Genomic DNA, 144,179 nt, shown 5'->3' with positions numbered 1-144,179 from the left:
GAGTATATACTATATGATCCAATTCATACAACTGTTTCAGAAGGACAGAACTACAGTAATGGAGAACAGAGCTAAGGCATATCATGAGGGAGTTTTTTGGGCAATGGAATTGTTCTGCATTCTGATGGTGGTGGTGGTTATATATAGTTATACAAGTGCTACTATCCATAGACCTGCACGCACGTACACACACACACACACACACACACACAGACAGAGAGAGTCATTTTTACTCTATCATTAAAAAACACAATTAAAAAACTCTGGTCTCCCCACAAAGGTCCTCACCAACACCCTTCTACTTAGGGGTCCCAAGGCCTTCCCTTCCTCTCCTTGCTTCCTTGTTTTCAGTCTCATGGTGCCATTCTGTCCTCCTCTGAGTCCCCGCCGTCGCCAGTCTATGGCTCCTCACTGAGGCCTATCCCTGCCTGAAGACGTGGCTTTGCTCTGTACTCTTCTTAGTGAAGACCAACCATCAAAATCCATTAGGTTTGGAAATCTAGTTCTCTCAACAAACCAACAAACATCAATAAAAACAGAAGACAACCTTGATTTCTTTCTTTGTTTTCCCACCTCTGTATCCAATTCATCACTGAGTACTGATAGTTCTGCTTTCAAACTAGATCCAGAATCGAATCACTGCTGCCATCACAGTCCAGGCCACCACCATCTTAGGCCATAAGTACTGCAGGCACCTGTCATGCAGGGTCTCTGGTCCCGCTCCCCGCACAAGAATGCAGATATGGTGAGGCCAGAAAAGAACACCAACAGAGCCATAGATAGGGGAGTCATACCACTATATTCTCGCTGGCGGCTGGGTTGGAGACACAGGAAGCAGGAGCCACACGATCCGCAACCTGCCGTCCACTTCTCTGCCAACTAACTTGCTAATTGCACTTGCTAACTGCAATCCACCATGCTAACTTAGCCACGGCAGTTGTATCAGTGGCTAATGGCTGACCGGTAACAGCTGATGGCCATTTACTACCTGAGCCAGCACCTTTCCATGTGAGGCTGAGAGCCTGGAAACTGCTCTCTGGGACTCTGTCCCCACACACCTCTGTCCCTGTTTCCACGTCCTCCCTGCACAGCACAGAAATCAGAGTAATCCTACTAAAACAGGTATGTGTCATTTCCCAAAGTCTTTTCAGTGCATTAGAAGAGGAGCCCTTACTCTGAACTCCAAGGGCCTCTGGAACGAGCCTTTGCCTGCTTCCCAGCCTACTCTTCACTTCCTCTCATAGTGGGCTAGGAGCCAGCCACTTTGACCTCCTTGCTCGTTCGGGAATATGCCAAGTTTGTTCCCACTTCAGTGATATTTTTTTCTGCCTGGAACTGGCTTCTCCCAGACATCTGCATCGTTGCTGCTTCAGGTAGTTCAAGACTCAGCCCTCAAGTCACTTCCTTAGAGAGAACTTCTCTGACTGCTTGTTTTAAATAGCCTCTCCAGCCTTCCAGTTCCTATCCCCTTAACCTGATTTATGTTCTCTCAGAACTTAACCACCTTGTACAAAGCTTTACTACAGATGCTGACTTCCTATTGCAACATAGAATCCAAACTCCCTACGATGGCCTACAAGACGCTATGTGGCCAGGTTCCTGCCTCCCTCTGACACCATAACGCCGTACTCCCTAGGAGCAGTCTTCCTTTGCTGCCTGTGCACTCCTGCCCAGCTACACTGACTTACCTGTGCTCCTGGAACACGCCGAGCATGCATCTACCTCACGACCTTTGCACTTGCTATGCTGTCTCCTTGGAATGTTCTTCCCGCATAGTGCTTTCTAACATGCTCTCTGCTCAAATGTCACCTAATCAGAAACCTTCTCTGACCATTGTGTGTAAAACAGCAAGCCCATCATCATTTGATATCCTTTACCTGATTTATTTTTCATAGCATTTAGAACTCCCTGTGTTGTGGATATATACATATTTATTTGTTATGTGTCACCTGTCTCTCATCACTGGGCTGCCAGTCTGGTAAGAGCAGGGACTTTGTTTTGCTCACTATTGTCTCACCTGGTGAGTCTCAGCTTTGCTCACACCACTGGCAATTTGATGGTGGCTGCGTACAGGGGGCAGTGGGACCAATAGGAGTTCCGGGGGGGTGGGGCTGGGGAGTGGTGGTGACTGGCAGCTTGGCTGCTGTTCCTCACCTGTCTCTTCCCTAGGTATAAGCTCTATATACGCAGTGGCCAAGAGGCAATGCCCAGTACACAGTGGGTGCCGGAAGTGTTTGCAGAATGAATAAACGATAGAGGCCTTTGGATATTTAAAATGGATTTTGCAGTTTTTAAGACGCGCTTTCTAGGCTCTAAAACCCAAATGCAGAGTAATGGTATGAATTCAGGGTAGGAGGGTCCCTCATGTGGAGGCTCGCTCCTTCTGGTATCTTGACAGTTACTCTCCACGGGTAAACACAGTATGATGGTCTTCTATTGTTCTTGTGATAATGATAACACATTTTCACCTGGCCTCTACCCGTCCTCAGCCACAGCCCTTCCTCAGGTCCCTTCCCCTGGCTCTGGGCCTCAGCCACACAGCTCTTCTTTCACTTCCTCTTACACACGCTCCCTGGCTCCCAGGACCTTTGTCTGTGATTCTTCATCAGCTTTGACCACTCTCCTGGCCCCGCCCTTCCCATCCTTAACGATTCCTCATCTGCCCATCTTAGCTTGGCTGCACCGCCCTCAAGCTGACCCCAGGTCCAGCCCCAGGATGTGCTCTCCTGCACACCACCCACCACAGCAGGGATTTGCCGTGTGTCTGACTATTTAGTTCAGGCTTCCATCGAGAGGGAACAACGGCTACCTTTCCCCCACCATTAATCTCCTGGAATCTAGCACTGCCTGACACCAAACAGGCTTTTAATAAAGATTTGTTGAATGAAAACATTATTAATTAGTTAATTAATGAAACAAAAGCTACTAACTTTTCTGTAGAGTCCCAATTTCAGGATCAGGCAGTGAAGGCAATTGTTAAAACAAAAAGCAAAGTAACACATTAAGCCCTTAACCCCTTGGTACTGTTAGAATATGAAGGCTGCCGTGGTGTACCAGGGATGGGCCATGGGACACGGGATTTCTTGGGGGAGAGAAAGGAGATGAGCTTCAGAACTGCCCAGACCTACCTGCCACTCCAACATGAGCAGGCTTCCTCGTTGTCTGAAAGTATAACAGGACCAAACCTTCAATCCAATAATACAGCTGGAGCGCAGATTCTTCTTCTCATTTATTTATTTTACAATATTATGTGGAATTGTCTTTGTGCTTTTCTACTAAAGTTCCAAAGATAGGAATAAGAAGAGATCATAGAAATCAGCTCAACATGAGATCTTCAGGCAGTCAGCTGTGTCCCATTGTGAGCTGCCTGGCTTTGTGTGTGTATGGGGCGGGTGGGAGGGTGGAGAAGGGGGTCCCAGAGGCTGAGGCACCACTCCTCATCTGGGACAGTGTGGAGGTGAGTCACTCTTGAAGCAGAGCCAGGGGATGAGTGGCACCTTTAATGGGCCTTTCCACCTGGAAAATCCTGTGCTGCCTGTTAGTCAAAGCTTCAGTCTTTCCCCTTACCCAACCTTTGCTGGAAGGACTAAATCTGTGTTTGCCAGTCCTATTGCTCGTGGGAATTACATGAGGAGATTTGGAAATCTGAAGCCAAGGCCCCACCTGTAACCAATAATTAAATATTTGGGGTAGGGTCCAGGTATCAGTCTTTTTTAGAAGCTCCCTGGATAATTCTGAAGTGCAGCTGAGGACCGTTGTAAGACAGGGAGCATAGTAGCCTGATTTCCTTTTCTTTCTTTCCTGTTGCTCCTTCCTGTTCTCCAGTGGCCTAAATATAATGGTGTATGTGGTAGGCAGGTTTCAGAGATGGCTGCCAAATGTCCTGCCTCCAGGCCTTCCTGCCCTGTGGAGCCCCTGTCCCTTGAGTGTGGACTGGACGTGAACTGAGATCAATTTAACCATCCAGAGGAAAATGACCAACACAGCTGGAAGGGTAGGGAAGGTGAAATGAAAAGCCCTGCGTAATCCACAAACTTGGGTAATCAATCTGGTTGTCAATGACTTTTACGGCTTCAGGACTCCCTCCTTTCTCTCTCCCCAACGCTAACCCCAACGCAGTGCGGGTGGTTTAGGGGTTATCAGCCCCCTGGTGCTCTAAGCATTCTTCATCAAACCTTTCTTCAAGGCGTCTGGTTCTGCCTTCCTCCTTCTCTGCATAGTTCCCTTGCCTTGCTGCCTTGTCTGAACAGGGAGCTGGCATCATGGCCCTCTCTCTCTCAGCTACAGAAAATCCTCCTCTCAAAGTTGAGCCAGTCAGAGCAATGCTTTGGGCAGCATGACCATAAGAAGCTGCTTATCTACATCGTTATTACATTCATTACTATGGTGTGAGCTCAAGCACCAGGGGCCAAGGTCTTGCTGGATGCTCTGGCTCTGGCAATAGGCTGCTCTGGCAGAGCCAGTGTGTCCTCTCTGAAAAGGAGATCAAACCAAGGCTTCCAGACCACTGAGACTCTTGGCATTTATTTTGGGAAATCTGGATTGCCAGGCCAATTGCTTCCTGTTCCCTTAAAATTGCCCCATGTATTAGAGGAGCTGCTCTGGGGATTCTATTCCATGTCCCCAGTTCCTCCCCCACCCCTAGAGGTGCCAGCAGCCCTTTGGCTGGTTTGGCTTTCCACTTAGATCACCGAAGCGATTTCAGATCCAACTGGGCAACACTCAGCATTTCATTTATGTCTTGGCAAGGTTACCATATTATTACTTAACTGTGCTGCTGCCACTCAATAAGTGGCAACTGATTGAAATAACCACAGGAGTCGCTGGATTCCCCTAACTTGAGCACAGAGTTAAAGCTCACTCCCACAATTGGAAGCTAAAATAGGCTGCCAGCCCACAGAAATGCCCACCCACCACACCTAATTGTCACACCACCGATGCCTGTCATGGAACGAGCTGTGGAAGGCTGAAGAACATTCTTAGAAGCAAGGTTCTTATCCTTGGCAGATGCCTGAAGTCACTTCGGCCTGGCCCCGTTTCATTCAGACCTATTTCTTTCAGCCTGTGGAAATGTGCACGGCTGCTTTGGATACTCTTGTTTTTTCCCTTGATTTGTTTAACAGGCGGTCCAAGTAGAGAGTACTCATTAGGGCAACGGAAGAGAACAGAAACTTCTGTTTGGGGGTGCCTCTTTACATGACTCGTTCCCGGAGTCCAGATGTGTGCAGGGCAATGACCCTGAGCAATCAAAGTAATTTGGAAAGCAGAAAAATGATATCTAATCCAGGCTAACTTGCTTTCTCATAGTGTCATAGCGGTCAACCACAACCCGAATGCCCCAACTTGAAAAAAAGTTTGAAGTACATGGCTTCTTGTGTAACTCCCCCCAACCCTACCAATTTTGTTTTGTTTTGTTTGTTTCTTTGTATTGAAAACTATGTTTTACTTGAATTTTGAAGGAATTCTGTGAGAAGTTATTTTTAATAGTGTGCCTGCTACTTAATATTTCTCATCACTGTGTAATTTTGTGTTATCTTGCTCCTATTTTAAGTCATAATCTGTCTGTAACATCTTAGCACAGCATAATTGATCAAACTCTCAAGGGCAAAGCAAAGGAATAGAACGGGAGTGATTTGTAGAGACAGAGAGAAGGCTTTATCTACAAGGTGTTTCCTGAGAGGTCTCTGAGCAGCTCCTAGAGGTCAGGCCAGTCTTCTTTGCCCCACTGAGGATTCACTCCTACTCTCTCCATTGCCATGGTCACCATCTTCTCCTAGGCCTCAACGGCCTCTCCGCCGGACTGGGCAGGAGCCTCCTGAGACCCATTTTGGTCATTACTGTCACATTAATCATTTTTAAAGATATCTTTCCCCATGTCACTCTCCTGCCTAAAAATGTCTGATGGCTTTCTATTGCCTATAGGATCAAGTGTCCATCTCTTAGGCTTTAAATGCACTTACTAGTTCCTAATGACATGCTGCCCTAAGGTGCCATTGTCCCTTCGTGAAAACTCTTTCTGGTCACACTCACCATTTCCTTAACATACCTATTCAAACTAACCTTCTCACTTCTGTTAACTTATCCTTCACAAATGACACATCTTTCTTCAGTCTGCCCACCTCACTCAGTCCCATCCCTCCTTCCCACCTATCCAAGGCTCTGCTCCTTTCCTAGTCATTCTCAATATACTGTGATCTCTATACTTTTACCTTTTCATGAGTACTTTTGGTACAATTATCATGCTGGTACTTTTTTTCTGTTTTTCAACTAGATTCCTCGAGAGTCCTAACCCTTGCTAACTATTTGCTAATTGATTATTTTTTTTCAGAATCAGTATTTCGAGCATCCCAAATGGGTAGGAGAATATGGATCCAAGAAAAGACATGGGAGACACAAACAAAGGAATGGACAACTTCGTCTATAATATGAGCTTTCAGTGTTAGCGTGCTGCTTTATAAAAATCTATCAAAATTCCCACTTTGGAATTGCCATGTGACAAAGTCTGCTGCTGTGGTATGGGAACCATCTGCACATGGAGTCACAGTTCTTGCCTTTCAGGAACCTGTCATGGTAAGAAAGAGACTTGGGCTGGTTCATTTTTTCTAAAGCTGCAAGGAAATCAAGTCCATGACCATACGTATTCACACATTTACAGAATGAGGCCAAGCTCAGAACTAAACGATGAAAATGAAAATTAATCAGGGACTCCCATGGGTCTCACATATGGCAGTTTTGAATCTTTTTTTTTTCACTATCATAATTGTTTTTCTTACTCATTTTCTTTGGTTGAGTACACAACTGTAAAAAAAAATAAAATAAAAATGGGGCAGTTGTAGCGATGGAAATGAAAAAAAGCCCACAGAAACAGTGGAACATCTACAAAGATAAAATTAGGCAGGAAGGAAACAAAAGCAATTGCAGTATCTCTATGTGAGGTATGCATACCTCTCCTTGCCAAGACCCCTGGATCAGGTTGTCTGACTAGGTGGCAGGTGCTTCCTTGACTCATACTGAAAACAAGCCCTGGGCCTCTTGTGCTGTTGAGACGAGTTACATCCGGCACATGAAACCCACGCCCTGTTCCCTCTTTCTATTCTTCCCAGAAGAGAGAAAAATGATCAAGTCACTGAGAAAAATATCAGAGAGAAGGCTTTTGTGCCTTTTCTTAATTCATCGGCATTTAAAGTAAAAACCTTTCTTGACATTACAAAGTAGGGTTATGTCTCCTTTGTTGTATTTTTTTTTGTGGAAAAACCAAACTGCAATGGAAAACAAGCAATCACATAGAATATCATTCACCTTGGTAGAACATCACCATTTTAATGCATAGAAATGTTTTCTTCTCATACTAGTTAACAAAGAGCATATAGCATGATTCGCATCAGAATTTAAAAACTTGTCTGGTGTCTTTTATTAAGAATTAAAAACTATGTAAGACTCTTGCCCCAGGAAACTGTGTTCTGACAGTTTAATAGTATTGCCTTAACAAGAGTAGAGAACGTCCAGGAACTTAGATTCATAGAAGGTAAATCAAGAGTTCATCCAAAATGGAGTGCCTTCTTCTGAGTGATGGGGTGCTTTCTATGTGAGATGTCATGTGTAGCTTCTACACTTGACATAAAAGTTCCCATTAAAGAAAAAAAAACTAAACTACTTCTCAATTGTTTTAATCAAGCAGAGTTATCTAAAGTGCTTTTTAGAAGAGACTATCAGGAAAGGACTGGAAAGTAGTCATTATGACTAATCAGCTATAGGAGTTGGGATAACCAGTATTGTCAGTGAGGGACTTCAGGGCCCCAGGGACCTTTCAGAGGACTCAAATTCCTTCCATTGTTTGAAATGGTCCTCTGGAAGGGACACAATGAGTTAACATGCACCAGAACAGATCGAATGTACTGCCAGCTGGTAGTTTACTCTTATACAGGAAGGCTGCTTTTCTTACACACCATTCTTTGTTGTGCTAAAGAGAAATAAATATATAAAAGCCGAAAAGTAAGCCTTCAGTTCTTTATGTCTCACAAGTTGTCAGTACGATGTGCCTTGAGGACGTATCCACCATGCTTGCTTTGCAGGGTTGTTGTGAAAGAATAAGATCATATTATAAGAACCACCCCATACACTGTAAAGTTTGTCAAGAACTTATGTACACGTTTTCTCAGTTGAACCTCACAACATCAGTGGGAGGCAGATAAGGCAGATATTACTCTCTCGAGATGAGGTGACCCTGCTGCTGCAGCATATGTGTGGCTTTTGCTTTAGGAAGACTGAGTTTATTGGGTTGTATTTTCAAGTATTTTCTATTGCACAAGAATGTTTATTGCAGCAGTGTTTATAATAAGGAAAACTTGGAAGCAACCAGAACATTCATTAATAAGGCCTATTAAACTATAGTACCAGCCTAGGTGTAATACTATGCAAACACTGGGAATTTTGACTTCGAGGTCTTAGAAGTAAATTCATGAGTGTTGAAGTATATTATTGATGAAGAAAATTATTCATAATATATTTAAGCCAGTAAACAATGCAAGATGATCTCTTTGTGATAAGAAAGAATTGCATGGTACAAGAGCGCTTATCTTTGTGCTCTGAGAATATGTGTGGTATTTGTTTTCTTTCTCATGCTCATCTGTCACTTCCCATTTTAGTGTTAACCAACATTAGCAATGTGCTACTCTACATTGTTAACCAGATTAACTTTTAGAATAATAACGAACAGAACAGGGACAGTTCTACCTCTGGGTCCCATGGGTAAACTGATCTCCACGCGTGTGGGGGTATCAACCAGGGTGCTGGCAGGGACCTGAGTTCTACCAGATGGTGGAAATGCAAAGTGTGAATGAAGGCGCAGTTTACAGTGGTGTGAAACAGGTAAGGGGAACAAACTAGGGTGACAATGCACCCAGACACCAGGAACAGTGGGAAGCTATGAACATCCTTAGGGCAAAGGGACAAGAGGAGGAAGTAGGAAGTAGTTACAGGACCCCAGGGACGGGTGCCGTGGAGGAGGCTCCAGGCCAGGGGAAGCCGCAGTGGCGAAGGGTCACAGCCCTTGTCAGGCCCCGGTGAGGCTGGGAAGAAACACTCCGACCCCTTCCCTCCTGCCTTCTTATCTCCTGCTGGTGCCTCCTGTTGACCAAGCCCAACCGGAAGCCCACTGGCAAGGGAGTTGAGGTAAACAGTCTGTAGAGGTTAGCCCCCTGGTGCATAGCGTGGGGCAGAGAGGGGCAGGAAATAGTTCTGATGATGGGGAGATGTTTAGCAGTCACAGGGAGCAGAACTCTCAGTGTCAGTTGCCGGGAGAGGAAGGGGTGTCTTAGTTAGGACACTGAAATAGAAAGGAAGAGCCTGTTGGGGCAATATGATGTGAGTGATTTGATTGTAATGCCTGTGCTCAGAGCTTCAAAAGCATGAGGATGGGATTACAGATCACTTGGCCCAAGGTGAGTACAGAAATTCTTTGTGGAAAGTTAGAGGTAAACTTGTACATTTTTGGAAACTAATAAATATCATCGCTGCTGCCTCGGGGGAAAGGGAACTGCCGGAGGAAGGAAGACCCAAGTCATCCCACAGCTCTCTAGCTGTCTCCTGTTGTCCCATCTCTACTTCCATGCCCTCGTTCATTTCAGTGTCCTCATCACAAGGCCCAAATGAGAGCAGAACAAGAGTAATAGTGGCAGCCTACATTTACTGAGCACTTACCAGGTGGCCAGCACTGAGTGCTCTAAGCACTTGACATGATTAACTCATTTAAGTATCTCAACAGCCCTATGAAGGAGGTAATATTGCTTACCACTCTACTGAGCAGATAAGAGCATAGATAATGGAGCCAGACCACAGAGATTTCAATGTTGTCTTGGCCATTTCCCAGCTGTGTGACTCAGTTTTCTCATCTGTAAAATGGGGACAATAGTAGTGTCTACCTCATGGGATCGTTATGAGGAATAAATGAATATATATGAGTACATGGTTCTGACCTGGGCTTGGCACATAACAAGCAGTCAGTAAGTGTTTGTTTGCCCCCAGTTCCCACATAAGGAAACTGAGGCACAGAGATGTTAAGGTAGTGGCCTCAAATCACAGAGCTGATAAGAATAGAGTTGGGAACTCTAACCAGAAAGTGGGGTTCTAATGTTGAGCAAAAGTCCCCACTCTTTCCTACCTGCTACTTTGAAGGAGACAGGGTGGAAATCACCTCCTCAGGTTCGAAGTTGATCCACTCTGCCTGCCTGCCTGACACGTAAAACAAGTCCCTCACATTTTGGAACACTTTCACCACTATGCAGGTGATGATCTGCAGAAATCCTAGCCATCCTTCAAATCTCACTTTCTCCAGGTGTGGCGACACCAGCAGATAGGAGCAGGTGAGTAGCTTCTCAGTCTCATGTGCCTTGAGATCTGACAAAGTAGAGAGCAGAGTTGTGGGAATTTGGGGGCCCAGGTCAGCCATGTGGGTCCTCAGTTTCCAAAATGTGCACCGTGGAGAGCCATGGCAAATGTGTGCTCCATCCAGCTCCGCTGCCCACTATGGGCTGAAGAAGAGGGTGGGGCAAGGCTCCCTCCCTGTATGGAGGTTGACAAGACATTGCCATCATCTGTGTATCTACTAACTTGAGTACTAACCTGAGAAGGTCAGGGGTAGTCACCTGAGCAAGGTAATAAGGAAAAGCCAGCCCAAAATGTCAAGGTAACCGACAGAGCTCAGACTGGAATTCATGGATTCTTTAAGCCTGGGCCAGCAAGATCCCTCAGGCTCTTTATTTCATTTCTTGCAAACTAGCTTACCTGCCTCTCTGTCTTGACTTCCTCTTAGCCACTTTATAACTAGATTTACATCAGTCTCATCTTCCGTTTTACAGTGAAATATCAATTATCACCTACAACAAAACACACTCAAATTGTGCCACCAGTGAGTCAAAAGGCCCCAATGTAATGACCATGGTTTGTTGAAAACACAACAATGAAAATGGCCATTCAACAAATCTCTTTTTCTTTTTTGGCCTAGAGTTTAATGTATATTAAAATAACATGTATACAACAACATGTCCTCATTTTTACAGGTGCCTAGTAATCAAAGTTAAAACCAAAATATTTAACTTTGGTTCAAAATATTATTAAAAATATTATTTGGTTTTAATATTATACATAAAAAATATGTATACATAAGTGAAAAGTGTGTGATTTAAGTTTGCACAATGTCAGTTGGTGCCTTATTTTCTCACTTTACTCATCTGCATAAAGTTGCTTTCAGGAAACGGGTCGTTTAGTCAGTTATAGCAGGTCTTTACTTGAAACTGAGCTGGTCACAGAAGCTGCTGAGTAAGCAGCACTGGCTGGAGCCTGGCATCTGGCCTGGTGAGAGTAGGAAGTGATACAAAAGTGGTTCTGGACTCAGTTTCCTCATCTGTCAAATGGAGAGATTGGCCGAGCCTTAGATAATTGCTAAAATTCCTTCCAACTGCACAAATATCTTTTTCTCACTAGTTCTGGACCTGAGAACTTTAAAATATGTGCTGAGCTGTGTTATGAGTTTCTAATGCATCAAGAAAAGGCTCTTAGCTTTGAACCAAATGTGGGAGCATCAAGAACTAAATACCAGAAGTGGGAATGTGGGTGGAAGCTGAAATTTTGCTGGCCCGTAGGATGATTTTCTAGTGATTAGAAAATATGCCCTCCTTGGGTGGAAGTACTTTTTAGGCACATGGCTTTGTGAGCCAACAGTCCCTCTTGGGAATTAGGAACAGGCATCTCTTCCTCTGGGCAGGTGTGGCCTGTGCCAGGTTCTCTGCTTGGTGAATGAAGCCCCACCCACTCCTCAGCCAAGCCCCCTGCAGGTACCACCTGTACAGCCAACCAGATGACCCGTGTGATGCACGTCATGTCCACAAATAGAATTGACAATACCAAGTGGGAACCTGATATTTTGTGTTTTCCAAATTCCTTTTTTACCTAAAAACTAGCAAGCGAGCAAGCAAACAAAAAATACCTTGGTGCCAATGTGAGTGGAGATTGCTTGAATTACAACACAATGACTTCTCACTTTACAGAAAGAGCATGTTTTGTGACTAGGTCTTGGATGGTGTCTTAGCCTGGGTTCTTGCAGAAAGTAGAGCCTGAGAAAAGAAGGGAAGGCAGGTGGTTTATTTTAGAAAACACAAACACCAGGAATGGGAGACTAAGATGTCAAACAAAGGAGAAGAGAGAGCCCATCCCAAGTGCTTTATTGAGCTGATAGGCATGGAGGTCAAATAGGGCTCCATCCTGCTTGGACCTTTGAAGACTGTCCTCAAGGAATAGAGGAGAGGATCATTCTTGGCTGTTGGCACCAACTGGTCAAGGGTTGACCCTGGTGTGTTAACTCCTCAGACATGTAGGAATGGTTAAGTCAGGGGTGGTGCTGGCAGAGGCACTGGGTCAAGGAAGGTAAACCCATATTGCATTCTGGTAAGGCTGACTCACTGTCCCTCCTGGACAGAGGGTGTCTGTTGGGAAAACCTACCACCAAATGACCGGCTGGTCTTTTTCAGGGACACACCCCATATGGAGGGTTCTGTGCCAGTCTCTGGTGACAGGCAGACTATATAGTACAGAAGTTGCTAGACTGATCTTGGTGAGATGGCACGCAGGCTATGGAAGCCACGCAGACCCTCCATCCCTGCTCCATGTTCCCTCTGTTCTGCAAGTCCAGGAAGGGCTGGGGAGAGGGGCTGGCTGGCAGCCTCAGGACATCCTGCCCACCTCGAGGTTCAGTGCCGCATCTCAGGGAGGTACTCCCATGGGCTTGGGTGTGAGACACAAACCCGTGTGCTCTATGCCCAGTACCACAGGTCCATCTACATATTTTCTCCACACTTTCTTATCTCTTGGTCTCCAAATTTCATGTTTGCTCCTTTGAGGCTTCTGACCCAACCAGCAAGTCATTCGTCATTGCTTATGGGTCCACATGTACCCTTAACTCCAATTGCTTTTCTCTCCCTACAGACTTAACGGACGAGGGCATTGGCCACAGCTCTTCTCATTAGGAGGAGTGACCTTCACTACCCTTCAGGGTACCCCGAATCAGGTTGTAGTCTGGTGGTGGTTCAGTTTTTGCGAACACCAACTTTACAAGTTAACCCATCCGTCAACTAGGTCCAAGTCTTTCTCCAATGAGCTGGTTGTAAGGAACTCTAAGGCTGTAGGTGTGAACTGAGCAAGAGAGGTAGATAACACAGGAATCTGAGGCAGCTGGAACTTACTCTGGATCCCTTCTGGACCAATCCCAAATGAAACATTTTCATCGTAGGACACATTATAGCTGTGACTGTCCAACTTCGACCATCTGATCATACCTACCTCCTAATGGGCAATTCTGGCTGTGTGGTCACTTCATGTCCCATGGTCAGAGAAAATCAAGAAGTAGCGACAAGACATTCCTGGTGTGTCCATGGTCAGAAGATTCATCTCCGTCAGGGCTCTGGAGCTCTCTTTCAAATGGTTTATAGTTTTCTGCTACAGAAGGAAGGTCTAGCTCTAGAACTCTAGGATCTGCTCTGTAGCTCTCTTTATGAGGCTTTACAGAGACTTCCCACACACAGTATCTTTATTCACAATAAACAGCACCGTTATATCTACTGGTCATATGGCCTGAGTGACAGAGCCCCTTGTACCACAGCAGGATCTGCTGCAGATTTTGCTCTGCCTCTCAAAACTGGCAGCCTTCCAAGTCACCCAATAAATGGATTAGAACAGCGTTTCCAAGAGTAGTATATGCTGCCTCCAACTTCTAAAGAATTTTAGTGATTTTAAAACATCTCCAACTTCATTGACACTCCTACCATCAAGAGATGGGGTCTATGTCCCCTCTTCTTGATCTGGCTGGAATTTTTACTGTTTCGACTAATAGAGGATGGTGGAAGATACACAATGTGAATTCTGAGGCTGGGTCATAAAAGGCCCTGTAGCTTCTCTCTTGTTCATTGGGACACTTGCTCTTCTAACTATCCTAGAGCTGCCATACTGTGAAGAAGTCCAAGCCATATGGTGAGGCCATGTGTTGATGTTCAAATTGATATTTCTCATGGAATCTAGCCTTCCAGTCACCCAGCTCAAGCACTAGAAAACTAGGTGAAGAAGACTCCATAAGATTTTACTCTCGCCTGAGTTACCCTCAGCTATTTAAGTTCCCCACTTGAGGCTCCAGCTAACCTTTCTCAACTGAGGTTCCTCATCTGAGCCACTGAAGACAGAAAATGGTTTGAGTGACGATTTTTTCAATTTTCCCAAGTATGGTACATAACTAATACCATTCTAGATACACTGAGAGAAATTATTTCATTACATAGAAATGGATGCCTTAACGAATTAGGGATGCAGTCTATCATGGAACCCCAATTTAGAAAAGCTGCAAAATCAAAAAGTAGAGACAAGACATTCCTGGTGTGTCCTATCCAAATTCCTGATGCACAGAATCTGTGAGCATAACAACATGGTGGTTATTTTACATCACTGAGTTTTGAGGTGGTTTGTTATACAGAAATAGAAAACTGGAATAAGGTACAAGATCTAACATCTTGTCCTTCACCTCAAAGATGATGTCCCAGCACACCTCCGATCACTGGGCTCCTACAACTGTCACTGATGAGGCAGGCTGCGGAATCGTTGTGGGGTTTTATTTCTCGGACACACCGTATGCTATTTCTGTTTACCAGGTTAAATGTGCATGATGCGATCAATATAGCGTTCCAGCGTGCCTATGGAATGTCAAGGAAATGATGACGCCTGCACACTATTCTGTGACTCTGCCCAAGAGACTTCCAATAGCCTTAAGCAGGACTAGGAATGTGTACTGATATCTTTGACACTTAAATGAGACATGCGTTTGATCCTGTTTACTGACGAGGAGTTGAAAATAATACAGTCACCAGATCAACAGCAACCTACAGAGTGCCAGAGGCTGTGCTGATGTGGTAGTACAATTATCATAGTTAGCTCAGCAACTGAGATTGGGGTTTACCACTTGGTTAAGTTTATGGTAGTCCACTGTTGTCCACCATCATCTGTCAGTTTACTTTTTAAAGGTCCATACAGGTGAATTATATAGGAATATGATGGAGAATATCATCTTCATATACTTTGTCCTTGATGGCGGCACCAATTCCCCTGCAGAATGCAGTGTCGACTTGGGTTTACTCTCCTGACTGAGGGACTAGGGATGGATAGGCTTCCACTTGGAGCTTCCTATTCTAATGGCTCTTACTTTGTAGGTCAAGGAATCAGTGGTAGGATTCTGCCAGCTACTCTGTTTGTCCATCCAAATTATGCACTTGGGGAATGGGAAAATAACCACAAGCTGGGTCTGTGGACCTACTGGATCTATATTGATGTGCCTTTCCAGCTCTCAGGTTTTTCTCTCTCTATTTTTACAAGTCAATCATCACCGTACTTGGCTGTTCATCTGTCTCATCACTGGGAACACTGGCCTTTTAGCCACTGCAACAGATGCTTGAGGGCCTAAGCATCTTCCAGCCTAGTTGCCCTTATAGTAATCACATACACGTTTTACTGTAACTTAAGAATTGCTACCTGGCTTCTGACATTCCAGAATCCTATCATCCTGATTGATGCTAAGGAGCCCAGACTCACGGCATCATCAGTCTCAGTTTACAGGGGACAGACCAACATTGGAGTTTCTCAACAGATACCAGTACTTTCTTCATCAGTGCATTTCTTATTGCTTTAGTCAAAGCAATGTCCTCTGGGACTTCCTGGGGAATATCGAAAGATGAAGAGTTCTCTGATCTCCCTAGTAAATCCATTTTGACATTCCCATCCCCCCCTTGACCCTTCCTCTATAGTCTGCCAAGGTCATTCTGGCAACTTTACCTTATTTACAGTAATCCATTGCAGTAGCCAAGCTTCAGGCATGCCAGTAGTGTCTTATAACTGGGTCATGGTGTTTTTGCCAGAATGTTAATTCCTGAGTCAAGGAAGAATCGGTGAATTCTTCCCGTCCATCTTTATATTCAGGCCTCCCTTGTCCAATTTCTCTCAAGATGAACTTTCATGTGTATTTTGCTGGTTTCTACCAGTGCCTATTTGCCAGGTCTTACAAGTCTTTGGCATGCAAGGAGCAGGCATTGTATTTCCTAGATCAGGCTGTACTGAGACCTGACTCCAGTTACTGGTAATGAGAGGAGGGCAAGGTCAGATCTTGAGTAGGACAAGCATGGTCTTGTGAAGCACCTGCCTCTGATGAGGCCTTGGTTTGTTTCCACACAAGGGGAGGCTGTTTTTCTGTAGAAAGGGGGATCTAGTTTTTACCTTGAGACCAGAGTGGATGACAAGGTCCATTTTTCCCCTCATCTATTATTTGTTTCTTATTTTCTTTATTTCTGCCTTCTTTTAAATTGAGTATTTTTTAATAATTCCATTTGATCTTCTTTATTGTCTTCTTAGTGAAACTGTTTTGTCATACTATAATTCTCACGTAGCTTAAGAACCTTATAATAAGATCTATCTCTCTCCTCCCAGACTTTGTACTATTTTTGTCATATATTTCTCCTTTATGTATTAAAACCGTACTTTACATTTGTTTAAATAGTCAATTATCTTTTAGAGAGATTTAACTATTTTTTTAAAAAAAACCCACACATATATTTACTTATGTGGCAGTTCTCTTCATTCCTTTGTGTCGATCCAGATTTCCACCTGGTATCATTTTTTCTTTCTGCCTATATGACTTCCTTTAACTTTTTTTTTTTTTTTTTTTTTTTGTAGCATTGATCTACTGGTGAAAAAAATTCTTTTTTTCTTTTTATGTCTAAAAAACATTTATTTTGTCTTCAATTCTGAAAGGTATTTTCATTGGGTATAGAATTCCAGGTTGACAATTTTTCATCTTTAAAGATACTGTTTATTATCATCTCACTTGCATTGTTTCTGAGGAGAAACTGTTACTATTCTTTTTCGTTGTTGTTCCTTTGTACATAATGTATCCTTTTGCTATGACAGCTTTTTAGATTTTCTTTTTATCATTGTTTTGAACAATTTGTTTATGATATTCCCTGGTTTAGTTTTCTTGATGTTTCCCATGCTTGGGCTTCAATTGTTTTTCCACACCCCCATCTGCTCTCCTTGTAAATACCAATTATATGAATATTGGACTCCTTAGAGTTGTTCCAAAGAACAACTTCAGTGAGTCTTCATTTTTTTTCATTTTCATTATTTGTTTTCTATGTTTAAGTAGGCATGGTGTCTACTGCTGTTTCTTTAAATTCCTTGAAGTTTTTTTTCCTGCAATATCCAATCTGTCATTAAATCCATTTGATCTGATTTTTATATCAGAAATTGTATTTTTTATCATTGGAAGTTCATTTGGGGTCTTTTAAATATCTTCCATGTTTGTAATTCACTAGTTGACCACCTGCAATACAGGTTTAATAGTTGTTTAAGTGTCCTGGTTGGTTAATTCTATCATATGTATCAGTACTGGGTTGGTTTTGATTGGCTGTTATTTTGCCTCAGTATAGGTCATATTTTCCTGCTCCCTTGCACAACTGGTAGTTTTTTTACCAGATGCCATACTTTGTAAATTTTACGTTGTTGGGTACTGACTCTTTTTGTATTTCTATAAATATTCTTGGGCTTTGTTATGGGATGCAGTTAAATTGCTGGTAAAAGATCTGCTCCTTCTGGGTCTTGTTTTGAAGATTTGTTAGGTGGAACCAGAACTGTGTTTAGTCTAGGGTGAATTATTTTTCATTACTGACAAAAGAGCCTTCTGAATATTCTATTCAATGCCCCAGGAATTATGAGGCTTTTCAGTGTGACTGGTGGAAACATGAAACTATTCATGATCCTGTTCCCTCTCCTTTTTTAGGGTGGTACCTTCCTCATTGGGTAGCTTCCTCACATGCACTCTTTGATCAGTACTCTGCTGAATATTTAAGGGAAACCTCTATAAATATGTGCCCCTCTGACTTTGTGTATATCTCTTGTCTCCAGGTGTCTGTCCTGCAAACTTTAGTTGTCTTGGTCCCCAGGAATCAGCTCCATCTTCTCTCATGGAGTCCATTGGACTCCTATGCCTGGATTCTTCTTCCTCGCATGGGGGCCTGAAAACTCTCTTGAGACATTAAGCTTTTGTTTGGCTTTCTATATAGTAAGCCATACTTTTTTGTTTGTTTCTATCTCTTGGAAATCCAGTGTCTTAAAAACTGTTGTTAGGCACATTTTGTTCATTATTTTGGTTGTTCCAGGCAGTAGGGTCAGTTTGGTCTCTATTACTCTAACTTAGCCAGTTGTAAAGTATCTTTGTCTTTAAAATATCCAAAACTACATTCGACCTTTCATTTGTAGAACATTTGCAAAGATCTTGAGTCCAGAAATCAAGCTGAATTAATCTTCGTAAACTTAGATGACTGACACAGGACTTTGCATATAGTGGGTGCCTGGTAAATGGTTGGTGAATTGAATTACAATAGGACAATCAGGTGAAAATTCCTAAAGGGATATTTTTTTTGCCTCATGCAAGAAAGAAATATCTAACTAAGAGTTCAGTAATGAAAACCTTTAAAAGATGCAGTGATCTTTCTATTATGGGAAGTGTTTAAGCAGAATGAGGGCGCTCATTTGCTGAGAATTACCATTTCTGTATTGTTCAGAGAAAGCCTCAGTCTGATGCCAGCCTTCCATTAACACCTCTCAATCTTGTTCTTTGCCAAATGTGAAATATTATAAAAATATAATAATTAAGGAATCTCTCTCTAAATTAATTATTAATTGTGAATGACTCTCTTTCTAGATTAAATATAAAAAGGATATTCCCCTCTAAACTTTCCTACAGCTATCCTCTCTATTATCTACAGAACATCACATAAAAAAGAAGCATGGATACTACTATCCCCAAATGACTGAGAAGTGGAAATACATGAAGTTTAAGGCACTTGTTTTAAGTTACACAGTCACCTAGAGAACCAAGCCAAGAACACAGGTCCCTAAATGCAAGACAGAATCCTTTCCCTTTGCCTAGGCTACCTCAGAATACCAAAGGAGGTTTAAAAAGTCCAATTCTTATTTTTTTTTAATGTGGGTTTTAAAAAGTAGGCAGGAACAAAATAGTAAAACAACTGTGGGATTCAGATAATGCGGCATGTGTTTCCACCATAGAAAGTAAGACTGAAATTGGAGTTATTCTGCAACAGAGGTTAGACAATAAGAAAATGGAGTAGGGATCCCCAAGGCCCTGATGATCTGAAGAATCTAAGCAAGCATTGAATTAAACTGGACAAGCAGGGGTTCAGGTGAGCCAGACAGTTTTCAAGGTAAACAAAACAGGTCCAGTAACACAACCTCATTTCAGATAAGAGAGTTTCTGGATAAAGGAGTTTTAGATAATCAGGGCTCAGCAGCATAAACAGACACACGGGACACAGAGCAGGAGGAACTAATTGAGATGATTCAAGTAATAAGGAAGCTGGTATCTCTAACCACACTGTTTGGCTTTGGATGGTTAAATTTCCAGAAGTCACCAAGGTAGGGTGGCGAACAGGATAGAAATGTTGGGCAATTAAATAATGTATCGGACATAATTGAATGACAAAATAGTATTGCAATTTATGAATGCCTCAGGAAGGCAGGACAGAGTAAAGGATATAAGGATAAGATGCGAGCCGTGTGCTTGTCATGGAGTTGCAGGGAGACAGGGAAGTAGGTGAAGGGAGAAAGGGGCTGAAAGGCTTTCTCGGTGTCGGAATTAGCATTTAGGTTCAGTTGTATTCCCATGGCATGATGGAAATGGGAAAGGGAACTAAAAAATCTGAATTACTGAGCAGAGAACATCAGACTTGGTTAAGAACAGTGGGCTCTATCCACCACCACCACCTCTCTGCCTCCACCACTCTCTTTCTGTTTTCAAGATCCAAAGCCCCCTCATCATCCAGCTAGGAAGTCCCATGACTTGAGACTTAGAAGAGCAAAGGCAGGGCCCTGGAAGTAGGGAGCAAAGGGGATTAGATCAATGAGCCCTGGAGAAGAAGGAGAAGTAGAGACGGCCCATTCGAGAGGAAAAAGAAGCCAGTCCTTGGCGCAACAGGAAAGGAGAAGACAGTGCATGGGGCAGAGGCTCCATTTCTGATTTCTTTTATAACCACTGTCATGTGGTATTTCTCCCATGGGTTGAAGGCAGCAGGAACGTGAGATAGTGTTTGTGAGAAAAACATTCCCTTTTTTACTGCCTTTCTATATTCTGAGTAAGTCTAGAGAAAAACCACAGTTTGGAGCCAGTTTTCCTTTAGTACCTCTCCAACACTGCCTAATCTCTTCTACCCTCTTTCCTTAACAAAAAGTGAATAGGCCTCAGCTTAAGAGCCCCGGTAGGCAGCTGTAGTTAGCTGGAATTTAATCGAAATGCTTTGTTTTCATAGTATTTGTTTCTATTAATGGTAAGTGATCTGGTTTTAAATTTACAGTAGCTTAAGTTTTCCTTAAAGGGAAATTTTGGAAAAAGAATTGATTGTATTAAAATTCAACCTGGGTTATCTAAAACCAATTACCAAACAAAATCATCATCGACCTAAGTGTCAAGAAAATGATAGGATGGTATGGTAGAACTACACCCTGCTCTGGGATTCAGAACTTTGCTGTGGACTCCAAGTGTAATTTGGGGTCAGTGATTTCATTTTCATTTTTATCAGTTTAAGGCATATAACTGCTAATCAGAACTTAGCATGAGGTGTTCAAAGTTTTAACATATTACGTTACTAAAGTTCTAGTCAAAGGCAAAGAAATAAGATGTTTATTTAGTACATGCCAACTTAACACACATATAAGCTCAGAAATAGTGAAAAGTCATGTGAAGACTCTCACCCTTAAAGGAGATCTTGGATGACAACCATTGGAGTAGATTATTTCTAAGGGATCTTCTGGTTCTAAAATGCTGTACCAAGTATTCAATCCAGGGGCAAGCAAAAGCCATGACTTGATAAGGAAGAATAGTGATAGATTATTGCATTAAAATCTCATTTTCTTTATCTCTACCTCACCTATCAAGTAGATAGCCTGGAATGAATCTGCTTGAAACAGAAGTCAGGTGCCAAGCATTTCCTTTGTCACTTTAAATCCCTCTCTCCTAAAAATCACTTTTTCTCATGAAAAGTTCTACAACACTTTTTGAAGGTTGAAGGAACTAAGACCTTAACTAGATGGGCAAGGGCAACAAGCTGGTTGGCTTTTGTGGGCCAACTTTTGGCCCTGAAGGGAGAGACTTCCACCTCTGTGAAGCTTCTCCCAGTTGCCTTGCCCAAAGAATTTCTATGTGTGGGATCCCCTGAGAGCATCACTTCGCTGCATTCCAGGGCAAACAGGGGTTACGATAGGTGCTTTAGAGACTGACAGCCTGGGTTCAAATTTCAACTCCCCTAGGGAGCCTCCATTTTATTTAAATTTTCACATTTATCTAGCATAATAACTGAGTGAGATAGGTTCAATTTCAGGGCAGTTGCTTGCTGTTACTACAAAACCTTTGTGTGAATTAGAAAAGCACAAGCCCCTTTCTTTAAATCAAGTCTCTCTCTCTCTCTCTCTCTCTCTCTCTCTCTCTCTCTCTCTCTCTCTCTCTCTCTCTGGGCCCGTGAATGACAACAAGGTACCCTGTGGTCAGGGCCACTGCAGTTTCCAGTCTGCAGTCCAGGCCCGGCAGGCAGCACAGGGAGAAGATTTAATATCCACCTGCCCCTCCATGGTGCACTTTTAAGAAGGGCTCAACCTACCAAACCTTACCCAGTGGCCTGACAGTTATCACCATGTTACAGCCAGGAAAGGTTAAATATTTGTATTGTTAAAAGATCACCCTGGCTGTTTTGTAGAAAATGGATTGAAGGAGGATGAGGTTGGATTCAGGGAGTTGTTAGCAGCTCTTCAGGTGAGACATGATGGGCATTCAGGTTCAGGGGTGGTGAGAAGTAGACAAATTTGGGGATGTTTAGGGAACAGAGTTGACAGGTCTGGAGGCTGCTGTGAAGATTCAAGAAATGATTGATGATGATGATGATGATGATGATATCGATAATCCTATTTCCTGAGGGCTTACTGGTACCATGCACTAAGATATTTATATAAGTTCTGTGAACTAGGAAAATTGACTACGTTTTATTCCTAAATGGTTGCCATGAGAATCAAAGAAAATACAAAGGTCCCATCTCATAGCAGATCTTTCATAAATGGTAAATACTAGCTAGTGAGTGGCCAGTATTTGAAATTCCTGTTAGTTAAGAAGCCCTGGTTTGTGTGTGTGAGCAATGGACGATAAATAGGCAGTGAAGCATAATTAAGAGAGTGGTTTCATCACTCACTGAGCATCAGATTAGATTCCTCATGTAACTTTTAAAGGTGACATGCCCACCTCCATTCACTTGGTCTGGGGGAGGGGTCCTGGTATCAATGTTTTAAAGCTCCTCAGATAGCCAGGACTGAGAATCGTGGAGTTCAAAACAGCATCTTTGGAATAAGACACATCAAGGTGATATCCGGTTCTGCTCTTCGCAGTGTGGTTTCCCTAAGCCTCAGGTTTCCTATTCGTAGAAGTAGAATGGTCATCCAGCCCCTTCCAAGTTATATAAGGATTAAATGAAAGCTGGTATGTACTCTCTAGTACCTCTGGGGACATCTCTGTCCATGCCTGGCTTGGCATGGTGCCTGGCCCCTAATGTGGGTTCACTAGATGTGGTAGTGACTCCGTAACTGTGAGGTCAGGAAGCAAAGCGACCTCTGGGGGCCAGGGGCCAGCCCTGGGGCTGAGAGCTCTCTACATCCATCACTTTGTGTAACCTTAGTCCAAAGTGTCACTCGCTTTCACAGAGGCAGAAACCCAGGCTTGGGAAGTAAATCATCTTTCCAAGGGCGCCAAGCAGGAGAAGCCGGTTTGGAGTCCCATTCAGAGCCTCCCAGAGGATAGCTTAGTGGTGGGCAAGGAGGGAAGTGTAGGGAGAGGAGATGGGCAGATCAGCCCTGAAATGGGCTGATTTCAGGGCAGGTGGAGAAACACATATCTAGTGTACGGCCAAGGTAAGGAGATGACATATACTAGCCAGTACAATAGCTAGTAGACAGGAAGTATTCAGTAAATGTTATGTACCTTTTTTCCTCATTCAGAGCAGCCCCCTACCCCCAAAGTATGGGCATAAGTCCATTTTCTTTGGTGGGACACATTTGTTGGCTTGTCTGTTCATCCTTCCCCTTTCTGGGAATTGCTCCCCCAACCACATGTTTACGGGGGCCGCCATGGCCATACAATGTCCCGTTTGGTCTTTGGGGAATTCTGAAGGGGTATCTATTAGAGAAAAACAGCCCCTCTGGCCTGGGAGATTTTGATTTTCTGTTTTCCATGTGCGTTTGCTTTTATCAAGGCAGGTAATCTGTTACTGGCCAGATACAGCTGCATCTGGGTACTACATTGGGGCCCAAGGACGTCCCAAACCACTGCCTGGGAATGCCAATTTCTCATAACAAATTAGAAATCAACACTAGCAGCTTCCTTGCTAAGTAAAAATAAACATAATTTTTTTTAAAATTACATAATTCCTTCTGCACTACTGCATTAGGCAGATTTTTTTTTTCTTTTCCTGAATGTACAGCAAATCCCAAGTGATTTAAGCTATGGGGCTTCTCTTTAAACACAATATGAAATCACTATCAAATTTAAATAAAAAATAAATTCTGTGTTGTGCTAGGAGATTTTCTTCTGCCAAAAACTCTCACACAATTAACACACTAGCAGAATGTGTTGCTAATTTCATGCCACCAGAGTCTTTTCTACTTCAGAATATAGAAACAAAATCGGGTCAGAGCTCCAATAATAACAGGATTTTCTTAAAATATGCAGTCCTGCGCTGCAGATATGTTGTAGGCATGGGTGCAAAGTAGTCACAGTGACACATGAAATAGCTTACCCCTGCAGAGAGAACTGGAAGAATTTGTTTTCAGTTTCTCTGCAGCACGACAGAGAGACACAGAGAGAGTTCAAAACTGTGTGGTTCTGTGGGAAAAAATGCGTCATTATCAATGTTTGTCCATCTACATACTATACAAGGGAGGCAAATGCCAGGCAAAGAAACTCGGGACTGGCAAAGCCAGTAAATCCTAGAGCTCTGATCTCCCATTGCTCTCACACTCCTCTCCAGCTTCAGCTCCCTTCTCTCAGCCTCCATACGCAGGGCCTGGTCTTTTCCATAACAAAAACAGCGATAATGAAAATATTTTGGCAGCATTCAGGGCCTTTCACATGGTGACCCTGACCTCTAAATCAATTTTCTTTATTCTTAACCTGACCTTGGCATCCATTCTCCCTGGCATTCAATATTTGTTACAAAATCCTGAACTCCAGGAGACCTTCCCTCCTCCCCCCTAATAACCAAGGCAGGCCACCCTGGTGAAGCTACGGTGGGGGGGGGTGGAGAGAGAGAAAGAGGGAGAGAGAGAGAGAGAGTGTGAAAGAGAGAGAGAGAGAGAGAGAGAGAGAGAGAGAGAGAGAGAGAGAGAGAGAGCGCGAGCTTCTGGACAAAGAAAAATAAGGAGCTCCAGCAGCCTGACGTGTTCTATCGCAGTCTCATTTGCACCAAATGCCATTAGCCCCGTTATTTACTCAGACAACAGTGGAGGCAGCCTGCTCCCCTGCTTGGACGGGCGCTCTGGATGACACCATGCATCACGGCCGGCACAGCGCTTCGCTTAAATAGTGATATGTAAGGTAGAGCCTGTTACATTTAATCCATCACCCCTGGGTTCGCCGAGTGCAGAGACTGGAAAAATTGCGCACATTTCTCCATTGCCGCCTGCGTTAATACGAGGAAGGGAGTGAACTGAAAAGAGAAAGTGCCAATTTCAGCACACATGTTAAAAAGAGAAGCAAAGAATAAAAGGAAAAGAAAGCATCTCCCTGACTGGGTGGGTGGGGTGGGAGGTTTTTAAAGAAGACTGCTTTTCAGAACTTTTGCATTTACGATGAGAATAAGTGCCCACAGACACTGTGTTTTGGGTCATCATACATTTTGGAGGAGAAGTTCGCTGGCAGGGGCTATTTTTCTGCAAATTAGTTTTCTCTCAAGGGTAACGGTGGGGGAGGAGCAGAGGAAAATGAATTGGAGACACTGAATAATCGCGTATTGTTTGGCAGGTTGTGGGACCTCTGAACTGAAGCTCTGAGAAGCCTTTCCAGGCCCTCTTTTTACATTAGTCAAGATGGGAAGCCTCTTGCAGCTGTTGATGAGTGTCCCGTAGGGGCAGCCATGGGTCAGAAGTGTGGCCTCTCAAACGATGGCCCACGGAGCATCAGCTCCACTTGGCAGGAAGGCATGGTCTGCTGGTCATTGCCACTGAGCACAAGGCTGGATAGGTGGCCCAGCAGGCCAGTGAGAGGAGGCACGGTCCAAAGTTTGTGCTGGTCACAAAGAGGTGAGCCAAGGGAACGGCAGGAAAAACACAGCGATGCAGCAGGAAATGATAGACCAGTTTTCTTTGGGGCCTGGGTGGGGGGATGTTTATAAAATGAAAATGAATCAGTTCATTGAAAAGTGTTTGTGTCTCATTGTTTTCAGGTTCAGATTCTGACTGGAATGCTCAGCGTTGTGTTCTTTCTCCAGACCGTTTCCCATTCTCACTTTGGCGTTTAAAAACATTGCATCTTTTAAACCAGTGCCTCTCAGTTTTCCACAAAGTACCCCTAATGCAGAGAAGTTCAGGGACTCAAGAGGTAAAACCAGCAAGTGCCCTCCAAAAGGAGAAACTTCTTGGAAGTCTTGCATTTGTTTATCTTTTTAAAATTACCCAAAACTGATATATTGTGAAGTACTCTGAAATACTTAACATTAAAAATAATATTTCAAATTTCCTTACTGAGACACAGATCAGTCTCTATCAGGAAAAAAAAAAAGAACACAACCACCAATTTAATGCATGCTTTGAGTGTGAGAGGCATCCTTTCAGATTGCCAAAGCTTAACGTTTGAATTAGATTTTTAAAAAAATCTGTCATAAAATCAAGCAAATAGGGTCATTATAATCAAGGAAAATGGAAACTTGAGGAAGTAACAACCAGTTTAATCTGTGACTCTAGACATACTGGGCATACTCCAGTTTGCAAAGCATTACAGAGGAGACGGCTATTGGAAAGTGTTGAAAAATAAACTTCCCTGGTTATAACGACTCTGTAATAAAATGCTGTGTCGCATTCACTCTGGTGCTGTCAGCATGCACTGCAGCACGAGGAACGTAGCAGATGCTCAGTAAATATTTGCTGAATTGAAAGTTGTTGATAGCACTCCACATTCATGCTCCCCTTTAGGTAGCCTGTGGCAGAGTGATGAGTGTGGGAGGGAACAATTACTCAAGCAGTGTGACAGCCCTTCCTGGGAGGACAGAGCACGTGCTAGGTGTCCTGGGACCGCTGTGAGTCTAGGCACTGGGCTCACACCCCTTCTCTGCCAGTGACCTCATGATCTTAGGATTTACCTTCTGACAAAAGGGAACAGCAAATCTCACCCTCTCGAAGAGCCAGTTTAACAATTCTACAATTCTGTCTATTTGGACTTATTTTAAGAGAATTTTATTTCTCACCAGTCCACGTGGGATGATGCTATTCTAGGGCTGAAGCAAGGGGCAGGGTGGGGAAGAGAAGTCAGCTCTTCTGTCCACTGTACTTTCTTTCCTGCTGGAAGGGCACAGAGGGCCCAGCGGGGTCCCTGCCTAAGAGGTTGGCCGCTGTAGTGCCCTGGGCCTTGTTCTGGGAAGAAAAATCACAGAACTGAAGACAAACTGCAAAGTGTGGTGAAAACCACTGCAATTCCCTTATCACCAGTTCATGTAGATTAGGGAATTCACAGAGCAGCTTCCTGTAATTCAGTTTCCCTTCTTCCCCTCCTTTTCTTTGCCTAACCCCCCAGTCATTTTCCAGAGTATGGCTCACTTTGTACTAGTAATCAAACACTGGCCAAAGTGAGCAGACTCATCTTAAGTCAGTGTTGGGTGATATTGGCTCACATTTGTGCTGTTGTCACAATAGATTATTTATTAAAATGACCCAGATTTTAGGGTCAAATCAGTAGGAGTAGGAAAAGAAATACATGACGATGTCAAGTTTAAAACTTGACAGAAATGCACACTTGTATTATGTTCAGTGAAAGTAAAGTTGGCGATTCTTAAAAATGCAGTGTTTCCCACTTGGAGAAATCCCAAACTTATAAAAATAGATTGATTAGAGAGTAAGTTTTTAATTATAAAAGGATTTTGCTTTCTACAGTGATTCATTCTATGGTTCCAACTTCTTAGAAGAATTTAAAGTACTATTGAAGCTCCTTCCCCAACAAAAATTCATGTCACTTTTTAAAATCAAATATCTAAATATCTAAAATATATTTCAACATAAATAAAACATGGAACACTTATATACTTGACTTAAGATCTCTTTCCTAAAGTATGGAAGCTTTGACATTGTATCATATTTATTCACTCATGTATTCATTCAAGAAAATATTGGTCAAGTCCTAATATTTGGCAGGCACCGTGCTAATCCGAGGATATGTCCTGATCTCTTGATACTTTTTTCTTCTCCACGGCTTCCATTCTCTCTGTGTCCCGGGGCTATGGATGAAATTGTGGGTCTGACCCACTGGAGAAGGAGGTAACTATGTTAGGATGACAAGTAATGCCCTGCGAGAAGAACACTGAAGTTGAAGCTATAGTAAACAGTCAAAATAAACTTTAAGTCAGAGGTTGATGAACTTTTACTCATGGAGACTGGCCTAAAGCAGGCCGTCTCAAAGCCTGGTCCATTGACCAACAGCATTAGCGTCACCTGGGAACCTACTAAACATGCAAACTCCGGGGTCCTGGCCCTGACCTACTGAGTCAGAATCTTTGAAGAAGGGGTTCAAGAAATTGTGTTTTCACAATACTCCAAGTGCTTTTTATACACGTTCAAGTATGACAAACACTATCTTGAAGTTGGTCAGGCTTCATCTGGGCAAAGTCCCTTAAGCTTCTTTTTTCAAATCTTAATAGTATTGCCATTTGAGTTCCATCATGTGCCCATGATATCTTTAGTAATCTTAAAAATCACACAAGCATCTCCCAACCAAGTCATTTATGCAAAGTTCCAACTCAGGGAGAAAAACAGCAAATTCTCAGTGATAATCAAAAGGCAAAAATATTTGGACAGGTAATTTTAGGAAGCAGCTATGGACCACTATGTACAATGAAGTTGAGCAATTAGGTTTAGAAAGCCACAGCACAGAAAATAATTAACCCACAAAGTAATCATCTTGTAAGTCCCAAAGCTAATGATTAAAATAAACCTGAAACAAATGATTGTTTAACTTTTAAGCTGTGCTTGTTTTAGCCACAGCATACTTCAGGTGTGAGCTCTAGGGAATTCCTCCTGCCTGCCGAGATTGGCTTTAGGACAAGGGCATGTGTCCATTCTCCTGCCTCTTCTTCCCTGGGGAAGACTGCTTGAGTAGCACAAAATAGCACTCCAGTGTGGGTTGGGGAGGTTGGCTGGGCTGCTCAGCTGTGCTCAGCTCTGGGGTGCATCAAACCCCAGAATTTCGTCTGCAGCTGTGATGGACGTCAGCCATGTTGAATCCTATATAACCTTGGAGGCTGAGATGCATGCTTCGTTTTCATGCAGTTTGCTTTGCACTTTCGTTGGCGGTTTATATTTGCAAAGCATGGCGCTCCCCTCCCCCACTCGCCTCTCCACCGAAAGAAGTGAATTAATAACTAGAAAACGAGACAGAAATGAGATCTAGAAGGGCCTGAGCTTGTGAATGTCACTGTGAGCAAACAGCAGTGGAGAGAAAAGGTTCCTTTCCATCTTTATGTGCAGTGCTGTCTGTGCATTGACTTGTTTCCTGACACATGAGCCATGGCTTGAAAGGAATTCAGGCCCCAGCAAATTTTGCATTGCGCTTCAATGTGGCCTCTGGGATTGAATAAGGGCAAATCTATTATACTGTTGCTATGGAGACCCTGGCACAACTGCTGATAAAGAGTGTCTGATGTTTGGTAGGCCTTATAACATGGTACATACCATTTAAAGGACGGTGTGTGTGTGTGTGTGTGTGTGTGTGTGTGTGTGTGTGTGTGTGTGTGTTTAGCATACATGTGTGAATCTGTAAAAGCAAGTGTGCCTATGCATGTGGGAGGAATGGCTGGGGGAGGTGGAGTGCAGACAAGGATGCAGTGAGAAGGAAGGAAGAGACTGGTTTGCCATACCATGAAGGAATGTTCTGTATTTTCACAAAGAATTTGTAAATACTTTCTTGCCTCTAAAAAATTAATTCTGCCTTCTAAGAATCTACACATTAAACAGATGGGGGCAGCAGAAGATACACAGACTCTCTGCTTAGTCTAGCAAAATTAGTCTTTAATTCATCTGAAAGAGAATTAGGCTAATACAATAAAAGTGAAAATATGCTCTTTTGCGTCCTTTGATGAATGCTGCCCCCATTCAGCCGTCTGTCTGAGGATCAATAGTGGGCCTGTAAGGATTGCCAGCATTTGCTAAAGCGGGCTAGCAAGATGATGGATTTTAATCATTAAAATGATTTTATAACCACGAAACAAAGGCGGCTGATCGTCCTTTCACATGCATAATCTCAATTTTGCTGGTATTGATTTTGCCAGTCCTAAATTCACTTCCTGTCTGGAAGGCAAATCTCACCCTCCCCAAATTCCATCCCATACACCCATTTCTGGCTCTCAGTGATCAATATGGGCAACTTGCTTTTTCTTTTTTTTTTTTTTCTTTCTTGGTGCCCTTTCCCCCATTAGTTCCAGACGTGGAGAGGGATGGCACAGTAAGCCTGCGCCAAGAATCCTGGTTGGTGCGGTTGGAGGCGAGGCTTCTCAGGCAGAATCACCTACAGTAAGCAAGCTTCAGAACGCAGGCTCTAACAATGGGAGGCTGGGCGATTGGCGACAGTTGATAGGATTATTATTATTACAGAGTGCAAAAAGCTTCTGCTTTCTTTTCTGCTGCTTTGCAGACCTCATAAGGCCTCTCTGTGATTTCTGCATAGTTAATTTGTCAGTTTATAAATTACCACATTATGTTAACGCTGAATGCTTCAAAACACAAATATATGCACAGAGGGCTTGAATATTTGAAGTGTTTGAGTACTATGGGGAAATAATTTTGTTGTCAAGCTGTGGCAGATATAGAACTGCTAGGGGATACATGGCCATTTCATCAGGACTGTGTCGGTGATGGCCTGTGAACATCCAAGGGGGAAAATCATCTTTTATCACTATTGTGTACCGCGCCGGTCCAGATGGAGGATAAAACATGCATGAGTTGCCCGCAGCTCTGAAAATAATTATACTCATTTGCCAGAAATGTAGAAAGTGCATCCAACCAAGTTACCACCCATCATAGTGACACTCCGTTTGCATACTGATGAAGTTGAAAGCCAGAGACAATGGTGTTGGTATCAGTAGCGAAGGGGGGGCTGGGCACCACCAGTGCCGTAGGATTAATAGCACCATCATTTTAGATTATGCAGCATTTCACTTATGCTGCATATCAAAAGACTACTGCCTCTGAGGTTCACCTCACTGTTTATAAGATTACAGTTTGCTTTAAGACTCCAACATTAGCATGGATTCTTTTCAGGTTCCACAAAAGCATGCAAAAATATCTGCGTTTGATAAAGTGCCTAGAATGTCCTTATGGGTAAATATATTTGGATACCATTATAAGTGCCCACATGTGTGTATATGTGCTTGGGAGTGTGGGCGGGTGTATACATACCCACATGCACATGCATGATTTTGGAAGACTGCAAAAGAACACGAGAAGACAATATGCGCATGCTAAGTCCTGGTACTACTGCAGAGTAATTGATGAATGGGTTTTTAAAATGTAGAAAGAGAATGCATACAAGTAGAACCCAAGAGAATAATTCTTTATATTGCTATCAGCTTGACTTATATGTATTTGCTTTAATCGTAGAAATCAGCAATATAAAACATAGACTTGGTTATGTAATCCTTACTGAGTAAAAGAGAATGTCTTATAATGACCCTCTAAAATATTATAAAATATTAAATTATTTTGATATGCCTCTCATTTTTAGACACCTATAAAATAATCAATGGAGCCATTACCAAAAGATTAACATATTTCTTTAAATTTTTGAATCCAGCAAATGCACATGTATGAACCAACAAGATGCATTTTTCTTATGGAGCTCTAAATTCTCATAGGTGTTCCCCAGTTTGAAAATAACCCAATCATGATGTTGTCACAATGCTTATTTTTAAGTAATGATTTTAATTAAACCCTCCAAAAAGGAAACAATTCTGCACCTCTCTTATATGGTCTGTACTCTGATGATTACACAAGTGCAGTTTTCCATTTTACTCTAGTGTCATGGGGGCAAGGATAACAATTTCCATCTCATCACAGGAGAAAGACACTCTACCTCGCTCTGCACAGAGCCCACTGTAATCAGAGGAAGGATTTTACACTGTAAAATTACAGTAAAATAGCCAAGGAAAAAGTACAGTTTCAACAGAAGTGGTTCAAAGACAAGAACATAATGCAAGATACCACAGAATATTTTTATGGCAACAAATGTAGATCATTCCAACTAAGTGCGTCAGACTGGACCAATACATTTTTTAAAGGTTTTCCAGTTCTACTTCCCTTAGAATGATCTTTGAAACGCAGGGGGAACAGGGAATCCTCATAGCTCAATAATGAGTGGTTGAGAGAAAATGAGGCACGCCAGCTAGGCCAGGATAGCAGGATATACTCTTGGTATACCAAGCACAGAAAGAGGCAGATCTACAGAAATGCTGCTTCTATCTTCCCTTTCTTATGCTGTTGTATTAGCTGTGAGAATACCACTGGGATAACACAAAAAACCTTAGGGCTGTCTTGAAATCATCAAGACCCCAAATTTTCAGGGAAGTCCTAGAAAGTCTCAGTGGGTCAAAAACTTCTGAGAAAAACAAGTGATATATTTATTTAAAGTTCAGTGAGAAACTAGACCAATTTTCTGGTTTACAGAACTGTTGTTATTTATCAGTTGTTACATGCCTGAAGTTCTTCCCATGGTCTCAGGGCTCAAAGGAGAATGAACATTGAGGCAGATTGATACACACACATCCACAAACATGAGACCTTGTTAACAAGGGCGATGTGATAGGAATGGACATTTAGAGAATGCTTTACTACATGGAATATATATATATAATATGTTACATATATTGTGTCATATATATTATATATAATATTTAAAAAAATAAAGATAAATAAACTAGAGTGATTTGAATGCAAGTTTGACTTCTAAGCTCACAGATTACATCATACCAATGTGTGCCAGGCTTCAAGAGTATATACAAAATACATGAAGATCTATGTACCATGTGATGGGGCAGGTAAGTCTTCTGTGCTAATAAGGGAATCATGTGAAAAAAGAAATAGAAGGCAATATTCATCATTAAGTGATCTTAATAATAACAGCAAGTACATATTTGAATGCTGAGGGTTCTCCCAGTGAAGCAATCAGTGTCTTTTGGTGACAAAATACTTTGGGGAAGAAATAAATATGGACATAATTTTTCCTACATCTTACAAATGAAGCACTAAACTATCCTCTTGAATACAAACAGTCTGTTCTTTACCCCACTGACAGTCTTCATTGGGTCAGAGAAGGTGTTAAAAACAAAACAAGGAGCTCTTCCTTTTCCTCTCCCCCTTTTCTTCCTGAACAACATAGTCCTAAATTCTTTAGATGATGCAGAACAAGGTTGGAGACTACTCCAAAAGAAGTGGGGAAGCTGCAGTGGCCCAGAGTAGAAGTCAGAGACTGAGTAGACTGAGGGTGGTACAGAGAAGGGTGGCCTGACATAGGGTATCAGAGCCTGAGCAAGGTTACAAGTGTAGCCATGCAGGAAATTGGCCCAATGTGGGGAGTTAGAGCCCAAATGGAATGAGAAAGGCATCCACAGAGGGTATTTAAGCAGAATAAAGTGGGCACCCCTGTGTGACGTGGCCCGGCATGGGGGTGGGGCTCACAACACAATTAGGGTTGCAGGTTGTCCATGCAGAGAGGTGACTGGCCATGAGGTGACAGAGTACACACAGGGAATGGATTATAATAGACATAGTAGCTTGGTTATATACAGAACTATTGCCCAGATAATTAAATATATCGAGGACAATGAGAGCTAGATTATTCATAGTTGGAGAAAGGAGTTACAAATATGGAAAGTCAAAAAACTAGAACAAATTTTGTACTGTTGGTCTAAAATAGAAGATATGAGTGTGACTCATGGATTTTGATATATGAAAATGATATGGAAACAAATGTATACGTAATATACACTCCCTGGCTCTATCCACGGAGAGGACCTGGGCACAGCAACAATCCAATGGTGATGAATACACCTAGTGCCCAGATTATGGTTTCTAATACTATTCTCTACTGAAAGGACCCAGGATTCCTTGGAAAAATGGATGATTCCAGGGCTGAGGCAGAGAAAATACAAGATGAACCTGAAGTATCTCATTTTGCAGAAAGGGCAACTGAGTCACAAAGAAGTTAAATGACTTGCTCAAGTCACACATCTAATAAAACTGCTGTTGAATTATATGTGGGTGAGACAACTCTAACAGAGTGAGAGAAAAACAATTAACATCTAAAATGGTTCTGCATTCAAGTTGTTTATCTTTCAGTTCTTACTCTTATTTAAAAAAAACAGAAAGTGGAAATCGGAGATGATGGGTCATGACAGGCTTATGCAAGACAACAGCATGGAACTCTAATCAGGAGGTCACGTCGCAAACTGTCATGTTTATGGCATTTACATATCACTCTACTTGATTTTTCCTTTTTGACTGACTAACCAAATAGCTCCCAACCCTAATCACCTGAGATAAAGAGTGCTTCTTCTGCCACTTGGTAAAGTCCTACTGCCACTTACAACAAAGTCAGTGAGCACATACGTCAATTCTGGCATTCCCCTGACGAAATTTATGGGACCTGAGTGTTTTCTGAGTTCTGATACTCAATAGCTGGGAAAGCTTTTCGGAATCCCTAAGCACTTTGTGTTTGGGTTTCTGTCTGTAAAGTAAGGGACTTAGACCAGAGAATCTCTAAGATCCCAGTGAATCATCACGTTCTAGTCTGTTTTTCTCTCATTGACGGGGCTGGACAAGCCTACAGCAATTCATCCAATGGTTAGTTTTAGGCTAACATATTCTGCCATATTGACGGGCTGTGTCTCAGCCAAGATGGCTGATTAGCTAGTCAGGACCCCCCAGCTCCTGAGTGGCCCTCAGGCCTGGATGCCTGTCAAAGGGCCATATGTAAACGATGAAAGAAGTGACACATTGTAGATTATAACTCTGAACCACAAGCATAGGTTGTTAAAGATAATGCAGTATGAGTCACTATTCCCAGCATCTACCCTTCCTAGGTTAAAATCCTGTCTCTCTCTTTTTCTCTTTCTCTCCTCCCCTCCCCCAATTTAGAAAATGTATTAAGGCTTTTATCTCATTCAGATTACCAAGTACACTATGAACACTATTGAATCTCAAAGTCTGTTGATCTATAGCAGATTTTTTAGCACAAACTTTTTCAAATTTCGAAATTATCACCAACTTACAGAAAAGTTGCAAGTAGAGTACAAACAAATATTTCCTGATCAATTTGAAATATACACTATAGTGTTTAGGGATGATGAGGCATCTGGCTGGCAATTACCCTCCCCCCTAAATCATACGGTTTTTATAAGAATTAAATGAGATAATGTATGTGATAGACAAAAAAATTGCTCCCCTTTCACCCACCATGGAAAGGAAAACATACTAGAATGAACCTTGTGGTGTTGGTTTGGAATTATAGTTATCAGTGTGACTCCTGGTTTTTAAATATAGATAGATATATAAACATAAATGCACATGCCTTTCTCTGCTTGTCCACTGTGAGAACCAATAATGACCGTTAGACCTGGTGCACAGAGCTTAGTCTCTAACATCGTTACCCACTAAAAGGATCTAGGACTTGGAGAAATGGCTGATTCCAAGGTGGGGGAGGGAAAGTACCAGATGAGTCCAAAACATCTTGTGCCAAAAGCAAGGAAGTGCTCAAACAAGAATGGGGAGATATCAAGCCAGTTTGAGGGGGATGCTACTGGCAAAAATGGTGGTAATCTGAGTATCAAAAGAATTATATTAACAGATTATAACCCATGAATACAATGGGATATTATGAGTCCTTACATAAATAAAGAATGAGTGAATTGAAAGTTGGAAGAGGAACTGGATATTTACAGTGTATCAAAGTACCTCCCCACAAAATATTTATGAACTATGAATAGAAAGATAGGAGCTTTATAGTGGAACAGTCTTTCAGGTTCCACCTTAATCAAGAAATCCAAATTAGTCTCACCAGTAATGGGACAAATAAACAACGGCCATATCTGATAAAATGCACTGAGAGGAACACAGCATGACTTCATCACTTGATTGATTTTCCTGAATAAAAGAAAGGGGAAACATAGGATAAATTCATAATGAGGAACCTTCTATAAAATAACTGGAAGTCTGTATTTCTAACCACCATGCTAAATCATTCTGATGGACACCAGAATTTGAAGGCCACCGGTCTGAAAAGAGAGATGTTCACAAACCTAGATTGGTGGCAACCACTCACAGAGTGAAACATCAAGCGCTAAGCACTAAGCTGGATGCTAAATTTTCATTAGCATTCAGTTGCAGTACCTTGAAGATGTAGAACTTTAACTCAGTGGAATCAACCTTTGAATTTACAAGATTATCTGTGCTTATACCATGTGTGCCAGTTCTAGAAAAAACTCAACTAAGGTGGTCAACCTGTGACAGAAGAGAAAGGGCAAGATATCTATTACAATAAACCACTAAAAGGTAGATTCTGGTAGAAAGGCTGCTGCCAAACAGGGAAAAAACCAAAAACAAAACAAAAACCAACAACAATGAGGAATCAATTCCAAAGTCAGTGAGAAAGTTCACAAATGTAAACCAAAATTCCAGAGGCAGAGCTTTTCAAAGATGCATAACTGAAATCCCTTTTAACAGGACAAACGATATATCATAAATGAGATGCCTTAATTGCAAAATGTCTCATCAGATCACTGTGATAAAAACACAAAAATCTACTTCAAAAGAAAATTCTCAAGAAAGAATACAAGGAAAGCAGAAATGAAGAAGTTAATTTATTCTAAAACCGCAACGAGGAGAATATTCGGCATTTTCAAGTGTCAGAGTAGAACCACCAAAAGCTTAACTAAGACAGAACCTAATAATGAACTTGATGTTGAACCTGTTCTTGAGGCACTAGTGAGATTCAGCTTTTTAGGATGACAGGAGCAAGGAGACTTGAGGTTCAGACATCACCACCAAATCTAGTTTAGGACACTTTTTTTCCCCCATTGAATTTTTCTGCTCTTCAGATGTGGAAGAACTGAGCTCACCACAATCAAATAACCCCATCAAAGCTTTCCTAACAGGAAGTTATATAATGAGTCTTTTTAGCCTGAATAATGCTTTTTGCCTTAAAGTCTATTTTGTCTGCCATCTCCGCAGGCAGAAAGTCTGCATCTATAGCTCATTACCATTATTCTGATGATAATGTTACATCTCATCAATTACTTGGGAGCAAGGTCAAATTTAGCAGCCAAATCTCCTCTTTTGTGAAGCCATCAAGAGCATATCTATCACCTCCCTTCCCAAGATCTACTCCCCCTGCAAAAGCTTCCATGCTCAGGTTTTCTCTCTTGCTCTCTCCCCTCCTCCATCCCCTCCTCCCTCCCTCCCTTCTCTCTCCACCTCCTCATCCTGTCACAGTATTGCCAGTTACAAAATCCTGCCTGATTTAAGCCCTGATTAATTTATTCCTTTCACTTTCATTTGAAAAAGGACAAGCAAGAACGGGTGAGAAAATCATGGAGACATAAAGAAAGGGAAGAATCTGCATATCAGAGGAGAGATTGTCTGACTTTGTAAAACAGATATTGAAAACTAGAAGTAGGTGGTTCTCTTGGAATTTTAGTCTATGAGACTATGATTTTATAAGCCATGCCACTGAGATTTATTTTAATTAAAGAAAAGAAAAATTTCACAGCCAAGCAAACAAAACAAAAAAGACAAAGTAACTAATAAAACATTGCTCTCTATTTCCAGAATTTGGCTCTGTTACAGAGCTGTCAGCCAGTTCAAAGTTCTCAAAAGTTGTTTCAGTTTCATAAGAAACTTACCTGGAAAGTCTACCTTGATGCATGAATCTTGGACAACTGGCTCAGGTTTTAGATTTCTTTATGAAAGTTAAGCTCAATTCACTTACTCAATTTACTTCCTAAAATCAGTAAGCAAAAATTCAACTTCATAAACACAGCTGTACTTGGCAAATGAGATAAAAAGGATCTGTTTAATCACTTTCCAGTGTATTTATAAATTAACCTTGCTTCTGAATAGTTAGGATTAAATTGAACCAACAGCCACTCTCTTAAATTTGACTATTTTCTTGAGGTTTTAAGCCTTGTGAAAATGCAAAACTCCAAGGAGATGTAGCACTTTAGGTAGGGGCTGCCACCAACCCCTGAATCTCTTTGTATACTTCAAGTCTATGCTGTTAAGTGCATATAGGTTCTGAACCATACATCTTCCTGGTAACTTTTAAAAATAACGATCCTCTTTATCCATAAAAATTAGTTTGCCTTAAAGACTAATTTGTTTGATATATAGACACAATGGCTTTCTCTTGCTAAGAATTTGTCTTACAAATCTTTTCTCATCCCTTAATTTTCAGGCTTTCTGTGCCATTATGTTTCGGTATCTCTTATACAACTGATTTTTAAATCCAATTTGAGCATATCTGTGAGTTTAATCCATTTATATTATCATGATCATACACATTTGGTTTTATTTTCACCATATTATATTTTTTGCTTTCAACCAGCCATGCTTTGACTTTGCTTGTTTTCCATTCTAAACCTTTTGTTTTGAAGTGTTCATTTTATATTTATTCATATTTACATACAAGGACAGACAATTAAGTTCACGAACTCATCCTACAAAAAATGCTCCATACCTCATTGCTGAATATCACTATGGTCACCTTTGAAGCACTCCCCTTTGGGAAGCTATGCACCGATGCCAGTGCCTAGTCCACCCTTCAAAGCAATTTGGGAACTCTTTTTCTGGAATGGCCCATCAGAGCTGTCGTTGTACTGCCCTTGATGTCCTGAATGTCATCAAAATGTCTTCCTTTCAATTATTTCCGTTTTCTTTGGGTAAAGAAAGAAGTCATTGGGGGCCAGATCAGGTGAATAGGGAGGTGTTCCAATACAGTTATTTGTTTACTGGCTAAAAACTCCCTCACTGACAGTGCCGTGGGAGCTGGTGCATTGTCGTGATGCAAGAGCCATGAATTGTTGGCGACAAGTTCAGGTTGTCTAACTTTTGCACACAGCCTTTTCAGCACTTCCAAGTAGTAAACTTGGTTAACTGTTTGTCCAGTTGATACAAATTCATACTAAATAATCCCTCTGATATCAAAAAAAGCTTAGCAACATCGTTGCAACAAGTTCCCAAACTTAATTGTCAGACCTCGTATGCATTGGAAATTCACATTCCATCCTCCATGTTTCTTAACTATTCTTTTCTATTTTCTGTCTGTTTCTCTTACTATCACTCACAATGACCCACTTTGGGAATTTTTTTCCTGTCCTTGCAACTTTAGGCTCTGTGGTAGAAGTCCTGATTCCCAGAGGGTGACTGCTTCCACCAGGGGATACAGTGACAGTCCCACTTTACTTTAAACTATGGCTGCCGCTGGATCACTTAGTGTTCTTCGTGTCAAAATACCAGTAGGCAAGGGAAGGAAAGACCATTCTCACAGGGGTCATTTACACTGATCATTCGGAGGAGGTACAGCTGCTATTACATAATGAAGAAAGGGAAGAATGTATTTCACACTCAGTGAATAACTGGGGCATCTCTGGATACTCTGCTGCCCAATTTGAATGGTTAATGGATGAGTGCTATATCTTATCCTTATGAATACTGGTTGTGCTCTTAAAAGTAGTTGCAATGGCAGGGTCTGTTAACTTTCTCCACTAACTTTCCTTATATAAGATCCCTCCAGAGTCAAGACCAATCAGAAGCCTGACGACACCCTTCCTAGATGGGACAAAGTTACCACAAAATGCAAACGTAAATGGAATTGAGCAGTCCGAGGGTGGACAGGAGTAGATGCTCATCGGTGCTGCCCTCGGTCTTCAGCTCCCGTCTCCAATTTCGGGACCCAGACACTCGTTTCTTTGTTGCTGGGCGCATCGGCAGCTGATGGCTCACTCATGGAGCTCTCTGGGAATTGTCTTTGGCTAAAGGGGGTCATCTTTCCCAAGTTTATTAACTCTTCTCAGGGGCAACTTAACATCCAGTGACTAGTTGATGTTGCAATATAAAGGCCCAGTCTTATTGTCCCAATGTGGGATGTTCTTAAGGGCCCTCCCAACTCTAGAGAGCCTTATGGAATCAGCTGAGGCTTCTGTAACAACTGCATCACTGTATCTCCTTCTGTCTAATCCTTCTTTCAATCCCTCAAAGGTGTTCCTTAGAGTGTTCTCCAGATAACCTCGTGCATACAAATCTCCATCTCAGAATCTGTTTCCAGGAGATTGTACTCAAGGTATCAAGGTTTACAGATAATACTTCTATTATCGTAGTTTACCGGGTTTCTGTTTTTGTACCTACATCTTGGATTATAAACACATCTTCAATGGAAATTTTCCTGTGAAAATCCTGCGTGGCCTAGGTTGTGGAAGTGTCACTCCATAGAGATTTTCTGTTCAGTTCTGCCAGGTACTCCGGAGACATCACTGTCCCAGGACTAATTTTTATGTAAATTTCTAATCTTGACAGTTCTAATCTTGAAGTTACATTCTAACTTCAATGCAGCATGAGGCAGAGGTCTGAGATTTTTACTTTTCTGAGAATAATTTTTTCCTTTTCCATAGCCCAGAACAGCAAACTTTATCGTCTCCCTATTAAGGTGGGCAGACCTTTTGTCTACATCCATCATTACTGAAGCTACATCCCTTTGAGCATCCCATTTTTGTGAAAGGGTATTAGTTCCCATTCAGTGTCTCAAAGGACCCACGGCCTCATATCCTGGCCTGATTGTGTGTTAAAACCCAAACTATGTACGAGCTATTACCAAATTCGATAACCACCCGTGGGAAAGCTTCAGGATCAGATCCTAAGCTTATAGCTCTTAATTTCAGGCACTTTGAGATTTCCATTTATTTCTTGAAAATTGATATGCTGAATGTGATTTTTAACATATTGCCACAATCTGAGACTAGTGCTAAGTAGCTGAAAGTTTCCTAGAGCTAGGATTTAGTAAGAAATGGAAATCCTGAGGGCACTGACCTTGGAACTGAAATGGAGGCAATGACATAACTGAGAAGAAAATGAAAAAAATCAAACTATCTTTTTCATGCCCAAGATAGGTCCTGATTGGCTAGGCACTATGTGATATGAACTAATCTAGAGCGGTAGTGGACTTAAGTATCTCCCTCATGGACTGTGAGCTCCTTGAGGACAGGAACGCGTCTCGTTTGCTATTGTACCCCTAGCTTCCAGTTCATGCTCAGCACATATTAGATGTTCAGTAGATACCTGTTGACTAAATGAATGAATCAGTAATAAAGCAGTGCTGTGCCAAATGATCAGATATTAAAAAATAAGAAGCAAGAATATAGCACAACATTACGTCACCACTGGTCTAAGGAGAATAATAAAATATGATAGGAAGAAAAATGTGAACTGAGTTATCATATTCATTCTTTTCAATGTTCCACCGACAGGTACTCAGTGTCTACTATCCACCTGGCATTGTGATAGCGTGGAGAATGTGATGGTGAGCAAAAAGGACATGCCCAGGTAGAGATCTGGGGGCGCCAAACGTTTAATGAAAACACTAATAAGCAAATGGTAAGTATAAAGAACAGGTGACCAAATGTTCTGTGAGCCTAGGAAAATCTGTTTATACATATTGTCCCAGTATAATTTTTAATGGTACCACTATTCACTCTCGAAAGGGTCCCAGTTTGGATGGTCATTCTGGCTATGACTGAGAGGTACGTGGTGTTAAGCAAAGTACACAACAGGGAGAACCACCTACTCAGGGAATAGAGAAAAGGCTTCCTTGGCAGAGGCAAGCCTGACCTGAAAAATGGAGGATGGAACACACAGGGTATGTGATTGTGTTGGAGTGTCGGTGGGGAGAGCCTGCCGTGCAAATAGAACAGGTCGTGCAAAGCAAGGACCATCAAAGAATCAGCATAAGGCCTGTGTGGCTAGAGTATCGAGGGCAAGTAGCCTAAAAGGGCAGATGGCACCATGCAGGCCTTGTGGGCATTTCATGAATTTTGGATTTTTTTCTTTATCTTTTAATCAGAAATGGAGGTGGGGGACTTAATATTTTGAAAAGATTTCCTTGGGCTGCAGTGTGGAGAAGATTTGGGAAATTTCAGGAGGGTAGTTAGGAGGCTACTGCACTAGTCAAGACATGATAGTAGCTTAAAATAGAATGATGGTGGAGATGAAAAGAAGTGAATGGATTTGAGATGAACCTACAAGGCAAATGAACAGAACTTGGAGATGGATTGGCTATGGAGACAGGGGAATAGAAAAGTATCTAGAAGAGGCTTCTGGCTTATGCATTTGGATGGATAGCTACGCAACTCACTGAGCTAGAGAATGCAGTGAGTATGAAAACGTGGCATATCTGTCTATCCATCCATGTATTTACCTCTTTAGGGAACCAACTCATTCAACTCAATGCATTGACGCCTAGTATACAGCAGACATTGTAGGTAATAACAAAGATGTTTACTATGAAGCCTAATAATGTAAATATACAAATATTTATGTTACCAGTTATACTTTCAGCTGCAAGGAATAGAACATTAGACAACTTGAGTCAAAATTGCTTAAATAATGAGAACATTTCTAAGTCCTAAAATGAAGAGCTCCGGCTTGGCTGATTCAGAGGTCCTAATGATGTCAAATATGTTGTTCTTTCCATCTTTCTACTCCACTGTCCTGACTCAGTTGACTTTTCCTTGACTAATACCCTTTATGGTAGCAAGATTGTTATCCCAGTACCAAGCACACACAGCCATGACATCATTCAGCAGCAGAATGACTATTTTCCCCTATACATCTCTTTTTCAAAGCTAGGAAACATTTTCTAGAATCCCCCAATTGATTCCCCCAACACGTGCACAGAATTGTGTCACATGTTTATTCCTACACAAGGACTGGCAAGAAGAACGGAATTGCCATGACTTGTCCAGCGAGGCACACGGCCAGGTAGAAGAGGATGACTTGCCAAACAAATTTGGGGTTTCATTTACAAGAAAAAGGGGTGAAATGACTGCAGAGTACGCAACCAAGGCTGTCTATGATATCTGTAGAGCAGGGCAGTAGTACTGTGTTTCCCCCCAAAATAAGACCGAGACTTATATTAATTTTTGCTCCAAAGGATGCAAAAATTATGTTCAGGGGATGTCATCCTGAAAAATCATACTGGGGCTTATTTTCCGGTTAGGTCTTATTTTCAGGGAAACATGGTATTAGTGGTGCTTAGGAGTGGTTCAGAGTAGGTCAGGAGATTGAAGCGGAAGCAATCTCCTTGGAGATTGGGGGAGAAGAAATGTTTCCAAGGCTGGGATAGGTTATTAGGTTTGTATCACCTGAGGTCTGAGGTTACTCTTAAAAGAATACTAACCCCTAGATCTTCACCCATTGATTCCCCCTGAGTTCAGGCTTCCTCGCAGATTTCCTGAATTCCTCCAGTCATATAAATACTGTTTCTAAGCTTCATTGAACTGAAATAAGAACGGTTGCACAGTGTTTTGCATAAAATACTAGAAATATTTGTTACATAGCTCAGGCTTAATCCGAGCCTGACCTGTTTCTGTCATTACCGCTGGAATAGTTCTCCAGCTCTTGCCAGATTTTGAGTTGTCAGGATAATAATTTATCCATCTTGTTGTCAGATTCACAGCTAGTTTGCCTGACTCTAGGGGAATCTAAATGATTATTACTACACATGGTGTGCAACTTATATTTTACATGCATTTAATTCCAAATATCTTCCCCCTGCCACACCCCACATCCAAAAACTTACAAAACTACTGTTGCGGTACCACATTCCCCTGTTGTAGAAACTTCCACCACCCACCAAAGATCAGTTTCCCTCTGGTTTCCTTTAAACAGTCACTGAAATGACTGGCAATACTCACTGACCACAGTTACTAAATCAGTCTCCCGGGTCTCTGGGTCCTGAGTTCTCCTATGTTTCCACATTCCTTCCATTCCCACTACTCTCAAATTATGCCTGTTCTTCAAAAGAGTCCTGATTTCCCAGTACGGCATATAACTTGTTTTTTCTTTTTTTCACATATGGCCAATTTTTAAAGACAACTCTTCAGTATGTGCTTTACAAGGCCGACCAGAAATTATTTTGCATGTTTATTAATTCATCTCTTGCTTTCCTCCCTACAATGGGTCCTTTTCAAGGTTTTAACTATAAGCATTAAATTACCCTTTTGATGTATCCCTTTTTTCCTCCTCCCGGGGATATTTGGAAAGGAATCCAATTGTGGGTAGATGTTAGGTCTTTCTCAAAAGCATTCTGTGTCAAATAACAAGCATCCAGTTGTAGTTCAAATAGAATACTAATAGTGATTTACATGTTAAGCAAGAGTGGTAATTACTGGCTTTGAAAGCATATCATAATGACTTTTTACAGTTGTTCTTATGCTCTATTATGCTTCCTTTCTTATTCTCTAGTCAGTGTTCTTAATTGCATGTCCCAGAAAAAAATCACTGGGAGAAAATACAGCGAAACACATGATGAGATGGTGACACATCCGGGCCACATGCAGCCAGATAAGATTTGGTTAGTAATGTGGGGTCATAGGGCAGTAACATCATAATATTTGGGCCTCCTCCTAATTTCTTTTGCTCACCCTTAAAACTAAACACAGAACGGTGAGGGATCAGTTAATCAAAATATATTTATTAAATATCTATTACTGGTTGAAGAGGGATTATCCAAGAGATTCACAATTTATTAACAACTCTAGATCAGGGGTGTCCAAACTTTTTTCAACGTTTTTCACCAAGGGCCATACGCGGTAAAATATACAAACAGCCGGGCCACTCACTCGAGGTGAAGTACGTATTGCCTCACCTGGTTTATTTAAGTAAGCTAAATATATTTTTGGAATTTGCTGCGGGCCACAGTTGGCCCGTGGGCCGCAGTTTGGACAGCCCTGCTCTAGATGTTGTCATATTTGTTACAACCAGACCAGCAGAGAACTCGACCACAAAATTTTGTCCTTTCCTGCCCATCCCCATGGAATTGATTTTACTGGGTTTGACCATGGCATTTTATCACTTCCTTTGTCCTTCATTGAAGGACATTATAAAAAATGGAGTTATTAAACTTGTGGTTCTACTGGCTGCTAGGCTGTTGTTGAGGACGTTGTTCATTACATCATGCAGTATCTTTTTTATGAGGACTCACTGGGAAAAATTCTATTTTATTTATTACTGGAAGTAGTCGTGCTTCTCCTGACATTTTTATTTTTTTTTTAATCTCATGGTCTCAGTGAATCATGTCACTGATCATGTCTCCCTTTTTGCTTTAACTAAGAAAGCTCAGATCATAATGTTGTGGCTCAACTCTACGAAATGTCCATTCGGATCTTAAGTTGTGCACGTACGCTGGGCTCACTCCTTACTCCATCCTGTTTTCCCCTACACTCACTTTATACCGTCTTGTTAGTGTCACTTTAAAATTTTTTTTACACAACATAAATTTATTTCTTGCTCACATAATTGTTGAATGCAGGTATTTGGTAGGTGGCCTCCTGTGAGGGAATTTGGAGGCCCACCGTCTTTCTCACCTTACTGATTTTCCATCCTCTAGGGCCTCCTACCCTCTGTGTGGAGTCAGCACATGGTGAAGAGACAGAAGGAGGTAATTGGAAGAGGTTTCATGGTCTAGGCCTGGACGTGCTACACATCACTGCTGCTTAGGTTCCAGTACGCAGTCACACAGCCACACTGGATTGTTAGGGAAGCTGAGAAATGTGATCTAGCACTGTGTCCAGGAAGAAAGGAAAATAGGGATGGTAAATGACTAGCCAATATTTGTCAAAAAAACATGAAAAGTAAGGTATAAAGGAAATGGCTCAATCTGTGTTCTTTAAAAGACTTCTGCTAATAGTATTCTCAGAATTGTTACCATGAGCAGAAATAACCACGAGTGGCTCTGGCATAGAACCCCAGAGTAAACAAGGAATTTTGGGGGGTAACTTTACCTCTGTCTCTTCTTCTCGATTCTTTCTGCCATTGCCTTTGTACAGGTCCTTTCTACTTTATGCTTAGGTTGCTGGAACCTCTACCTTCCTAGCCTCTGGACAGGGCTATCTTCTGGACATGTCCTGTGTTTTTTTTCCTTCTGCGAGTTGGCTTACGTATTTTATTGGTACCTAATGCTGTGTAAAATGTCATCCCAAAACTCAGCGGTTTAAAATAGCAATAATTATTTATATCTCTCATGGTGTCTGTGGGCCAGAAATTTGGGGATCAGCTTAGCCGGGTGGCTTTGGCTTGCTGTTTCTCATGAGGTTGCACTAAAATATCTGCTGGGGTTAGCAATCATCTGTAGAGTTGATTGTGGTTTGAGGATGCACGCCCAAGATGGCTCACTCACATGGACAGTGAACTGGTGCTTGGCTATTGGCAAGATATCTAAGTTCCTCTCCACATGGGCTCTATTCAGGACCAACCTCATGATATGGCAGCTGGCTTCTCTTAGAACAAGCATTTAAAAGATAAGGTACAAGTCACAGTGCCCTTTTTGACCTGGCCTCAGAAATCCTTCTACTGTACTCTGTTGTTCACCCAGAACAGCCCTGATTCAATGTGAGAAGAGACTACAGAAGGTCATGGATATCAGGAGGCAAAAATTATCGAGGGCTCTTTGGGAGGCTGGCCACCGCACAAACTTTGTATTTGGAATATGTCCCTCCCTTAATCTCAAATTTTCAATACTCAGATCAAAGCCCATCCTTTCCGTGAAGTCTCACTCAGCACTCCAATGGCAACTCTTATGGTTCTTACTATACATATAGCCTTTATCATTTAGTATGTACTTTGTTTTGAAGATCTACACATGTCTTTTCTTTCAAATGGAATTTAAGCAGTTGGAGACACAGCCACTGCCATACAGTAGGCACTCAGCAAATACTTTTTAAAATAGAACACTGAAGGGGAAGGCCGGTTAGCTCAGTTGGTTAGAGCATGCTGCTCTTAACAACAAGATTGCCGGTTCAATCCCCACATGGACCACTGTGAGCTGTGCCCTCTGCAATAAGATTGAAACAACTACTTGACTTGGAGTTGACGGGTCCTGAAAAAGCACACTTAAAATAAATAAAAGTTTAAAATAGATGACTCAATGAATGAAGAGTACAAGCCAGAAGCCCTGGGTCTCTCTGCCTGTAGACTTTCCCCAGTTGCTTGACCTTAGCCAAATCCCTTAATCCTTCAGTCTGAGTTTTGTTCTACATAAAATAAAGATAATACCTACTCCAGCTTTCCTCACAGAGGTGTTTTGGGATTTGAAAGAGATAGCACTCACAAAAGTGTTTGCAGGTGTATAAAGAATGAGGGCAGTGTGAGGTTAGTTACGTGGCACACAAGCGATGGCTGAGATGTATAGTGTTGTCACAGGTGGGAGTCAGTCACTACCTCTGACTCCTCCTCAAGGAATAGTTAACCCCTACATCAAGCTGTCAGCATACAAATGCCCTTCAATCCAACAGCTGCTGTCAGCATATAATGGCTCATGGCTGGGGGAGACTCTCAGAAAAAAGAACCGCCTGGACCAGCAAGCTGGGCCCGTCACAGTCACACTCTGGAAATGTCAAAGCTCAAAGGCCTGGCTTGTTTCTTTAGGAGAATTCTCAGGTGTCTTCTTCCTTCATGTGCTCAGGTCTTTCCTTTTTTTTTGTTATAGACAATTGTCCAGGTATAATTTTTTCTATCCCATCCCTTATTTTTAAAAAATAACATACATCCATCTCTTTTTTGGTGTATAGTTCCATGAATTTTCACACATGGGTAGATTTATGTAACCACCACAATCAAGATCCAGAGCTGTTCCATCACCCCAACAAATGTCCTTGTGCTTTCTAGTCATACCCCCACCCACCCAAATCAGTGGCAACCATTGACCTATTCTCTATCACAACAGTTGTGTCTTTTTGAGACTATAAATGGAATCATACAGTATGTTACCCATGTCCTTGAGATTCATCTCAGTTTGCTCCTTTTTATTACTGAGTAATATATTCTTTTGTAAGGATGTATCTGGTTTATTATCCATTCACCTGTTGAAGTATATTTGAAATGGGATTGCTGGCTTATGTGATAAATGTATGTTTAGCTTTATAAGAAACTGCCAAACTGTGTTCAGAGTGGCTATACCATTTTAGATTCCCACCAGCAATGTATGAGAGATGCTTATGCATTTGATCCTTGTCCTCATCATATTCTATTTTTTAAAAGCCATTTTCATAGACATGATTTTAATTTACATTTCCCTCAAAGGTGAAGTGTCCGTTCAAGTCTTTGACCATTGTTTTATTGTGTTGTTTGTTTTCTTCTTATTGTTGAATGTTGAGAATTATTTATGTCTTCTAGATACAAGTCCTGTGTCAGATATGTGATTTGCAAATACTTTCATCGAGTTTGCCTACAGCTTGTATTTTCATTTTCTTAATAGTATCTTTTGCAGAGGAGAAGTTTTTAATTTTAATGAAGTTCAATGTATTAATTTTAGTTTAATGGTTTATGTTTTTGGTGAGATGTTGAAAAACACTTTGACTGATTATAGGTCACAGAAATTTTCTCCTATATTTTCTTCTAATTAAACAAATTTTTTTACATTTAGATCTATGACCCATTTTGAGTTAATTATTTCCCACCCTGCCCACCAATTTTTCACGCCTGTTTATGTACACACAAAATCTCAGGACTATTCCACATCCATTAACTAAAAGCAAATTGTGCCAGGCACTGTGCTGTTTGCAAAGATGAATTCCTGCCCTCAAGTTCACGGTCTTGAGAGAAAGACAGATATGGGGGTGGGGGGGAACCAACACGAGGTACTATAGTGGTATAAATCAACTGAAATATAAATTAGGTGTCAAGGGAAGATAAAGATGTGTAAAGTTGTTTCCGTAAAGAAGTTTACAATTTAGCTGGACAGAAAACTGCAGTCATTAAAAGTTAATGGAAGCAGTAGAAAGTGGAGAACATTTGCTTCCTAAAAAGTTGTGTAGAGAAGTGCTATAATTGTTTGCAGGAAGCAGTGAACGTTTCAGGCTCATAAAGGAAGTAGATATGAGCTTTTTCCCCTTAATTTTTAAAGATAGAGAGGATTTGGACTAGCTGAGAGAATACGAAGGCTCCAAAGAAGGACATGGTTTATGAAAAAATAGGCATGTTAGAAAAGTCCAAGGTGTGTTTTGGGTTCTGTCAGCAGGCCAGTTTGACTACAGAGTCTGTCCAGTAGAATTCTGGGTAATGATTTTTTTTCCTTGCCAAAGTGTTCATTTACCCATCATCTGGTAAGTGTACCTAGGTTTCCTTTTGGGTAACCATCTTCCCACTACTCCAAGCCCAGTAGGAAAGTGTGAGTTCAAGGCCTGAGCTAAACAGAGAATTATATCCCTTGGGCTAAAATATTAATTCAAGACGTCAGCAAAATGGAGCAATAGGAGGTCACAAAGTTTGTCTTTCCCTACCCCTCAAGAAAATAAACAAACAGAAAAACTATAAATAACTACAAGCCTAAGACAATAGCTCAGAAATAGGCACAATGCCCCTCTAAACCAACAACACATGAAGAGAAATTTGCTGGAACTTTCTGTTAAATCAGAACCTGAAACAATACAGGGGTCAAGTCTGCTACTGCCATGTTGCTATCACACAAAACCAGACACTTTAACTCAGCAAACACAGCAGAAGGCACAGCCCAGAGATGGCGAGAAACTGACTCCTGATGACATAATTTGAGTCCAGGATCTAGTCATACCTACAGCCTTATTTTTGAAAACTCAGAGACAAGACACTACCGTATATGAAACAAAAATTTGAACCAGGTATCTGAGAAGAGTAAGGGGAAAACTATGCATAATAAGAGAAAAGGACATCATTGGCTTAGAGGTAACACCAAACCAAAAATATTTTGCAGGCTTACGAGGCCTTTTGTGGTGTAATGTTAACCTACCTTTCCATCTTTGCCTTCCCTGCATCTCTCTCTCCTCACCCTAAACTTTACCTATTATGTAGGCCAGATTCCATTCTCTAAATATTCATTGATCTTTCATAACCCCATGTCTTTACCAATGCTGTTCCCCATCTGAAATTGACCTTTCCTGTCTTTTTATTCTGGAAAGCTCTTCAATCATGTGAAAGTCCATGCAGGTGAACCTTCCCCCTGTGCACTTAATGTAATTCTTTATATTTTCTTTTATAGCATTTACCTCATTGTTAGGGATCATTTTTGTTTGTCTCTCATTATTCTGTGAACTAGAGGGAACAGATTAAGTTCTGTATGCCTAAAATCCCTTCAAAGCATGTAGCACAGCATCTCACACACAGGAAGAGCTTAATAGATGCTTATGGAATAGGTAGTGAATGAATGAATTAGAAATGGCAGGTAATAAATGAAGCATTGCCTGGCTTTTGTCACAACTATTCCTGGAATCTCTGCCACTTGGGCCTACAGATTACTAGAAATTACTTATTTGCTCACCATAACTTATTTCTCCTGTGTTTTCCAACCTCCCTGTAGGTAAGTGTGGCCATGGAACTGATTTCAGTTCAGTGGGGTGAAGTAGAAGGGATGTGTACCATTTCCAGGCCTGGACTTCAAAATTTCCATGCTCCACCCTCCACGGTTCCCTTTCTGTTGGCTGGGGACTGCCCAGAGTGAACTTGGAAGCCAAAGCTCAAAGGCAGCTGAGGCTCTGTCAGCCAGAATCTTTAAGTGGCTGCATGAAGTATAGCCCTACTCCACCTTATCAACTGCCAACCCAGAACACCTGCACGAACTGTTCCATGAGTGAGAAAGCAACTACCCTTGAGTCAAACCCCTGCACTTTTGGGGTCTGTTTGTTTCCACAGCTAACATTACTCCAACTAACACAGGACCCAATAGAATTTTCTCAGTTCAAACTGGATTCAGAATGTGGAGAATGTTATATACAAGGCAGAACTAAATTCTGGAAAGCCTCCATTTTTTTTTTTTTTTTTTTTTTTAGAAAAGGTCACTTGTGGTATGAGGCAGCTGGGCACAGTTTTGGAGCATTGGGCAGAGGGTGAGAAGGTTCGGTTCTATTTCTGGGTCTGTCCCCCACTGGCTTTGGGTTTCCAGCCAAGGAAAATGACAGCATGGATGCTAAAACATCCCACCCAAGGGAAAAACACATAAAGGCAAAAACAATCACCCCAGCCGAAATGCAGGTGATGGTGATTTCAGCCGCAGGAGAAAATAATGCTCTTATGCCTCATCTCTTCCAGGCTTCACTAGACTGAACGCGTGATGCCTCCCGATCCTATCCATGCTGCTTACTGATTCCAAGCCTGGCCAGCTGAGAGGAGCATTTTGACCTTTCTTTAGTGCAGGTCCATTGCAGATGCACCAATCAAAATGCCTCTGTTCTTGTCAGTGTCAACTTTCTAAGCCATAGGATGAATATTGACTTTACTTAGTTAAAAGGCAAGAAAAAAAAATGCCAGTAGGAGCAGCACTGTTGCTGACACAGACCAATCAATGTTTCCCAGCTGCAAACTTCCCTGGCTTAGAGTCTACCCTATTTTTACAGAGCCTGTCCCCAACACATCCACATCCTGTGAACAGGCTCCTTGAGTGTCTGTTGCCCACCCAGAGGAGGGATAGCTATTTCTTATCTTCTTCTACCAGACTTCCCGAGTTTGCTTCTGTGGGGGAAAGAATCACAGCAGTTGTTTCTCAGGACCAAAGTTCTCAAAGAGCCAGAGATCTCTAATTCCCATGCCAGGGATTAGCACTTCCCCATCTTCCTCTCGGGCATTTGCCACCATATTAGACTCCTTTTGTGTTCCTAAGACTAAATGTTTGTTATCTGGCCCTTGGCACTAAAAGAATTGCCACCACTGACATTTGAGTGTCTAGCAGGCATCAGAATCACCTGGAGGACATCTCAACGAGTGTAGGCATGGGGTTCACCCCTGGGATTCTGATTCAGCACATATAAGGGACCGCCCAAGCTTCTGCAGTTTTAATTGGCACCCCAGGTGAATCTGATGCTGGTGGATCTGAGACCACACATTTAGGTACATTCCTTCCTCCTGGCTATGAGTGATCCTCGAAAAACACAAATAGACAATCCAAGATGGTGAAGTCGGTAAACACTATGCAGACTTCCTTCCATGAACACATTAGAATTATAACTAAATTATAGAACAATCAACCTGGAAAGTCATCTGAAGACTAGCTGAACAGAAGTTTTATAATCAAGGATATAAAGAAGAGGCAGACACATCGAGAGTGGTAGGAGGGATGGAGAAGCAAAAGGGATGGCCCCAAACCTTCATGTGGCAGTTGAGAATCAGGAGGGGTAGCTCGGCGGTGGAGGTTCCCCCTGGACGAGCAAGGGACTCAACCCCACACCAGGCTCCCCAGCCTGGAGTACTGGTTTTGGGAAGAGGAGCCCCACATCTGGCTGTGAAAAACAGTGGGGATTCCGACCATTTGGGTGGCACAGATGTCCTCTTAAACAGCCCACGCACAGACTCTCTCACTTGTAGGTACTCACCTTGGGCTCCAGTGGAGGGATGGTGACTCCAGGGGTGCCAGAGGCATCCGGGGGAGAGACTGAGGTATGTGGCTTGAGGCAAAAGCTGGAGGACAGTCACCATTTTCCCTGTGTGAAGTCTTTTTCCTGTGTGGCCAGCAGGTGGATGCTATTTTTCCTGTATTGAGCCCTGTGTTGGCCCACCATGGCCAAATCTGAATCTGATTGGCCTGATGAGCTTGGTTTTCTCCACCCTGCTGACTCTCTGGGATCCCACCCCACTCAACTCCCCTAAGGCCAGAGGCATTTTTTTCCATGAGCAGCCAGACTCACACACATTGCACTCTTTCTTGGGAAACTATTGGAGTCCATGGGCCCTAGGCAGGTGGCAACTGGCTTCATTGTGCTCTGGGACTTTTGCTGAGTAGCTTCAGGCAACAAACCAGAGTCTACACTAACCTGGTGACCACAACTCTTCTCACTCTGGTAACTACCTGAGACGCTGCCTAACCCAACTCACATACTGCAGGAGGCTTTATCAGTGGCTGATCTTAAGGGATACGGCAGGTGGCAGCAGGCCTCAGGGTGCTTGCCTTTTTGCAAAGCTACCCCAGGCCTGGTACTGGTGGCACCCATCCTCGGTTCGCAGCATGGCCACTCCCACATGCCTCCAACTTTAGCACAGGCAGGGAACAACCGTGGATCACTTCGTAGCTCCTAATAGGTAGTCCCCAGCCAGGCACAGGTAGTGAGTGACCTGGGCGTGCACTGGAGTCCCTTCTAACAGGCCCCAGAACCAACATACTTGGAGGTTGGCTTCAGACTACACAGAGAACCACCCAATTAGCCCCACAAGTGGCAGACACATAGAACAGTCTCAACAGGCACCAGAGCCCACTGGGGTGAACCCCACTCAGTGGGGTAAGCCCCCCACACAGCAGCCTATAAGCTGTGGACGTGGTCAAACCCCACAGCCAATCAGCCTGAGGGACAATCCCATCCCCAAATGAACCAATAGCAATCAAGGCTCAACTATAACAAGAGGGCACACACAATCCACACAAGGGACATTCGTGGAGCACTCAGAGCAGGGGACCAGGGAGACTGTACGAGGGACCTACTACAGAAGGCCACCTGACCAAGACTGGGAGACATAACAGATCTACGTACCTAATACACAGAAACAAACACAGAGAGGCAGCCAAAATGAAGAAACAAAGAAATATGTCCCAAATGAAAGAATAGGAGAAAACTCCAGAAAAAGAACTAAATGAAATGGAGGCAAGCAACCTACCAGAGACCGAGTTCAAAACACTGGTTATAAAGATGCTCAAGGAACTTAGTGAGAACTTCAACAGAGAGATAGCAAGCACACAAAAAAGAGATAGAAACCATAAAAAGAACCAGTCAGATTAATAACTGAAATGAAGAATGCACTAGAAGGAATCACCAGCAGATTAGATGTAACAGAGGATCAAATCAGCCATTTGGAAGACAAGGTAGAATAAAACACACAGTGGAAACAGCAAAAAGAAAAAAGAATCCACCCAAAATAGGGATCATGTAAGAAACCTCTGGAACAACGTCAAGCATAACAACATTTGCATCATAGGGGTACCAGAAGGAGATGAGAGACAGTAAGAGATTGAAAACCTATTTGAAGAAATAATGACTGAAACCTTTCCTAACCTGGCAAAGGAAATAGACATACAAGTTCAGGAAGGGCAGAGAGTCCCAAACAAGACGAACTCAACCAGGCCCACATCAAGACACATTATAATTAAAATGGTAAAGTTTAAAGACAAAGAGAGAATCCCAAAAGCAGCAAGAGAAAGGCAACTGGTAACTTATAAGGGATCCCACATAAGATTGTCTGCTGGTTTCTCAACAGAAACTTTGCAGGCCAGAAGGGATTGGTACAAAATATTCAATGTGATGAAATGCAAGGACCTACAACAAAGGGTGCTCTACCCAGCAAGATCATCATTTAAAATCACAGAACAGATAAGGAGCTTTCCAGACAAGAAAAGGCTAAAGGAGTTCATCACATCACCAAAACAGTATTAAAAGGAACGTTAGAAGGACTTCTTTAAGACGTTAAAAAAAAAAAAAAAAGATAAAAATTATGAATAAAATGGCAGTGGCTACTTATCTACCAACAATTACTTCCAATGTAAATGGATTAAATGCTCCAATCAAAAGACATAAGAGGGCTGAATGGATAAGAAAATAAAACCCTTACATATGCTGCCTACCAGAGACTCACTTCAGATTGAAAGACACACACAGGTGGGAAAGTAAAGGGATGGAAAAAATTATTTCATGAAAATGGAAAGAAAAAAATCTGAGGTAGCAATACTTATTCCAGACAAAATAGACTTTAAAACAAAGGCTATAACAAGAGACAAAGAAGAACCCAGTAACCACACTTCTGGGTATTTATCTGAAGAAAATCAAAATGCTACTTTGAGGGGACATGGGCTTCCATATGTTCATTGCAGCATTGTTTACAATGGCCAAGATGTGGAGGCAGCCTGGGTGTCTGTCAATAGATGAATGAATAAAGAGGGGACGGTACATGTATATAAGGGAATATTGCTCAGCCAGGGAAGGTAAGGGGTTCTTGCCATCTCCGGTGGCAAGGATAGACCAGGAAGGTACTGTGCTAAGTGTAGTGTCAGACAGAGAAAGACAGACGCAATGTGATTTTGCTCATATATGGAATCTAAAGAACAAAAGAAACAAAAATGTAGCAACAAACTCATTGATACAGAAAACATTTTGATGGTTGCCATATGGGAGGAGCTAAGGGTGTGGGGAAAAAACGGGAAGGTATTAAGAAGTACAAATTGGCTGTTAGAATGTAGGGTTGTTGAGATGTAGGGATGTAGGGTACAGCATAAGAAATACAGTCAATAATTTTGTAATAACTATGTATGGTGTCAGATGGGCACTAGATTTGTTGGGGTGATAGATGGCAGGGGAGTTTGGGGCAGGGTAAAAAAGGTGAAAGGATTAAGAAGCACAAATTGGTAGTTATAAAATAGTCATGAGGATGTAAAATGAAGCATAGGGAATAGAGTCAATGCATTGGTAATAACTATGTATGGTGCCAGGTGGGTACTAGTTAGGGGGATCACTTCTTAAATTATATAAATGTCTAACCGCTATGCTGTAACCTGAAATTAATATTCATAATATTGAATTTCAAAAGAAACTCACAAATAGGTTCATAATACCCTTAATAAATTCTTTGATGTTCTCCTGTAGCTGTCAGAATCGGGTCCAAACTCCTTCAAAGGCAAATCAGGGCCCATTAGGAACTCGCCCTTACTTATTTCTCTAGGCTAAGTTCTCACCACCTGCCCCCTTATCTTCTTCATTTCAGTCATTCTGAGTTAGGATCTGTTGTACTTTCACTGCGTTGTGAATGTTACCCTCTGCCTGGAATACTCTCCCTCCTCCCCCCAGGCATTACCTGGCTAAGCTGGCTAATCTCCCACCCCCTTGGGAAATCTTGCTGCCCTTTCCTAAGGAAGTGCCCCACCTCTGTGCTTCCAGCTCTCTGCCAGACCCCTGCTGAGAGCACGTGTCACTGTGTGCTGTGTCCCCCTTCACCTGTCTTTGTCCCCCACCAGAGCCAGGGCTTCTCTTGGCGAGATCATGTACTCATCTTCAGGTCCACAGAGAGTTTGGTTAGGGGTCAGGAGACAATGGCGGGCGGAGGTGAGCCTAAAGGGTAGCTGCCCCAGCCCTCAGTCTGTAAGGGTCACCAAATACTGAAATAACTTGGGAACTGTTTCTGCTCCCACCAAAATAGACAGAAGTGTCAAGGCGAAGTTGGAAAACATTCCTGCTGGTGTTTTGAGGAGTTTTGCAACATCACCTTGCTGTTGCAGTCAATAGGAGTTGGAAAACTGAACAAGAAGTGGCCCAGCGTTGTTTATAGGAGCCCTGGACTGTTTGAAGACTGTGTTATGACCCAGGAGCTCTAACCTCGGGGGTCTCATCCAAATATACCCCTTATGAAAATGCCCGCATCCTATATAGAACCTAAGTTATATCTCACTACGTGAACTGAGTAGAACTGTACTGAGGAAGACAAAACACCAAGCTCGTAGAACCTGGGTCTCAGAATAACTGGAGAAGAGCCACCTGCCATCTTGCCCTGCTCCCATCAAGCTTGTTATCGACAAAAGAACATGCTCAGTAAGTCACTATTTGGTTGGGTCTCTGTTACAGAAATTTAGGCTTCAGTGTAATGAATATGATGGTATCGTACCTCCTAGGCAACTTTGCCAGGATGAAGAACCTGATTTGGCAATGAGTTTCTCATATCTTGCCCAAAACATTTCCCGCAAGAAAAGCTCTGGAAAAAGTGAGCAGGTAGAGCTTAGCCTTACCATTCCATGCATGCACCCAGTAATCCACACAATTAACCCAAGAAGCCATGTTCCCTCTTTCTTATTCCCCTGAGGAAACAAATAAATGAAGCAATGAAAAAGAAAATAGGCAAGGTCAAGGGTAGGAAGCACATTTTCCCTTTGAAAATTCAGAATGTGGGTGCCCACCCTCAATTAATACCAGAGAAATAACAGGAAATTCTCTGGAGGAAAATGTGGAAAAGGGAGGCACTTGCTTTTGAGCTCTCTGAATAATGGTCTAGAGAAAGCGACTATCTTTCTCTTGCATGCTGTTGCTACCTTCTCACAAATACCACTCGTGCATTTGCTTCCAATTGCTGCTAGCCTCCCAGGAAACAACAGAGCCTTGCCATTTCCCCAATATCCCAAGAGCCTGCAAAGCAGACATCATGATCCCATTCTCTAAATGGGAAAACAGAGGCTCAGAGGTTGAGTGATTTATGTAAAGTGCAGTATAAGCAAGCGAAGAAGCCAGCAGGAGATAAGCGCTCATCTAACTCCCCAGTCAATTTTCAGTTCCCCAGATAACATAGAACCTAAATAAACCTGCATCAACACCATATGGTATCAGCTAAGCAGGGGGATGTTGGGCAATCGTATTAAAATGGGCTATAAAGGAAAGATAGTTTGTATGTGTGAATAGTCAGGAAGCAAACTACACTTCTGATAATTCTCATCATTTTTAGTTCAGTAACCCAGGGTGACATGGATTTTGATGGACTGAATAACTTGACTAATACCTATCCAGTCCTCATTTTTAACACAAGTTAGAACAAACCCCAGTTGTTATAAATGCTTGTGGTAACAACTTCATTAAGCATGTTTAGAATGCTGGCGTATTAAATATTCTTCTTGGCTAGAATTCTTGAAGTCCCTTTAAAGGGCTTGTCTTGAGTTTTGAAATGAAAATACCTTCTGTGTTCTTTTGAAATAAACTGTTTCAGAATGTTCTTCAGTGCCAGTAGGAAATGTAGATTTAGTAAAACTATGTGAAAACCTGTTAACCCATAACAGCCACCAACTAAACCAATGTGTGTTCCCCTGGACACAGCAATGCATCCCAGTAGGCTGCCATAAGGGCAAACGCGATTCGTCTATAGAATTAGACTTCGCAGTTAGAGTCCCTGCTTTGGGTGCGTGATATCCTGTGGACTACAGGCAGATTTAGTGTCCCCAAACAGATGGGCTCTCCCTTTATGGGCCACTCTTAACTTTTGTAAGCAAACCGCAGCTGTGCTAATGTCCCTTTGTGTAAAGGAGTGTTTAAGTTGAACCACTTCCCTTTACCTGATGTGTGTTTAGAGTTTTGAGCCAGGGACAACTGGGAAATGCCAACATCTGCAGAAAAGGAAGATTCCCTTCTTTGTGCTCTTTAGGACTGAGTGTGACAGGCAGGAAATAGCTTCTCTGGATATCAGTGAGGGGCTTTCAGACCCACGATAGCTAGTAGAAACAGGAAAGGGCATTTAGTAAAGAATTTGTGACGGCTCAAGGAATTTCTAGCAGGCCACAGAATCAAGCTAGGTGGTTTTGCAAATACAATACAAACAGTACTCAGGCTGCAATGCCAGACTGTTCCACAGGAGAAGATGCCATAGGTCCTCCTGCCAACATGGCCTGGGACGATATGGCCAGGACCTCTGGCCCTGCCACCTTCAAAAGCTGGGTGGAATCTCTGCCTCCCTCACCAGAGTGTACTCTGCGTGGCATCACCTTTTTCATGACGTTCTCTTTCAGAGTAAAATCTCACATGGCATATCTGATTAGTGGAAACTAGGTCACATTCATGGAAACTCATCTCTAGCTGCAAAGGAGGCAGGCAAAGCAAATACCTGACCTCTACCTTGGGAAGATGGACAATTTCCCCAAACACTGAAAGGATGTCCAAAAGGTAAATGGGGATCCACAACATAAAATAAGTCTACTACGTCTACCCTTTGATGGTTCAACAGCCCTATAAACTTTCTTTCATACTAAAATTCTAAACTACAATCAAAAGAGCAAAATGCTTCTGTAATTACAAGAACATCATGAAATTACATATTCCTTGTATAACTGAAAACCGTGCTCACCCGCTCCTCAAAAGGGGGACATGGTAACATCTTGTCAGTTTCCACATTGCGCTCCAAGCTCATGTCACCAGGGGATGTTCACCTTTTCCAAGTCAGTCACAATCCTGATAGTCTGTGCCCCAGAGACTAAAATATTTAATTATCCCCCTATGTGATCCACATACCCTGTAAAAAAATGGAAGGGAAACAGGAGGAAGAATAGTCAGTATATATACATGGCAAGGGAGAGAAATGAATGGCTGCTCTTGTCATTGTTTCTGCATGTGATTATGTAGATGTTGTGGTTTTCATAACATCCTTTCTCCACAACCAGGCCATGTTCTTTTTGCCTTCAGAACCAGCATGTCAGCAGATTAGGGCTCTTTAAGTGTTTGTGGCCTGAGACCACTCCTGCTATCAGTTTCTGTGTTGGTCAAGTGGTCCTGAGCTGCAAACAGAATCCACTTTAGGTAATATGTGCAGATGTGCAATGCAGTAAACCATACTCAACGGTTCACAGAGTGCCAGAAGATCAAGCACAGAGGTATGAAACCATAAACGGTAGCTAAACGACCACACGCCTGCTGCAATTAGATCCTCCTGCTCCTGCTACCAGGGCAAGCCTGTCGCCCACTTGGCTGATGCCGGCACAGGACGCCTCCACCAGCATTTCTGACACAGCTTCTTCTGAAAGATGACCATCTCTCCACCACTCTCCCCAACTCGGAGTCGACTCAATATCTCTCTATTAGTGCCACCCTCTTCTAAACTTGTATGTCACAAAGCAATGTTTGATCCTAAGTCGTGTAACAGTGCTGTAGAAGAAACTGGGAAACATAAGGGATGGCAGGATTCACAAGGTGGGAAATTTCCCTAATATGTGACAGATGGTCAAAGCATGAGTAATGTCCATTACCACATGTGGCTAGCTCCCATGTTTAATTAGAGATCAGGTGAAATTATGAAGAGAATCAAAGAAGGGACTTTCACAGATGATTTTATTGAGCCCCAAACCTCCCACATAAGGAAATTACAAAATTATTTATTCCCATTGCACATGGGAGGAAAGTGAGTCCGGAGGACGCCGCATGCTGTCTAAATTCCTACTGCTCACTTTTATAGTATGATTGATGTCTATAAATGAGAGATCATAGTTTTCCAATCTTGCAAATGTAGAAGAATCTTGCTTGTTATTATTCTTTAATGTTGATGTGTCCATACATAGGCCAAGACTGAAAAAGTAGACACACTGGAATGCTCAAAGACCCCCTATATTTTTTGAAGGGAACCATGGGAATTTTATACAATGTAGTCAGGAAATAGTAACGGTAATGGACATCTTTTGTTATGTGCACGACATCTATTCCCCTTCCTTTGGGTAATATTATTTACTGGGGGAATTCTCCTCCCCCAAATATTAGTCCCTGTGGTCGCTGGCTATCTGTCCTTCCCTCCTCCAGCCTAGGGTGAGCACACAGCACAGCTCTGACCAATCAGCATATTTCATACCCCTGCATCAGGGATGGCTTTGCCATCCACATCAATGCATGAGAACTCCGTCTTTGGTGCGGATACTGGTGAGAAATTCCCTTTCTCCTGAGCCGGAAGTAGCAGGATGTATGCCTGGAACTGTTGGGGTCACATGCAGATTGCTGCCTGAGAATAAAATTAACAGAGAAAGTCAGAGCTGAGAGACAGAGTCAGGGCACTAATGACATGTCGAAGCCCCTGGATCCCCTTCAGCCCACCCCCAAGAATAGCAACTGTTTGAGCCACTACATTTCTTTTTGTTTTGGTGTTTGAGTTACATGACTTTTATAGTATGGTGTACATCCTGACACTTGCAATAGAAGGAATCTAACCTGCAACAACTAAGCAAGTGTAATTTCCTTATGTGGGAGGTGGAGGTTTGGAGTCAAGGAAGATGGAGGGCCTTTGAGGCCACTTAGTCCAATCCCTCCACTTGGTATTTCCAGTCCCTCCAATAAGCTGTCAGTAAAACAAGTATGAAGGAAATCATTCTCACTCATACTGTGTTTCCCCGAAAATAAGCCCCAGTGAAGATCGTCAGCCAGACGGACGCATTTAGTACGTTATGACGATGTTCCAGAAGATGACATGACTGTATTTGAATGAATGTAGATTGTTGTACATGAAAAAAATAAGACATCCCCTGAAAATACACCCCAATGCGTCTTTTGGAGCAAAAATTATTGTAAGATCCGGTTTTATTTTTGGGGAAACACAGTAGGTGCATCGACTTGGTTTGCATTCCACACAGGGAGTCAATGTACCACTTTATGGAAGAAATAAAATGAAGTCAGGATGTCGCATGCCCAGGTGCATAGACTGTTTTGAAGATGGCTCTCTAGGTCCTTGGAATTTCAACCACAGAACACGAACAAACCATAAGAGTTAGTGCAAATTCCAAAACAAAAATCATATTCCTCTTTACCTGTGAGGTGTGGTATGGGAAAAAAGGAGTACGTGCATCTCAGAAAAATGTTATGTACAAAACCTAATGTTTACTTTGTCTGCAACATATGTATCTTGTCAAATCATGATCACCTTGGTGCACATGGGAGGGGGAAATACCTCTAGTGGAGTGCCAAGGAATGCAGTACAGCTGAATGAGAGAAGCTGACAGAAGAGTATATACTGAATGATTCCGTTTACACAAAGCTCTGGAAAATGCACAGTAACCTACAGTGACAGAAAACAGATCAGTGCTTGCTGAGGACAAGGGGCAGAGGGAGGGAGAGATTGCAAAGGGGCACAAGAAAACTTTTGGAAGTAATAGAAATGCCTGATATCTTGATTTCATGTATATATATATCTATCGAAACACATCAAATTGTACACTTTAAATACATAAAGTTTCTTGTATGTAAAGTCTACCTCCAGAAAGTGGTAAAAAAGAAAAAAACAAGCAGTATAGTACCAAACTAAGTAAATGAAGCATGAAATGAAAAGCAAATTGAGCTGTAAGGTATACAGGACTTTAGTGGAAGCCTTCACCACCCTGAGTGTGCCCCTTATGCCTAGAGAAGCTTACCGCAAAGTTAGAAAATGTTTCCAAACATCAGATATCTCAAAAGGCCCATATGCCCCAAGTTTCTCCTCCACCTGTGCACAATGGTACCTGAATTCCCTCCAGTATTGTCCCTCCTACAGAGCCCCTGGAGACAGGGGCATTTAAACTGATTGTAGGCATCATGTTACCTCATTAGCTAATGCCTTACTTTATTTACACCAGTGGCTCCCAACCTTTCCCTCCAGGAACCCTAAATTACACACCAGGGAAATTCTGTGACTCTGAGGTTCAAAAGTAGCTTGTATTTTTTCAAGTGATGAGTCTCGCATGTCAGGATAATTACAAGAATCCCAGATAGCTCTTAAACCTTGAGCTACACCTACTCTATGCCCAGTCCTTCTATTCCCAATCCCTCTCCATCCTCTCAGCTAAGATGGACCATCATATCATGACTGCGACCACTGCTTTTGACCATGGCATCATGTCCCCTGTGATCATGGAACTGAATTTTGCTTCCAGTTGCTTCATGCACATCCCCACCAAAAAACTCCAGGCCTCTGTTCTACTTTGTTTCTTTTGGCTGTAAGACTAAGAGTCACTCAGACAGTTCTTTATGACCATCTGTTTAAATCCTCAGAAATATTACTTTCAATGCTGACTTGGGGTGGCAAACCAGTGAAGTGGCTAACATTGCCAGGTGATTGTTTGGCATGACTTAGCCATGTGGGTCTACAGCCATTTTGCTGAGAGTTTGCCCTGTGGGGTAAATATAAAGGATGGTTGATGTAGAACATAGGGAAGACAGAGGGATAAAATCAGAAGCAAGAAGGGGTGCCAGGTTCTGGTAGGGGAGCTACAAATGGGAGCACAGGGCATTGGGAGGCCATTTGGGGACATTGCCCATGTCCCAGGGCTTCAGGGCTTCCTCCCATTCTCTACCTCAGTGGTTCTGAAACATGGCACACAGCTCTGGACAACCCTCTTCTGGGCAGAATACCCTTCTTGGAGCTTAGAATCCACACATGTCTTGTTTCCACTGTGGAGAAGCTATTCAGATTCAAGGTAAGCTTTTAACTTAATAATTCACTAATCTAAGCATCTCGAAGGGGAATCGTGGAGCTTTGCTATAGCTCTTGCTATCTATACCCTCGCAAGTCACACACATCAAGCCTCATTTGTGAAGATGTCTTTGAAATGTATTCACTGAAGATAATTATAGAGGTCTAACACTTCTGCTCTTCAATTAATGCTATAAAATTAATGGTCCTTCATTTTTACATCCTATGCAAATGATGGTGTCATCTCCAACTGTAAGCTTCTCTGCACACACGCTGAATATGATTAGTGTCCCTTTAAGCTGAATTAGAGCATGTGACCTTCTGGGGGTATGGCAGGAGTGAAACCTTCACATGCTATTTCTAAGGTTTCATTATGACATGATCCTAAAAAGCAGAATTTCAGAGTTGACACCAAGACACGTTTCAGTGACTGATCTTTTGGGGCTGTGGCCTTAGCAGAGAGCAGACAGGAACTGGAGGACAGCTCATAAATCTCCTGTTTTCAGCCTGAGACTTACCAGACTCCACAATAAGCACATTTTCAAACAACGGACAGATAGATTCCTGTAAAATAATGGGCAGGCCCAGTGGAAATGCAATGGTCTTCAAATATTGTACCCATTACAATATCCTTTTGCAAACAGGGAAATACTTGGTTGGGTACTAGACGTATTTTCTTGAGAAAAGGTCTGAGAACTAACGTAAACGGTTCGCTCAGTGGCTCAGAAAGGGAAAAACTAAGATGTTACAATTCCTTTATTTCAAGAACTGGAGTATAAGGAATTCATGACTTTGTGGCCTCTGACGAGGACGATGACATCTTGCAGGAATAACTGAGTGCACATATTTATTCCACAAGGTATATTTGTGCACTGTAGGCACCTTGGATGAATTGAAAACATCACATAGCTCAAGTGCCTGTATGCTCACAGTCAATACCCTCACTCTCAGAGAGTTGTCATCAAATAATGGGATACCATCTGGTATTTGAGTCCTAGGGAGAGTGTGCAAGTTTGAGAAGACTGGGGACTAAGGAAAATGACAAAAGGGACACGAAGGAAGGAAAATATAAAGAACCTTGGCCATGCCTTCTCAAGTTGGGGGGGGGGGGAGGGAATTGCAAGCAGAGTCAAAACACCCTAGTAGAACTGGGTCCAGGTTCGTGAATTCTGCTGTTTCTGGCACCAGGATCGCTGGGATTGATGGACATACTCCTGAAGCCAAGTTCAAAGAGAGTGTGCCTGCCATTCATCCTTTGTGATCTGCTGAATTGGGTGAGACACAAATAGTCAGGGAATTTGCTCTCTATGGCAAGCAATTGGCTGTGGGAATATTGACTGTGAGTTGAGAAAATTTGGAAGTCTGGAAGAGTTGGGCTCTAACAGTCTGCCTGCAGCCATAGATTCACCTGCTGGGTGATGAGAGTTGCATATGAGAAAACTGCTGAGCTTTTGCAGCGGGGAGTGGTGCATTTCAATGACATAAAAAGGACTTCTAGTGTGGGTGGCATCACTTTGCACAACCCTGTTACTGCTTTCTGAACAGCTGTGGCTGCACCGGGCAGGCAGGTAGCGTTCTGGTGTCCTGCTCTGTCAGAGGAAGGAATTCAGGGAGATGTCCCCAGCACACTGCTATGAATGTGTAGGATGAACCCGGGAGCTGGATCAGAAACAGGAGCTGACTTACGTACTTATAATGAGGTAGAAAAAATTCTATTCACCAGAATTCTTCTCAAAGACAGCCCTGAATATATTTGGATGAAGAAATACGTTAGCAATCCACTTGGGGTGGAGGGTGAGACCCAAGAGTATATTCAAGCTAGAAAACTTATTATTAATCTGCTCTGCATGAGATAATGCGGGGAATTTGTCATAATCAGGAGAGGGAGAGGAGAGAAAAGAAAAGGAAGTTAGAGGAAGTGAATGGGTGGAGGCAAGCGAGACCAGCAGGAGATAAAAGGTTGTGCCTCCTAATAGGAGAAACCCTCTCCATGGCCCTGGCCCCAACCCCCAGTTCTTAAAGTGATGAAGTTCACTCAATGCTGGGTGTGAGTAGAGGTCTGTGAAAAGCCCTGAGGGAGCTGAGTTTTGGGTCTGGTTGAGGTGGGTGAAATAGAGGCAATGCCCATGATCGTGAGCTTCAGAGAGGAGGAGCCTATCAGCTCATTGGCCCTGGGCAGTCCAAGGAGTCACAGCATGAATTTGGACTTTAATGGGTGGTGGAATTGGTTTTTGAATCAAGTTTCTTATTCTCCCAAAGGCAGGGGAGTTGAGGGTTGGATGACTGAAATCCAGGTTAAATATGGATAACTGTAAAGCAACTGAAATAGCTGAGGATGGCTTTTATTAGTGTGTTTTGTATGAGACATGTTATCTAAAGTAAAAGGAAATGTTACAGAATAATGTATTTGGAGACAGGCCTTTAAAGAAGTAATTAAGGCAAAATGAGGTCATATGGGTGAACTCCAATCCATGTGAGCTACTTGGAAATAGGGCTTTCAAAGGGGTGATTTAATTCATCTGAGCTCTTTATGGTGGGGCCCTAATCATATGTCACTGGTGTCCTTATAAGAAGAAGGTGAGACAACAGGGGCAGGCCTGCACAGAGGAAGGACCCTGGGAGGCAGCAAGAGTGTGGCCGTCTGTACGCCAAGGGAGAGGCCTCAGAGGCAGAAACCCTGCTGACATCTTGATCTTGGCCTTCCAGCCTCCAGAACTGTGAGAAAATAAATTTCTGTTGTTTAAGCCACCCAGTCTGTGGTATTTTGTTATGTACCCCTAGCAAACTAATACAAACTAAGACAGAAGGGGATAAAGCAATATTGGATTGACCCGTTACAGTGAATTTCAGGTTATTCCCCCTTCTCCCAACAAGCATCTCACTCCACTTTAAGATCCCACTTTCTTTCTCCCCTTTCTTTCATTTCTCCTGCCATAGTCTCTTTCATGATGCTAAAATTCTGGTCTTGGTGATCTTGTATCTGCCAAAGTATGGAGAGAAACACCTCCTAACTCATGGAAATTGGGAATTCTCTGAGACCACTGTGGTTTTTCTGTCTGTCCACTTCCTGGCCTGTCATTGTCCTCTGTGGACACAAGTAACAAACATCCAGGGTGGGATAAAAAAAAAAAAAAATTAAACCACGCAAGTAATTACTATAGAGAAGTAGCCTGCAATTCTAGTTTTCACGTCTCCTAAAAAAGAAGCATTATCCCAATACTTAAAGCATTTATTATATCTTAAAGGAAAGCTCTTATTCTTGTTCAGAAACTCAATGTGGCATTTATAATTATATTCTGGAGACAACATTGTTAAAAATTTGGGTTTTCATGCTACAAGTGATTTCTTAAAAATATATAATTACCTATTAATTCTTCCAAAATTATGTGATTTGCCTTTTTTTTTCTATTCTTTTTTTGGTCAGACCTCATCCAAACAACCCATTTTTTAAGAGAAACTCTGAAATAACACACGGGTGCCTTGGCATAGCTCAACTCTGCACACATGGTGATTTCTGCAGGAACACTAAACTGAAGTCATAACAACGGGTAATATTTTAATATAACGGAAAATGATCATTAACTTTTCTCAATAGGAAGGAAATGAATTTTCCTCATTATGCACATTCTGAGAAAAGTAGGTATGAGAAAATTTCAAAGGATGTCCTACCCAACCAGGCTTCAAGTACCATCATGACAATAGCCTGACAGAGTCTGGTCTCAGCAAACTGAACAAATAGAGCTTCTGAGGAAACGAATGTGGTTCAATGTTTCAGAAGTATATGTAAATTAACTTGAGATTTTAGAGGGCGATTAATCCTACACAATCAAGTACCTTTCCCAGGGGATTCTCAGATCTCAGGTAAATCATAATCTTTATCACCTTCCTCTACCACACCACCCACTTAAAGGGAATACCCTATTAAACCTCCATAAACCCATTTCAACTTAAAATAGTGCCTAGCAGTATTAAAAGTGTGCCTTTATTAAATATTCTATGCAAGTCTCAAGAACTTCAAAATATTTTTGTAAGGTATCTGGGACTGTGGTAAAAGTTGTTTTTCAGAAGTCATTAATCTCAAAAGTTCTCTCTGTTATAATCTTAATGATGCCACCAACCCTCAATGACTCTTTTTTTCCCAAACTATTTTCCTTTTGAAAAGATTTTTATTAAAATATAGCTAACATACAATATTATATTAGTTTTAGGTGTATATCATAGTTATTCAACAGAACCCACCTAGCATGATAGAGGTATTACCACATTATTGCTTTTATTCCCTACGCTAAAGAAGTAATCACCACGATAAGCCCAGCAACCATCTGACACTGTACCACAATATTATTGATTGTCCCCCCCTTTTAAATTTTTTCGATTAAAGTTGACATTCAATATTATTTTATATTAGTTTCAAGTATAAGTGTACAGCAAAGCGGTTAGACATTACCTTGCCCCACTTCTTGCCACTGCTGTTTCTTTTTCAGTTTTCTGTCTTCATAGTCCTCAGCTGCCCAAATACAAACAATTGCCTGGAAAAGATACACACCCTAAGATTCTCCTACCAGCGTTTACATCCAAGTCAAACCAAAAGGGAACAGAAACCAGATTCATTAATTCGAAGATCAAACATCGGTTAAGGAAAGAAAGAGGAAGCAGGTCAATGTTTAACCCATCCAGACTCACCGATTGATTCGATCATTTGTGTTTTCAGCGTTATGGGGATGTCCCACGCCCAGAGACCTCTGAAGGTCTCTGCCAGCATCTCCCACCGCTTGTTTTCTTGCTCTGTGGACGGGTGCTTACTTTCATGGCGGTTCACGATGACAGGAATGGAAACGCGGCACTTGCGACCCTCCCTCACCATCATGCATAAGGCAGCTTGTCGTGACCCAGATCCACGTCAGCTCACCACCCACCTCCCACGTAACAACAGCTGTCACCGCGCCGGAAGTGCCCTCCTTCCCGCCAACAAAGTGATGGCTCCCGCGGCCGGCAGGACTGTTTGCAACTTGCATCGTTAAGAAAAACCTTTTCACGCCTCTCCAGGTTGTCACCGCAGATCAACTTTTTGTCCACCCACGTTGCTGCCCTCCCCGTCGTCCTGCTGTCCAGTGAAGCCCTGAGAAGGGAATTTCTGCTGGACACGCGCCTATTGGAAGTGCTTGTGACACTCTGGCAAACACTGCTGTGGCCCCACCCTTCCTCTCCAGAGGTCAGAAAGGACTAGAAAGCCTCATTCCTTCACTCCTGCCAACGGGGGATAGCTGTGCTGGGCTTCCCTCAGGCCCCAGGGTTCCCACAGCCTGGCAACGAAGCTCTTCTGTAGGCAGACTTTGAGAGGCATAAAGCTTTTGTGATCAACAGAGGGAAAACAACATTTTAAAATCACAATCTTGCAAATGGCCAACCAACCAACAAAACAAACAACAAAAAACCTTCAGGTTTTAAAAAGTGAAAACCTGGTTTTAGTCTTGAGTATTGGCATTCTGATGGATTCTGTACTAAGGGATAGCTCATGAAATACATTTAATTTGCTCTATTCCTCACCCTCTCTATATCCCTGTATCTCCTCCTCCTTCTCCATCAGGGTCTTAAGAGGAAATCTTCACAGTAGAAGGTAAAATTGGGATGGAGTTGGAGGAGACTGAGAAACAACAGAGAAACCAATTAAAATCAAAATCAAAATGCCTCTCATTCTTTCCTCCTCACTTCACTTGACACTTCTTTTGCACAAAAGAAATAGGTCTTCATTCAACCCTTCCTTCTCTCACTAGCAGGGAGAACATGAGACACGGGCCTTATTATTATTTTTTCAATTTAAAGCTGTGGTTTTATTTAATTTTTGTTTGTTTGCTTTTGTTTGTATACTACATACAGAGAGATATCAAGAAAGAAAAAACACCAAAAAGAAGATGGGTGCAGTGACAGTGGTGGTGACGGGGCAGAAAGGTAACGGAGAGGACCCAATACAGTGAAGTCCACCAAGGCAGACGCCACATCCTTGACATAACTGGTGTAGAGGACTGTCTCCCATACCTACTAGAGATGCTTGTTGGGAAGCACAACAAGGACAACCCCAACACGTTGGCTGCTGATGTTCATTCATTGCTCACTTCCGTTCCTAGTGCTCCTGGCAGGCGTCCACAGTGCCATATGCTTTGGGGAAGTGGGAGTGCTGACTGTTGTGGTTATGGGGCATTGAGTCTTATTGCTTCATAAAATTCCTGGTGGCAGAATTGTTCTGAAAAAGAACATGTCCCAATAGGTGTGCGATGGGAGTCTCAGAATAGGATGGCGCTTCAGAGGACTCCTCGTCTAAACTCTTAATTATGCAGGTGAAGCAATGGAAGTCCAGAGAGGCAAGGCAACTTGCCCAAATTCACACAGGTGGTTAGTGCTTAACTAGAGCATTGGAATTAGAACCTGGGACTCCTGATTCTCTTACACCTTTAGGCCAACTCACAACTCATGAGCCTTGGGCTTTAGGCTCCATCCTATGGCTTTAAGGGAGATGTGAAGGGTGCTAATACTAAGGCTTCCCATGCTTTTAGCCATTAAAGTATCACGACTCTTTTTGTTCACTTATAGCAAGCAACGAATATCAAAACATAGAGAAAGGAAGAATATAAAGGGGAAAAAAATGTGGGCTTTAGAATCAAAATACATTTCAGCTCTGCAAAGACCATGGCTTAGTTTCTTAAACTGTAAACTGGGAATATCACCATCATCGTCATCGTCATCCGTATCTCAGAGGGTTCTCGTGAAGATGAAAGATAGTACACATAGAACATTAAGCAGAGACACTGGCACACAGTAAATACCTAACAATAGCTTTTTGGGCAGGAAAAAATGAGTAAGCCCTGAACCCGAGAAGCCTGTCAGGGGAACAGAGGCCCGGAGCACTGGGGTATTTGTGGCACAGGAAGGAGTCCTGTCACATCAAGGTCCCTTCAACTGTTGTTACACACAAGCAATCAAAATACTCAGACCGAGGCCACTTGGGTATGCACATGTGTACTGGAACCATTTTGTAATGAGATGAATTCCCCAAAAACCACCCAAGAAAATCAGTCTCTGAAATGGCATCTAAAAGAGGAAAAGGTGCTTTCATAAGACTAGAGTGATGTTGGGATGCCTGGTAAAATAAAAAGAGAAAATAGGCTTGGAATGTGAAAAGAATTAAGAGGAAAAATGTTTTGGAAACAACTGATATTGATGTCAGAAGAGGGAGATTCAAGTCCTGGCTTTTGCTTTAACTGCTGTGTGACTTTGGGAAAGTCACTTAACTCCTCTGAGTCTAGGCCTCCTCAACTCTCAAGTGAAAATAAAATTATGTGCCTTGAAAGGTAACAGAGATAATGTATACAAACATTTTAAAGAAAAAAATTATACATTTATCCGTTTTAAGTATGAAACAAAGTTGTTATTTATAAACAGTTTTTCAGAATTGGTCAGGTTTCAGAATTGTGTTTTGTTTTGTTTTTAATTTCCCAGAATGAAATTGGAATTAAAAAGAAATGTGTCCTCTGGTTCTGAGGTCTGATGCTAACTTAGTTTTCTCTAGCCTGATGCCGCCTTTGAATGACATGCTTCTTCACCCATGCTCTGTTTGAAACACCGGACTCACAGTTGCCTCATATGTGAAACTCAGCCCCACAGAGGTGGACAGTGGGCAGGAAGTGGAGGAAAGGTCAGTTCAAGTGGCAACCCCTGGAGCTTCCTGGGGGGCCGAAGCCTGCTCTTCTCCACTGGCTCCTACCCTAAACGAAAGTAGAGACATGGCATCCCCACAGGGATAGAAAAAGAAGAAGGTTAAAGGGGACAGAGGAATGTTCTAAACCTACAACAGCTCCTTTTGGACTTGGAGAACAGGTGATCTGTGTTTTGAATTATGCTTCCCATCCTGGAATGTGGCCCCAGTGCCCCAGATAAAGGTGGGCATGCAGCCTCACTGTTCCAGTCTCTGGGAGAGGTGCACACACGCAAGCACACACACGTGCGTGCACACGCACAGAAACGCACACCATAGCCTACAGTTCCCTCGTCTGCCTTCCTTCGCTCAATGTGTGCATCCTGGAGCAATTCCCGCTCACACTCCAGAATCCCAGAGAAGATGTGAGCTCTGCTTCCACAAGCAGCATCTCTTAAGAGCAATGTTCATTTTGGAGATAGTCTAATAGAGAGGGTCAACTCGCCAACATCATAACAGATTGATTTCTTTATTAGAATTATTTGAAGTTGCACCCTTGGTGATCCAATCACCCAGAGACTCAAAGACAGGGAAAAAAGGCAAGTAATTAAAATACATAAAGCAGAAGGGGCAATTACTGGCATACACCATGATCAATACACTGACAATTTTAAAAAGGCCAGCTTCCTCTCTCCCCCTGAGGCGAGCACTCTGAGTCTCTGTTGCACTTTGGAGAGTCAAAAACATTCCTTTGGCAAGTGCCACCAAGACCTGCCAGGCTGCCACCTCCTCGCAGAAGGAATTTGGGCACTTTCAGGAACATGCTGCAATTGTTCTCCAAGGCTGTGCAGATACAGTGGGCAAGAGGTCTCTTAAAGGCGTGATTCTCCACCCTTTCTCTCCCCAACACACATAAATATGGTGTTCATAAGTCTGTTAGACGCCCCAAAAAATATGTAGATTTTTATTTAAAAAAAAATAAGAATTTGGGCAAAGTTAACCTATGATAACCAATAGCTAGCTGCCAAAGACTAATGGTACATTACTGGTGTGGCTCAAGCCACAGAGCACAGGCTGAAGCCTACCCACCACCACTCAGGATTGCTGACACACCACCACAAAAGCATGTTCTAATGCAAACGAGAAAGAGGTGAGGGCCATACGGACAATAGTGAATCTGCCCCTCTTGTAAAAATAAAGTTGATTCTTGAAGAATGTATACTTAAGCTACTAGAAACAAATTTCTTTCCATGGACTTTGAAACTGGTTGAAACCTCTGTGTGTGACACACTGTGGGACCTAAGGACCACTTTTCCCAGGTAGCTTCTTAGCGACTTCTTACCTCACACCCAACCTGAATCACCATGGAGGTAGAGGGAAACTCTGGCCTAAGAGTGTAGCCGGGCCCATCAGCCCTGCAGGCCACTGTGTGTCCACTGTGGGCAGAGCCATGTGCTGACTGGTGTGGAGAGAGAGATACAAATGGAAACCAAAGGCCTGATTTTGTCTTTAAAGTGCTGATCAATCTATTGGATGGGCAAGATAAACGTACACGAAAGACCATGCCCCGTCCGGGTAGGACTGTCCCCACCCTGCCTCATCCTGTATGGTATTGCTCACTTCTGTACCCCAGAACCAGCCAAATCTGTAGCACGTCAGCAGATGCCCAGCCTGTGCTCATTCCATGAAAGACAAAATTAGAGGAAAATCAAACATCGGTAATGCACCTGGCATCTACGAGAGAAAACAAAGGAGTCATGTGGCTGCTGGTAGCTTGAGTGAGGTTAATTCGGCAGCGGACTAAGGAGGATATGGAATGGCACTCTTTAGTAGACAAAAGGCATAGGGACAGGAAGATGGCTTGAAGAGATGGCCCCTGGCTAAGAATCCAGGGGGGTTCAGTTTACATAGGTCAGATTTCTGGAAACACTGTGAGAAGGCAGAGGGCCTTCCCACCAGGTCATGACTGACTGTGTACACACTCTGCCCTTGGTCATGTGTACACTGTCCAAAGGGAGGCAGAGATCTTTGTGGAGCAAAACTGAATGCCTGGGATGTTGCAATTTTTAATGGGGAAGGAAAGATGCTGCCTGAAATGAAAACTGGGAGTTGTCAGAAGAGTGCTCAGTGAGTGGAAGGCAGGCCCCACAGTTTTTGGGACCAAGTGCTTTGGGAGAGGGGCTGCCATCTGCAGGACCAGGAGTGTTCCTGGGTGGCTGAACACCTGGCCTAATGCCAAAGCATCCCTTTAGGGCTTATAAGCAGAAACACACACACACACACCCCTCCAAAAAAACATTAAGAAATGTACGTATTCAAAAAAAGTAAAAGCAAAGACTACAAGCGTCTAAATGCTGCTCAATGCTAACATCTCCATTGCTCCTCCAGAAGTTGACATGGTCCGAAGCCCTTACCTTGAGTATGCCCTCTCAGCTAGGGAAGGTTCTGGATTTGGCATGGGGTGCCTAGCTGCCAGACATGCTCTCGCACTGTAAGCTCCCCACATGCTGACCAGAGAATCAAGGGGACATCCCCCAGGGCGTTGGAAAGGGAGCCTGATAGTAGCATAAAGATGTGTTTTCTACAATGCAAATGAGATCCATTTCTCAGCCAGCTCACACTCATGAATCCTGCAAGTTTGTTCTTTCTGATTTTAAGATGCCTGAACCTGTGACTGAAAGAAAATGGGTCAAATCCCATCCTAACAAATCTCAGGGGATGTTCTAATTCTTTGGTAGTCCTTCACATTGCTTACATTGGGTATTTGCCTAAAGGAAGTAGGGCTTGGAAAACATCTGGTTCTTCAGATTTTTGGAGGCAATTTGATGCAATTTGTTGGTAATGGGATTTGATCTGCACTAAATTTGAATGTCTGTGTTCTTTCAATGGGTTTAATGAAGTTTTGTTTGTTGTTGCGGTAGACGCAGTGTCATCCCTCCTCCTGTCTTTTGTGAACTCCAGGTGGGAGTGATCAGGCAGGCTGATAATAACAGTGTGCTTTATGAGGAGGCATTACTTTGTCAGGGAGTTCAAACACCAGCTCATTAATATCTTACCTTGGGGAATGCTGAAGGGAGAGGAGATGAAGAGTTGTTCTAAAAAAGAAAATAAACCACACGGGTGTAAGCAGATACGAAATAAGGACCGGCGGCACCAGTGCTGCCTGTGCGGGTTAGTTTCCAAAGATGGCTCCCTCAGTGAATCACACCTCCATTGTTCATGCTGTGTGTACTCCTGTTTTCCTGAATCTAGCAGCTTCTGTGACTAGCTTTTGACCAACGAGATGTGGCAGAAGTGACAGTGTGTGACTTCGGAACCCTTGTATCTTCTTCCTGAGTGTCATGGAACACTCACTCTTGGGACACTCCCTTTAGAATCCATCTGCCACAACATCAGAAGCCCAGGCTACATGGAGAGGGCACACAGGTGCCCCAGTAGACAGCTCTAGTTAAGTCCCCGGCCAGCATCAACTGTCAGCCTTGTGAAGGGGCTGTCTTGGACTTTCAGTCCACTTGAGCTTTCAGACACTGCCAACCCTAGCTGCCCTCTGACTGCGACAGGATGAGATGTTCTAAGTGAACAACCCAGCCTTGTTCACCCACAGAACTGTCAGATAAATTAATACATTATTTTAAGCCACTAAGCTTTGGGGTGGTTGGTTACATAGCCATAGCTAACCAGAACCCTGCTCTTAATGTTTGAGTAGATGCTGCTTGGTGAAAACTTAATCTGGCCCTCTGGGAACAGCTGTTGAAGACCAGGCATCCATAAACAAGCGTTTGCTGGTGCCTTATGGAGAAGTCCTTTGTGCCATTCTTCTTAGCCCTGGATTTCCCTCCTCACTTGCTTCAGAAGAAGCAAAGCCCCTGTCCATGGAAAAGGGGGTGGGAAGGTAGTGCAAGCAAAGGGGGAAATAAGAGGCAACTTTCTCAGGGAAATTCCCAGTCTAGGCTGCAAATTCAGGGCTATGCAGGCAAGGGGACAGAACAGTGGGGGTCCGAGACCACAGGAGGTGACGCAGACTGTGTTGAACTAGTGAGCACATGCCTGTGTTCTGGGGCCGATGCTGCAGCCCAAGTGGGCACGGCTGCCAGGTCTTCTAAGTTTTGAAATGAAGCTAGAAATCCATTTCTCTAATATGAGTTTTTCCTGATAATATTGGCAATCAATTTTACATATTTTTAGTTACCGTGTAAACAAAATACACCTGGGACTCCAAGGGCTGCTAGTTAGATGTCTCTACCATAGATAGTAGGATGATACCCAGGTCAGCCTCATGTCAGCACCCATGCTCTCCCAAGGGGAATCATTACACTCTTCATCTGGGCAGTGTATTATGGTTCACAGTATGCTTTCACATTCATATCTGACTTGAACTTCTCAACAGGCCCAGGGGGGGCTAGGGTTTCTTTACCCTGCCTGAGTCACCATGGCGATGGGAGAGGCTCATCGCAGGCTCCTTGGTCCACAGCTCACACCATTTCTGCTCTGTCTCTGGACAGAGGGACAGGAGGCCAGTTAAGCCCTTAGAATATATGAAACCTAGGGTAGTAAAATCAATTCTGGGCAGCTAAGAGGAGAGTTGGACAAGGTGAAAAGCTGCTTTGGGGGACCCTCTGAAGTTCCCTGAATCTTATGTTCCATGGTCAGGACTGATAGCCTGGACTTTCTCCAGAAAAATGGGATGAATGATGGTGTCACCAAGCTTGGCTGAGGCCTGGACCCTGGAAGATGCCCGTCCTTGTGTGTGATCACTGAATCTGATAGCTAGGACCTTAGGTTCCAGGTTCTCCAGGGAACTTGGAGACAAAAACGAGAGCAGCATCTCAATCTATTCTCTCCTCTCAGGCAAAGGTGGTGATTCCACCTGGTTTCCCTCCACGACATCCCTCCCCATAGCAAGTGTGCTGGAGAAGGCCTCTGCAAGCCACAGGTCTCTCATAGCCAACTTGTCTGGGTGAATGGAAGGGAATGTGCTTCTTCAGTCAAACAAAATGCCAGACTTAATCCAGAAGATTTGAGATTCAAGTTCCCTAATGGGAAAGGGGAGCAACCCAGGGGCCAGACTCTAATTTCCCAGCTTCCCAAACCTTGGGGAGGGCTGGTTACCTGGTCACTGCTGTGACCGTGCTACCTTCAAAGGCAGCCCGTGGCCTCAGTGCTCACAGGCGCTGTTGGACACAATGCTACAACAAAAAAAGAAAGGAAGGAAGGAAGGAAGGAAGGAAGGAAGGAAGGAAGGAAGGAAGGAAGGAAGGAAGGAAGGAAGGAAGGAAGGAAGGAAGGAAGGAAGGAAGAAAGGAAAGAAAGAAAGAGAAAAGAAAAGAAAAGAAAAGAAAAGAAAAGAAAAGAAAAGAAAGAAGCACAGAAAAGCAAATATAAAAACAGCGATTTCAAATTCTCGTATCTTGTTCTCCCATTTTCAACCATTTTCACTGTTTCTCTCCCTGAGAATGGAAGGAACACATGTGCCCTTCCCCATTTCATTCCCCACACTACCCACCTACTGCCCAAGTTTCTCCTCCACCTTCTTCCCTCACCAGGGAAGTGACATGGCTGTAACATAAATAGAAACATTTCCAAGAGGCTAAGGTCACATTGGTGTACCTGGGGCTTAGTACATCTAGCCTCCACATACACACAGAGTCTGTGGAGGCCACTAGCCAGTGCCCTGGTCCTCTGTCACTTTCTCATTCTCCCCTCAGCCTCTGGGATCAAGCAGATGAAGAAGGGATAAGTGGTGATCTGTCCAGCCTGGCTGTTGGACACACCCATCTCCTAGCAGCACTTGCAGGAAGAAAACATCCCATTTAGGATGGAAAACATGCTAGACGCTTCCTCTTATTTAATCTTCACTGTCATCTGAGTCGCACGTTACTGTGCATGGCTCCTGGGGGAGAAGCTATGCTCACTTCCAGGACTGTGCATGTAGCCAAGCAACAATGTGAACCCAGGTTGGTCTGCACCCAAGGCTGTCCTCTTTCCCCGAACTCAGGTCCCCTAGATAGAAAAACATCAGCCTACCCTTCTTAGGGCCAGTGCCACAGGGTACAGCATGCATGCTGTGAACTGCCTGACTCTCAGGAAGCTATGGGAATGGTGCGCCCTGGAGTCTTACAGAGCATAACATGCGCTCCCGAAGCATAGCCCTGCCTCCCATGGCAGCAAAAATAAATTTTGGTTAAATAATAAATTCTCTGTTGGACGTGGGCTGAGATAATCAGCTACCCCAAATTTGGGCTTCTAAGAAATAGTACAGTATTTTTATTTGGTTTAGCAGAAATTTCCATTTTCTAGTTGTTCATTGCTCTGCACCCAGGAGTTTATGGCCACCTGCCTCAGAACTGGAAGGAGCCAAGCCCTGCCCTCTGGGAATTGAACTTGCAGTGTGAGAGACTGCTCAGCTGCACTGGGGAATAAGGAGTCATTCCCTCCAGCAACAATGCAAAACAAAAAACTAGGTTTAGATAGGCTTCCTTTAGCTCCTTTCATTGCCCCCTCCCCAAAGCTGGTGCAGGAGCCTAGTGTCTCCATCAGGGAAGGATCTGAAGCTTGCCACGTGTCTGACACACCCTGCAGGCTAGCCTAGGGAAGGAGAGCTGCTGGCTGCCTGGATGAAATCCTGAAGGGAACTTCCTAATCAGAAGAGAGGGGCCCTGGCATCAGATGGGGGAAGAGGGGACAGTGGGAATGTGTGAGGAAGGTATCAGTTCTGAAAAGAGAGTGAGATATGCCAAGGGCATTTTTAACATTCAGGTTGAAGGGTTTTAGATGCAACTTGGCATCATCGGCAATAATCTACTTTAACTCAGTTTGCTGGAAAAAGATGCCACTTTTGCTTTTTATGTAACACACGAGGTATGCTTGCCTTGCTAAGTACCTTGGTTACACTCCTGTGGCCAGAACACACTACACAGAGAAGTCGTGGGGTCAGGCCAACCTAGCTGGCTGGGCCAGCCATGACTCTCCTTAACCACATGGCTCAGGTCACCATATTTACTTCTGTTTCCCTTGGAAGATGCTCCTTCAGTTCCAACTGCCTCGTGGGAGAAAAATGATGTCCAAACCATGATGGTAAGTTGTCCCTTGCTTCACTTCACTTTCTCCTGATGCCTGTCAAGCTACTAAGATAAAGAGAGCTTCTTCAACACAGCAAGACCGTTATCACGAACCCAGCCACGTAATCCACGTTCATTTCTCCTAACCTTTCCTCATTTCCTGTTCTAAGGGCACAACATTAATCCGTACATCGCACAGGATGCCCCCGAACAACTGACAAAGGTCCTTTCTTAGCATGGTCAGTGGGACCAGATAAACAACTGGAACTTTAGCTACTCCATTCCTTTATCTCATGGAAATTAAGAAAAAATTGCACATCTAGGAACAATATGAGCAAGGGTGGTCTCCTGGCAATTTGCAGCCAATTACAAGGGTATATTGCTTTGCACAATGGATGTGCTACTGAAAAGGTTATATGCAAATCGAATTTTTGTAAATTGAATTATATTTAACATGCACCAAGGGAACTAGCTATTTTAGGGACACCAAAGTTGAATTCATTTTGTGGAGCAGGGAACCCTTTGTAAAGCAAATTACCATCCTCCAATTCATATATTCCTTGATAAGGTCAGGTTTTATTATTTTGGACCTTTTTGAACTAGAACATACCTACAGTGTCAAAATGGTAATAATAAGATATTCAGTCTTTGCCAAATTCTAGAAATAAGAGAAGAAGAATGAAAGCTAACTGATTCTCCACCTAAAAGAAAGGATGACCTGGATAAAAGGGGGACTTTCCAGTATCCATTGGCCAGGATACCCAGGGGGCTACTGTTTCTTTTGGTCTAAGCCCAGCTGTCTCCCCTCAGTCTGTGCCCCTGTTACATTAGTTCATTCTGGAACTGCAGGCTCCTAGACCGGTAAGTTCTCAAAGTGTCAACCAGCCTAACCAGGACCTCGTTAACCCTTCGGCTCTCTTATCACAAGGCCTGGGGCCTATCAGCTTTTTAAGGGCCTACCAGATGTCTGAGACCTGAAAGAACATCAAGAAAAACTGCAAATCAAAATTAATAAATGTTTAATTAAAGATCTACAAAATGTAACATTGTGTCTACTTCATTAATTGTTAAGTTTGGTATTCATGAAAATTTAATTACCTAAGAATTAGAAAGGAAGAAACAGCTGCTATATGGTCCACACTGAAAAAAAAGAAAGTCCTGGGTAGACTGGTTAGCTCAGTTGGTTAGAGCGTGGTACTAATAACACCAAGATTGCCAGTTCAATCCCTGCATGGGCTACTGTGAGCTGCGCCCTCCTCAAAAAACAAAAACAAAAAAGCAAAAAACAAAACAAAAAATAAAGGGAGAAAAAAAATCTACAAGAATCTACAGACAAATTGTATTAGTCAATAGAAGCTGGGTTATGCTGTGGTAACCATGAATCCTGAAACATCAGTGACTTAACAGAGCAGCAGCTCCTTTCTTTCTCCTGCAGTCTGTTGAGGTTTTGAGTGACTCTCTACTATGTAATGATTCATCGACTCAGGCTGCATCTCAGTGCTAGCTGTTTCAGCAGAAGAGAGAGGTGAAAAAACATGCTTTTCACTGCCTCAGCCTGGAAGTGATCCACATCATTTCTACTCCTATTTCATTGGTAATAACCGGTCACATGTCCCCAAACTGATGGGTACCTGGGAAGTGTAAATGGTTTTTTTTGTATGCTCGGTGAGCACTTTAATGTCTACCATGTAAACTATTAAGTTAATACCTGTTCGGCAAGATCAGTATACCCAAATCAATAGCATTCCTATACATCTGTAACAAAAAAATAGAAAATGTAAATTTAAATAGATGTCAACTTAAAATGCAACAAGCTGTTGGAACAAGTCTAACAAAAGATATGCAAGATTTTTGTAGAGATAATTATAAAACTTTATTGAAGGATGGAAAAATGTCAATCCTCTCCCAATTAATTCATACATTAAGTGCCATTTTGATTGAAATACAAATAGAGCTTTTGGTGGTGGTTAGGAAGCTGATCCTAAAGATCATATGGAATAATAAATAACCCAGAATAATGAAGACAATTTTACAGAAGAAAAGCTATGGGTGGCAGGAGAGGCAGTGGTGTTCCCACAGACAAATGTTACAGAGGGAAAATAGACTCTTGCATATATGTGAACCTGAGATTAGACAAAGGTGTCATTATGAATCCGTGTGAAGAGGGCCCTACTACACATTGGAATAATTAGATATGGAAAAAGTGATGATAGATTGTAAATATTACTTTTTAAATCAAATAATTTCAAAACAAAATTATGAAAAATAACCTTCCATTTTTCTACAGCAAAAAAGTATCATTAGTGTGTAATGTGGGAATCTTTGAATATTTTTGATCTGATGAGATGTGGGCTCCAAGCATAAGAATGGCCTACCTACCAAAGTCATAAACTCCCATTTCTGCAGCTGAATTATCTCTGTTTGATCCTCACTCAGAATCATTAGGGGGTTGTTTGAATACCTCCAGGAATGATGATGGGGAATCATCAGCTCTCCAGACAGCCCTCTGCATCTTGGCTTGTCTTTGGGTAAGGAGCAAGAAGGGGTAGTGAGGGGATCTTACAGGGAGGCGCTATTTATGAGCTGTACATTCGTCCCTGTTGGAGCAGCTTTGGTGACCGTGGGGCAGAGCCTGTTGAGGACAATTCACAGGAAGGACACAAGAGCTTCCTGGAAGGAAACCAGTTCAGGGGAGAGAAAGTCAAGGACATCAGACTGATCCAAAGACTAGGCTATGGGGCCAAGGAGGAAGTGATTTTGAATCTCACTGTGCACTGTCCGTACTGACTTTCTCACCCTGTCTAATTTGCCAGAACAACCCTGTCTTTCCCATCCCCTTGCTTTAATTCACGACCAGCAGCACACCAGCTATGTCTACTGAGCAGCTTCCTTCTGCTCCAAGGCGGCACACTCTCTAACCTCATCATCCTTTTAGGGTTTGTCCTGCCCCCTCACTCGCCCCCTGAATACCATCAGCCCAAATTCCAGTGCAGGTAGCCAAACGGTTCTTCTTTCTCATGAGATTGGAAGTAACCACAGAGAGAGGCTTTTGGGGGAGACAGAGGACAACCTGTGGAAAAGGAGAGTATCTAGAAAACATTTCAGTTGTTTCCTGAGTCGCCCAGAACGGCCCTGTCTGCCCCACCAGCACATGAAGAAATGCAGGCTGTGAAGAGGCCTATTGTCCAAAACCATGATGTCACCATGTGTCTAGCTTAGTGGAACACTGAATAACGTGCATATGGGAACTAAGCAATTTGCCTAGCAACGTTCACGTGGGAAATACTTTCTGAGCTCCATTTGAGGACATCAAAGACACTGTCTTAGCTCTTTCAGCAACAGAGTAAGGACGCAAAAGTCTCCTGTGGGCCAAGCAAGTGTGTGCATTGGAGGGAGGCAGCAGGAGAACGAACAACTCAGTCACTTGTATAGCGTTTCCTAGGGTGACAGTTGAAAAGTCAACACTCACCTGCCTTCATCAGGCATAACAATAACATATTGTGACTCATTTTTGTCATTGGCATGACCTAGTTAAGATAGTGACCACAGAACTAGACAAAACAACAAGGGTCATTTACATGTTATTTAAATACCTCTTTGACTATGGCTCTAACACAAAGAGTTTGGAAAAAATTACATAATGAAGCAATAAAGAGAGAAGTTGAGTCCAAGCAGGTGGCAAAGCAAAATGTAGGAATTAGAGATTCTGAAAGTCAGTCTCAGATATAAGTTGATTAATATGATGACAATATTTGGCAAGCATTGACAAAGCAACTATAAACTTGAGAGGGACTTTATGTATATCATCAGTGTCATCGGCACAAATCCATTTCCTGGCCAGGCCCTCGGTCTTTTTAATCACTGAGTCACCTAATTGAGCAAAAATATAGTTCTAGAAACTGCTTCTGAAGGTTACTACAAAATTGTTTGGAATGATATAATTATTTCTTTAGTGGACATGTATCTTTAAAGAAAATCAATCTCATAATATTAATAAGTGGGTGCCTATGAGTAATATGCACATATTTGATATTGGGGTGTCTTATAATAATTAACAGAATTTAGCCTATTAGAATACTAGGTCAGTGTTACAATTCCAATCTAAAATTAGATTTGTGACGTTAAGCTGAAATCTTTTTAGAAAATGGGTTTGCTAGTTGGACAAAGGATGTACTTAAAAAGAAAATTGAATATATGAAATTTATACAATCAGTTTAAAATGTTTAAAGAAATTTACTGATTAATTTATAGATCAGACCAAAAAGTAATCAAAGGCTCCCTTAAAAGCAAGTGTTAAAATTTGCTTGATTTTGCAATAAAATGATATTTGAAAGTTGAACTTAAAAGTCAAATGTTTTTAAAAGTATACATTTAATAAATTAAGTAGTCATATTGAAAAGTAACACCCTGAATAATCTTTTCTGAGCATAAAAATTTGCATCAAAGACACTAAAAACTCATGTCAATTTTTTTAACATATCAAAACGTTCACATCAAGTATTATTCTTTAAAATAGTCACTTTAGAGGCCCCACTTATGTGATGCTTTCATCACTCAACAGTCTTTTCAAACTCATCTTCTGAGATTATTTTCAGAGCCAGTTTAGATTTTTTTCCCTTTTTCAAATGTACTCAGGCATCGTAGTTGGAAATTGGATGACAAAATAATTTAACACCAAACATAACATGTGAACAACTCAAGGTATATGCAACTTAACATGGGTAACCCAAAAGAAAGAACTTCAGATGTCGTGGGAGAGTATGTCTTCTCCCTTCGTACTTCCTGGCACCTCTCCAGTCACACGTCTTAGGCAACTGACTTCCCTCCCTTTCTGAAGAATAAAGAGAAAACTTTTCTAGTTGGAACTCAACCTATACACAGATTAGAACTTTGACTGAAGCTGAAAATTACCAAAAGTTCTGGTTTGGAGGGATTTGATCTAGAGCCATTAACAGAAGTGAGGATGTGTCTCAGTTAAGTTTGGGGATTTCTCAGATGTTCATGACACTCTATTCGGGTGCTGTTCAAAGCTGCTGCAAGAATCAAAAGCAGGCAGCATTGCAGAGCAGGGACAGGCAGAGATGTCTGCAGAGCCAGTCACAAAATAGCCCAAAAGACATCATGACTTAGAGTGCAAGTCCACTAGGAGGGAAATGAAAATTGCCTTCTGGATGTGGCTGAATATACATTCCTTTCGGTTCGAGTTGCCTAAGACCCAACAGATCAGAGTAAGATGTGGGGGCTGGGGAGAGGAGGCAGATCATAGGGAAAAAAACTGGAAGGAAAAATCTTTAAATTTGACTTGAGGTCTTAATCCCCTTCCCATAATTTAGGCACAAAGGATCCACTGTTAGTTATATGTATTTTTTGAAATGAAAAACTCCATACACATCATATTTCCTCGAGAGTTGGAACACTTGCAAATCACTAGCTGCATAATTTCTCCCACCTTTACTTAATTTCATTAGTTAAGAAGTGGGTTATAGAATGAAGATTTCTCCACTTTCAATAAATAAAATAAAATTTCTTTAAAAAGTGGTAGATTCACACCCCATTTTCCTTTTGATCCCCATTAAATCAATGACAATGAATAAAGTGACTCCTTAGTATTTGCTCTGAAGTCAATTGCTTTTAATGCATGTCAGGTAATCCCAAACACAAATTCCACCAGCCTTCGTGGGGAATCTCAGAGAAACACTCAGCATGAATATAAAGAAGCATTTCCACAAAGCACCATGTACTTTATACCCCACTGTTGGTTATTTTTAGAGTAGGGCAGTGAAGACAGGCCCAGACTGCTGTGTACCCACCTCTCACACTAGTCGGTATCAATAGCAATGACTGCAGAAGATCAGAGAAGCCTCAGGGACTTCAGTGTCACTCATTGGTTCAACCATTCACCCATTCATTCAAATCAAATCGGTATTAAACACTTAATATGCACAAGACACTATGCTAGGCTCTGGACACCATCTATTCACAGATCTGCAAAGTTTTACAATTTGTTTTCTTTGTTTGAAGTACCATCAAGGACACAACTGCTCTCAGGGGGGACTGTTCTAGTTAGCATTGGAAATTGCAGTGTGTCTCAGCAAGCAAAGTAGATTAGTAAAGATTAATAAAGGTTACTGGTGTCTAAGGGGGTTCTAAGCTCTCATTTATTCCAGAATGACCCTAGGACCTCAATTTGAATATATGGATAACGGGGGAAATGCCTTCTCCCCTAGGGATAATAAGGGCAAATCTCTAGCAAAAATGATGGCTGCAAATATGGCGCAGGGAAGACAGTCTGTGTAGTGAAGGGGCAGGAGAGCTCTGCGCTGGGATACGTGGGGAAATCAGTTGTTCAGCTTCTCGGTGACTCAGTTGGCTCATCTGTAAACCAGGGATAAGCGTCATTGGCACAGGTCATTGGGACCAAAAGGACACCATGAGAGAAGTGCTGTGCAGTGTCTGGCACATGGCAGGCTTCCAGGTAAGCACTGAATGAACGGACAGATGAATGAATGGAAAGGTAGCTCCTGTAGAAGCTGGAGAAGAGGACTGAGCGCCAAGAACCCCAAGAGGAAAAGATACTGATATTAAAGCAACCGCCCTTCTTTTAATTTGGAAACGATGCTTGCTGTTCGCCTGGGCCTCTTCAGGAAACCAGGCCACGAAGATTTGTTTCAGCAGCCCTGGGAGTTTGTCTAACCATGTTCTCACCTTACTCTTCCCATCTTACTCTGCCCACTCCTGGTAACAGCTCAAGGGTGGGGAAGGGAGGGGGAGCGCTATAAAATCACATACTGCAGACTCAACCCTGGACAAAGAGCTTCAAGAGGCAACTGCAACTGTCTTTGAGGAACTTGATGTCGGATCTGCCCTCACTCTCACTATGATTTTACTGCTCTGCTCTCCAAACAGTTGGGGAGTTACCACAGAAGATGAGTTGTATATCTGTAAAAACTTTAGAAGTCACCGTCATCTTTAAAATGATTTCAGGCTAATTCCTTAATGTGTCTCAGATCTAGTTTACTGATCTGTAAAATGGAACACGATACTTTTGACATTGGAAGATGAAACTAGATAGGGTTGGAAAAGCACCAATCACACAAGAGGTGCTAAAGAACTGTTCATTTTGATTCTCAGGCTCTCACACAACCTTCTGATGCTCAGTTCAGCCTGTAGAATGAATCAGTGGCCACTGTTTTTCATCAGCATAAGGCAAGCTGTAAAGAGATGATGTCAGCAGTGTGTGACACACAAGAACACCTATGGCTTCGAGCATGGCATGTGGGGGTGTCAGGGGAACCTGGCCCAGGCCAAACTGCCCTTTGCGGGGCTGCCACTGTGGACAGAGTTCTCAAGGGGCACTGTTTCCCATCTCCATCAAGAAGATCGTTTGTGTCAACCAGCTGGGCCATTTACTGCTGGCCGTTCATTCTTCACTGCCACCATCCCTTAGGCCTGGTGTTTCTAGCTGAGTCTCTTCATCAAAGGATGGGTGTGTACTCTTACCATGTCATTCACTTCCCAACTCTTTGCATGTCCCCAACCTCAGTGACAGGATGTTTAGATTTACAGTATAAATCTGTTAAGAGTCTAGACTTCTTCCAACGATACATGGAAGAGTTTGGACCAGAGGGAAATCACCATCCTTCAAGTCTCTGCTGAAGTCTTTCAGTTAGGAAGCCCAGATGCAAGAAATCAGGGTCAAGTTCCAAAGCCAGGAGGACACCTGCCCAGATGTGCACATCCCATTGCTTTCTGTTTTGTCTTAAGTACATTTTATCTGGTTATGTGGATGGATTCTTGTTCCCACCATTCCCTCATTCAGATGAGGACTTAGAGTTATTAAGAAAAGAAGCTCAATTGTCCCCCTTGGCTTATCATTACTAACCAGGCAGAGGAAAGCTTCAACCCACCATTGATTTAGATTAGCCCCTTCGTTTCAATATTATTAATTACCCAAGTTAGCATACAGCATGTCAACATCAAACCCCTACTTTTTTTTATTTTAATTAACTGTTTCATTTGCAGCTCCATGGCTGTACCTGCTTTCTTTCATTGCCTCTGGGACCAAAACAGAAATTCCTCGCAGATATGGTTTTAACTATCATAAAGCGAAGTTATTAGACTGGGACTGACACAGGTCAGTCCTTTCATGGGAGGCCACCAGGTTAATCTTTTGAGCTGACAATTCCATAATAACTTAACATTTGCCAAAGTTCTCCATTGCATTCTGCGCAAAGTAAACAGAAGGGTTAATTTAGTTCTCTAATCTCTTGTTATAAGCCTAATTATTTTACATGTCTTCATTTCATTAATGAATTGCTGCTTTTTACATGCAGCTCCTTCCCCATTGCTTTTGTTTAAACCTCCTGGTGGGAAGGGATAGATTAATTTTGTTGTGCCTTAATGAAACTGTATGCTACATTAGATTTAACCATTTGGCATGCACTGCCAACATCACCATTATGCATAATGAATTATTTTTTGTGAGTCCCAAACTACTGGAGACCTTCGGTGTTCTTCAGATACTGTGACTATGCAATGGGCAGGCACAGGACAGCAAGCTCAGTCACTACCCCTGGCTCCCGGGAACCGTCTGATGGCGTTTTACTTCCGGTCACCTGCATGGGAGGATCTAGATTTCCCTTTGCCATGGGGAACCCAGATATCTAGTTGATTGGCAGTGAGCCCCTCAAATGAAACTAGCAAGTCGGTTTCGAGGTTATGGGGGCAAAGCAGTGTGCTAGGTGCCTGGAGACCGGGTTGAAAGTTGTTTGGTTTCTGTCTGCTCATCTTAAAACAACAATTATTCATTGCTGCTCCTGTGTCAGCAGGTCACCTGGGGTCTGCGTGGTCTGGACTGGCCGTGACTGGCAGCTCTGCTTCAGGCTGTGGTGGCTGGGGCAGCTCTGTTCCTCATGTCTCCATTTTCCTTCTGGGACCAATGGACTAGCCAACGTTTGTTCTTCTCTTGCTGATGGCAGAAGCTGAAGAGGGCACGTGGAAATCGGCAAGGCTTCTTAAGGCCTGTGCTCAAAACTGACACACCACTACAGTTACCCATTTCTTGTTGGCCAAAGCGAGTCACATGGACAAGTCCAAAGTCTATAGTCTGGGAAGTATTCTCCGTGGGTTGCAATGGCAAGAGTGTGGTTACAGAAACTGGCAAATTATTGGAGCCAACAATTACATTTTCATATGTTTCTAAGGGTTGCCTGAGTTCTGGGTTGTGGCCACACTCATATTTCAAAGCTGGAGCCATTTAATCCCACAATTAAGGGTGGCCCCAGCCAGGACTCTAGAAACAGTCTTATTCTAGAACCAGTCTTATTCATGGGTAGGGGACCCAAGGATCTCCAGCCGATAACTCTCTGCCTCATCGCTGAGTGAGATCTGATCCAATGAAGCTGGAACCAAGTCCTGAGTCCCACGTGCTCTGGCAACTGCATCTTCTGACACTGCACTTGAGTTTCCCAGAAACCTGCTGCTGGACCTCCCCTACACACTGGCCCCTAAGCTGCCTAAGTTGTCTTCTTGGGTACCTAAGTTGCCCTGCTGCTCAACCTTTTCTGAATTGACTTTGTGAACATTTGATCTTAAAACCACCACTAACTGTTCCTTGCCTGGCTTCTCCCACAGGACAAAATCAGAATTCCAGAACGATCTCCAAATGCAGGACGAGAAACAATTACCTTTTCCTCTGCTACTGGAATTTGGTTTTTCCATCTCCTGGGATTCAGCTGAAACTTCCGATCCTGGTCTTGCCCCTCCTGGTCTCCCTCACTACTCCTAGGTCCTGGCTCCCAGACTGAAAAACCAGTTAGCAATATGGCAGAGTCAGTACCAAAAGTCAAACGACTATCACACGTCCTAAATGCTCCCCATGAGTTTGGAAGGAAGTGGGACCCATGAGTTGGGACAGCAATGAGCTTGATGGCAAGAAGGACTAGGAGCCGAAGGGGAGGAAGATGAAATGAAACGATAGCTCATTTATAACTGTGTTATAATTAAGGCTAAGTGCCCAAAGTGCCTCAAAATGTCCACGGTGACGCTGCTGTGCTTTCCTTAAACCAGGGTGGTCCTCTTCTAACTCAGGGCACTTGCTCTCGCTTCTTCCTCTACTGAGAACATGTTTCCCCGATATTTACACCATCCTCACCTTCACCTCCTTCAGAGAATTGCTTAAATATCTATCGCCTGCTCAGCGATGCCTTTCCTGCTGTCCCTGTTTACTCATCACTGCTCACCCGACAAGGCACTCCCTATCTTCCTGTCCTGCTTTATTTTTGTCAAGAACACTTATCACCATCTTATGTGCTTTATATTTTACTTTTTGGTTTGTTGACTAGAATAGACACCAATCGTCTGTTTTGATTTACCTCTTTGCCCCTAGAACATACAATAGGCGCTCATCAAATATTTGCTGAAGGCAGAAAGGAAGGATGGACAGAAGGAGTGGGAGTCTGGCCAGGGTGGGCTGGAAGACAAGGACAGGCGGAGAGATCCAAGCGTGCGCAAAGATGCGTGCATGAAGATACGGGCAGTCACATTCAGGACACCAATGAGATCAGCCCAGGGCTCAAAGGCGTTGCTGCACTTTCACTGCCCCCTTTCTGGGCTCCTCATCTGCAGCCAGTAAAGCACGCTCAGGGATCTCAGTGCTTGAGCCAGGGCTGTCCTTCGCCACTCTCCTCCCCACCTCACCCAAGCCTCAGGAAAGAATAGCCTGCATGCTTTGTCTCCACATACTCCCCTCCCACTGACTTTAAGTTAGACTCTGGCACAGATCTGTCTGCTAAAGGTCTCCTCACAGGGACCTACTCCCACAGTCCCAAACTGAGTTGATCTTTTCCCTGCTGTCACTCAGGGACCATCTCCCTTACCAACCCCTTCATCTCAGATTTGGTTGCTGACACAGCATATATTTGGATGCCCACATAGAATCCTGGGCATGTTCCTTTACCTTTCAAAGATTTCTTGACTTTGCCTGCTTCTCTCTCCAGGACCACTGCTCCTGTTTATGTCCTCGTCATTTCTTAATTGGCACGAGTGTCCTAACCAGCTCCCTGTTTCTCGTCCCTTTCAGCCCATCCACCAACATTTCCCATCACCTCTGTGACAAAGTTCAAACTTGTTAACATGGCATGGAAGGCCCTCCGTGCTCTGACTGCCCTCTTTCCAGCCTCATCTCTCTTCCTGCTACTACGCTGGATTATCTCCTGGGCCTTTGCACAGACAGTGCCCTGCCTGCCAGGTGTCCCCTTTGTCACTCATTCATCCTTTAAGATTCAGCTCCAGTGTCATTATGATTTGGCTTGTATTGCATATAGCACAGGTTCTGAGAGATATGTATTTCACTTTTTAAAAGACTTATCTTCAATCTGATCAATAATGTTCAGGAAATAATGGACTTGATTTTTTTCTGATACATAAGAAGTGCCTAGTTATTAAAATTAAAGTGTCCATCCACATACCCCGCCCCCACAACTAGCCCATCTTTTCAAAGCAGGGAGTTAGGCCACCTGGCTGTTTAAAATCACAGCGTTGGACAAGGCTCTGAGAGGCCAGTCATTCTGTCTTTGGCATACTATGTAAGCTGCTAATGTTGAGTGCCTCCTACGTGCTGGACACTGTTCCACACGACATGTATCGTCTCACTTAATCCTCATAATAACTCTAGAAATGGGACTAAAATAATCTTATCTTGGAGAAAAGAACAGGGAGGGCCAGTGTGCTTAAGTAACTTGTCCAAGCTCACATAGCTGGTAAGAGTGGACCCCTTTCTTTAAGCTCCACCATTCGGCTGGAGCCCATGCTCTTGCCTTATCCATATATCTCCTCTAATAGGTTTTACTGCCTCCAGTTTCCTATAGATAAGGCCATCCTCTGCTCAGACTTTGCTGTAGTGTATCCTGTTCTCACTGGGGGAAGGAGGGATGCTATAGGGAGGCTGGCAGGAAGCTCCCAAAGAGGTGACCTCCGGAAGTGGGCAACTCAGTAGTCTGTGACTCTCTACTCGTGGTGTAAGTGCTTTGTGGCAGGAGCTAAGTTGGTATCATTTTGACAGAATCCCTAGCTGCTGGCCTTTTCTGCTATCCTGTGCATTTTTTGGTCTCTAGAGATGGCCTGAACTTTTCTGCTCTAAGCTAGAAAGCTCTGGAACCAAATCATCCAATTTCTGCCTGAAACTCATAAACCCGAGCCCTGTTGAACATTGGAGAGGCTTCTGTTCTTCTACAGAAGAACCTCAAAACCAGGTACTAGGGCTCCTGCTTCCTGGTATTGATGCTTTCCTTGCCCTATCTTACAAAAAAAAAAAAAATTCCTAGCTGAATCATTTCTGCACCTGATTATTTGGGAGTTTTGTGGAACCTGTGCATATCAATTAGACAGCTCATTCCTGTCGCATGCCTGTCACATTCACTGGGAGCCTGTATCACCGCTTTTGAAATGACACAGCCCATATTCCATCGATCAGCTCGGGGTCTCTTAGAGAAACCCATACTCAGCTACTTCCCTGTGGATGATAAACAGAATGGACGCCCCAGCCCCTGATAAAGTATTTACATCTACAAATGTATAACTCAAAAGGAATTAACGCCAATATTCTTTTAATTGGAAATATCTTTCTTCTCCCTAAGCAGATATGTGCAAGCTCCTTTCCTGCAGAAGCCATCCATAGAGAAGGAACATGTGTGGGAAAGACAGGCTGTTTAATCTTTCCCTGTAATCAGCTTCCCCAAGCCTGGGTGCTGAGTCTGTGAAAGCTGCAAGCTCAGGCCACTGCTCACTCCAGCTAGACTCTCCCATGGCCTCCCTTACCCCTCCTTCCTGACTTTAGCTGTGGGACTCCTTAGAAAGCCAGCATTTTCCATCCTAAGCGAGATTCTCCATCAAAATCAGACGCCCTGGAAAAATAGAGCTTAGGTGAAGCGGCTTTTCTGATCCCATTATTGATAAGCTCTTAGAGCTCATCAATGAAAATTAGAACTTGTTAATCCTGTACATTCCCCCCCTTGATTTTTAATTACAGAAGAAAGAAGTAATGGATAACTTCTGGGGCTGCAGAGACACCAAGGCTGTCAAGAGAAAATTAAATTTACAGTCAGAGGGTTTTGTTTTCTCAAGTGTCCTTGTAAAATGCAAAAGAGGTGCCTGGCATCACCCAGGCAATTCAACTGGTTTTCTAAACTGGCAAGGTTTTCCTCGAAGAAGCCCTCCTTCATTTGCCAAGAGAGTATATTAATGACAAGCACTGGACCTAAAGGGAACTCATTCAGAAGAAAACTGCATTAAAAGAACATTAAGGGCGATGTTTTAAAGTCTGATTTAAACTCATGAAAGCAAGGAGATTTATTGTTGAAGCCAAATCGCCGAGCTGACGCGCCCTGCCTGGTAATGCATTCCGATTGGAGCGCCGGGGATTGAATCCGTTCAGAAACATCCCTCACCAGGGCCCAGGCGCTCCTGCTGGGGGACAGGAAGACAGCCATAGGGGAAGCAGGCTGGGGCAGTCACATTTCTGAAAGCAGATGGGCTAACATCCCACAGGGGCCAACCCACCAGGGAAGCTGGAGGAGGAGGGCGCTGCCGGCTGAGGTCAGCCTCAACAACAGCAGGCAGCTTAGCAGCCTTTGAGCTTCTCAGCACAGGCCCATGGCTGTCGGGGGCTACTCTCTGGGGAAGCTGAAGGCTCAGTAGGATGTCCCAACCCCTCTCCTCCCAATCCCCAACCCCTCCTGAGAATCCTCTTTGGCAATCCCTCCTGCAAGCAAATAGAGTCTCACCATAGAATGGCCACCCCTCCCACTCCGACCCATTGCTGTATTACACTTGACCATACTCGGCCTGAGTAATACAATGCAGGTCTCTTACCTGTGCTGCAGATCTGGACTCCAGCCAAAAGGCCAGCTGCTTGCCATCCTTGCAAGTCAGGATCTGATTTCCAGATTAGAAGTCTTAGTACTGATGTTGGAAAGGCACAATGAAGTCACCCTGGAAAAATCAAAGAAAACAGCCTCAAGCTTGTGCAGGGACGTTGCCAGGGTACTTGTCACCTCTCCAATGCCAGCGTTTACAGTTCAGCTGCCATAGCATCACATTCTATTCTGAGTAGCAGCAGCCCTACAATATGACTTAGTGCGTCTTCACAAGGCCTTTGAACTGGTTGCATTTCATGCTTTTCCTGGTGTCCCAGAACCTGGACAAACACCCATTTCCTGGTGTCTCTGTCCCTCTAAATATTGTGGAACCTATGTATGGATGTAAGGCTGTCTTTTCAAGGGGTTGAATTTGAACAGCCAAGGGACAGTAGAGATGTGGATACGAAGTAATCTGCTAAAATTCGAGGAGCTGAGAGCATCACATGGGCAGAGACACAGAAGCCTTTGGTGAAGGCAAAACCTGGGTCTGAGACCAGGAGAACCCACTGGGGTCAGAGTGCAAACGTGCCTCAGAGAACAGAGCAGGCAGGAGGGTCGGGAGTCCAGGCGATTAGCAAGGGCTACACGACCCTTTCATCATATAACCATTTATTCATATGTTGAGAGCTTCACAATATCACTGAGGATGAAGCTATGCAAACAAACAGCTATAGTAAATGTGATAAATAATGCAATAGAGGAATGTACAAATTATAGGCAGAAGCAATTGGGGAGAGCGTTGGGACACGCTTCCCAGAGGCAGAGGCAACTGAGTTGGATCTTAAAAGAAAAGTAGAAGTTTGCCAAAAGGGGACTAGGGTAAGAAGTGGCAGTGGAGAGAGGGGAAGCTTAGAGCATGGCCTGGGTAGGGATTGGTGGCCAGTTCCCTTGGAAAGAAGGGTGCTGTGAAATAAAAGACTGGAAATGTACTTGGAAGCATAATCACAAAGGTTCTCAGTATCGTGCTAAGAAACAATTATCTCATGCAGCCAATAGGAAGCCACTGCGTACATTTTAGGTAACATCTGAATTATCACTCGAGATAGCCGAAAACCCACCCCTGACTACACTGCTACCCAACTTGGGTTAAGAAGGGAGAGACCAGAGGCAGGGCCCATATTAACTTGGAGGTTTGAGCTTCTGATGAAAGCTGTGAAATTCCTTCCCGGAAAATTGCTCATATGTTCAAAATTTTACATATGATTTCACAGGTTTCATGGCCTGCCCTAAAGCTCACCCATAAACCCCAGCATACAGGCCCTCACGCTAAAAGTATTTGTGGGAAATAATTTGTGGAGAATTTCATAGTTCTTAGAAGATATGTGCTGCGGTATTTAAAGATGATATGCCACAATACCCGCAGCTTACTTGGTGTGTGTGTGTGTGTGTGTGTGTGTGTGTGTGTGTGTGTGTGTGTGTGTGTGTGTTTGGGGAGGAGAGGAAACATTTGAGGCAAAATGTTAACAATCGATGAATCTAGGGGGAAGGGTATACTGGTGTTCATCAAAATTTCTTTCAACTTTTCTGTACATTTGAAATATTTAAAAATAAAAGCAAAGCAAAACAAAACCCTTGCTCAAGTCAGAGGCAGCAGGAATGAATATAAAGTGATGAATTTTATTCATTTATATTCCTTCACCATATACTGTCTGAATACCTACTGTAGTTGTTCAATATTTAGTCGGAGCAATCAATAGGACTTAGTGCCTGACAGAAGGTGGATGGCGGAGACAATGGAGGAGGAACAGGGAAGGGGCCTGCAATGGCCAGTGTAAATGACGGGTAGTTCAATTAACAGTGAGACAAGAAGGCAGAAGGGCAGCAGGCCAGAGGAGGGGGAATGAGTTCAATTCCGTGGGCAGCATTTTAAAAAGAGTGTTGATGAACTTGAATGAGAGGGAAGGGGAATTAAAAATTACGGTGTACAGGAAACCATGTGGGCCAAGAACAGGGAGGTATTTGGGAAGAAATGACGGGGGGTGATAAGATAAGTTTGGCAATTTTCAGCAGGTAAGAGAAAAATAGGAAAAGTGGTAGATGATTTATGTGGTCTAAGAGGGCTACACCCGGCAGATGGGTGAGAGTTAGAGAGAGATTGGGCTCAGGCTGCAGAGGGAGCTTCATCCCTGCTGCATGGACAGCTTGTGCGCCAGGCTCCGTACTAGGCACGCAGGACTGGCAGGAGGCACAGATGAGCAAGGCAGGGTCTCTGCCCTCCAGGGGCACTTGTTCTGACAGCAGATCTTCACAGTCAATACTGGGCAGAAGAATGTGTAACTACTTGATACAGACCTTCAAATTCTTATGAAACTTAATACTGTCTGTTGGGAATGTCTTCCCATTCCATCCAGGCACTTAGAAGAACTACAGATGACCACAGATGCCGAAATCAGACCATCCTAGCCAGCCACCCTGGCCCTCTTTCAGGGAAATTGGTTTGAGAATTGAAGGAAAACCCAGAAAATAGAATCCTAGTTTCTTCTAGGGTCTCTGCTGTGTCCTGAGTCTTGAACCGGGGCTATTTATTTATCCCTCTGGCCTAGAGGCTTTCTTGCTGATCAGGGGCCGCAAGGTAAAGCTCAGGACTTTCCTTCTGGAGGGGCCTGAAGTCAATTACCTGCAAGATTTGGCAATCTCCCTGCTCTCCACAAGTCTTCTTTTGCTCTCAGTTGCTTTTCTCTCTGCCCCTGACCGACAGAAGGAACTGTGTAAACTGTGTCCCTCACTCCCCAAAGAACTGCTATGGCCAGTTCCCTCACTTCCCAAAAGAAGGTATGGAAACTGCCTTTTAAAATTCTCAGTAGACAGGACATCACATCACTGACTTCCTGCTCATCTCCACGGATAACATTTATGGAGCGCTTTCTATGTGCCGAGCCTCTTGTGGGTTCTTCACCTGCATTTCATCCTCACAGCAGCCCTAGGAGGAAGATAACGCAATTAACCCCTTTCTACAGGTAAGAAACTGAAGCTTCGAGGACTAATGATTTGTCCAAGTTCACATGGCCAGGATGTGAGAGGGCAAATGCTACGATCCCCATGAGACTCTACAACCTAAACTCTTAAAATTCCACACGACAGCTATAGTGTCTCGTTCTGGTGGGCGCCGCTCCACATTCTGAACACAATAATAACAAACACTGACATAGTGCTACTGTGTTTTAGGCTTTGTTCTACAGATTCTGTATATGGATTAATTCTATTAACTTTAAAACAACCCCGAGAGGGAAACACTATCATTTTCTACTGTAAAGAGATAAACAAATTGAGGCACAGGGAGGTTAAGTAACTTGCCTAAGGTCAGAATTTTAACTCGGGCAGCCCAGGTATTACCTATATTGCTATGGCACCGTGCCTGAGAGAGAAGCGTACAGAGCATACACGTATGGCTCGCAAGGAAGGATCTTTCCAGAATGACACACCCAGCATGGACGCAGTGTGCCTCGTCTGGCCACCTCTCCTACCCCATGCTCAACACCAGAGAATATTTGAATGGGAGTCATGTACATATCCCTTTGCTGTCATCCTTGGCCCTAGAATCACACATATTGCAAGAGAGGAATCACAAATGTTTCTTGAACTATAGGAAGGGTTTAATTTTCAAGTGTTAATGTAAAACTCAGTAGAAACATGTTCATACTGTGAAAATCCTGCAAGATATTAAGGTTGTTTTTTAGTGTTGTTGTTCTTTCCTTTTTAATTACCAGTTACCTCAAAGTTAGAAAGGAAAAAGTTTCTTGCTGCTGGCCTTTATTCATAGTTTGATTGTCTCAGCTTAACTGCAAAGCATTTTGGTACCCACTTTTTCCGTGCCGTCAGTAAAAATGTGAATCACTGATTTGTATACAAAGAAAAAAGGAGTAAAAGGAAGAGAGGAAAGAAGGATAGACAAAGGAGGGATGGGATGGAGAAAGGAAAACTTTTTCTTAGACTATGATAGCATGATAATAAGAATATAATTCGATAACCTTAAATTATCTGGCCGTATTGATTCCCTTTTGTGAAGTGATTATTTTTGCCTTCAAAGGAAATAGTTTGATTTAAGGTCTTCATCATAGGTAACCTCCCTTACGTCTTAGAGTGGTGTATCCCAGGGCCAGGGCCCCGACGAGTCAGAACAGGTGCTCCCTGGAAGGTGTCCATGAGAACCCACTGGACCTCAGCCCTGACGTATCATTGATCTGGAGTTCTAAAATGAGACCAATGGGAAAATCATATAGCAACACTTTTCCTAGGATTTAAATGATCTAAAACCCATTCAAGAACCAGGAGAACGCAGCAAACAGAGGACCGAGCCACGTAGCACATCTAGAAAAGAGCCTGTATGTCAGAGCTCCCACGCTCAACTCATACGAAAGTTGGGAGGGATTCTATGCCAGCGGCTTTGACTTGAAAATCACCTTTCATGTTTGCCTTGTTTTCATCAGTCAGTACACTGGAAGCTGCAAATGGAAACCATGGGGAAAGGATTAGTGCTGGAGACAGTGTACATTGGTGACAGCAAAAAAGACAAGGAGCCAAAAGAGTAGGAAACAAAACAACCCAACAACCAGACACAGTAACTCCAAACACGCCAGAATCTGGGGGCAGTTAGTGCAGGGGCAAAGAGCCCTGTACAACCCAGTCAATACCCAGAGGGCAGTGCATCATCAGTCATACCTACAGACGATGCGAGACCACTAGAGGAAGATGGCTTTCTGGATGAAAAAAAGAAAAGTCAAACAAGGATGACTGCAATGAACAGGAAAACCATACAAGCATTAAAATTCTAAAAAAAGAAAAAGAGAGAGAGAGTGTGTGAAAAGTAGGTAATCCTTAAAAGAATTGTCATGATGTAGAAATGCCTCTTAGGGTATAAAATAGGTAACATTACTGTGCTTACTTTATCTATATGCTCTTACATATATGTGTAGAAAAAGACTATTCCATAGAATAAAGGAAATGACATTATCTGTGAGACTGTTGACTGCTAACTTTTATAGTGAATTAATAATCATAAGGTAATAAGGGGGAAGAAATCATGTTTCCTCAAATCCCAGGGAGGCTGGGACAATCTAGTTGGTCAGGTTGAGCTGTTGTCCACCTGGAAAGTGGTTGAAGAGGGTGGGGAAGGACAGAGCTATGTCTCCCAGGGATGGGTTGCACGGGTGTGTGAATTCCATGTTATAAGACGGCACTTTTGGAAGATAGTGGGCATTGTGGGAGCCAAGAGAATGACAGAAAGCTGAGAGGAGCAAGATCTTCTCTCTTCTCAAATGTAAATCTCTGTTCAATTTACCAGATTCACACAATTTGTGAGAGAGGATGGGATTTTTTCATGTGTAAAAATGGCTAAGGAGCCATTTTCCTACACAGCAGCTAGCTGGGTATTAAATTAACCTGAGACTCTTGGATTTGAAAGAATTCAAAGAAATCAAGAGGAAGTAAGAACTTGTAAGAATTGTAAGGAGGACCAATGGGTTCAAAATTTGAGGATTTGAACCAATTTATTTAAATCTCTGAGGCTTAGAATAGAATAGAATAGAATAGAATAGAATAGAATAAAATAGGATAGAATAGAAATCTGCATCTGTCTATCATCTGTCTATCATCTGTCTATCTCTGTTAGGTACGTATGATAGCATGTGCGTGTGTCTATTTTTAAATGACCAATAGATATTGAATAACCAATGACAAGTGCTGTGCTAAATGCTTTTACATTCATGATTTTATCTAATCTTTTAGCCATCTTTTCTGAGGTAGGAATTACTACAGTAAAGAAATTGATGCTCAGAGAGGTTCATTAGCTTGCCCAAAGTCACACAGTCAAAGAGTGGTTATTATAAAACGCATTCTTCCTACCAAGCCCCAAGCAAATTTTAACGCACCAGGTAAAGTTGCTCTCCTTTATTCTCAAACCTACGTTCTCTCAATACTCAGGGTATCTGTCTTCTGGTTGTGAAGTTACTAAACCTTGCCAAAAATGAAGGAGAACTGTAATGTTCCCAGATTTCAATAGATGTGGCGTTCATGTGGGAAATTGAAGACGCAGGGTGAATGTGGGACGAGGAGGACAGCTGTATCTTGTAGATTTAAGGCTGTTTGTGTGTATACATGTTCGGAGTCATTTTCTTTTACTCCCTTCACTGCCAGAGATAACGAATGAATGATACCAGGTTCACAGGGCTGATCTCCATCAGCAGCAGGATTTATTCCAGCCTCATAGGAATAAATACAAGGATGTGCTGATCATTACACCTTGATACATGAAAGGGGATATAAAACACGCTTTCTCAACTTGTCTAGGGCTCTGTGAATAACAATGCTGTCCGTGGGTTCATAGGAAGCAAAGTATTTAAAGCTCTGTTGTTGTTTTCACAGGAAAACAACTTGAGAAAAACATGTTTTCCGTATTAACCCAGGAATGTGGACTTCGGCTCAGGATGCATTGCTCGACTTTCCTTTTCTAAGCAGCATAAATTCCTGGTATTTAAATGCACCAGAGATACCCTACCTTCACTTTGAAATGAGAAAGCCTTACTGAATGCCAAACAGAGCCCTCAGTTCCTGACTTCTGACCTGGCTCCCCCTTTCCCTCCCTTTACATGACTCAGACAGGCTCTTGGAGGTCTAGAGATAAAAGGCCCTATTAGAAGTGCGAAATATGAGTATTATTACCTCCTTTAATAAGGCTTCTTGCCAATTTTTCAAATGACTAGAGTCTGTTTGCTAATTATTACTCCACAGTTTCTGCATTCATTTTCTTTCCCTGAAGGAGCCGGATTCCAATGAAGATGGAGAAAAGTGCTAGAAAGTGTGTTTACTGCCATCTATGGGATGCAGCTAGGCTGCCACAGCTGTGGATCCCCTTTGCGTGTAACTGAACCGAAAACTCCAGGTACAAAGCCACACGGCAGTGTTCATGCACCTCAAGAACATGAGGGACTGCACTGAGCCTCCACATGAAAATACCACTGAACATTCATTTGTTTGAAGTTTCCCAGAAATGTAAGTCTATATTGCTACTTTGGAGAATGAGAGAGCCAATTTCCCTCTAGTCAAGGCAATTACAATTATATGGCTATAACATAAGGGCTCCACGCATAACTAGGGTTGCTTATCTGTGATTACCCTGAAATTCTCTGCTAGAACGAGGGATACTTTTGCCGGATAATTCTGAATATTCTGCAGAAGGCCAAGCACCAGGAAACGACAAAGACTCCTGAATGGCCAAAATAGATGTATGATATATGTGTTGTAGCCCATGAACTTGAGGTGTGAATCAGGCTTTTCAGGCTATTATAACAAATTTTATTGTTTTAGTATCCGAAACTCTTGATATTAAAGTCAGTAAATTACAAGAGGGGGCATGGATTTTGAAAGACAGGCAGTTGAGGAAGCAAAAAGTGACAGCGCATATCCAAAAACTTAAGGAAAGAAGAGGAAACTATTAAGAAAAATAGATAAGAGAACTCAAGGGAGCAAAGCAGTTTGGACAGTCGCTGTGCAGTGCAGCAATAAATCTTCACGTTAATGACTCAATTCTCAAAGAATGATTAAATTTTATTAGGTCTATTAAGTTGCTAACATGAAAGGACCAAAGGATAAGACTACATAGTTCACAGAAAAAGAAATATAACTGGTCCTTAAAAAAAAATGAAAGATACCCAATCTCATTCAGAATAAGAAAGCTTCAAATTAAAAGTAAATGAGTTAAAAACGAGCCACTGACTGGGAGAAAGTATTTGTATACCAAATATCAGATAGACGACTTCTAGCCACATTATACAAAAAACTTTTAAAACTCAACAATAATAAAATCACAAACCAACTGAAAGGCAGGCAAAAATCGGAACAGACATCTCGCCATAGAAGACACATACAGATAGGGTGGAGGGCGGGAGCCAGTGGAACTGGAATGTGCCACCTGGAATCCAGATTATTTCCAACTGAAATCAATTAAAGCCCCCAAAACACAGGAAGAGTGTGTTTTTGTTTTCTGTTTTTTTTACCTCCCCCCCCCTTTTTTTACTTAAAGCAATTCAGATAGAAAAATCTGCTTCAGGAAGAAAACCTTCGCATAATCACCTTAAGCATTTTCACCTCAGCATTAGACAGAAAGGACCCAAGCTGGGACCTGTTAGTCAGACAGTGTCCCATTGTTCCAGAGTTACCGAGCAGGAGTTTGTTTGCCACTTTCTCAGCTACCTGCAAATTACCCATTTTCACTCATGAAATCTAAGACCTCAGTTCTCCCCTTTCTCTTTGTCCAAAATTACATATATACCCAATTTTACCTCACTGTCAGTAGAATTTTCATGCTTATGTGAATTTCCTGTGTGCACATATTAAAATTTGGTTTTCTCTTGTTAATCTGCTGTATGTCTCTTGAATTATGTAACCAGTCAGAAGAACTAAAGAAGTAAGGAACAAGTTTTCCCAGCCCCGTCAATAGTAAATAGAGACATAAAAAGATGCTCACTATCATATGTCATTAGGGAATTGCAAATGTAAACAGTGGGATAGCGCTACACACCTATTAGAATAGCTCAAGTCCAGAACATGGACAGCACCAAATGCTACTGAGGATGTGGGGCAACCTGCACTCATTCAGTCGGTGCTGGTGGGAATGCACAGAGTACAGCCACTTTGGAAAACAGTATTAAACATAGCCTTCGCATACAGGCCAGCAAACACGCTCCTAGGTATTTATCCACATGCACTGAAAACTTATATCCCCATAAAAACCTCTACATGAATGTTTATAGCAGCTTTATTTATAATTACCCTAAATTGGAAGCAACCAAGATGTCCTTCAAGAGGTCACGAAGTAAACCATACTATATCCAGACAACAGAATGTTAGCCCTAAAAGAGACGCGCTATCATGCCATGAAAAGATACGGAGAAATCCGAAGTGCATAATGCTACATGAAAAAAGACAACCTGAAAAGGCTACATACTGTATGATTCCAACCATATCACATTCTGGAAAAGGCAAAACTATGAAGATAGTGAAGATATGAGTGGTCACCAGGGGTTGGGAGGGGGGTAAGGATGACCAGGCAGAGCACAGAGGATTTTTAGGGCAGCGAAACTTCTGGTGGATACATGGCATTATGCATTTATCAAAACCAAAACACAAAGAGTGAACCTAATATAAACTGTGAAATTTAGTTAATAATAATGTATCAGTTTTTATAAATGTACCACACAAATGCAGGATGTTAATAATAGGGGAAATTGTGTGGTGGTTGGGAGATAGGGAGACTGAAAGGGGGTGTATAGAGACTCTGTATTTTTGTTCAACCTTTCTGTAAACCTGAAACTGATATAAAAAATAAAGTCTCTTAGTGAAAAAAAAAAAGACCAATATTTTTAAGAAAACTGGAAGCAGTAAGAGCAGGTGTTGCAATCCTAATGTTAGACAAAGTAAAATGCAAGCCAAACCGTATGAGAAGAGACAAAGAAAGACATTTTACAGAAGCCACATTCCAAAATTAAAAAATATTAAGTAAATAAATTAATGTTCTTTACTCTCTAATTGACCAAATGTCAAATGAAAGTTTGGTTACATATTGTGCTGATGAAGATGAAATCAGTCTGTTCATTCAGTGACAGCAAGAGAAGAAAACTGATGCAAATTCTAGAAACAGCAACGTAACAATAGTTATCAAAATCACAAATGCACATATTCTTTCTAGATTCAGCGATTCTCTTCTGGGAATTTACATTACGGATATACTTGAACATGTGAAAAATGGAGCAAATACAGACTATAATTGCAGCATTTTTAAAATAGCCAAAGGTTGGAAGTAACTAGATGCCTATCAGTAGGGGGCTGCTTAAATAAATAATTTTGCACCCAAACAATGGAACAGGATGCTATCACCGTATAGAATGGAGCAACTCTTTATGTATTTATGAAGAGTGATGACTAAGATACCGAAATATAAGATTTTAAAAAGCAAGGTGCAGTACAGTGTCGTAACATGCACCTTTTGAGGAAAAAACATATGCTTGTATATATATAGACTCTTTGCGGAAGGCGCTACCCCATAACCCGCCGTGGTGGTAACGAGGCATCTGCTAGGGATGGGGAAGGAGAAGGCTGAGGCTCTGGGTGAGGAGGGAAACTTAATTATCACTCTCTACTCTTGTTTCTATTCTGGAAAAGAAAAGATATAAAATAATTTAAAAATAAAGAAGGCAAGAGGATATATAACACATTTTGGGATGGTTCCATTTACTCTTTTTCAAATGTTGATCTTTAAAATGTTGGTTAGCTCTCGTTATCTGGACAATTTAATTATGTGGCACACCTCATTTCCTGACGATGCTGGATGAATAAGGAATTACTCTGGTTTGCTGACTTATGCACAATTACAAAGTTAACATTACCATCATAGCACAAAGGAGATTGGAATTTAGAACAAAGGACGGGGATACCTTTCAACAAGACATTAAGGCAGGAGAATGGATGAGGTGGAGAGAGTCTGTAACTCTCACACTGATTGAGGGATGAAGACCTAATGAACAAAATATATGAGCCTTGCGTGACGTGCCGAGCTGCTGCATGTAATAGGCCAGGCTTCTGTTCACAAAACAGCAAGCTGGCTGCTGCCTTCGTAAGAAACGCTTTGTTAGTCACCAGCATTGACAGGGAGAATAGTGTGCAGGGCTCACTAGGTGCTTTGGAAGGATTGCAAAGAAGACAAAGGCATAATTTCTGCCCTTCAGGAGAAGCCTGGCATTGGCTACCGGTCACAACATAGGATTCAGAATGTAAGTGTGCCCACCATGTATGAATGCGAGTGCCAAGCAACTTCCTTGAAAGAACAGAGCAGACCATCAGGCCGATAGATATTGCAGAAATATGCCTCGACCATGTTTTAAAAATCCAAATGTTTCATATAGAAATTCCAATTTATTTTACTTCCAATAATATGGGGGCCTGCTTTTCCTGCATGTTAGCACCCACTGGAGCTGAGCAGGGACTGTCTCCCTTTATACAGGACTAAAGCTCTGCAGTGAACCATGGTCGCCAGCACTCTCCATTAACCTCCACCACGCCCACCCCTCTCAGTTACTTGCCTGGTCTCTAAAGGCCTTTCAATTTGCAAGTCCTGGACTAAACCCAGGAAGGGTTATTTTGGGAAAAAGTCATGGAAGTCAGAGGTTCTTGAACAGATTTCGAAAGGCAAGATAGAATGGCCTGATGGATTGCGTACATGCAAGGCATTTAGAGGGAAACTTCCTGGAAGACTAGTGTTTCCTCTTGACCAAAAATTGGGCCAATCACAGGATGCCTGGGCTTTGGGGATGACGTTGAATAAGTAAGGGCTTGGCTGCTACACTGTGGCAGCCATTTTGTAGGAGCCCAACAGTGAACAAGACAAATGGTTTCCTGCCACAAGGAGCCGACAACCTACCGGCGGAGGTGACAAGTAAACAAGAAAACAAACTGTTACATGTAGATTTATACACTGCAACTAGTACGATGAAAGGAATGTACAGAGTATTGCCAGAGAATTATAGTGAAGATGCAGGGACAGGGACATGGTAGCTGAGCTTCTGAATGATGAGAAGGGTCAGTCAGGTATGGAATGTGATCGAGAAAATGTTAGGTGGAGGGAACAGCATGCGCAAAGGCCCTGGGATGGGAAAGACTGGAAGCACAACCAGAGTGTGCAGAACATAGTGAGGAAAGAGGAAAGTAGTATGAGATGATTTTGGAGAAGGAGGCAGAGTGAGACCATGGCCTTCTGAGTAAAGAGTCAGAGCTGTAGTCTACCTGAGAGACGCTGAGAAGGATTGTAAAGAGAGGAATGAACCAATGTGATTTACAGATCAAGGGACATGAGAGATCGCCCAGGAAAGATAAGGCAGAGGGACCCTGAAGGAAGACAGGGAGGCAGCGCAACACAATTAGCAGAGGCCCTTGGTATCGTGTGCACGCCTGCCCACACCAGTGTGAGAGCACTGGTCAGTGGCCTGTCCTCTCTGGACAGCCATCCACACAACTCTTTCCTGGGTGTTTCTTTCATCTCTACCCTGCTCATGTTTTACAGCTTTCCTCGATAATGGAATGTCAAGGGAGGGTTGGCTTCCTTTCTCTCTTCCTCCCTCTCCTATAAACATCCCCTTACACACACACACACACACACACACACACACACACACACACACACACAGTGATCTCACCACTCACTCAGGGATGACAGTGCGGGTGGAAAGAAGCAGGAGGAAGCGCTGTGCCCGGCTAGAGTAAAGTGTGTCAACCGGAGCTGAGCAGGAATGGCCGGCAGGTAGGTAAAGCAGGGCTAATTGGTAGTGGGCCTTGTGGCCCAAGCTTAGAGGAGCTTTAATATGATTTGGGAGGCAGCAGGGAGCCTTTATGGGCATGTGAAGAGGACAGTGATGTGATCTACGTGACACTGGAGGAAGATGATGCTCAATGATGTGTGTCCAATAGACAGATCAAAGGCCGGAGGAGGGGGAGCTGATTGGGAGGCAGCAGTGCAGGTATGCAGCGATTATGTCTTGGACCAAAGTGGTGGGAAACAGAAGGCAGCCAGAAGAAGAAATAGCAGGATTTAATGTGGAACTTCAAGTGCCTCTGGGTGTGTGTTGGGGGTGGGAGACGTGGGTACAAAGGTGAGCTGAATAAGAAACTGGGGACTTCCTTGACAGTGACATGGGAACTAGAAAAGGATTAGGTAGGACAGCCAGGAGACATGCTTAACCGTCCACCCAAATGTCACCCCTGTGAGAGGTCTCCCTTTCCCCATCTCCTCCCACCTTGGGTGGTTAATTACTTTCTCTCAGGTGTGCGTCCATTGCTATTCTTGTACCACGATGCTGTGTTGTGATTGTCTTTGTTGGTCTCTGTGAGTCCCTGAAGACAGAAGCCCTATTTTACTCCCTTTTTATTCCGAGTGCATAGTTAGCACAGGGCCTGGCCCTACGTAAGTATGCAACATGTTTTGGTGAATGAGTAAATAAATGAATGGGAACTTTCCAGAAGCATGCCACTGAACCCCAATCATTGCTCAGCACTAAAACTTACACATTTTGTGGCAGCTGCAACATCCCTTGAACAGTTGTGGAGATCGGGTTACAGCTGGGAGTCTCACAAAACCTCAGCCATGCCAGCCATGGACAGGTGGTCCTGGACGTTGGGCTTGGATTGGCAGACAGGAGCCTGGAGGAGTTAAGATAATGCTCAGGGAATGTGAGATCAAATTGCAGGGTTGTTTAAATACCTTAGGGTTACAAATGGGCTCTCACCCTTAAAATCTCGTCTGCAAATATGTAGCCTTAAACTGTCTAAATAGCCCTCTTAATGTTGGTAAATCCCAGGGTTGGTAGAGGACACAGGAAAGGCTTTCTATACTCTCTTCATATTGCTCTCGCTGAAATTACATTTGTGTTACGATGAAATGTGAAACCTGAAAAATACATAAGAATGAACACTTCCCTATCACATGCTATGCCACCAACCAACATCAATCAAAGTATTTATTAAACGTTCTAGATAACTACCATTTATTCAGATTTTACTATGTGCCAAGCATTGGTTTTACACACATTATAGCATTTAACATTTACAACAAGTATACGAGACAAGACTATTGCTCCCATTTTAAAGATGAGCAAGCTGAGGCTTAGGGAAGTTAAATGACTTGCCCACTGGGTGTGCATTAGTACGAGCTCATCATTTGGCTACGCAACATTCCAGCTGACAACTAGAAAGATAAGCCCAGGAAAGACAGAGAGGTGGGGCTTCAAGGAGAGCGGGGAGCTGTCCCTGAATGAGCACTAACGGAAACTATTTGAGCAGCCCAGTCCCCCTAGAGACTACATGTAGAGGAGACAGAGTGCTCGAGACTGCTCTTTACACCAGGTCCCTGGGAAACACTTGGGGAAGTAGAAGAGGAGACAGCCCTGGGGCCAAAGGACCTTTCCAAGAGTCAGGAGTGAACTCAAGGCTCACAAGAGTCCCTCTGTCCGTCGCCTCAACAGTGACAGCAGGACCTCCAGCTTCTGCTTCTCTTTCTTCTTACCTATTGCTGCCCTAATGAACCATTCCTAGTGGACAGAGTTACACTGAATGAGAACAGTGTTTTCAATTTTCTCCATGGGAAGCAACTTGTGATTTTGGAGTTTGCCATACTTGGGTTCAGGACCCAGTTCCATTATTTGCTGGTGGTGTTACCTTGGGGAGAATATTTAACCTCTTTGAACTTCCTTCCTTACCTATCTAATGAAGCTACTCACCAGGTATGGATTACCTAAGCAAATTTGGTAATAAATATGAGGAGACTTCTGGTTTCAGCAATATGGCAGGCTATGTGCTCCCCAAAATGTTAGATCAAATGTAGTAAGTACTTTTTTTTTTTTTTAAACTGTGACTGTGCTGGCAGTAAAGTAAACAACTGGAGGCCAGGAATGATGAAAAAGCAGAATTCCAGGAAATAAACCAGTGCTGAGTAACAAATCACCCTAAAACTTTGTATGTTAAAATGATAAACATTTATTATCTGATAGTTTTCATGGTTCAGGAATTTGGGAGCTGCTTAGCTGAGTGGTTTTGGTTCAAAGGTTGCAGCCCAGATATTGGTCGTGGCTACAGTGCTCTGCAGACCCGACTGGGGCAGGAGCTTACAATGGGCTCTCCAAGGCAGTGCGCTCACACGCATTTGGCAGGAGGCGTCAGGCCTGTGCCGTGTGTGCGCCTCCATAGGGATGATGCTTAAGTGTCCTGATAACAAGGCAGCTGGCTTTTCCCAGGGTGACTGATCCAAGCAGAGCAAGGAGGAAGCCACAATGCCTTCTGTGACCTAGTCTTGAGCCATATGAACAACACTGTCATCATATTATATTCAATAGAAGCAAGTTACTAGGTCCAGCGCACACTCAAGGAGAGGAGAATTAGGTTTCACTCTTCGATGGGAGAAGTGCTGAACAATGTATGAACATATTTTGAAACAAGCAGAGCTAGCTTTTGCCCCAAATGCAATGGCAATCCTGGTGGCCTAGAGCCACATCCTTGGGGGACCAGAGACAAAACCTGGGTTTCTAAACAAACCACCCTTAAATGGCTGTGGGAAGACCTCTCCTGCATTTGTCTGCCTGAGCCTTAGCTTTGGGAATTCGGATGCAAATTTATCCTATCTGAATGGCCTACATACCCTAAATGAAAAATGTGGTTAAAACTAACCCCACATTGATACTGACCCTCTCAGAAGAAGATAAACCTCAAATAATTATTATAAGTAAAGTTTCAGGGGAAAACAGGTAATAAAAAATTATGAAAAACATGAGAAAACAAGCCAACATGAGCAAAAGACAACAGAAATAAGATAATGAGTGAATCCCATAAAACATGAAGATATCAGAATTTCAGATACTAAATATAAAACGTAAAAATAATCATATGAAACAAATGTTTTCTAAAGAAATATTAATAAAAGAGGATATTGAACATATGACAAAATAACAGATGAGTAGGCACACTTGAGAAAGAACCAAAAATACTTCTAGAAATAAAAATTTGAATAATTTAAATAAATTCTGTGGACAATATAAATACCTATTTAAACACAGCTGAAAAGAGAACTGATGAAGTAGAAGTTACATCTGTGAATCACCCAAAATATAGCATAGAGAGACAAAGAAAAAGAAAAAAATATGAATGAAACATTAAGAGTTATGAACAGAGTGAGAAACACTGACATAGACTGGCCATAATTTCAGGAGATAATAGAGAAAATGCAGTATAGGCAATATTTAAAGAGATAATGCTGAATATTTTTTATAATTGATGAAAGAAATGAATTCATAGATTCAGGAAACCAAAGGAATTCCAAGCAGGATAAATGAAAAGAAACCCATTCTTAGACACATTATAGTGAAATTATAGGACATAAAACATAAAGGGGAAATCTTACAAGTAGTCAGAGGAAAGATAGGTTACCTCCACAGAAACCATGATCAAATTGACAGCTGACTTCTCAACATCAACATTGGAAGCCAGGCGACAATATTATCACACATGTGAGTGTTTCTTTCAGGTGTGCATTTAGTTGGACCTTAGAGAATGTTGTAGTAGAAATCAGTCTTTCTGAAATCTGTCCTCCAGATAAGAGTGTAACAGCTACCTCAGAAAAGCATAAACTATAGATGGAGTGGGGCAGTGAAAGTGGTAAAAGGTCATTTAATTTGCCTTCTAAGAAGTAAGGAAACCCAAAGAATGGCAAACCCCAAACAGAGCAAGACTGCACTTTCTGCAGCCACTACTATGGTAAGGGGTGGTTTTGTGTAAGCCTTGGGTCTTGGAAAATTGTCATTGCCCAAGGTCACCCATTGCAACAATAGTGAAGCAATGGAGGGCAAAGAGATGGGTGTCGATTTCAGCATGTGGCTTTCCAGATGATGGCTGCAGAGTCAACTGACGATTTTAAAATTAACTTTCCCCAAACTCAAGAGGGATACAGTTTATTTATTTTGTGGAAGCTATTTTGCGGATATTATTAGAGGTGAAAAGAGCTTAGGAAACAATTTAGTTCAAAGTCTTTGTTTTAAAGGCCAGAAAACTGAGGCTCAGAAAGGAGAAGCAACTTGCTCCTGGTTCCACAACTGCACAATTGACACTGGGACTAGAAAGCGAGTTTCCTGTGAGTCCTGCTGGGATGTTTCCTCCATGAGACACAGGAGAGTTTAGCACCTGAATAATAGCATTGTCTCGGCCATGATCCTCAATGTAGAGAAGTTTTGGGCCTGTGTTTTTCATTCAAGTCCAGGCAGCTCAGGTTGGACTTGAATGTCTTGGATGAGCAAAGTGGGAGCGTCCCGGAAGCCTTTTCCTGACTGGAAACCTTCGGTCACCTAGGACTAAGATCAGGACCAGCTGTCTGCCCTGGGCTCTGCAGGAGTGTTGAGGGAATTGCGTCTCTTGTGTTAGTTTGGATGGTTAATTATGTAAATGTGTCCATTAAGTGCATTCAGCATTTAAATCAGGTCTAATGGTAATATTGGTTTGCTTCCCTTACTGCCCAGTGAGGAGCAGACCACCGCCCTTAACTTTTGCATAAGGAGATTTACAAATCACACAAACATGGCATCCTTTTTTATTTTGAATGCTTTACATTTTCTTCACCTGGATTTGAAACAGAATGGAGGTGGACATGCCCTTGGCACATATTTCCTGGGTTTTTCATCCCAGAGTATGTGTTGACTATACCCGACGAGATAAAATCACTTGCTATGTTTCATGCTCCCAGGTTTCACTGTCCCCGCCTGACTCCGGGAGCTACGAAGTCATCCCTTCATTAGGAAGCTGGGCCTAGGCAGCTCACCGGCTTTGTACCTAGGGATCGCATGATGCACAAAGTCCTGATCAGTCTCCCACATTGTTTCTGGAACTTAGCCCCACACCACCTCAGGCTGCTCTCCAACTAACGAGGCAACTGCTTCATTTTGCTAATGGCGACCTGTGTCTGGGTTTCTCCTCATTTTTATTTCCTGTGAACCAACAGCCACAGATTCTATGGACATCTAAGAAAAGAGGGCAAGTCAGAGTAGCATTTTCCCAGCCTCTATTTTCCTTCCAAGGGCTAATTCCTGGTTGGAGTCTGCCTGTACAGCGCAGGAATTTGGACCTGAGTGAAAGAGGAAATATGCTAGCTGGACGGCATGGGTATTCTGGGAGTAGCTGCACAATAACCACAAAGTGCTGAGTGTAAGGGGCTCAATCAAGCTTTGTATCCTTTCAGGTGACTCTGGGATGTTCTTTCCCAGCCTTCCTCTCATATCCTCTCCCTTTCCCCTCTTGCAAGGACTTTCTGGCATGGAATGTACTCTGTTATCCTAGAAACAGGTCAGAGCTTCTTTTCATCCTGGATATAAATTTGCATGGTTTTAAAAAAAAATAATTGCAGAAACTGCATTGGAATAGACTTTCTGGAGTGCACTCTGGTAATATGTAAAAAAAAATTAAAAGGCAATTACATTTTTGGAGATTTATCATAAAGAAATAGACTCACGCATAGAGCTCTAAGTATAAGATGTTCATCAGAGTGTTGTTTATACGAAAGTGATGGGATTCCAGAGCTTCTGCTGAGGGGGGTCAGGCCACCTCTCCCCTACCGGATATGCATTTGCTTCCACTGGTGTAAGAGACTGAACACAAGGCCAAGTGAGGAGCTGAAGAGCCTCTTGAGGACAAATCATTGCAACCCTGGGTTTTTTAATTTTTGAGTTTGAGACCTATACACGCATGTCTGGTACCTGTGGCCTCAATGGAAACCAGACAGGGGAATCCTAAGATGAGTTTTATCAGAAAGGAAAAGGCAAAACAGGCTTCGCCACGGGGCATGGATGTTGGAAGGAAGCCGTGGGCACAGCATGTGGGCTCACACCAGCACTTGAACCAGTCCCTCCAGGAGTGACAAACCATTCTGATTTGCTGGGCACTGAGGCATTTCTTGGGATGTGGGACGTTCAGTACTAAAATCATGGACGTCACAGGAACAGTTGGCCATCTTACCCTCTGCTAGGGAGGTGTGGGTGGGCGCTCAGAGAAAGAAGCTGTGTAAGAACGATGCACTGTTTAACTCAACACCGGACACACTGGGTTTGAGCAGCCTTGTTATGGAACCCCAGGTGAGGCTCCTTTTCCTTCTCATTTCACAGGGGTGGAAATAGCAATAAAGATGATCAGTTTTGACGTACATTAATAGCATTTTGGTTGTGCCAGCATTTGGAAAAGCAGATTCTCGGATCATGGTGATGCGCTGGTACGACAGGAGAGAAGTTCTAGCCCAAAGCATTTCCCTGGGCAGCCGTCAGGCTTGGGGCGCATGACCGTGGCACAGCTGGCCATGGAAGCATGAAATAGCCATAAACAATCCACGCCACAGATAAGCACTCTGGTGGACTCTTGGAAATATGTAAGGAGGAAACGTGAAACTAATGGAGTTGGGACCTTATAGTTATTAAATTTGGGGAATTAATGTCACTGAGACTACATTTGTACTCATTGGCTAGTAAAGCCTGAGATATTCAGGTCACATTTAAGAGTAATAAAACTAAAACAAACTATCTGGTAATAGGAAATTGATTAAATAAATTATGGTATTTACAGTTATATTGGAATGGAAATGTAAATATATAGGGACATGCAAAGAAAGTCATGATATTATTGAATGGAATAACATCAGTATGTAAAACGCAGCCTTATTTTATTACAGAAGCTTTGCATTTTTAATTTAGATACACGTATATGGACAACCAAAAGTGTCTAGAAGATTAACAATTAAATGGACTGTGGATAGTCGGATTTGGGGTCAGTTACATTTTTATTTCCATTGATATATCTCAATTTTAAAACTTTTCTAAAAGAGCACACATAACTTATGCCACACACACACACACACACACACACACACACACACACACACACTTATTTAAACTACCTGCACATGCCAGACAGTGGCAGCTTCCCAAAACATTTTCATAAAAAAGGCATCATGTCTACAATTTTGAGATGTGTTCAGATTGAGCACTAACACCTTGAATATTATATTCGTAAAGAACAAATCACCTTTAGGCCTGAATTAAGAAGTGCATGTATTTTGAGGCCCTAGGGGAAAGAATCATATACCTAAGTTATTGTGTTCATCTTGGTTCAGAAACTGGGGGAGAAAGAAATTAAAACTCCTCTTTCATTTGGTTGGCAAAGGTTTCTTCCATGCCTGAAATTGCATGAGAAACAAGCCTGCTGAGCTGGATGAGAGGAGGCAGCACTCCAGTCCGTCTGCCATGTGATGGGGGTCTAACAAGATTGGGGAATGGCGAAGGGCTTTGGGCATGTTTGTCTGAGCAGAGCACAGGCTGGGGGAGGGGTGTCTGCAGGCTCTGCCTGGACAGCAGCCCTCCGTCCATCATCTCAGAGCCTGGCCAGGAATGGGCATGAAGCAGGTCTCCAACGTGTGCTTGCTGCTTTCATTAAACAACACCAACAACCGCCAGATACCTCAGGCACTTTACGGTGCTCTCTAGCTGAGCCCTTTGTATGACAATTTATATATATCACCTCTGTTTCTTACTACACTTGAGCAATAGGTATTGCCCCCATTTTAAAGATAGGAAAACTGAGGCTCCAAGTGGCTTGAAACCTTTCTGGCTTGAAAACTCTGTGTTCCTGATATCATGCAGTGGCTTTTGTTAACCTAGACTTGCCATCCCTCTATGTTCCTAGTCCAGAGAAACCACCAAAGGGAAGTAGCAAAGTAGCTGGGATAGGGCATTGGGCTGGGACAGGGCATTGGGCTGGCACCATGCATTAGAATGTGGTGCCCTGCATGCTGATGGTCCAGACAGTGGGAATTAGCCAACACAAAAGCTCCTCTGCTTGTCGTCTGCAACATGCCTTTCCTGTTGATGAGCAGAATTCAGAGAGCTTAGAGTTGCATACTTAACAGAAGCTCATCCAAACCTCTTTGGTCTGGATAATGGGCTATAAATCAAGCTCTTGCTGAGAGTTTCTAGTTCAATCAAGTCAGAAAACTACATGAATCTCAATTTTTAAAATACATATATTTTTACAGTATGATTGGAGGGGTACTTTGGACTTAAGTTTTTACCAGCTAGCCCACATTTCTCCATTCCTCACCCAGCATCCAAAAGTGCACAGGGATCTATTCTACAAGATTTAATTATATTCAAACTACCAAAAAAGGAGCACTTGCTGAAAGCAGTTGGTCCATCAGAGGGTTTCAAATGAGTGAGGCTGACTTCATCCCATGGATATATAAAACAATTTTAAGTAAAGTTGTACTCATTGAATATTTTAAAATATGATACTGTTTGTAGAAACTACAAATTAGACTACAATAACTGCTGAAAGCAAAACCCTGCTTAAAAAAAAATAAAAAGGAAGGAAGAAAGAGAGGGAGGGAGGAAGGAGAATATTAAAAAATGGTCAACTATATAAGTTTAGATCACTTTTCTCTCTATCAAAAGTACTACATTATGTGAAAAGGCATCCTGTCTGCGATGTACAAATGATGAGGGGAAAGGAGGTGTAAAACAGAAGAGAAGGTCACAGTAGTGATTTTCATTCTTGAAGTGATGAGGATCTCTGGAAATATTAGTAAACAGAACCAGTCTCTCCAGGAAGCTGGACCTCAGTGCACACACTCTCTTTGGAAGTTTCTCCTATATTACCTGGTCGAAGGACTGCAACTCAAGAGTTGGAGTTAGTAATTTGGAAATCATACACTTTTGAATCTAGGCATTTCCTATTTTCAGGGGCCAGAGGATGTCAGGATGTCTACAGCAAATTTCATAGGAACTTCAGTGCCTCATGCATCCTAAAACTGTGTGCAAAATGGCCTCTAATTGTTGAGCTTTCAGAATCTGCATGAACCTCACCCACACTAACTTTGGTTAATACTTCATACTTCTTAGCGCTCTCTCCATATATATTTTTCTATATTAAAAATTAGTATTTTCCTTTAAGAAATACAATCAGGTCTTCTGTTGGCCTGAATTCAAATTCTTCAAGGCTCTCAGAGTGTTACAACAGGCAGACAACTTAGTGATGAGCTATTCCAACCCTTCTACTTCACAAGTGGGGACACTGGGGTCAGAGTAGTTAGGGGATTTACCTACAATCGTGGAATGATTTTCTGCAAAATAAAGAACAGTATAGATTGTAAAAAATGACAGGTCTCTTAAGCTACACAGTCTGAATATGATTCCCAGATCTATGCCTTGCCATATGGCCTCAGGAATAACTGCATAACCATAGTCTCTATAATGCCATCTGTAAAATAGGTATAATAAAATATACTACCTTAAGCATTGTTGTATGGACTAAAAGAAAGATAGAAGAATGTCTGGCCTACCATAGGCTTTCAATAAATATCAATTTTCCTTTTTTAAAATAGAAGACAGCAATTAAAAAAATGGGCAGAGGACCTGAATTGACATTTCTCCAAAGAGGACACACAGATGGCTAATAGACATATGAAAAAATGATCAACATCACTAATTATCAGAGAAATGCAAATAAAAAACCACAATGAGATATCACCTCACCCCAGTTAGAATGGCTGTCATCAACAAGACAAGTAGTAACAAGTGTTGGAGAGGCTGTGGAGAAAAAGGAACCCTCATACACTGTTGGTGGGAATGCAGACTGGTGCAGCTGCTATGGAAGGCAGTATGGAGGTTACTCAAAAAATTAAGAATAGAATTACCATATGAACCAGCAATCCCTCCCCTGGGTATCTACCCCAAAAAATCTGAAAACATTTATCCCTAAAGACATGTATGCTCCTGTCTTCATTGCAGCTTTGTTTACGGTGGCCAAGATATGGAAACAACCAAAGTATCGTTCGATAGATGATTGGATAAAGAAGTTGTGGTATATATACACAATGGAATACTATTTGGCGGTAAGAAAAGATGAAATAGTGCCATTTGGGACAAAATGGATAGATCTTGAGATTATTATGCTAAGCGAAATAAGTCACACAGAAAAAGTCGAGAACCATATGATTCACTGATATGTGGGATATAAAACTGAAAGCAACAAAGGAACAAGACAAACAAATAAAGAAACAAAAACTCAGAGTGGTTACCAGAGTCTAAGGGGGGAGGGGGATGGTAGATGAGGGTAAACGGGATCAAATGTGTGGTGATAGAAGGAGCACTGACTCTGGGTGGTGAACACACAATGTGACATATAGATGATGTAATACAGAATTGTACACTTGAAACCTATGTAATTTTACTAATCATTGTCACCCCAATAAGTTTTAATAAAAAAATAGAAGACACCAAAACAAGTAAATATCTACGAGATTAAGATGGCCAAATTTCTCAATTTATTTGAGGCCATATATAAATGAGGCAGAACTTCTATTCTTAACTGCATTCTGTAACTCTTACCATTTTCTAAAAACCCTGTATGTCCATACGAATTCCCTGAAAAATAAAGTCTACCAATGGCAGAACCTAGGATTCCTGTGCTTTCCTTTTGGAGCATGGACAGTGCTTTTCCCTGACATTGTGAGGCGGCAGGGACCTCCTTGACATTGGCTTATATTACTCAGGATATAGTCCAAGATCCAGAGGATAGGCCTCCTGATAAGACTCACATAGTAATCATAGAAAAATCAAGCCGAGCACTTGGTATAAAATCAGGGAAATTACCAGATGAATGGACTGATATCAATATGAAACATCCTGATCTTCAAAGCGAGAAAGAAGAAAAAAAAGATACTGGCAATTATTGCTCTGTAAACATCACTTCCCCCCATAATAGACACACTCACACTCACACACATACACACACACACACACAAACACACACACACACACACAAACACACACACACACACACGATGCCAAAAAATGTATACACATTTTAAGAAAGGAAAAAAACTATTACAATTATAAAACTCAATATATACCGATAACAAAAGATGACTACAAGTCACGTTTGACTTCTGCAATTACAAGAGGTGCTCAAAGTGGTTACCATCAGCATCCAGACACTTCTAATTATGGCGAACTACTGCTTGAGCAATGTTGACTGAAGTGTCCACTTGTACACATTTTTTTGGCACCCCTGGTATATATGTATGTATGTAGCAGGAGAGTGATGATATCAGTAACAATAAGTGGCTTAGGCTTCAAAGAAACAAATCATGCCAGCACGATAGCTTTTATGACAGAGTTATGAATAGATGAAGGGGAAATGCAAGAGATGTAATATATCTTAGGTTGGTAAAGGTTTGATATGCATCAGGAAATTTTATTTGCAAAATTAGCTATGAGATCACTAAGAAAGTTTATTGATAAATTGCAGAATATCTTGTAGGAAGGTGCAGAGATGGCTGTCAGGGAGGGTCTTATTTAATGTCTTCCTCATTAATTTGGATGAGGGAGTGAGTCTTTCTGCGTGTTCATGAAAATTGCAGGTTACGCTAAATCAGGACGTGGTGTGAACACTGATCAGCCAGCAACTGACACAAAGAGGTCCCAAAAGAAGGGAAAATTGGACAGAAGCAAGAGCCAACTGAGAAAAGCAACAATTTTACATCTGCTTTGACTTACCTTTTCTTACAGTAAGTAGAATGAGAACTTGATAGCAAAATAGAGCTACAAGACTTGGTAGATAAGATGGGCAATAGAAAGGGATCTGTTAGACACACTCATAGGAACCGGCATTTGCTGAGCGCCTCCTGTGTGCCAAGTTCTGCATTTGGATTGCACACTCTGTGAGTAGGTGCTCAGAGGAGGCTCAGAGACGTGAAGAATTCAAGAATAGGAGAGGAACTTCAAGTTTTGCATAATCTACCCAGTACTCACTAAGTATATTTTTGACATAAATTTGACTCCCTTGATTTCTAGGAGTTTGGAGTTTATAAAGTTACATTTGAGTTGGGTTTTGTAAAATATATGTGGTATGGGTCAAGGTAAAAAAATTTTTTTTTGCATAGGGACATCAGCGCAATATTTCCTCCTGAATTGTCTTTGCACCATTGTCAAAAACCAGTTGTCACATATGTGAGTCTACTTCTGGAATCTTTATTCTGTTCCATTGATCTATGTGTCTACTTTTTTGCCCGTAAGTCATTGTCTGGATTACTGTAGCTTTATAGTAAACCTTGAAATCAGCCAGTGTGAGTCCTGCAACTTTGCTCCTCTTTTCCAAAATTGTTTAGCTTTTTTTGTTCCTTTGTTCTTTCATAGAAATGTTATAAACAACTTATGATATCAATAAAACATCCTCTTGGAATTTTTACTGAGATTTCTTTGAATCTCTAGATCAGTTTGGGGAGAATTGACACGTTAATAATACCAAGTCAACCCACATACACAGCATATCTTCCCATTTCTTTAGGTCTTCTTTGATTTCTTTCATCAGTATTTTGTCGTTTTCAAAATATATAGTCTGCATTTGGTGTTATGATAAATAATATTGTTTGTAACTGTAAATTCTAAGTTTTCATTACATATATATAAAAATGCAATTAATTTTTGCATATTGACCATGTATCTTGTGGCCTTGCTGAAATGACTTATTAGTTCTAGGACCTCTTTAGTAGATTCTTTAAAATTTTATAATAGGTAGGTAAGTCACCTGTGACAGAGATTTTTATCTTTTCTTTTCCAATCTGTATGCCTTTTTTTCTTTGTATTGCCTTTTTGCCTTGACTGGGACTTCTAGTAAGATGTTGAATAGGAATGGTAAGAGAGAAATTCCTGCCTGTTTCCAATCCTGGGGGGAAAACAGTCTCCAGATATGATGTTAGCTGTAATTCCTAGTAGATGCCTTTTATCTTGTTAAGCAAGTTCCTCTCTATTCCTAATTTGCTGAGAGGTTTTAATTATGGATGGATGTTGGTTTTTGTCAAGAAATTCTGCATTTATTTTAATAATCAAATAATTACTTTTTGCTTTAGGTACTATTATCTTTTAAAGGAGTTAAAAGTAAGATAATATGAATTTATAATACCATAGTTCTTAATTTTGTGTAGACCCAAGTTTTTGTCTGATATATTCCTTCTGCCTGATGGCCTCTTAAAAACATTTCCGATAGGATACATATGATGGCACTAAATACTGTTTTAGTTTACCTAATAAATTATTTATTTCTCCTCCATGTTTAAAAGATTTTGTTTCCCAGGAACAGAATTCTGAGTTGACAATTTTTTTGTTCTTTTGTTTTCGTTTTTTTCCTTTTGGTGCTATACACTCTCTTGTCGTTTGGATTGTATAGTTTCTGACAAGAAGGCTGTTGTAATTCTTATCTTTGTTTATCCGTAATGTGTTTTTTCTCTAGCTCTATTTAAGATAGTTTTATTTTTTTTCCCTTTGGTTTTGAGCAGTTTGGATATGATACGGTTAGAGGGGGGTGTGTTTGGTGTTAATCTTGTTTAGTCTTCTCTGAATTTCTTAAATCTATGATTTGAAACTTGTTACTGATTTTGGAAAATTTTCAGCCATTGTCTCTCTTCTCTTTATGGGATTCTAAGTACACATATGCTGGACCATTTATTTTTCCACAGCTTTTAGATGTTCTGTTCTATTTGTTTATTTATCATTAGTTTTACTCTTTATATTTCAGTTTTTATAATTTATATTGAGATATTTTCAAGTTCACTGATTCTTACCTCAGCTGTGTTGAGTCTGCTGATAAGCTTCTTGAAGGCACTTGTTAGCTCTATTACTGTCTCATTTTAAGCATTTCTATGTGATTTTTGCTTATAATTTTTATTTATTTGCTAAAATTACCCATCTTAACTTGCACATTGTCTTCCTTTTCTATCAGAGTTTTTAACATATTAATCATAGTTATTTTACGTTCTTTGTCTGAAAGTTCCAACATCTGTGTCGTGTCTGAATCTGGTTCTGTGGTTTGCTTTGTCTCTTTGCAGTTCTTTGTTTTTAGTTGCTTTTTTAGCTGTTTCATAATTCTTTGTTGAAAGGTGGACATCTTGTATAGAAGAGTAGAGACTGAGAGAAATAATTTTATGCTGGAAATGGGCATACTTTTCATATGCTAGACCTTCATTGTGGAGTTTTGAATCAATGTAGTAAGAAGTTGAGAAATGTTTGGCATTTATTGTTGTAATGGCTACCCACAATGCACCACAGGCTTAAAATTCCTCTAGTGATGACTTGTGTTGAGGATGGTTCATACGGGCTTTTTTATCAATGTCTGCCTCACCCTTAGCATTATGTCATCCTTTTTTGCTGCATCTCAGAATCTCTTTCCACACTTGCAATTCTCCCAGCAAAATTTCATTGTTACATGACACTTGTTAGCTTGGTGACAATGACAGGGGGTATTCTCTATTGTTCAGATAATACGTCAGACTTAGTCACTGTGCCCGTGAGTCTCATAAGTTTTCACTGTTTTCTCAATACTCCTGCTCCTTCCCTAAATTTAGAAGATTTATTTTTCTATTTTCTTCCCCCGCTACAATGGGTTTTCCCCAAGGCTTAAGGGTGACAGTGTTTGTTGCCCTTCTTCCCACAGTATAAGGCTGTGTTCCATGGGAGTGGTAGGGGAAAGGGAGCAGGGAACAGGGAATTCTCCCTTTCCCACAGCCCTACCATTGGCCTCCTGCAAGCATGCACTTCAAGGCATGTTTTTGCAAAACCCTCACCATTATTTTTTGTGAGCACATGGTGAGGTTGATAGAAAAGAGCACACAAGTTGGTGAAATCTAAAGCCCCTGGAAATTCTATATTCTCTACATTACTGATCTACACTCAGTCTTTGCTAACCTACACTCCATCTTCACCAATTTGTTAATAATTTTAGGTAAGTTCTTCTTACTAGTGTCCAGCTGCATCTGTTCAAAGTAAGACAATATCCTCACCTCCTCTCTCTTTGTAAGCACTGGTCATTCCTTACCTCTCTGATAGGATAAATAAAAGATTTGGATTTGTTGTTTGTCTGGGTGTGCATGTGTGGATGTGTGTGTGTGCATTGTTGCTGTTTTTGTAAGGATGAGTATGATGGTCTTTCCAGCTTTTTGTGTCTCCCAGTGAAACAGAAAATATCTGTTTGCTTTTGATGAGATAACCAGAAATTTGTCCTGTGTTTGAGATCAGATCCCATTCTGCCTACCCATGCCTCTGCCTTTCTTCTGGTAGTATTTTCATGGATTTGGAATTAGAGGTACTGATGGAGAACAGAAAAATATATTCCCCTTGAAGGTAAAATGATATCCACCTGCTATCTTGATTTCAATCTCTTGACTTTTGTTATAGGTTTCATTTAGCATATTTTTACATTATTCTCATTGCCAATAAAACCTTCAGAAATTCTCTTGTGTTGACGATATGTGAATTACATCATTATAAATTTATTTACCCTTGATAATACTCTACAGAAACTTTCCTAAATTACATTTCCCATTTCCTATTCCAAAAGTACAAAGCCAACAGGCTGCTCTGTTGTTTCGAAAAAGAAAAAAAAAAAAAAGAAAGAAAGAAAAGAGAAGGAAAAAAAAGACACCATTCAATTAGTAGTATGTCAGATGAAAGGGACACTTGGAATTGTGGCATCATTTTGAACGCATGAAAAGCAAAGTCTGCACCTGTCATAACTATGGGATGAGGCATGAATATTCTATACATTTTTGATTAATCAAAATCCATGCGAAAATATCTGTCAGATCAGAAGAGTCAGAATTGATTAAACCACATTTGGCTTATCTGTATTGTCCAGGTATCACACAGATTAGAACAGAAGCCAATGTGATAGTGTGGGAACAAAAGACTTGTCAACCTGACACTTTTAAACATAGAAACAAATGGAATCTTGCAAACCAATTCTGATTAACTAAACCTGACTCTACCTTGAAAAACATAATGGTATTTTTATGATTTTAATATGGTTATCCGCACATCCCTTCTACTCTAAGATTATCTAGACACGTAATTTCAGGTATTGGGAAATAGCATCTCCAGTTTAAGAACAACACGGCCTGCAGTATGCCAGCCACACACCGGAGACTACAGGGCAAGCTTGTCTCTAGTGTGATTAAAAGCTCACTTGAAAGGACCTCTTTGCATGTGGAACTTTCCTGGGCAAAGAATAGAGGGCTTCTTTGTCTTCAAAGAGCTTCAAAGGATATACAGAAAAAAAGCATGTGCAAACTGGAGAGGGAGACGTGTAAGGTGAGAGAGATATTAACATTTTATGCTCAGCTGATACCTAGTATTCAAGCCCTACTCCTTTGCTCCTTCCCCCAAATAACATCCGTTCAGGTAGAACAAAGCCCCACCCAACCCCTTCCACTGCTATTGTGCTAGGCAGACGGAAGATTTTGGAATAATTGGGTGGCCATGGCTAGTGACTGAGGATACAACGATGGGCCTTACAATGGGAGCAGCTGCTGGGGACCATCTTCCCAGCCTGGCCTCAGAGGGCATTGTAGTGGACAGATGTGGCCATGTGTTCTCTACATGATTAGAATGCATTGTGCAAACAACTTCTTTGTCATGCTTTATATTGTGCTGTTACCCATCTGAAGATTAACCCTGAATGTCTGAGAATCAGGAAGGAAAGTTGAACAGACATAAGCACAGTCTCACAGTTCTACTCCATTTTCTTGTCACCTGAAATTCAGCCCCATTTGGTTCCTACAGCCCATTCCTCAGGGACTCAGCAGCCTCCTTCCCTCCCTCAAAGGATGCACATCAGCATTTCTGAGAAGCACATGCTAATCCCCCACCCTTGCTGGCCTCTGCTGTTTCAATAGGGCTGTGTGCCATTTTTTTAAAAAACTCCAACTCTGCCAAAAGCTATACATGCTTTCAGTGAAGATGTTTTCTCTCTGTTGTTTTAAAGAAGAGAATAGTTTAGGAGATGGGGGGAGGGGTAGGCAACACTAATTTTAAAAACCACAATTTGCTCCACTCAAAACCAATTAGCAATCAGAGCAACAATGGGTTTTTCCTTGGCTACCACAACGTCGATATCAAAATAGCTCTTCCAAACTAGTCAAGTTGAAATATTCTCACCTGCCATACTGCTTCTGTATAGTTAACTCAACCCCTCCCCTTTCTTGGTTCACTTTTCTTAAAATCCACAAACTTGATTCACCGGCAAGCAATGGAAAGGAGCGTGACGTTATAACATTTACAAAGTCAGGACCAAGTCTTCTCATTTCAAGTTCATTGACCATTCACAAGAAGACTCATCTATTGGAATTGCAGTGAAATTCAAAATTTAAATTGCAGTGAAATTCTACTTTGATAAGCTCACTGGAAGAAAAAAAAATTAAGACATTTTAGAGTCAAACTTTTCTCAACTTCTCAAGATAAGAGATCTAGAGAAGATCTCTATAACTTTTTTTAAAGATTTTATTGGGGAAGGGGAACAGGACTTTACTGGGGAACAGTGTGTACTTCCAGGACTTTTTTCCAAGTCAAGTTGTTCTTTCAATCTTAGCTGTGGAGGGTGCCGTTCAGCTTCAAGTTGTTGTCCTTTCAGTCTTAGTTGTGGAGGGCGCAGCTCAGCTCCAGGTCCAGTTGCCATTGCTAGTTGCAGGGGGCGCAACCCACCATCCCTTGCGGGAGTCGAACCAGCAACCTTGTGGTTGAGAGGACCTGCTCCAACAAACTGAGCCATCTGGGAGGCAGCTCAGCTCAAGGTGCTGTATTCAATCTTAGTTGCAGGGAGCGCTGCGCACCATCCGTGTGGGACTCGAGGAATTGAACTGACAACCTTGTGGTTGAGAGCCCACTGGCCCATGTGGGAATCGAACTCGCAGCCTTCGGAGTTAGGAGCATGGAGCTCTAACCGCCTGAGCCACCGGGCAGGCCCCAGATCTCTATAACTTTGGAAAGAACTTCCCTAATTCTAGTTCATTTATACTACCATGTTTCCCCGAAAATAAGACCTAGCTGGACAATCATCTCTAATGCATCTTTTGAAGCAAAAATTACTATAAGAACCAGTCTTCTTTTACTATAAAACAGGATCTAATATAACATAATATAACATAATGTAATATAATATAATACCGGGTCTTATATTAATTTTTCTCCAAAAGACTCTTTAGAGCTGATTGTCCGGCTAGGCCTTATTTTCAGGGAAACACAGTATATCCTGTGTTCACAACCATCGCATTCTCAACAGATGAAAAGTTGTTTTAATAATTTGTTCCTCTAACATCAAGTAAATCTGATTTAGTGCATAGTTTAGAATATGTGTCCTGTTCTGAGAAAAAAAAAGTCAACTTATGAATCGGTAGTGATGAAATTTCTACAGATTAAAAGATCAATAATTTCTAATGTTAATGTTTTTTACTTGGGTATTACTTTTTTAAATTGTCTGACCAAAGTTAATTAGGCTGGGATCCTTTAAAGCCTTTAAAGTAACAAATTTCAGTGATTGACAGAAAAACTGGAGGCAAGGGGTGGGGTGTGGAGGGAGAAGGAGAGGGAGAAAGTGAGGATGAAATTTGTGACACAAGGAATTGGTTTGAAATTCTGTGCCTGTGATTGCCAGAAGCAACAATGAAATAAGATGGATGACTCTAAAATGTATATGGCAGGACTGAGAAAGTGTGGGTTTTGAGTGAAATCACGAACATAAAGTCGAATCCAAGTGTCGTGTCTTAGTGTGGAAGGGCTGCAATGCTATAGTAAGAAATGCCATTTGTTTAGTGAGTAGAGAAATCCACTTTGGAGACCATCAGCTCGGTTCCACACGGATATTAAACATTAGTCTATGTTTTCTACTAGGTGTACTAGGCATTGGTGGTGGCCTACCCAGCATCCAACTCTGCTTTCCCCTTCCCAACAGAACTCTGAGCTTGTTCAGGTATCCCCCAGGCTTCCACAAACCAATGAGACCCAGGGAAACCTGACCAGCCCCACCTCACCTCCCAGGAGTGGGCCTAAGGGTCATCCCATTCCTGCAGACCAGATGTCAGCAAACCTTTTCCTGGAAAGAGCCAGACAGTAAATATTCTAGGCCAGGGGTGTCCAAACTTTTTTCAACGTTTTTCACAAAGGACCATATGCGGTAAAATACACAAACAGCCGGGCCACTCACTCGAGGTAAAGTACGTATTGCCTCACCTGGTTTATTTAAGTAAACTAAATATATTTTTGGAATTTGCTGCGGGCCAATTAAAAATGGACTGCGGGCCACAGTTGGCCCACGGGCCGCCGTTTGGACACCCCTGTTCTAGGCTTTGTGGTCACACAGTCTCTGTGGTCATACAACTAGTCATGTGACCATGAAAGCAGCACAGACAACACATAAATGAATGAGCATGGCTGACTTCCAAGAAAACTCTATTTGTGGACGTTACAATTTTAATTGCATATAATTTTCACATCATGAAATATCATTCTCCTTTTGATTTTTTTTCAACCATTTAAAAACGTACTAACCATTTTTAGCTAGCAGGCTATGCAAAAGCAGACACTGGGTCAAATTTGGCCTGTGGGCTGCAGTCTGCTGACACGTGCTCTAGAGACCAGCATTGTCCAACAGCACTTTCTGGGATAGTGGAAATGTTCTGTAAGTCAGCCATATGTGACGGGTGAGAACTTGAAATGTGTCCAGTGTAACTGAGGAATTGAATTTTTAAGTCTCTTTCATTTTAATTAATTTAAATGTAAACCATCACCTTTGGTGAGTTTAACAAAGAATCCCGCTTCACTTTTTGATGTTTGAGTGCTGACAGCTTTTGGGCCTCACCCCTCTTTCTTCCCCTGGCGCCCCACATCTATGCCAGCAGATAAGAAAGTTTGGGCGCTCCCTGTTTGGGCACCAATGGCAGATTCAAGCCACGCAAGCTGCCAGCCTGTACTCAGGAGCTCCCCCACTGGTCCCACCCCTGGCTACACTACGGATGGAAACCAAAACCACGCCAGCCCCCTTTCCCTGCTTTCTCACGCAGGCAGAACTTGCTTGAGAGGCCTGCCCTGCTTTCCACGGAGACCTCAATCATGTAAGTTATGAAATGTTCATGCCCTCCTGGTGTGTATGTGACATCATTAGTCTCAACAGCCAAACCACATTTTGGGTGACGGTTCCCCTGTCGCTGCAAGTGATCGTGACAGTGAGTCATCACCAGTTGGGGGGACGCAGCTCAGAGAGTATGTGCAGGGATGAGGAGGTGACTCTGTTTGGAGTTGCACTGCTGAGAGCACGATGAGAAGTTGGGGAGGGACATCTAGAAAATTATGTCTTTTTAATTTTTTTAGAGATAATCTTCTGCCTTTGACTCAATGTTAACAGAGAATTCTAATGTAGCTCGATTGCTGCTGGCATCTGTGTTTTACCTGCAAAAGGAACCAGCCTTGGAGAATGAAGTTGATCCTGTGACAGGGTAGTGGGTCCTTACTGACAATATTGAACTCCTGGATCAGCCCCTTCCTGAAGCTGCCACTTCCTCTCAGCATCCAGGGAGGTGAGCCAACATATTTCTGAATCAGATTTCTGTTAATTACAGTCCAAAGTATTTTAACATATATCATTGATTCTCAATATATCATTGAGAAGCATATTTCTGCCTGTAATTTTAAAATCTCTAAAATTGGGATGAGTCTTACAGTCTACAGCATGACATAGTTTATCTGGTAGAATCTTTTTTTTTTGCAGTACACAAAATAATGGTGTTTCTTACAATTGGTGGTGTCTTAGGTCAGATAGAACACTTTAGATTTGGTAAATACTTTAGGCTTTGGGATTTTCTTCCTTCCTTTCTTTTTTGTGTTTATAGTTGTTTAACTTTCTAGGACCAGGTTCCCCACAAATGTGCTTTGTGTGGCGGGTGAGGGGGTGGTCCCTTCAGGGCTGCTCCCTGTCTCCTGTGTCGAAGGGGTCTGCACCAGGCCCAGGGCTGATTTTCAATAGATCACAGTAAAAGAGCTGCTCTAATAACCTTCGAAACCCCCACCCATAAGCAGGTCATGAATGAATGGTTTTAACTTTTTAAGCAAGCTTTTCTTCTAAGGTAATTTTTTTTTCAAATTTTATATCTCCGTCAGTATTATGAAGCAGGATTTTCACGTCAGCATATCTTTGGTGCATGCCTAGCTGAATTTTAGTACTAGAATCCATTTTATTACCTGAAGAATACATTCTGTTTTGTGAACTAAAGGCAATATGCAAAACATAACACAAAATTGGAAAGATCATTTGGGAATATCAACTAAATTAAAAAGTATTGTTAAGAGGCTGACATATTCTAGCAATACTCAGGCATTGAGCAAGCTGGACTTGGATTAAATGAAAAAGAGGATATCTGCTTAATTGTATGCTTGATGCACTCCACTGTCCATGGCTACTGAAGGGCTGCTTAACTATGAATTACACTTCTGTTGTCATTAAATTTTTACCATTTTTTCTGTTTTATTGTAAAAATTCAGCATTAAGCAAGCATGCTATTACAGGTTTTAAGTCAAGAACCAACAAGCATTGCCATTAATTCAAACATACTGAAATCCAAAATAAACACCCACTTTCATGAGCCAAAACTCCCAATTCACATCAACTTCTCTTATTTAAAAAAGAGCCTTTTTGCAAACATTCTCTTTACTCCACCCCCAAATCTCTCTCAAAATTGGAATAAGAAACTGCAGTGAAAATCATTTCAACAAAAAAGGTAAAATACCTAGGAAAGTATGTGACCTATTTGCAGAACTTTGCAAAAGTTTGAGATGTATAAAAGAAGTCTTGAATAAATTGATACAATATTTTCACATTGGAAAAGAGATGCCAATCTTTCACAAAATAATAGATTTATGAAATCCTCATTAAAAATCTAAGATAGATGGGGAGTGTGACAAGGGAATTTTAAAGATAAAGGGCAAAAATAGCCATAAACATATTGAAAGGAAAGACTAATGAAAGAGAACTTGTCATACCAGATAATACAACTTCAATAATTAGAGCAGTGTGCTACTGACAGAAGAATTGGCAGACAGATCCAGATCGATGTCATGGATTTGATAGCCCAGAAATCGACCCTGGTATGTATGTGAACTTAGTATATATTAAAGGTGGCATCACAAATCAGTGAGAAAAAGAATCATTATTGAATAATTGGTGCTGGGACAGATGGTTAACTCTTTGGAAAAACAAAGTTAAATTACCACTCTAAAATAAAGTGCAATGGGTGAACTTTAACCTATTAAAAGCTAGAGGTAAATATAGAATGAGCAGTTCTCTTCAAGCATAAATTAGTGAGAAGAAATCACAAAGGAAAAGTAAATCATGATAGAAAATGAAGCATACATGTCAATATCCTAGCTCGTCTCCTATGCCCATGGAAGTGATAAAAAGAGAGTAGTTTGAAAGAATTAAATCTTCCTGGCTTTTCAGTTTGTTCAGCGTTTTACTTGTTAGGCTGGAGTGGCAACTTCCAAGCTTCTTAGGTAGAACCGTGTCATGCAGGGTCTCAGCTCAAGCTCCCCGCACAAGAACTCAGGATATGGTGAGGCCGAAAAGGAACACCAACAGAGCCATAGATAGGGGAGTCATACCACTCTATTCTCAATGGCGGCTGGTCGAGACACAGGAATTAGGATCCACACAATCTGCAATCCGCCATCCACGATTGCTAACCCCACTTGCTAGCCGTAATCCATTGTCCACTTCTCTGCCAACCAACCCACCAATCTTGCTAGCTGCAATCTGTGCTTGGTAGCTCAGCCACCGCAGTTATATCAGTGGCCAGTGGTTAACTGGTTACAGCTGATGGCCAACTAGTCACAGCTGACGACCATCTACTACCCAAGCCAGCACCTTTCCACGTACGGTCGAGAGCCTGGAAACTGCTCTCTGGGACTCTGTCCTCACAAACTGGAAACCAGAAATCTAAAGATCAAATTTTAAAGCATGGGTTCTTAGCTTGAGTTGAATTAATGGTCTTGTTATTCACCTGATTTACCTTCCAAGACACACTGGCAATAGAGACAGAGTAGCTTTCACTGGAAACTGCTGGACAATGACATTAAGAAAACCAAGGAGCAGGAAAGTGGACAAGAGACCTCAGAGCATACTAGAGAAATGTTATAAAAGCCTCAGAAGAGGTGGCAGTTTTGGCTAGGGAGCCATCTAGCTACATGGTTCTCATGGAAACCAAGTGTACCAGTTGCATGAGAAATAGCTGAAGAGACCAGGAAGAGGGCTGCTTGATCCTGACAGGTAGCTGCTAATTAGCAATCAAAACCTAATTGAGATTAACAGCTGTTTTTCTAGTACAGTTACTAATAGGGAGGCAGAAATGGTATGACGATCATCCAAGCCCTACAAGCTGTGATTTAACATCAGAAAACTATGAGAATAGAGCAATGTGCCAAGCAAGCAGGGAGATGAAAGCGGGCCATGAACACAGAGCCGTGCTGACAGGCCAAAGAGGGCTGGATCCAGAGGACCAATTAGGATGTCTACAGGGGGCTGGAGGCAGATAAAAGGGGCAGCATGCAAACAATAGAGCGTGTATCATTGGCTGGTTTGGCCAAGAGACTGCCTGGTTCTCCTGGAGAGAAGGGCACGTTGGTGCAGCTCTCTTAGCTGTCAACTAGGCCTTCAGGTTAGGCTGGAAATACTTTCAATTGCACTGTCTGAGCACCATCCCAGCACTAGTCCTGCATGTGGGGATATCCATTGTATGGAGGCCCCAGTCACCCCCTGGGGATTAACCTGGTGACATTCCCAATAGGTGAAGCATACTGAATGGTCAATCTCTCTGTCTCTCTTTGAAATCCTCTTAGCGAGTTTTCTTTTTCTGAGGCAATCTCAGTCTGGTGGCTCTGAATGGGCTCCCTTAATGAGGATCACTAGTAGAACTAGGAGCTGCCAGAAGTCTGGCACAGGACCAGGGAGAACCTCAAGCACTGGGCAGAACTCAATCAGCGTGGCTTACAGCTGTTAGACATACTAACATACTAACTACCTTGGCCATTCGAACCTACTGAACACTAATGGGATATGACATAGCACCTACTATGTGTCTGGCACTAATCTGAAGTGCTTGACATACAGTAATCATGTAATCCTCACGATACTCCTGTGATGTACTGCGTACTGCTATCACGCCCACTTTACAGGGGAAAACTGAGGTAGAGAGGTTAAGAAATGTGCCCTGGTTTACACAGCTATAAATGATAGAGGTAAAATTCAAACCTGTGCAGTGCGACTGTGGAGTCTGCACTCATAGCCACTAGCCTACAGGCTGTAGCCCAGAAGTACTTTCTTCATCTAGAACCTTATTAGAAATGCAGCTCAGGCCCTGCCCCAGACCTGCTGAATGAGAACCTGCATTCAAAAATATCCCCAGGTAATTCCTATGCATATAAGGTTTAAGAAACACTGTACTATGCTATATACCTTCATACAGGTATATAAGGATATTACTAGATAATTAACATTATGAACATAAATCACTCCTCAATAACGAAATACCCTGCAGTTAGAATAACACAAAAAAACAAGAGGGAAAAATGTCCTGTATTGAATGCTCTTTTCTATCTTTAGTCATTAGGTCTGTTTTTCCTAACAATTGGTTTGTATACTAAGGCTTGTTTTTCTTCCAACTCTGCCTCAGGCCATTTTCACAGGCTGTAATTCTTTTTGTTTCAGCAATATTGAGTGATAATTGCTTTTTTGGGGGGGGAAACAGGACTTTATTGGGGAATGGGGAACAGTGTGTACTTCCAGGACTTTTTTCCAAGTCAAGTTGTGGTCCTTTCAATCTTAGTTGTGGAGGGTGCCGTTCAGCTTCAAGTTGTTCTTTCAGTCTCAGTTGTGGAGGGTGCAGCTCAGCTCCAGGTCCAGTTGCGTTACTAGTTGCCAGGGGCGCAGCCCACCATCGCTTGTGGGAGTCAAACCGGCAACCTTGTGGTTGAGAGGACGCGCTCCAACCAACTGAGCCCTCTGGGAGGCAGCTCAGCTCAAGGTGCTGTGTTCAATCTTAGTTGCAGGGGGCGGAGCCCACCATCCCTTGCGGGACTCGAGGAATTGAACTGGCAACCTTGTGGTTGAGAGCCCACTGGCCCATGTGGGAATCGAACCGGCAGCCTTCAGAGTTAGGAGCATGGAGCTCCAACCGCCTGAGCCACCGGGCCGCCCCGATAATTGCCTTTTTAATCACCATTTTTTCCTTCTTACTCATGGCAATTATCTAAACTCTGAAGTTCTCCCAGTGAAAGTTGCTTAGTTTGATTCTAGAGCAATCAGATTCAGTTGCATTTCTCTCCCTCTGCTCCTCCTTACATATCCGTCTATGATTATCCTGAAATATTATTTATTAGAAATATACTCAGCAACTGGGTGCTTACTTTGGAGAAATAAAAACTAATGTTGTCACACAAAAATACCATACACAAATATTTATATCAGCTCTGTTAATAATTGCCTAAAACTAGATACAATCCAAATGTCCTCCAATGAGTGAATGGGTAGACAAATGTGGTTCATCCATACAGTGGAATACTACTCGGTAATAAAAAGGAATGAACTACTGAGACTCTTAACAATATGGATGAATCTGGAAAGGCCCGACAAAAAAGACTATATCCTGTATGATTCCATTTATATGAAATTCTAGAAAAGGTAAAGCTATAGTGATAGAAAGCAGATCAGTGGTTGACAGGGATCTGGGGGTGGGGGCAGGCATTGATTGCAAAAGGCACAAGGAAACATTTTGGGCTGATGAAAATGTTCCATATCACGACTGTGGTGGTGGTTACACTACCTGATGCATGTGCCAAAACACACTGAATTGAACATTTAAAATGTGTGACTCTTATTGTTCGTAAACTATACCTTAATAAAGCTACGGAGGTTAATTTTATGTATCAACTTGACTGGCCTCCAGGGTGCCCAGATATTTGGTCAAACATTATTCTGGGTGTGTCTGTGAAGGTGTTTTGGAATGAGATTAACATTTGATTTGGTGACCTGAGTAAAGCACATTACTTTCCCCAGTGTGGGGGGGCCCTCATTCAATCAGTTGAAGGCCTGAATAGGACAAAAAGGCTGAGCCCTGCAAGTGAGAGGGAACTCCTGCTTATTAACTGCCTTGAGCTGGGACATCACTGTTTTGGGGCCTTTGAAGTTGAATTGAAATATTGGCTCTTCATGGGTCTCGAGCCTGCTGGCTTTCAGTGTGGAACGATACCATCCTCTCTCCTGGTTCTCAGGCCTTCGGACTTGGACTTTAACTTAAAAACCATTAGCTCTCCTGAGTCTCCCCCTTGCAAACTGCAGGTCTTGGAACTTCTCAGCCTCCACAAGCATGTGAGCCAATGCCTTATAATAAATACACACACACACACACACACACACACACACACACACACACACACACTCTTTTGCTTCTGTTTCTCTGGAGAACCCTACTAACACAAAAGCTAATCAAAAATAGGAGAATTTGGGATTCTCCTATTATGGACTGATATAATGAAGAAGAGGAAAGGGTGTTAGATCCACCGAAGCAGCCAGTGGTCATCACTGTCATCATAATCATCAGATGATAAAAGAAACAGCCTACAAATACCCAACACTGGTAGAAAGGGAGTTTGTTCTCTGGAACCATCTGACTAAATTCAGTATTTAAAGAAAGCACATCCTAAGCATGTTTTCAGTGTCCTGAGGCTTTAGAATCTGAAATGAGTTTTATATAGATGCCATAAACTTCTTGTAATTAAAGACATGCTAAATGTTATTTGCATTAATTCTGAGAAAATACAAATACATTGTCTAAAGCCATTGAAAATCAGTATCTCTTAAGAACCATTCAGAATAAAACTCCAGACTCGATGGACCCAAGCCCCCATCTCTTTGACTAGTGGAAGATGCTTTTTGGAAAGCCCTCCTCCTAAAATATTTCTGAGCTCCCCAAGGCTATGCCTCTGTGTGTGTGCAAATGGGCCGAGTAGCTGGTCAACCCAAGTCTGGACATTCTAGCCCAGGTTCATATGTTCACAGAGAGGCTACTCTGAGGCTCTTTTCACATGGCCATTGCCTCATTTAGAATTTGGATTTGCCCTACCCCTCTTAATGATACTGGACAAGCATCAAATGTTTTGCAGTCAGAATTTCATTACATCTCATACAAATTGAGAAGGAAAATACTCCTACTTTCCTATCATTTTGGGGTTCCCAAACATGATTGCTTGGGCTCCAAAACATTAGAGCCCTTAGCAAAGTAGCCCTTACAATTCTCAAAGGCTCTTCTCTTCCTGAAGCACAGACCGGCCTGGGATCACTTCCAGTACGAGGAACTGCATGTGCCAGGAACCACGGCTCAGCTCACAATAGGCCCTGCTGTGAAGTCGTGTCTGTACCCACCCTCTCTTTTCCCTAATGATTCTTGTTCATGAAAGGATCCCTATCACCTTCTACTCTGTATAGTTCCCGGTTCACTTTCTATCATGTATCTTTGAATCTTAATTATGGACTTAGTTTAGTCTAAAGTCCAGGAGTCTTCTCAACCTCTGTGCAAATCAGTGGTAATAAATAGATGCCTACAATCTATGTGCCAGAAGCTAAAATTCCCACTCAGCCAGGAACTCCTATTACACAATAAACTTTTCATCAAAAATACAGTTTGCTTTTTATCAGAAAGTATATTATTTGAAGTCTGTGGATTATATTCTACAAGGGAAAAGACAACTGGACAGTCAGGTTCTGAAAGGGCAAGAACCTGAACAGTTGTGGGGCTCCAAAGAGCATAATGATTATACTGTCTCTATAGGATGGCTATGTGGGGATAAATCCATTGCAACCATTTTAAATTAATTTCTTTGTTCTACATTGTGAAATATTTCAAACATAGAGAGCAAGTCTAGGAAATCATGTAATGAACAACCGCATCTATAGACCCAGTGGACTCTCCTAGGCGGTACATTAACTGTGGATGCAAATTCTTTGCAGCTCCTCCCATCAAGAACTTGGTGCTCTGTCTCTTGACTCTGAGCTGGCCCCGTGACTTGTTTAGACAATAGGATGTGGTGGAAGTAACATTATCTGACTTCTAGGCCTCTGGCATCCTTTTGGAATTCTGTCATTTTGTGAACAAAGCCAAGTTAGCCTCCATGAAGATGGGAGAGTTCATGGACAGAGACGTCATAAAGAGAGAGGTGTGGACATCAGGGCTGAGGCCCCATACCTGTACGTGAGGACATTAGGGACCAGATAGCCCAGCTGACAGGCCAACTGACTGAAGGCGTGTGAGTGAGCACAGCGGACATCACGTGGAGTAGAGAAGAGCTGCCTCAGCTGAGCCCACCCAACGCCCACCCACAGAATCATCAGCAATACATAGCTCTGGCTTTAAAACCACTACGCTTTGGGATGGGCAGCTATACAGAAATAGATAACCGAGGCTCCCTGTGGAACCCTCAGACTTATTCTCTATAATCCTCTCTGCCAAAAGGTAAACCCTCTATCATTCCAATGCATGCCTTTAGGATATGACAACGTATTTGCATGTCCTTTAAAAATGTATACTATTTTTATTTACATATTTGCAAAAATACATGGTATTGTTTTAATCATATTATGAATGCTAGTAAACTCTGTATTATTTTATGACTTCTTTTTGTACAAAAATATCATATTGAGATTTACACATGATTTTCTTAGCTTTAGTTCATTCAATTTCATTACTACCGTGTTTCCCCGAAAATAAGACCTAGCAAAAATTACTATAAAACCTGGTCTTATTTTACTATAAGACTGGGAATATAATATAATATAATATAGGGTCTTATATTAATTTTTGCTCCAAAAGATGCATTTAGAGCTGATTGTCTGGCTAGGTCTTATTTTCAGAGAAACAGGGTATGTAGTATTCCATTGTCTAAAGAAACCACAATGTATTATTCCTTTCCTCCCTCTCTCCCTTCCTTCTTTGATGAATATGGTGGTTTGACACTCAACATTTATTTCTCCCTCCTTCTAGCATGCCTGTCTGAAATACAGAGGTGTGAAAGCTAAAAGTCTCATTTCCAAGACTTCCTTGCAGAGAGTGAGTTGGACGGGCCAACCAGGTGCGCTTACACCAGGCCTGGCAGGCAGGCCTGAGGCAAGGGCTGTGGGTGTGCAGTCTCTGCTGGCCAGCACAGCGGTGGACGGCTGTCTGCGGCAGCGATCGGCTGCAGTGCTCAGGACCTGGCAGGTGTGAGACGCAGGGCATGAGGCCTCCTTCCTGCTGGTGCAGAGCATAGGCGGGCAGCAGGGTGCTGGAGGCGGCAGCAGCAGCAGATCCTGCACGGGGCAGGTTCCTGAACCTGCCTGCTTCCTGGTTATGGAACCGGAGCCAGTGGTGACTGATCCTAGAAGAGGATGCAATTCCCTTGGTGACTCTGTACTGAAGTGTGATGTCTCACCTGGACCAAGGGGCTCAGTTTTCAGTCTGGGGCCCTCCAGTCAACAAAGTTGCTTTTGTGGGTCCCTAGGCTTCACTGCTTTGGGTTGGGTTTGGCTGACCGGCTCTGCTGCAAGCTGCGGGTGGGGCAAGGTGGGCTCCCGTCTAGACCGTGTGTGATCATTCATGGGCCCAGGCTGAGAGGGCAGCAGCTACCCAGGGAGAAGCTCGTCATGGCATTGGTAGAAGTGCAAAAGCACTGATTTTTTTTTAATTAAAAAAAATGTTTTTTATTTTGAAACAATCTCAAACATATAAGAAAGATGGAACGACAGGCCTAAAGATGCTTTATTCCTGCACCATTTGAGAGTAAGTTGTGAAACTTACTCTCATCATATCACAATCCCCCAACTTTAATGTGTATTTCTACCAACCAGGACATTCTCCTAGATAGACAGACTACGACTAACAACATCAGGAAATTCACGTTGATTCATTATACCATCCAATCTTCAGACCCCATTCAAGGTTAACCAGTTGTCCCAATAATGTCCTTTATCGCAAACAGATCCAGTTTAGATACACTCCAGTGACGTTTAGTTGTTGCATCTCTTTAGTCTCTTTCAGTCTGGAACAATTTCTCAGTCTTTCCTTAACTTTCAAGACACGTTTGAAGATTATTTGCAGATTGCTATTTGGCAGACTGTCCCTCAATTCGAGTTTGTCCGATGTTTCCTGATGATCAGATTGAAGTTACGCCTTGCTAGCAGGAATATCATAGAAGTGACGCTATGTTCCTCTCATTGCCACCTATCAGGTGGCACGTGATTTCAGTTTGACCTGTAACTAGTGATGTCCACCTGGATGGCTTGATTAAAGTGGGGTCAGTCAGGCTTCACTTTGTAAACTTGTTCTTTGTTCCTTTGCAGTTAATAAGCATTTTGTGGGAGGTACTATCAAACTATGTAAATATCCTATTCCTCATCAAACTTTCTATCAATTTATCTGTCTACCTATTTATTTGTACAGACACATGATCTATTTTGTTTTATGGGCACAACCTGTTCTTAGCCCTATATTCATTTCCACTTGTCACCATTTTGGCCAGTGGAAGCCACAGCAGGTTGGCTCCTGGGTCCTTTGGACATATCCTCCATGAGCACTTTCGCTTTCTGGCACAACAGTTGCTTTTTCATCGTGTACTTCCCTGCCCCCAGCCCTGGAATCAGCCATGTCTCCTGGTTTCTTTCAGTAAAGAGCGCGATTTAAAAGCCAAGTTTGTACGACGTGTGTTCATCACTATTGAAAGTTTGCTATTTCCAGGCCTTATCAACCTCCTCACTATTGAGGAGCTAGGGAAGTGTGTGTGTGTGTGTGTGTGTGTGTGTGTGTGTGTGTGTGTGTGTGTGTAGTAACACACACTTATATCTATGTTTGTTTTTACATATATATATAATTTCGTATGTTGAAATTCATGAGCTCATACTGACTAATATCATCAATTCTAATCCAAAATCACAGAGTTCATTCTACTTTCTCCCTTTTCATATTTGTAACTTCCATCTCCAGCATGGAGCAATTCAGCTCTCTCACCCTTCATATATTTACTTATTTGAACAGTCCTTCTGTATGTAAGAAATCTCCCATGCCATCACGGTCCCATGTTATCACCTATGCCCTCCTCACCTTGCTCAGCTCTGAAAACCCTGCTAGGCTCCCACTAGCACCTGAAACCGGTCCTGTCACCCCACCCAGGCCCCAGCCCTCATGCTGAGGGCCCTCCCCTGCAGAGATGGTCTCCTCGCCTGCTTTGGCTCCCCACCCTGCTAAACCTCTAACTCCCCGAGCCGGTGCCCTCCCCCTGCCCTCCTCCTCATCCTGCTGCAGGCTGCCTAGTCCTCACTCCCCTCATCCTGCTCACACTCTGAGTGATGGGGAAGGGGATGGGGAAAGAAAGGGTGAAGGGAGGGAAAGGAGAAAGGGAGGAAGAGAAAAGGAACTGTGTTTTTAATCACACTCCCTTCTCTCTCATTGGAAACTTGAATGATCTATTCCTTCTCTTGGCTGTGGATCTGTGTTCTAGCCCTCTCTTACTGCATTCTCCGTTCAGGTTACTCCTGTCCTAAAACCATTTCCTTCAAATTTGTTTTTTACCTAGAGCTCCCATTCCAGATCCATTTCACTGCCAAAATTCTCCAGAAGGGCCTCTCTGGTCACCTCCACTGCAATCTGGCTTCCACCTCTGACTCCTACTGAACCTGCTAATTAACACCCCCAGAAGTTTCCGGGTAGGATTTTCCCTCCTCTGTCTGATATTGTAGACTGTCTGCTTTGTTTCCTGGGATAGCACTCCCTGTGGTTCTCACCCTGTCAGTGCCCCTCCCTCCTTCCCTGTCTCTTCTGCTGGCAGCTCATCCTCTGCTCCCAGGGGTGAGTGTTCCCCAGGGATCCGTCCCTGGGCTTCTTCTCTTTCTAATCTACATTTGCTCCCTGTGAAATTTTACTTTGTCAGTTCCTTCTCTCATTTCTAGGTCGATGACTCCTGAATTGACACAGCAAGTCTGACCTCTCTCCTGAGCTGTAGAATATTTCCCCATCGTCGCCATGAGATATTTCTGTCTCTTCAGGTACCTCAAGTTCCAAAATTTATTCAGTGCCTCAAATTACCAGGCTTGTGCTAGGTAGTATCAATACATAGATTAATAAAGCATAGTTTGTGTAAAGAAGAGGTTGTATCCAAGGTGGAAACTACAGTAATCTTTAATACCTTCTCTCCCTAACTGCCAGTCTCTAACCCTTCTTTCCTATCTCTGTAATACTTAGCTTTCTAAGGCGCAATTCTGACCATACTCTTACCCAGAAGCTTCCGATGTCTTCCCATTGTTCACGGTAAAAACTTGCAGCAATTCCAACACGGTTACCTCATGCCACTCCGTGCCCTTCCTCTTTCCAGCCAAACAAGATGTTTAGTTTATGCCTCTGTGCCATTGTTCATGCTATTTCCTCACAGAAGAATGCTCCTCTTCTCCTTCCCACTTATTGAAATCTTATTCTTTTTTAAAGGCTAAACTCCTGTGCCACCTCAACTCTTTCTTTTCTGCCTCTAACAGAATGATACCTGAGATCGCCTCGCTTTTTGAATTTTGTCTATATTCCTGTTATGGCAAATATCCTAACTTACTTTTAATTGTGGTTAGCAGCACCTACATGTCTCTGAGCAATGAGGAAGCAGAGACCGGGTCTTATTCCAGTTAGTTCCCTCGAGGGCAGTTATTCCCAAACATATTTGGTTCACAGTACCCTTAATGTGTTGAGATTTTTCATTGCTCCCATAGGCCAAAAGAAATAATAGTTCCATTTGTTAAATAGACCTTCAAAACAATAAAGATTTATGTCCTAACAAGTCAGTAGCCTTTTGAAAAAAAAATACATATAAAATGAAGGGAAAATCATATTTTTATTTCATTCTTAAATAAACAGTACTTGCTTACTAATGCAATGTGTGCTTGCTGGGCTTTGCACACCTTCCTAAATCTTAGAATCCAATTGCAAGTCACCACTGTCATTTCCTGCTCCACACTGATTTTCATGCAGTACTTGCTTTCTATCACAGCACCTGTCCGAACCCAGCTTCAAAAGCTACGACGTCACTGAAAGGCATGTAGTGTAATCTAACATTGAAACTGGGCACCAGGGCCAGTCAGAATGTTTACTACACAGGTAACTCTGGCAGACTGAATGAGGTTCTATTTTATGTGTGGATCATTATGTATAGATTTACCTCACATCTCAGGCTCACAACGAGCTTTTATAAAGAATGCAAATTTTTTTAAAGAATACTCCTACGTAGGGTTAGGAGACTTATATCATAATGTCAAAGTTAACCAAGCACCAAATAACAAGGGAGTGAAAAATCCTTAAGAACTGTATTTATATTCATTTAGCAATTGCAAATAAAAGCTTTGTTTGAATTGCAACTTTCAGGAGTGTAATGGGTAGCAGAGGATGTTAACCTGAAGTCCATCTATGCAACATTCTTTGTTTATTTGAAGTTGTACGTTCTCCTGACGACAGTGTATTAAGTTTTCAACAGATCCTAAAGCGATCTGTGACCAAAACAGTAAAATTTTATCTATAACATTAAACAAAACAATTTTAAAGTCAGCCAGGACACATTACTACTAACCTCAATGATGATATATTGCCAAGATTGATCTTGTTGATACAAAACAGTTTTAATTTTTCCCAGCATTGACCATTTATCAATGTCAGAATGAAACAAAGAAAATTCACTTTCTTATTTTATTATTCTTTCATTTATTTCTCTCGCTTTGTAAAGATGACTCTCCTCACTAGAAATAACTTAGAATTTTGTTGTCACTTTCAAAATGAAAAAAAATAAATGTTTTTTTGTCTTCTTTTGTTTTGTAGGAGATCTTAATTTTCCTCATGGACTAAACAAAAATTTCACTTGCAAAATAATATTTTCCAAAATACATATCCTTATGTAATTTGTGACCTCCATATGGGATCCTGGTTAAATTGATGGCATTTAATATTCTCTCTTGCTTGGGTGGATCTTCTAAGAGATTGAAAACCTTAATATGAAAAACAAGTCAAATGCTGAAGCTGTTAGTACATGATCTCAAACCCCTGGATTAAAAACAAAGCAAAACAAACAAGCAAACAACACCCTTGTAATTTATTGGGTTGTTACAAAATATTGCAGTGTTTGGCATCGTGTAGACCTAATAGCTAAATAATTGCTTCAATGAATTTAATAATAGCAATAACATTCTTGTCTTTCTACCCAGCTCTGCTCATGTCCCAAATCCTCACCATCTCTGGCGTCTCCAGCTCAGAGTAAAATTTCCTTTCATTAAATTACTATAAATTTCTAATTGTTAGCAGATACTGTCAAGGCCTCATCTTTTCCTCTGCCTTTCCCCAATTCCACATACTATTTTTAAAGAAACTACCTTATTCTAAGCCTTGGATTTAGGTTTATCCTTTATCTTCCTCATACCAATACTCCATATATATTCGGTAGTCGAAACCTTGTTTGGACCAGAAACTTCTAGAGAACAAAGAGCTTACTTTTGTTACATATTTGAAAAATTACCTCTTTTCCCCATCCTACTGTCTGTTCTAGTTCAACTTCTTATTTTCTATTGTGTATAGAGTTGTAATAGAACCTCCTGAGCAATCTTTCTATCTGTTTTCTGCCTGCTCCACTCCGCCTGACAAACTTTCTATTTTATTCTTCACATTAGATAGCTCAATTAGTTTGTTCTGTTTGTTAAAATCCCATTGGGGCCCCCCACTGCCTAAGAAGGCCTTTATGACATGCCGCAACTCACCATACAGCTTCATCCTCTCCCAAACCCCTACCACTCACAAAAATTATGTTATCTGTCACTGAACCTAAATTCCTAATTTTCTTAGTATGTTCTCCACTTCTAAACTTTCATAACACTGTGCATACTAAATATTATCATTCTTTATATAGCTGTCTTACCATTTTACTCCCTTGTAAGGTTTTTCCGTACAGTAACATTCATTCATTCATTCACTCATTCATTCATTCATTCATTCACTCACTTTCTCACTCATTCATAATGTACTGTTTACCTGCTAATTATCAAGCATTTTATAGGAGCAGGGGTTCAAAGATAAACAGAACAGGCCTACCTACACCCTGTACATAGTCAGTGCTCAAAAGTATTTGCTGAATTAAGTTTTTAATGGTTTTCAATCAGGTATATGTAAAGGAAAAAATTTATTAAGCTGAATTGTACCCTACTTTTGAATTCTTTAGTGTTTATTTTAACTATGCTAGTCTTATCTGTCCAAACAGACAGAGATCCTGTCTTATTAATTCTTTGTATTCCCCATATCATACTCTACAGGTACACTTGCAATGGATTTTCAGCAAATTCATTTTGGTTGAATGACTGGATGCTTCATTTTCATATAATGTAACGTGAGCCCACCGTGTATAATCAGTAAGAGTCATTGGTTGGGCAAAGGCGGTAGAACTAGAGTTGATCGTGCATGCCTACGCAGGCAGAGCTTTGGCTGGCATCTAATTTTCACTTCCGCAGTGGGATTTTTCTGAAGCCAAAACAGTATTAAAGTGAGTTAACCTGTCACTTAATCCTTTAAGTAACTCAAATGTTTGTTTAGTTCGCATTTTCTTATCAAGACATCCAAATGTTGGACAAAGATAGATATAAATGTCAAAAATCATTCCAAAAATACTGTGTAGACATGTTGAAAAATTTTTAGTATTAACTTAGCGTTTTTCATAAGATTTCATTACATGATTGTAGATAGAGATGAGTAGATACAAAGATTTAAAATTGAGATTATATATTCAATTCAACAATTGTTAGTGAGTAGCTAATACATAAAAATGCTAAACTCAGTTGGAAAATACTGCCCTCATGAAGCTCACATATGAATGTACCAATCAGGTAGTTTGCTCTTGTGTATTATTGTGAGTATATTTAGGGAAATGTAAAATGTATATATTAGGGAAATGTAAAATTCAACTGATTGAAAAACCAAAGAAACCGCACATTTTTTATGACGCTAACTAATCTCTTTCTACCCCAAATGAAATGATGCCTGTAAAACACTTAACAGAGTGAGTGACAGATAGTAGGGGCTCAGTCAACATTAGTTACCTTTTTCCTAATAGTTGAGAATAGAATTAAGCAACTATTTATAATGGAGTGGAGTGAATGGGAAATTCTTACTAGAAACTTTCATTCAGCCAGAAGGACCCAAATTGTTATTGTGCTTACATTGAATTTATCAGATAACTGTTTAATTTATGACTTTATTACCCCTATATGAACACAGAGCTAACTGTATAATGTGAAAGAAATAAAATGAAAGAGAAACAAAGAAAACCTTAAAATGTAAAATGTTGAAACGACGTGAAAAATGTGAGGCACCTAAAACAGGAAAGATAAGGCTGAAAGCAAAAACAAAACATGTATTATAGATGACCTGCTTCTGAGGATAATCTAAAGCTTCAACCGTAATGCTAGACACAGTGGATTCACAATAAATACAGAGAGACTTATTGATAGCGTATTACCAGAAACTGACTAGAGTGCCTAATGAACATGTAATTTGTAATTATAAGGAAATAAGACTGTGTGAAAATTCTAGAAGAAAGTAGGATTGCCAAACATCCTCCAAGATGTCTTGGCCTTTGTCCGACAATCCATGGGAAATCTTCCATTCTTTCTGAGAGTCTGGCTTAAGGGAGTAGGACCACAAGCAGGGGCCTGCAAAGGCTGGAAACTTGGCCTCAAGATGTGGCGTTCCAGGAGCTTCCCCGCCCTGCCGGGAAATTGCCCAGCTGGATGGGAACGGAATTGCCCTGCTGGTCCTCAGAGAGGAAGGACAGTGATGCCAGCGAGAATTGCTTCTTCCACTGGCATCTCCACCTGGTCAAATAGCCAAATGGTTATAAAGGAGAACCTTGGTTAACATCAGTGGGGAGGATGGAATTATGCTCAATCAGCAGGGTGACCTCAAAATGATGAGAACACATCATACCAGACATACTCAATTGCTATTTGTATTAACATTACAAAAACACGGCTGGTTGTTGGTAAAACTGTAGTTGTCGCATGTTTAGATTTATTGTAGTAATAAAGAATTGGCTCTGCAGTCTCATGACATTTTACTGGCAAATGCTGCTCAAACTGGTTTGGACCTGATTGTTATCATTGTGTAGACTGAAAACTGGCTGGAAGGTATTAAAACAGAGCTTCCTGATCCCATGGAAATCAATCTGGTCAGAGAATGGCCAAGTAAGTTGCCTTGGGGTATACATTAGGCATCCACGAGGTTTCCCTTCCAAATGTACAACCTCTGAGGCAAATTTCATAATAAACTGCAGCATGGGCTCCTCCACTAGTTCTGGCCAAGTCACTTAGACAATTCACTGCCTGGTCCATCCACTTTGGTTTCAACCAAAACACTTCTAGAAGCAGGCACCATTTCTGGTTTTCCTTCATGTAGTGTACACACTGGGCTCTAGCAGCAAGGTCTGGGAAGAATGAGATAGTTATTCTTAATTATTATCCATAATTATTATCTGCCAGGCCCTATGCTAAGGATTTTTATACATTATCTCATTATGTTATCTCAACAACTCTATGTGCTAGGTGTTACTACTTTATCATTTTGTAGATGAGGAAACAGGTTCAGAGAGGGTCAGGAATTTGCCCCAGCTCATGGCAGAGCCAGCTGGTCTTATTCCAGAGCCTAAATTGTCCCTCAACTCTATGCTTTGCTGCCTCTACATGATGGGGCAACGAATCTAGGTGTTCTCTAAGTTCTAAATGGAAAAAGTGGGGTAATTGTCATTCTCATCCCTCTGAAGAACTCAGAAGGTGAGGGTGCCTACAGGTAGGGGAGATGTTGCTGCTGAGTTGGGAATGGGCTTGGTCTACTGGTAACTGAGACTACCAGGAGTCTGAAACAGGTAAAGTGTCATTTACTTCTCTCCTATCTATTTTCTGTCGTTTTAATGAACTTGAATTTTTTTGAACAGTTTTAGATTAATTGACAAAGTGTGAAAATTGTAGAGTTCCCATGTGCAAGCCCATAGTTAGCTTCACCTATTATTGTTGTTTCTTTTTTATATTTTCATTTGTTTTATGAGTTTTAACTCATTATTATTTATTAAGTTTATTGGGGTAATATTGGTTAATAACAGTATATAAATTTCAAGTGTACATCTGTATAACACAACATCTGTATACACCATATGTCCTCACCACGCAAAGTCTATATTTGAACCCTTTTATTCTCTTCATCCTTCCCCAACCCCCCTTCTCCTCTGGTAACCACCATTCTGTTGTCTGTATCTTTGAGTTTGGTTGTTTTGTTTTCTGTTATTAACATCTTATATTACTATGGCACATTTATCACAATTGATGAACTAATACTGACACATTTTTATTAATTAAGTGTATTCAGATTTCCTCAGTTTTTACATAACCTTTTTTTTTTTTTCCTGTTCCAAGGTCCCATCCAGGACACCACATAATTATTTAGTTGTTATGTCTCCTTAGGCTCCTCTTGGCTGTGACAGTTTCTCAGACTTTCTTGTTTTTTGATGATCTTGACAGATTTGAGGATTACTGGGCAGGTATTTTGTAGAATGTCCCTCTGGACACTCTGGTTTTATCTGACAGTTTTCTCATGATTAGACGAGAGTTATGAGTTTTGGGAAGAAGATCCCAGAGAAAGTCCCATTCTCATCATATTATATCAATGGTACATACTATTTAACATGTGAACTTGATCACTTGTAAGTGAACACTGTTGAGGTTGACCTTGATCGCCTGGCTGAGACAGTGTTTGTCAGGTTTCTCTACTATCAAGTCACTCTTCCCCCCTTCACATACTATATGCTTCAGAAGGAAGTCACCAGGCACAGCCCACACTAAGGGAGTGGGGAGTTGTGCTCCCTCCTTGAGGGTGGAGTAGCTATGTAATTTATTTAGAATTCTGCAGGGATATCTGTCTCTTTCCCACAAAAATTTATTTATTTATTCAATCATTTACTTATTTATTTATTCAATCATTAATACGAACTTGTAGATATTTATTTTATACTTTGAATTATAATCCAATACTATTTTAGTTTGTTTTGTCCAAAGTGTTCCAGCTTTTGCCATTGGGAGTTGGTTCTTGTGTCCCTTTGACAAACCCTCATCATTGTAGAATTGTTTTGTTTGTTTTGAGGACTTCCTTACTTTCTGGCACTACAAGATGTTCCAGGTTCTTTTTACATATTTCCTGCCCCAGTCCTAGAGTCAGCTATTTCTCCACCTCTCTATCCTTTTTCGGAATGACAATCCTAAGGATCTTGAGGGCAAAGGAAAATCATGAAGGATATTAGGCAGGCAAATAAGTGCATTTTAGAAAGATCACTTCTGGCTGGATAAGGCTAAGGCTAAAGGCAAAGAGTCAAAGAGACTATTGCAAAGGTCCATGTGGAAAAAAAAAAAACTATGCAAATGGCAGTGAAGAATGGACACTTGAAAGGTAGGTCAGCTTATATTCCCAACAGAGCCCTGGAAACTCTTAAGTCCTGGAACTCATTCTATGCTCATACAAAGCACACAGAAACTTTCTAGATGGAGGTGAAAGATATTTAATAATAGTAATCACTAATATTTATTGGCTACTTACTATATTCCAGGTATTGCTCTAAGCACTTAATGTATAATAACTCATTTAGTCCTTCCAACAACTCTTTATGGTAAGTACTATTATATTCTAATTTTACAGATGAAGAAATTGAACATTGAGAAAATCAACAAAAGTAGCCCACAGTCTCGTAGTTGGTAAGCAGCAGGCAGAGACAGGAGCCGAGGGAGACTGACTCCGCCCTGTGGAGTCTTCTACACCCTTCAGCACTGTTATATAGCACCTCTTGCTAAAAGATGGCTCCACAATTGAGAGTTTCTTGTTGCCAGAGCCCCATCGAAGCTGCCTGGACCAGCCGCCAGGATTTCTAATCCCGCTGCTGCCTGCAGCATTTCTGTTCCCTCTGATTCCTAGCTTATCCCCCATAGCCAGCTCAGACTGACTGCCCATTGCGTTTGACTTGACACCTGCATCTGTGCCTTTCTAGACTTGCCCATCTGACCTGATCCGCTTCCATATTTTCCATTTCAAAAGCACGTACTGAGCACCTGCTATTGCCTGGCACTGGTGCAGGTGCTGGGGATATAGAGGGAGTAAGGGAGAGCCCCTGCTCTCAAGGGGCTCCGTGTGCGCGCGCGCGCGTGAAAACACAGTGTAGGCTCAAATTCTGTGACTCCTAACTATCTGTCTGGTACCTGTGCCATGGCACTGGCTGCCCAATTGACTTTAGACCGTCCCCTGCCTCAAACTCTCAGCATCCAGGTCTGTGCCCGGCCCCGGCCCCTCCTGTGTCTGCTGTAACTCCGGCTTGTCTGTGCGGCTTCCAGTCTGTGGGTCCTTGTCCACCCACATTTCCATCACAGAGCCAAGTGGGAAGCTTCCTCTCTCTCCTGCTGGTAAAAGGGTCAGCCTGGGGGATGTGCCAGGCCAGCCTGGTCTCCCACACTGCT

The 144,179-nt window shown here is 42.1% G+C and overlaps 2 long non-coding RNA genes across 3 annotated transcripts; one reads left to right on the top strand and one right to left on the bottom strand.

Moving 5' to 3' along the window:
- Positions 1 to 59,408: 59,408 nt before the first annotated feature.
- On the bottom strand, positions 59,409 to 91,261 carry LOC308499927. Its single transcript, XR_013993656.1, has 3 exons — positions 91,138 to 91,261; positions 66,968 to 67,049; positions 59,409 to 60,084 (listed from the first exon to the last, which is right to left on the bottom strand). It is a non-coding gene; the product is annotated as an uncharacterized lncRNA (long non-coding RNA).
- A 12,060-nt stretch (positions 91,262 to 103,321) lies between these two features.
- Positions 103,322 to 140,977, top strand: LOC308499926. Of its 2 annotated transcripts, none has more exons than XR_013993654.1 (5): positions 103,322 to 103,470; positions 113,525 to 113,628; positions 115,159 to 115,305; positions 135,576 to 135,671; positions 138,954 to 140,977. It is a non-coding gene; the product is annotated as an uncharacterized lncRNA (long non-coding RNA). The 2 variants fall into 2 exon arrangements; XR_013993655.1 differs by having other exon boundaries at positions 137,476 to 140,738.
- Positions 140,978 to 144,179: the final 3,202 nt, after the last annotated feature.

The sequence above is a fragment of the Rhinolophus hipposideros genome (assembly GCF_964194185.1).
Source record: "Rhinolophus hipposideros genome assembly, chromosome: 7".
Taxonomy (NCBI): Eukaryota; Metazoa; Chordata; class Mammalia; order Chiroptera; family Rhinolophidae; genus Rhinolophus; species Rhinolophus hipposideros.
Note: the sequence above shows the minus strand (reverse complement) of the source record. Positions and strands in the feature narration are given on the sequence as shown.